This window comes from Crocodylus siamensis, chromosome 5 (assembly GCF_052110815.1).
Source record: "Crocodylus siamensis isolate JL-2025a chromosome 5, ASM5211081v1, whole genome shotgun sequence".
Taxonomy (NCBI): Eukaryota; Metazoa; Chordata; order Crocodylia; family Crocodylidae; genus Crocodylus; species Crocodylus siamensis.
In genome coordinates, this window is record NC_143399.1 from 105,384,937 (window position 1) to 105,529,115 (window position 144,179).

The following is a 144,179-nucleotide window of genomic DNA, read 5'->3' on the forward strand; positions in this document are numbered from 1 at the left end:
CAGAGAGGTAGTAAGTTATTATTTTATACCACTTGCCCTGAATTATGTGAACTAGCAATGCTCCAGGCATTTGTCATTTGTTTCCTGTTGCAGTTATTTGGAGAATGTAGAATACAGCAGGTCTGCCTGCTTCATTCCTTTCTTCCCTGATGTGCCACAGGAAAGCATTATAAGAACTTTACTTAGGCTCATTAAGGGAATACCTTGCAAAGAATGGTTCCTTTCCCAACTACCCAGGAAATATTAGGAGGTAAATAAATGAAAAACAAAACAAAAACAGTTTTTTAGTAATAACTGAGGAAAAGGCCATAGTAAGTCCCTACATATCTATCCTACAATAGAGTAGGAAAGCTTAGGGACTACACAAATTTGCAGCAGCTGATTGTGGTCCCTAAAGGCAGCTGAAGATGCCCTGAGCTCTTTGTTTCAATTATTGCCACACTCTGCTTTTGTTAGTATGCCTGGGCCAAAGGACTTGGAGAGAAAATTATAGGGGTGAAATCTACATCTACAGGTAATTTTCCATGCTACGTTTACCAGCATAGGACTTTCAGAATTTTTTTAATTGCTATGTACCACCTGTGCAGCACAAAGGGAGCCCTAGCCCCAGACACAACCCCTGCTTTAGGATCAGCCATCCCCACCCCCAGTGGAAATATTAGGAGGCAAATAACCAAAAAAAACAAAAACAAAAAAAACCCCAAAATGTGTTTTTAGTAAAAACTGAGGAAAAAACTTCTAAGTCCCTAAGTATCAAACCCTTCAACCCTCAAGCCACTCTCAGTGCCAATTTTACTGACATTCACCAGTGTTGAGATCTGATCAAGTAAGTTGGGGTGGAAGGTGAGTCAGATGGCTGGAGTGGTACATTCACTGGGTTAGTGGGGGTGAAGGGGTGGAGGGTCCAAAATAGCCCCTTGTCTATGGGGCAAAAGAGAGCCTCCCCATCCCCCAAACCTCTCTGTGGACCCTGCTAGCACCCCAATCCTGCCAAACCCTCCCATGGACCCCTCTAGCCTCCCCTCCAAGCCTCCTGCACACCTCACTTGCCCCTGCAATCCTGCCAAATCCTCCTAGTCCTGACTTCCCCCACAGATCCTGCTTATCCCCAAATCCCCCCAACCCCCCTGTGAGCCCTGCTCAACCCTCTCAATCCCCACAAGTCCCCTTACTATCCCTCATCCTGATTTACCTCTGATTGGGTGGCCAATCTAGCCTCCCCCTAACATCCCCAAATGTCTGTATGTACCCTAATAGCAGGTCTGGCCCTGCCACTCCTTACCCTTAAAGTAAAAGGAGTCCCTGCTGCCTGTTACAGGTCTAAACAGTCTCCCATGACTGGACATGCTAGCTTTGACATTATTGCTCCTGCTTTACAATGTACACAAAGGGAAGGTTCTAGCCAAACATCTATAATAACCTGTATTTCCTGGAATATGGTAGCATCATTGATTTATTAATGAGACTAGTAAATCAGACTCCTCATTCTGTCTTTTATTTTTTTTGCCCCCTTCCTATTCCCAATCCTTTCCTTTCTGCCTCTCAGAAGCTCAGGGATTGAAAAGAAAACACTGTTGACATACTAAGATAAGACTAAACAGGCATGGAAATTCAGTGTCAACATGACAGGATTTGATCAGTCAATGAAAACAGCCTTTTCAATATTGGAGTAATGTCTGATCCACTGTACTCTACAGACACTCTTTACAACAGTTGATTGTAGCCCACAAAAATATTAAGCTTTTTTCTTCATCAAAGATTACCCATAGCATGACGTTATATAATAAACTTGCTTCTCTTCCTGTTTTGACATTCCATTTAAGTTCTTCAGATGCCTTTTTGCCTGAATAACAGAGCTAGAGTTGGGAAGATAAAAATCCTTCTTCATTCATAAGATATGTATGTAATTTTTACTGTATTCAAGATTCTGAGGCTCTGAAATCCATGAAGAAAACTGTTATGTGTATTCATGAATTACAAAGGGATTTTACAGCTTGCTTTCTTACCTATATGATCCTCTTGAATAATTACTAAAAGCAGTTATTTATAATTACTACAGAAGTACGATGTTACCTTCTTATTATAAAATCTAAATAGACTTTTGCAGACTTTGTTACTTTCTATCAGTTCTACCCAACTCTTCAGCATATTGTTTTATTCTGCATCAGAGTTTATTCTGAGTGATAATAGTTTGTTCTTTTATTTGAATTTTGTCTCACTCATCCTTATCCTGTTTTCTTTAAAAACAGTAAGAAAGTCAGAGGTCAGAAAAAGATCTCCAAAACCAGTTTTTCTATTCATTTCTAATGATTAATTTCTTTCAGTACTACAACCTCCCTCTTCATCTACTCCACCTCCTCCTTAATAAGCAGAGCAGTCTACTTAGGTCATTGGTCTACATTTGGAGTAATAGGCAGAGATATACTTTTCAAGATAATGAAGACTGTTTGGCCAATAGATGCAAATAACCAAGTAAAAGAGGAAACTACACTATTCAAGTATTCTGTCCCATTAAAGTATACTTTGTTTCCAAGATGCAGGTTACTCTGTGTGTAGCTATTTACCTCTTGCCAGACTGCAAGCCTTTATTCCTTCTCCTTTTCTCTATGGAAAATTGAATTGGACCACTTTTGATTTTCAAACCATTTCTCTCATGTTTCAAGATCATTTTGAATTCTAATCTCATCCAACAATTTTTTGACACCCCACGCAACCTGGTGTCACCTGCAGATTTAAAAAAAATGTATCCTGTATTCTATATTCCAAAACCTTACTGTAAATATTGAATAGTATGTGACCTTGGACAGACCCTGAGAACCTCACCTAATATGTTTTTCCTCTTTGACAGAGCATTATTGATAAGTACTCCTTAGGCACATCTGCATGTTACCCTATTCTGATCTTGTTCTTGTGCCGTGCTTTAGAACTTCCATTTCAAGGTACTAAAGCATGGTGTAGTAACTGCCTGTAATGCACTGTGCATGTGGTACACAGTTAGTTTGGGCTGTTACTTTGCTATAGCAGCACACTAAAATGGGGAAGCATGCTGCTATGGTGAAGTAGCTTCTAGTCATGTGTAGACTTACATGATTGCTACGTTGTTGTACCACTTTGTACAGTGACATAGCTTGTTGCTATGGTGTTGTAGGGTGATGTGTAGACACACCCCTTAAGTATGGATTTTAAACTGTTGTACACTAACATACAATAATTTTATCTAGCTATATTTCTCTAGCTTACTCAAATATTATGGAGGACTGCAACAGAAGCTTTTCTAAAGTCAAGATATATTACAACTACTGCTTCCACCCTAACCAGTAATGAAAAAGGAGCATTAGAAGGGTTGTTTTATTAACATACAGTGACATCTCATGGAAGTATAGTTCTGTTGTACTAAGGGGCCAGGCCAACTCTCAGGATCTCAAAATTGTGCTGTTAGATGGAAGGCTGTGACACAACTGCACATACACACATTCAAAAATCAATTAGGTGCATACACGCATGGTGCACACACCCGCACCAGAAGTGCACATACACACACTCTAGCTAGATACACTTCCACCAGGCGCACACACCCCCACCAGGCGCGCGCGCGCGCACACGTACACTACCAACTCAGGCACATACACATCCAGAATTACCAGCCTAGGCATATATAGACCTATCACCAATTCAAGCACCTACACACACTATACAGACCAAAATAAATTAGACCAGAATCAATTACCAATACCTCCACAGCCAATACACATACATGGATCATTAATTCATATATCATGCACACAGTGACATACATGTATTTCAGTTCACATACATACCACTTACCTACACATACACACAGCTGAGTTCTTAACTTGGGTATTGTGGTATATTAGTATGTACTTTGGATACTTGGGGAAAGGTTAAAGCAAGAGAGAGAGTGAAAGTGTAGGGGGTGAAAGTTGCCAGGAGCAGGATTAGAATCACTAGACTAGTGAGAGCTGGGCTGAGGAACTGAGGCTTGGGTTACTTTAGATTACTGCTCATAGAGACTGAGATGAAAGTTGCTAGTGCTGGGATTGGAACCAGCAGACTGGGGGGGAATTGGGGTAATTTAAGGTTAATTGGTGTTAATTGAAAGCCAGCAGAACAAAGGAGCAATGCCAGGGAGAAGCCTGGAGGCTGAAGCCAGAGCAAGGAGGCTACACGGGAGCTGAGAGGTATGTGGGGTGAGGAAAACTGGGAGTGGGGTTGTGGGGAGAGGCTGGAGAACAGAGAGAGACTGAAAGAGAAGGCAGAGAGAGAGATAGGGATTGGGGAGAGGTGGCAGGAGTCAGAAAGTGGTGGGAGCAGGGCTGAGAGCCTGCAGAAAGCAATGGGGCTGAGAACCTGCAGAAGGGGAACAAAGAACAGGACAGAGAGGAGCTGAGAGGTGGCAGGAAAGGGGAGACAGAATTGAGAGATCAAGAAAATAGGGTGGGGCTGGAGCTGAGAGAAAGATGGAGACCAGAATTTAAAATAGGGAAGGAACCAGGGCTCAGTAAAACACAACCCAGCTTGGGGTTGCAAATGATAGTGTTTTCATTGAGCAGGGGAGATGGTGACACAATATCTTATTGGTTCCTTTGCTCACGTGCACACACAGAAACATACACACACACCTGTACACACACGCACAATGGGAGCAGGGGTTAAAGAGGCTTCTTGCAGAGGCTGAAGTCTGGGAGGAGAGAGAGAGAGTCCAAACTGGAGAAGGAAATCTGCAGGTGATATCTACCTATCCCAGGCTGAAAGCGGGTCCTCGATGGCCTGTCGAGGTCTCCTTCAGCTTTGTGTTGCCCAGAGAGGGTAGCCTGCAGGGCCTCTGGGGTGGATAGGTGGCATGATGTAGAGCTGATTTGGTCCAGATGGACATGGCATTCCCAAGGAGTCAGTCTTCACTACCCCTTTTTATACGTTAGTCTACTTATGATCCTATGGGAGGGCATGTCTAGGCAAGGTCAGTCCTGTTCCAGAGGGTTCCAGGTGTTCTTACTGAGCATGTTCAGCTTGGCACAATGGTGGGTTGCCTCATCTTTTGTTTCTTGAATGCTGATGGTTGTTCCAAGGGTTGGGTTGTTGGTCCAGGTATTGGCGTTGATGTCATTCAGAAGGAGCTATTTTTAGACCTACTGCTATTGTCTCTCAAGCACCTGCATTCTTCCCCGTTCATCCAGGAATCAATTTACATAGGAGGGGTAGAGATGAGTCATAGGTTACAGCATCAGGGGACACAAAATGGACGCTTGACGTTAGAGCATGGATACTTGACATGACTTATGCTAACTTACATATATAACCCTAAAATAGTAATCATACAATATAAAAGCAGTAAGCAAAATCAATACAAACATAATACTTATGACTTATAAAACAGTGGATATCTATATCAAAATAGCAGGGCACTTATTTGCAAAGATGGGAGAGAAAAATAAAACTTACTACATAAAATAAAATGTTAGAGCTTATCCTACGTCTTGGCTTACTTACAATTATCAATAGGGAATAGAGAGGGAGAGGAACAGGCAGAAATAGTTAGAGAGAGAGAGAGAGACAGAGAGAGAGAGGTGTGTGTGTGTGTGTGTGTGTATGTAAAAAACAAAACAAAAAACTGGGGGTTATGTTACAGTTCCATCATGTTCCTCTCCTGTCTTTACAGTACGGTGGCTTATTTGCCTTTGGAGAGAAGGATTTTATAGGAGTCACAGGAAAGTAGAGCTGGGAGGGACCTCACAAAAATCAACACTTCAGTAGCCTTTTTTCCCCCCTCAGGGCCACGTCCACATATGCAAACGTGCGAGTGCAGCAGCTCAAATAGAAGTGGTGCAAATTTGAGCTGGGGCTTTTTGCCTCAGTGCACATGCTTGGACATGCATTTTCTTGTGGAACAAATTGTGCCATTTGGGGGAAAATAACCCTGCCTGGCTCCTCTTGGATCTACAGCCAGGGGGAGCTAGAGGTGGGGCCAGCACCAGTGCTGTCCCCAGCAGTATAAAAAGTCACCCTGGCAAGTAGCTTAGGGCTACAAGCTCTCAGGAGCTTCTGGGGCCCAGCCAATTGATCCCTGAAGACACTACTCCTTGTGCCAGCTGGACTGCTGAAGCATCCCTGAGAGTTCCCTTTATCCTCTACCCACTGCAGAGGTCTGGCAGTGGGGGCTGCTGCCTGGCTGTGACCTGCTGTGCACCTGCCAGACCTGGATGAGGCATCATCCAGTAGAGCCAGTAGAAGCATCTTCTTCTCTGGGCCAGCTGCCAGTGGGCTGTGGCTGCAGGGCTGGTCTCTGTGTGGCACTACTGCCATGCATGGCCCCTGCCCGGTCACCTGGGCAGCTATTGCCCAAAAGATGTTCTGGATGTGGTGGGCTACTTTGAACTGTCAAAACCTGTACTCCTGGCCCCAACTGGCCAGGAGGTCAGCCACATTCAGACAGAGGCAGTGATCAGTTGGACAAAGTTTTATTGATATATCTACAGTGTTAAAGCATGTATCATCATAATAATAAAGTGAACTCTCAATACATGTTTCATGAATACATAAATATCTATTTTGCTGCCCTCCCATAGAAGTGATGGCCTTCACATAGGGGATCTAGCCCCCCAACAGGGGTTTTGGCCCCCACACAAGGGGAGCAGTCCCCACACAAGGGCTACAGCCCCTCAACAGGGAACAAATAACCCCTGCAGGGGCTACCACATTCCCCTGCAAGGCCCACATGCCCCACCCCAGCCCTCCGATGGCTGCCTGAGACTTCCCAATGGCTGCCCCACCCAGCCTCACCCCCCCAATTTACACCCCCAGGCTGCCATAGCTGCCCCCACAAGCCCAGGCACCATCACTTAAATTTAAAAAAAAAAGGCAAGGAAAATGGGAAAAAAAGGCCTCTACTAATCTTAGAAGCAGGGTTGGGTGTCTTCAGGGCCCCCTGGAAGAGACCCCTTGGCAGCACAGGGCAGCAGGAGACAGGAGGGCCTGGGCTGGGGCTGTTCCTCTGCCTGACAGTGTGCGGGTGGGGTGCCAGTCAGAAAGAGGTCAGTTCCAACTGCTGGTAAGTGCCGGGTTTTTTTTGGGGGGGGTTAAGCTATGGGGGGGCAGAGATCGGGGAACTTGTGGGGATGGGGCCAGGCAGGGCAGGGTTTGGAGGAGTCTGGGGGGCTGGTGGGGGGAAGGCTGGGCAGGGAAGTGATGGGGGGTTGGTGGGAGGTGGGGAGAGGGGCCAGGCAGAGAAGCAATCAGGGAGGCTGAGGGGAGCAGGCAGAGTCAGTGGGAGTTGCCCCCCCACAGTCTCCTCCCCCCTCCTGCAGCCCCCTGACCCCTTACTCACCAGCACTGGAGCACTGGTGCTGAACACATGGCCTGGCCAGCCACATGTTTCAGCACCAGGGTGAGGAGCCAGCCACAGAGATGCTCTGGCAACTAGAGTGCCTCCATGGAGGACCCAGCCTCCAGTTGCCTCAGGGGACTGTGCCATGCCCAGCTTTTTTTAGTTTTGTTTTTTTTAGACCCTTGGATATCCAGAGATCAAATTTTCTCCCAGTGCTGCAAACTTGCAGTGCAGGGAACATTTTTTTCATTCCTGCACATGCCTCTTGCCTCACTTCAAAGGGGTGTTTTATCTAAATATGTTTTATTTTGAAAAATGAAATATTTTATCTAAATATATTTTGTCTATTAAATTGGAAGGCATCTTCTACAGTCAATAATACCTTATTTTCAGAGTAGAGATAAGCCTTTGAAAAGGGGAAAATAAAGTCCTTGGATAGGTATATTCAAAAGTAATAAGTGTTGCTATGTTCACAGTAAAACACTACATGTGCCATTAACAACCATCGGCTTTAAATTCTCATTAACATCTTATGTTAAGCAGAAAGCTGCCAATAAAAGGGTTCATGTGAATATGAAAACCTATTGTCATTCTATATGTGTCATATTGCACTTATACACATTGGAATACACAAAGGGAAGTGGATTCTTTAATTCTCGTTTACTGTAAAAAATACCTTCAATTACCTGTTTGACCTGTATGCAACACTATTGCTTTGTTTGCTTAACTAGTCATATTCCTTAAGGACAACCACTGAGTTTTCTGTGTCATGATATAAGCCTTTGTTATTGGGATGAATTTAATCCAAAACACATGGTTAAAAAGTAAAAGGAAAGCTTTTTAATGCAGGTGTTTGTTTTCTTTTTCCCTTTTCCACACTCTTTGGTGACAGGATAAAAGTAATAATTATTATAGGTTGAAAATAGTTCTATGAACTGTGAAAAGGGAAAAGAGATTGGGGGAATGGAGAGTGAGACCACTGGGAGAGAGGCACTACAGGAGCAGATTCTCTTTGAAGCTGGGAGGAGGCAGCAGCTTGGTGAAGGCATGGCATTCTAAAAAAGAAGAAAAAAACAGTTACAGAGAAGATGAGCCATAGAGACTGGGGTGGAGGAGTCCTGGGAGCCAGATCTGGTGAGAGGAGAGGAACTCAACAGGGGGAAAAAAACAGGAGTCCTCGAAGAAGGAAAAATAGTCAACTCACTTAGATGAGGGGAGGGAAGTGTCAGAAACTGCAAAACAAACAAACAAACCAGTAAACAAAGGAGAACAAAGGTGGATTCTCAACAGGACAAATTAAGGCAAGTTCATTTTTGTTTTTTCTGTTTTGTTTCCCCAGTATCATTTGGAGATTCTGATCAGGACAGATGGTGTTCTGGGAGCCAAAAAGAGAAAGGGAGAAAAGTAGCAAGAGTCTGAAGAAAGTTTCAATGTAGTTTAATGTAGTTTAACTAAACACAAAGCAGTTAAAATCATTGACTTTACCTATGTTCATGCACGTGTTTTATGTTAAATAAAGCCAATGAAGTGTCCTGGAAATTTGAAAAATAAAAACAATTTAAAAGAGTATTTTGGTTTACAATACAGTGAATTTATTGGCCACATAAAGAAACAAGTGGATTCTTTGTAATGGTAAAGTGTCTGGGGGTTTGTCTGGAAGAGTGGGAAGCGAGACATCAATCAATAAGAAAAAGTTCCATCTGTATTGCCGGGGTCATTCTGTGTTTGTAACTCTTCCCAACTGATAACTTTGAATTAGATCATAATGTGGTGGACGAGAGTCAGTTTTAAAACACGAAGTATTTCAGTCGGGCTTCCCAAGAGGTAAGAAGAAACAAAGGGAGACCCCGCCCCACCACAATAATAAAACTCTACATATTAGTCCAGTCTTTATCAGGTATCATAGTATAGATAGTTAAAACTGAAGGCTGACTAATTTAGTTCTTGCTCATTAACATTTTCTTGGTCATAACCTCAGTTTATGGTAGTGTGGTTCATAATCTTGACAAAAAAGGAGTTTTCGCCTTTGACTTATTAAGGTGTTCCAGTGAACAAGGTGTTTGTTACTTGGAATTTTTGTTCTAAGGAAACTATCTGTATTTAAATACAGTATGAAAGTTGAGCTGCTCAAGACAATAATTTAGAACTCTCATTAGAAACATAACGTCAGTAATTCAGGCAGTACAATCTCTGAAGGCAGTCAGAGAAGGTTCTTTGGGTGAATCTGATATAATTTATTAGACCAACTTAAATAGTTGGAATTTTTTTTCCTGGAAGAGCAAACACCAACTGCAAAGAATTCCTCAATGTGATGAAAGGTTTTTAAAGCTGAAATCTTGCTAATTCCCCTCCCCCCAACTATTTAAATTGGTTTAATAAAAGATATCAGATTCACCCAAAGAACCTTGTTTGCCTATGTCCTTAGACCAACACAGCTACAACCTATACCCCTAAAGGCATTAAGACACAAGTCAACATAAATAATCAAAACTATTATGGAAACCGTATACCAAGTTCTGTTCTCATTTGCACTGGTTTGAATTGGGAGCAGCTACAGTGAAGTTAATTCAGATTTAAATCAGAGAATATTCTGACTGTAGGTCCTGCTCCTCTAGTCTGCTAAGAACGTATTGTTATTTTAACTGACACAAGAAAAGAACCATCCCTACAGCTTTAGAGGTGGGTAAAGGACTCTTACTGGCCAAAGCAGGAAATAAAATCCTTGGCGACTTTTAAGAAATGCATCTTTCCCTCCTTAGAGACATACTGATCCCTCCTCTTGAGATGAGGAGGGGACTAATTAATGGAACACATCTCAGCTGCTATCTTTAGTTTATCATTTGAGAAAATGGCAGTCCCTGAGGTACCCATCACCTACACAAATCAAGGCTTTATAGGATAAAACTATCACATATAAATCAGCTGGAAGCCAATTGGACCATAGAGACAGATTGAGAAATACCATGAACTGCATGAGTAGTCCCATTTTGTATGGGCTCTTATAAGGATGTATCCTTCCATAGGACAAACTGAATAAACTTAATTTTGAGGTGACTAAAGTGGATCACAGTCATTGTATATATATTCAGAATGTAACTCCTAGGTAAGAAGTCAATGATAGAAAGCCTTCTAGGTGACCATTGTTAAATGAGTCTCCATTCTTACATTACACAGGTTGGTACACCACTCATGGGGAGTGGCACACAGAGACTGTGTTTGGCTTCTTCTTTTTTTTTTTCATTTTACATGATAATGAGAATTACCATCAATGTTAGACAGATCAAGACAAATTCAATTTATCTTTAGCTGATCATAACTGGTTTAAAAATCGCAGTAAGAACGTTCGTCTTGCTGTAAGATATTCATATTTTCAAGGGTCTTAAAATACAATGTAAGATTATTTTTATCTCATTTTAGGACAAAAACCATCACTGCTCAGAAACACAATAACACTCTCTTAAGGGAAAAAAGGAAAGCATTGCATGAGAGACATTTCTGTCTCCATATACCTATGATAATTTCCAAAGTAGTTAAAATGGGCAAATGGGCAAAACCAGAATCTATAAATCTTGATATATCAAAGCAAGAGGCTTAAAATGCAGATTAATTCTATTACAATAAAATAAACCTAACAGCACAAACCATTGCTTCATCATAAAAAGCATTTATGAAATACTAATGGAATGCTAACTTCAGGAAAATACTGCCTTACTTGAGTTTGACCTGTACAGGAAATTCATATTAGGTTATCCTTTCCTAAGCCTTGAGTCAGACACAGGAACTAGTCTAAAAAATATTAATGACTTCATGAACTCACAGTAATTCCAAATATATTTAAAATTTGTCCGAATGCTAGTAACATTTAGGACACTTTTACCTGTGCTCTCAGGGTGGGCAATTTAATTAGAGTGGATCGGAGAGCCGTTCTAATTAAAGTGCCCACAGCATCTTGTGTATCAGCATCCCAGTGCTTCAAAAGGGCAACAGGGGTGCTTTAACTAAAGCTCATTGAATGAGCCTTAGTTAAAGTGACCACACCACCAGTTTGAACCATGGGAACACTGATACATGAAATGTGGAGGTTGCTGGAAGTGCACTAATTAGCATGCTTTATAATTACAGTGCATTGAAGCAGCTCCCTGCATGCCTATGGACACCCTTACATAGTGTAAGAGTGATATAATAATCCAGAAATTATGCAATAGGCAAAGATTTCTTTGGGCATTATCTTTTATTGTAACTTTCAAATAGAAGACATTCTTCCTCCTCAGGTCTAATTCCAATGAGCCAGACACTATGCTGTTAGGACAGAATGACATTGATTACTGTCCTTACACCAAGTCTCTCAGAAACCTGTTATATCAAAGTCACCATTTCATACTGGGCATTTTAGTTCACTCCATCTTATTTTTAGGCTTCTGGAATTTCTGTAGATGTACTTATAAATTTTGTCCTTACTGAAATGCTTGTTACTGCTTATGCTATGTGCTTGTAACTCTAGATGCTCTGACTTATCCTCACAATTATCTACGGTTGTACTACTTACTTCCTTACTATCTTCTTCAAGAAACTATAAGATCTGAATGACATCCCTATTTGGGGTTGTGTCATCCTCTTCCACATTCATCACTCCAGTTTTTAGTTTAAAAATGGTTCTACAATTTTTAATGTTTAGTGCCAGCAGTCTGGTTCTGTTCTGGAGCCCAACTTTTCTGTGTGGATTCCTCCTGTCCCAAAATGTTCCCCATGCTGTGCCTGGGTCATTTTTAATCAGATGTGGGGAAGAACATTTTGCAGTCAAAAGCTTTTCTAATTTTATCCCAACTACATAGTTGGTCCAATAAAAAATATCCCTCTAAGATATCCTTGCCTCTTGCTGTAATTTTTAGGGGTACTATGACATGAAGCTTTCTTTTAAAAGTGATTTAAAAAAATGTAGTAGTCAGTGAAACCACAATCAAAGGTAAGAAAATTAAAATCCTTAGGGCACGTCTACACGTCACTCCATGGTAATACAACAATATGCTATGTACACTGTACACATCAGCTATGGTGATATAGTGATCATGTGTGTCTATACGTGAACACCAGCTCCATTGCCAATGTGGCATGTTCCCCAGGTATAGTGTGCTGCTATGATGATGTAGCAGCAAAATTTACCCTTTCCAAAAGGAAGTACTAAAGCATGGTGCCATAGCAACATCACCATATAGTGATGTGTAGATTCACCTTTAGTATCACAAACTCTAATCAAGCAGGTCTGTCTGAGCCAAGCATGTGAGTTACCACACCTGCCTCTGGTCTCTGGCTAATGTGGCTGACCCAGTTCTATGCAGTCAGACTGGCAGTTTCAGCAGCCACTCCCCAATTTTAAACACACCTGCAGCCTCAAGCTGCAAGCATGCCTTCAAACAGCCTCAGTCTATTCTGGCAAACCTTGTGTTCACAGTTTTTCATGGTTCTCCTGACATCTGACACAGCCCTTGGCTTTTCCTGATTTTGATCTTGAATCTCCCCTGACACTCAAACCTGGTTTTGCACTCTCCAGTATTCCTGGCATATTGACTCAGCTTGGCTTCAGTTCCTTCCCTGATCTCAGATTTTCCCTGGACTTGGCACCAGTACTCTGTCTCCTGGTTTCTGACCTTGGCATCTAATTAAAGAGCATTGGAGCAGACTTGATTATTTGAGTCTGCTGGAGCATGTTAAATACCATGCTCCAGCAGACTCCAATGTCATGTGTATCAACATCCCTGCACTGAAACATGGTGGCAGAAGCACTTTACCTAAAGCTCATCTGATGAGCTCCCATCGCTGTGTTTCAGTGTGGGGGATGCTGATACATGTGTCACTCCAGGTGCTTTAATTAAAGCTTCTCTTGGATCCAGTCTAATTAAAGTGTGCCCCTCACCACCTCCCAGAGCACGTATATAAATGTTTCTAGTGTCTCCAGGGCCTACATCCAAGCTGAACCCTCATATATAGTCTCCACATGCATACTTACCTTAGCAGGTTCTTAAACAAAGGAAGCAAAATAGCAAGAGAGAATAGAAAATGGCAAAACACAGGAGAGTATTTCAACCCTATATCCTATATACCTATCTTCTCAAAAATGAAAATTCAGGACAAGTAAAGCCAATAAAAGGTAACCATAAATGAAAACAGAAAAAAATACAAGAAAAAAGAGGAGGCAGTATAAATGGAATCTGAGAGAAAACACTCAAACCTAAAACCAAAAAAATCAAAAACTATGACAGACTTTTTGTTTTGGAGATCAGTGGCTCTCTAAACTACCAGAAAATAAGTAGTTCAGGCAAGGAAGATGGAGCTATTGCTGGGAATTTAATGATTTTTTGGAATCACTCTTTACCACAGATGTAGGAAAAAGTATGCGCCTCAAACCTGCTCCCTTTCAGGCAATAAATATGAGACTAACATAGATGTAGAGATCAAAACAGTACATGCCAGAGCATTACAGAGAAGCAAGGCATCAGGTCCAGATGATATGTATCCACCAGTTGAAGTAAATTCACCAGTTAAGAATGAAGCAATTGAGCTGGTACCAAAAATATGTATTCGTCTTATTGCATGTGATACCTGCAGGGAAGGATAACAGTAGCAATTCATTATCAATGAAGGGAAAAAAAATAGTAAGAGCCCTGGCTAGAGACTGCTGTTAAGAATGGAAGATTCCTTCTGTTCTTGGAAGCAGGCTTATCAAATATGCCAGAGTCACATAGGGTGTCTATACACATGCTCCAGGGGTGGGGTGGGAGGGCACTTTAATTAGAACAGCTCTTGGGACCCACTCTAATTAAAGTGCCTGCAGTGTCACACGTATTCAGCATCCCATGCTTTAAAATGGTGGCATTGGCACTTTAACTAAAGCTCATTCAAAAAGCATTAGTGAAAGCAACCCCAGCACCATTTTGAAGCATAGGGATGCTGAATACAGGAGATGCTGAAGCTGCTGAAACGTGCTAATTAGCACACTGCAGTAGATGCAATTAATTGGGTCTACTCCAATGTACTGTAATTACAGCATGTTGGAGCAGACATCCCGCATGTCTACAGATACCCATTGGTTTTGTATTTGAATTAGTGTTTTTGAATGCCTTGGTTAAGTTATTCAGATGCACTGACCGGAACTCTGAATTTTGTAGATGCTCAAAGTAAATAAATTCTCTAAGCACTCAAGTAGACAAAAAGCTACACAATCTGAACATAAGTTACCTTTACAAACAAGGGTAAAACCTACAATTTAAAACAGACTCAGTTTGCACTATTAATAAAAGATGCAAAGAAGCAGGGATACTCATCAGCTACTTTGCCTCAGTTTTTACAAAATAGTTAAGCTAAGACAGACACCTAATAAGGATTCTTTAGGCAAGGAAGGAGACAAGCTTAGAGATGAGATAACGAAAGAGACAGAGAAATTTTGATAAATCCTAATGAATTCAAAGCAGCAGAGCCAGATGAAATTCTGGGCACTGAAGGGACTTGTTGAGTGAATCTTGGAGTTCTTGAAAATTATAGTTATGAAATGGTGGGAGATGGCTGAAGAATTAGAGGACTGGAAAAAGGCAAACAGGCAAAAAGGAGGACCCAGGAACTATAGACTCACCTCAAGAACTGCAAAGTTACTGAAAGGTATTCCATTTGCAAGCACCCAGAGGAGGAAAAGCTGATAACAAGGACATGGCATAGATTTACTGAGGAAAAAGTTGTGCCAAGCAAACTTCATATCTTCCTTTGAGAAGGTAACTAGTTAGATGAAAGGGAATGCTGTGACTATAGTGTACCTGAATGTCAGTGAGGCTTTTGACATGACCTTCCTATAAACAAATTCAGTTCTTCTGCTTGGAGTTGGTTTCATTTTGCCAAGCCAAGGCAGAGGTCCAAAGGAGGACCCATGATATGAAGAACAAATGGTGGGAAGACACAGCAAAGGAAATTCAACAACTCACTGACATCCACAGTACGCACAATTTATTCAGTGCCACCAAAGTCATTTATAGTTTCAGCACTCAGAGACCAAGCTCCCCTCTTCCAAGGATGGAAGAGACCTGATCAAGGAAAGGGGAGCTATCAATGCCTGTTAGAAGTTGCATTTGAAGACCTTCTCAATTGAAAGTGTTCAATTATTCATGAGAGTGTTCTCAATTCCATCTCACAATACCCATTCAGGGATGATCTTCGAATCCGTCCAATCTTTGGTGAGGTGAGGGAAGCCATCAAGCAGATGAAGAACGACAAGGCATCTGGAGTGCTCCTTCTCGAATCTCGGTGTGGGTTTAGGTGATTAAGAGGAACAACTGACATGATCTTTACAGGTCACCAACTGCAGGAGAAATGCAAGGAACAACATAAGCTTCTCTACATGGTCTTCTTTGACCTCATGAAAGCTTTTGACTGCCAGCTGAGAAGTGTTGTGGAGGGTCCTTCTGAAATACAGATGCCCACTGAAATTTGTCACCATTCTCTGCCTGTTCCATGACAGTATGCCAGTGGTGGTTCTCAGTAATGGATCTATCATAAATTCCTTTGAGGTTAAAACAGGAAAAAAAATCTCAGAACAATAACCTGTTCTTACCCCGGACCTTAAATCCAAGGATGCAGCCCCTAGCCAATTTACAGTTTAAAATGTAGACCCTGCCTTTGACCCTTCAGAATTTTCTGCATCTCCCTGTTATCTGCTTTTCTTTTCTTTGGACAATGGACTACAGTCTCTCCTGTACCAGGAAAGACTAGACAAAGCCATTGTCACAAGGCAGGCTTAAGTACTGTTGCCTATCTGACTATTGACAACACGTCTCATTCTAGAGAGCTTACACTAGTCCAGTAAAATTCCTGCCACATTTCTCCAATGGGCTTGTTTACCAGACTACAAACTTGCATCCTTCTCAGACATGTAGGTTCATTAACCCAATATAACCCTTTGAAGTTAAGGCTGGAGTTAAGTAAGTCTGCATCATTGCTCTAACACTCTTCTCAATATTCCTTACTGTGATGCAACATCTGACCACCAACAAACTTCCAGCCAGAGTGGAGCTAAACTACCAAATGGAGGGTAAGCTGTTTAACCTCAGTCAACTCCGAGCGAAAATCAAACCACTCCATCCTCAATAATTGAGCTCCAATGCGTTGATGATGCCATAGTGCTTGCTCACTTGGAAACAGACCTTCAGGAAATCATTGACATCTCTACTGAGATTCAAGATAATGGGACTGATGCTTAACATTTAGAAAACTAAGATCCTTCACCAACAAGCTCCTAATAAACAGTACCCAGCTCTGATAATTCAGATCCACAGTGAGATCCTGGAGAACCCTGAGTATTTCTTGTACTTTAGAAGCCATCTCTTGCAGAAGACAAATATTGACAAAGAAATCCAACATTGCCTCAAATGTGCAAGCACAGCCTTTGGACACCCAAAGAAATGGGTGTTTAATGATGGCAATATCAGGTCTGAAACCAAGCTTATGTTTTTATCAAGCAGTTATGATTCCCATCTTGCTATATGGATCTGAGACCTAGACAATGTACAGGAGATATCTAAAGTTATTGGAGAAGTACCATCAACACTCCCTGAGGACTCTTGAAGCAGGTTTTTCTGCAGCTCCATCAAGAGGGGGTCAAGAGGAGGGCAGAGAAAACATTTCAGGGACATCCTCAAAAACAACTTTAAAAATGAAACATCTATGTCAACTCATTCGGGACAATCACCCAGGACTACCCTAATTGGAGGAAGAGTCTGCTGTGAGGACCTCAGTACTTGGATTCCTCACAAAAACAACAGGAGATGGAAAAGTGGGAGAAGCAGAAACTGTGTTGCAGACCAAATCAAGAATACAGTGCCAACCATACCACACAGAAACACATGTCCAAGCTATAGTACCATTTGTCGATCCTGGATAGGACTCATCATCCATCTTCAGACACACAGATAAGACAGTCATGGAAGACAATCATCCTCAACTGTGAGCGATTGCCAAATATAAACAAACTGGATAAATGTGGGCTGGACAAAACTACTATTGTGGTGTATAGGCAACTTGCTCAATAGCCATACCCAAAGGGTAATTATCAATGGATCCATGTCAGAATAGAAGAAGATTTCTAGTGGAGGCCCCCAGGGGGCTGACCTAGACCCAGGGCTGTTCAATTAGTTTATTAATTATTTAGATGCTGAAATTGAGAGCTTCTTGAGCAAATTAGCAGAATAGATGAAACTGGGAAGGACTGTGAACACACAGGAGGGCAGGAATGACATTCAGAAGGCTCTTGATGGATTGGAAAGCTGGGCTGGAGCTAACAGGATAAATTCAATTCTGACAAATACAAAATGGAAAAAATAATAAAAAGCACAAATACAAAACTGGCTGTATGGAAGCACTATGGAAAAGGACCAATTTATTATCTCAACTTTTCTAATCTAAAGGAACCCATAAAGAAAAACCTCCCTAAAAGAACAAACTAAGTTTTAACACTTAAAAAAATACAGGTAAAAGTCCAGTAGCGGTGTGAGGGCTACCCAGTTTATTGTACCATGTCTAGCATATATGGTTACCTGCCCCAGGTATGTGGACAAGGAGCTCCTAGCTCAGAAAGCAAGCTCTTGAGGTTATGGTGACCGAACTGAAGCAGCTAAGAGAGACAGAGATGCTAAGTGATGAGACTTTCAGGACATTGTAGAGCATCCCACCTCCATTGTAGTGCCCCCCATGTTGCTGAGGTGGATGAGAGCATCACGGATAAAATACATAAGGCTGGGAAGCAGGGAATTTATCCTTTGAATGGGACACACCTTCCAACTAATGCTGTTGTGCCCTCTTGTGCTATGAATACTCTTCCACAGGAGCGAACCCCACAGGATAGAAGGAACTAGGTGGTTGTAATGGGGAATGCAGCCATTAGTCACATAGACAGCTGGGTTTGAGATGCCTCAGAGGACAACACAGTAACTTGCCTGCAGGGTGCAAAGGTAGTTTGGTTGCTAACAGGAACTAGGGAGAAGCTGGAGGTTGTGGCCAATGTGGGTACCAGTATCATAGGGAAATGTAGGCGAGGATTCATGGAAGCTAAATTTAGGCTGCTAGGAAGGATGATAAAGTCCAGGACCTTCATGGTAGTATTCTCAGAGATGTTTCCCTGTTCTACATGCAAGGCCAAAGAGACAGGTAGAACTCCAGAATCTCAATGCATAGGTGAGATAATGATGTAAATGTAGCAAAACCCCGTTTTTTTTTTTCTTTTAAAATGCATTCCCTCCCCTTCCCCAACCATTTCTGACTTTTTCTTTCCCTCTCTATTCCCTATAGATAAGTCTAAGTGAGCTAAAACATAAGATAAGCATCAGCTTTTTATTTTGGTAGCAAGATGTATTTGTTTTGTTTTTTCTCCTTCTTTATATTGTATAATTATTATGTTTATATTGATTTTTACTGTTCTATATTACTGTTTTACTGGTACTATATGATTTAGGCCTACATATGTTAGTTAGCATAAGTCATGCCAAGTTTCCATTTTCTTTATCAAGTCTCCATCCTGTCCCCAGGCCCAGTTATGTAACCCATGACTCACACCTACCCCACCTATGTAGCTTGGTTCCTGAATGAATGGGGGTGAATGAGGGTGCTTGAGGGACAATGGCAGTAGGTCTAAAAATAGCTCCTTCTGAATGACTGAACCATCAACACCAATACCTGGACCAAGAATCCAGCCCTTGGAACCCCCCTCAACATTCAAGAAACAAAAGATGAGGCAACCCACCATTGTGCCAAGGCTTCACATGCTTAGTAAGAATATCTGGAACCCTCTGGAACAGGACTGACCTTGCCTGGACTAGCCCTCCCCATAGGCGATCAGATGTAGTCTGCCCCATAAAAAGTGGTAGTGAAGACTGACTCCTTGGGATTCCCTCTCCACCTGGACCAGCACCATACCACACCACCTATCTACTCAGAGGCCCTGCTGGTGACCCCCCTCTGGACAACATCTACTGAACAAGGACCTCTTTTTAGCCTGGATAGGTAGCTATCACCCCCACCCCCTCTTCAACCAAGGACTTGGACTCTGCTTCTCTTCCTTACCTGGACTCCAACCCTTCCACTGAGTCTCTTTCTCCTGCTTCCATTGTGAGTGTGTGTGTGTGTGTGTGTGTGTGTGTGTGTGTGTGTGAACCAATAACTTCATGGGACTGTGTAGTGTGTTGTCTGTTTAATAAAACTGTTATTTGGACCCCTAAGTTGGGTTTTACTTTACTATGGTTTGGCCCTGCTCCAATCTCTGCTTTTTGCCCCTCTAACTTCTGCATCATTTCTTCCTGTCCTGCTTCTGGATCACTGCCACCTCCAACACCTGTCCTGAGCTCTTCTCTGCCCTCAAACCCCCTGTTTCTTTGTCATTGTCTTACCCCCACTGCCTTTTCCTTTTCCCCTGAGCAACCAAGTTTCTGCCTCAGTTTCTTTCCTGGCTGTCTCCTCCTTGCCACCAGTTATCTGTCCCCCCTCCCCCCATATCTCAGCTGTCTACCTCAGTTTCCAGCCCCAGACTACCTTAAGTAAACCCAAGCCTCAGCCACTCAGCCAGCTTTTCTGTAGTCCACCATTTCTAATCGCAGTTCTGGCAACTTTTACTCCCTACACTTTATCTTTATCTTTATCTCTCTCACACACACACCTTAACCTTCCCTTAAGTATCCCAGGTACCCCAGCACACACATACATACTGCGCCATCCAAGTTAGGAACTTACCTATGTGTAGCTGGGTTGTATGTGTGTGAACTGGTGAGTGTGTGTGTGTGTGTGTGTGTGCGCGCGCGAGTGTGTGTGTGTGTGTGTGTATGTATATGTATGTGTGTGCATGATATACAAATTAGTAATCTGTGTATGTGTACTGAGTGTTCAGGTATTGACAATTGATTTTGGTCTAATTTTTAGTGTGTAGTGTGTTTGTGCTTGAATTGGTGATAGGTATTCATGTGCCTAGGTTGGTTTGGATGTGTATGTGCCTGAGCTGGTAGTGTGTGTGTGTGTGTGTGTGTGTGCACTTAATTGATTTGTGTGTTTGTATATGTGCAATTGTCACAACTTCCTGTCTAACAGCACATTATTGAGATCCTGAGAGTTAGACACAAAGATGAGGGGGGTTAGGTTTATCAGTAACTGGGAAACCTTTTGGGACAGAAGGTATCTGTATAGAAAAAATGGATTCTAGGATGGAACCAAACTTCTGGCACTAAATATTAAAAGGCTGTAGAACAGTTTTTAAACTAAAAAATGAGGGAAAGCCAATGGGTTCAGAAGAATACATGTCAGGTTGATGCAACCCCCAAAGGGAAACATCATTCAGATTTTATATGGTCTTGAAGAGGATAGTAGGGGAATACAAAGTATAACTGTACATAATGGCAAGGATAAGTCAGAAAATCTAGAGTTGCAAATAAATAACATGAGCAATAACAAACAGTTGAGTAAGGAGAAAATGTATAAATGCATCTACAGAAATGACAGAAGCCTAAAAAAAATAAGTGGGTGAACTAGAATGCCTGATATGAAATGGTGACTTTGCTATAACAGGTATCCCAGAGACTTGGTGAGAAGACAATAATGAACGTGATGCTGTTCTAATAAGTTCCATGCTATATAACAATGATGGAGTAGGAAATGCAGGGGGGAGTGGTACTGTACATTAAGGATAGTATACATATAAACAGCATAAAAATCTTACCTGAAAGGAAAACTTCTATAGAATCCCAGTGGGTAGAAAATCTGGACTTGAATAAAAAGAATATAGTATTAGAATTGTACTATCAACCACCTGATCAGGAAAGAGAAATTCTCAGGGGACTTAGAGAAGCTGCTATAATGGGACAAATAATAATCATAGGAGGCTTCAACTATCCTCACACAGACTTGGCAAATAGTTCATCAGGGTGAGATACAGAAATAAATTTGGGCTCTTCCTAGACTTCTTTCTAGAACAATTCATCTTAGAACCCACAGGAGAAGAAGCAATTCTAGACCTCGTCCTGAGTAAAACACAACTTGGTTCAAGAGAAATCTGTTGAACATAGTTCAAGAAGTATCTATGGCGAGCCACTTGACCATAATATAATCACATTCAACATTCTAGTGGGAAACCGTTATCACTCCCACCCCCCACCCTGGCACCATACCAATATACAACTTTAGGAAAACACGTTACACAAAAAGTAGGAAGCTATTTGTCTATGGTTCTGTAGGAAAGACTCTGTTCACGCCGAGTTCAAAATATTAACCCTTATGATTCAAGGTATAAACCAATTTTGAGTGATAGAGGTTTGGAAGAAGCTTACTGTATGATCTGGTTATTCCATAATGATATTTTCTTTCACTTTCCTCTTAAGTTTCTAGTATTAGCTACTGTGTTACAGGATATAAACTATGTGAATGTCTGGTCTGATCCATTACAGTAAGTACAATTCACAGATAAGCAAGCTACATGTCCTTGAATGAAACAAGCTAGACATTTTCTTGTTGAGTGCATTTATCACACATTGGGATTTCCTCCCTCGTGTCTGACAAAAAGGATGCACTGACTTCTATCCCACTGGACTCTTTCCTGTAGGTTTAATGTTTGACTATTAATATGTCAGCACCTCAACACTGGAGAAAATAGATGAAGGCACACTCCAAGATTGTACAAATCACAAGCTGCCCATAAAAATTATAGGAATGTAGCAAAAAAAAAAATCTATAGTTTTATTACTTCATTTTCCCTGTTTTCAATATAATATTCACCTAAAAATGACAAATATCTGCAGATGCCTCTCTTTACTGCATAGAGTTCACCTTTCCTACAATCTCTAGTGTAGTATAAACAATAATCTGATCTAGTTAGCTTAAGTACTGGAAGTAGTCTAGTTGCTGGAACATGGAGCTCATTGAGAACTAATTTACCCTTTGGAGGAACAAGATATAATAGTCTGTGCCACTGTAATTGTAACTACTTCTGGTACCTGAGCTAGTTCAGGTCTATCCATGGTATTAGTTTTATGTGTAGACATTCAGGTCATGGACTAAGAGGCTATTTGAAGTGCACCAGGTGTTTCTGAACCGCTCCAAAGAAGGTGAAAATGTTCATACCTGCTAAAATACTTCAGAAATGACCCTCAAAAGGAGCCAAGCATCTTTGAAGTGTTTCATTCTGAAATGTTAGAACCATCCAATAGAGTTTGATAAGGGATTGTTCAGTCCTCTGGCTTTCCATAATGCTCCGTTTCCTCCTCCCCTCTCCCTCCTCTAAGGCAAGGGGTAGAGGAGAGAAGCAGAAGCTAATGAGTGTATTCAGCTGTCTTCAGGAACCTCTGGAGGCTGGCAAGCACAGTGGAATTCCTGCTCTCCAGGCCCATGCAATCATGGCAGCTGCATGCTTTCACAGTCATTTGGAATCACTTTAGGAAGCAGGTGGGCTGGTTATACATTTGCATGAAGCTGAGCCAGTCTGCATTTGAAGTGCTTCAAATAAACGTCTGTGGATACCCTTAGTAATTTCATATTCACAATATATTTTGTTTTTCTGTTTACTGTCCTGAAAAGTTGACCTCTTGATGGATTAATTCTGTATCAATCAGTTATTGATACAAAGATGTGAAGGAGCTGTTTGCAGAGGCACATTATTTACTGTTTTTACATCCTTAACATGCAGGTAAGTAAATCATGTTTTGAAGCCTGGAAGTATCTAAACCATGGAATATTTCAACTGAAAACCACAGTGTATAACCATTTTGCCCATGAGTCTCAAATTCACTGAGAATATATAATACAAGGCTCCCTGTCCATGAGTAGCAGGATATGATTGAAACATCTTACTCTTAAAATTGAAAACGAGGACAAAACACACTTACACATGCAGTACAAGTTTGGTGAAAGCAATGGAATTGTGCCTTATAATCCAGAAAGAATTTAGTTGAGTGGAAGCTTTGGAACTGGAGAATATTAATCTTTTTGTATCATCAAAGATGTTAAAGGTCTTATCTACATACATAAATTATAGTCTTAATAGCTAAGATAGGCAGAAGTTACTCAAATATACACTGTATACTTGCCACTCTAAACAAACTTCCATAGGCGTATATTACAAACTTCACATACCTTCAAGGCTTTTCACTACTTACTACATACACATTTCTGCAAGACTGTCACCTAAACTGAGCTCTGTTTACAGTTCCTAGGAAAACATTTAGCTAACAGCTTATGATGGAAAGCTTGAAGAAATGGAAAGCTGTGATTTACAAGAGATGAGTGTCATTGTTCTGACTGCATTTAAAATGCATGCAGGTACAATGTGACTGCATCTTTTATGTATCTTTTCACAAAGCTATCTTATAGTTCAAAATGTTAATTTTTTTCTTCTTGGAAAAGTGGGTGGATCAAGAGAAGTGTCTTCTATTTAGAATAGAACAAAATATTATAAATACAGTGAATCATGAATTCTCCTACACAGTGAACAGGGGGCACATTCAACATATTGTATGCAGAGACTCCTGTTAACATTCAAGGGAGTTACATGCTGTATGATTTTTAATATTTAGCGAAAGAAAATAATGCTTAACATTAGCACTTGCATAGATGTGTATGTAAAACCCTTTGGATCTGAATCTGAATTCACAGTTTTTTGACACCAAGCAGGCTGGTGTGCCTGCTCCCATGCACCCAGGCTTGTAAACAAGGGGAAACAATACTCTTGACCCAAACAAAACAGCAAAGTAAAATCTTCATCCTTTTTCCAGGCAGCAGCACAAGACCCTTTTTGCTCTTGCCCTTGTTAGGAACAAGTTCTTCTGCGAGTCACTCTGCAGCCCAGCCACAACTGCTCCTTCCCCAGCTCATGCCATATGCTGTTTTCTCTTGGGCTTTCAAGTACCAGCTAATCACCCGTAGCTATCCCAGGCTATCTGCTCCATGTAAAGGGCCAGATTACTCTATTGCAATCATTTCTTAAGTGATTACAATCACCTAATTGTTTAGGTTGGTTTGGGGAGCACTACTTAGCTTCTGGTTCTATGGAGAATGAAAACCTTAAAAAGTTGATGGAAATCTAAGTTTCATTTTAAGGTGGTGTAACTCAATGCTAAAAGGAATTTCTAAAATTATATTGCTTTCAGCATTAACTTTCCTAATAAGAGGTCACTCTGTATGGTATATTATAAAGAAAAATAAATGGCGGTACTATTTCAAGCTCCACCCACTGATCACCTGAAAGCAAAATAAATCATGCGGCCTGTGCAGAACCTAATGGGGCCTGCCCTTCTTTCTTGTATGCTTTTGAGTTATGAAATCATTCACAACTTGAACATTTACATTATCACTAAACTTCCAAATTAAAACTACACTGAAAGAGAGGTTCACACTTCTCAGAGCTACTGTTTCAGGCTCAGAAAGTCAACATTGCCTTTTGTTACAATCTGTTATATTTTCATGTAAAATAAAAGGATAACTTATTTGCTAACAATTTTGCTTGCAGAGTATATCATGCTATTTCTGAGTGACAGTTGCTAGGTAATTCCCTTTCATTCTAAATATATGGGATCCAGTGTGATTTTCAAATGACACGTTTTAGTTCATTTAAGTACCTGATGTCACTGGCTTGAAGTCAGTTTGAGTTTCCCCAAAGTCTAGAGATAGTCTAGAATCAGAAACATTGATAATACCAAATTACAGAATAAAATAGAATAAAGTAATTTAGTAAACATGTGTTATAGTAGAAAAGCCAGAAAGTGATGTCTCAACAATTTCAATGGAAAATATATTCATCACACACTAAATTGCATTGCATAGTAAAGATTTACCTTAGTCCATGAACTGTACAGAAAGTGGTATATTATCTTTCCAGCAGTTTCCCTTTACACTATTGCAGAATGTTATCCATCTAAATTACTGCATTGATAAATGACAAATCATTTTTATAGAGTAAAAGTTAGACTCACTGTCATGCTGTATGCACATAATACACAAAGGAAGATAGTTGTAACTCAAAAATAGTGCCACATTATTTCTCTATTGTGTGTAATAACTTGCTTCTTTAAATCAAGGCTACAGAAAGATTAGAACCAAAAATCTCATTACCCATTGAGTCTTTGTGTATGTTTTCATTTCAGTTCCTAACCAGTTTTTAAAATGCCTATACAATATATTAATTTGAATGACATTACAATGGTTGGAGGGCGGCGCAAGTTTGAAATATTTTAATACCTAAATACTTTAATGTATTTTTTTTGTAAAGGTGAAATAAATGCATACTAGTTTACTGTAGTAAACTATATCATATATGCATTTCCCATAAAAGTCAGGGGAAAAGACTAGGTAAAAAGATTAATGTGCACAAAAAATATACCTATAGATGTTATAGACTCCATAAGCTGCAACATTCCTGAGCAACTCACATCAATGAGAGCCGTGTTCTGAGAATGTTACATGTTCTATACTGCTATATGCTCTATAAATTCAGGTTGTAGGTGTCTTAAATTTGGTATGACAAATTAGTGGGTATTTCTGTACATGTATCTCATTCTTCATTTCTAAAATGCCAGAGATATTTTTGAGAATAAATTCGTATTAGTGAAATACATAGATACTGATGAACATTATGAAACAGTCCATGAAGAAATCAATAAATTTGACTTTACAACAGGATTTGAATAGTACTCTGAAATTAAGTCTTGGGGCTTATGTTTAACACAAAATATCAAACTACTTCTCATTACCTGACCACCAACAGAACTTCCATGTCCAGGAGAACCTTTCCATCACCAGTCCTCCTGTGAAATATGAAATATCTTAACAAGGAAGAAGCAAAAATCAACATCCTGCTTGCCCGTCAGACACCTTTGAGATAAATAGCTTGCTCCAACTTTAATCTGAGTCTAATTTGCATTTGTTGGGGTAGTCAATACCATCTCCCCGCGTCGGGGCCACCTACCAGTTGCCGAGGGCCTGCTCACGGTTGGTTGGGCATGTCGCATGCGCATGCTTCGCCTGAGACTTTGATGTTAATAGAGATGGTTCATATGTCCAGCGCGTGCCATCCAATTATGAGACTCCTCGATGTCCCGCGTTCCTGAGGGCTCCTCCACCCCCGCCCATTCCACCAGGTGGTGGCCGCCTATCAGGTCTAGCCATATATCTGTAGGTCACACAGATTGTCCACAAAAGAAAGTATAAAGATCAACACAAATATTATGGCCAAGGGCCTCCCTTGACCGGAATGGCTGCTTCAGCCTCCTACAGTCATCCTCCGATATCACCTTGACCCTCAGTGGGGTCGAATCCCCCCTTCAGCTCTCGAGGGGTCCCTCTTGAGGGCTTGATCAATCCCCCTTTTCACAGTTAGTGCCTACTATGGCTGCTACGCCCCTGTTGTAGGAGCTACGGTGTCCCCAGTCACCAAGTGCCCTTCTATCAGGGTCTGTATGGTACTCGGCTTCAACCGGGTCCCATCCACTCCTGGCCAGTAAACAAAACAGTCTGATGCCTCGACAGGGCCAGCCAACGGGGCTCAAAAACCCTGCTGGGGCTTACCTCTTTTCCAGAGGTTCCTACCGCAACTTAGCACTGCTCGCATCCTCAGCAGCGTACTCCGGCCGGCTCCATCGCCTCCGTAGCCCTCTTCCAGTTTCGCAGCAGTGCCCCCGCTTGTTGGCCCTGGCCTCTCCTTTATGCCGGCCACGGGAGTACCATCCCCTCCCTTCTCCACACACCTGGGAAAGGTGGACTTCTGCCTATCGCCTTGGGCCTGCGGGCCCATGACCAGTGGCCCTCCGCCCCAGCTGGGAGCCCTGAGGCCTGCTGTCTCTTTCTCTCCGTCACAGCATTAAATGAACTTTTCCACCCAGAAGAACTTATAATATCCTGCAGATCTCCTGGGCAATAAAGTTTCATGTCTACCTGGGAAAAATTTTACAATTTTTGCATTCTCTTTTGCCTGAGGAGGGCATGTGAGCTCAAAAGCTTGCAAATAAAGACTTTTTTTTGCAGCTATCTTGTTGGTCTAATAAAAGATATTGCCTCTACCAAACTGGTTAGTGAACACCATACATTCTGTACACTAAATGGGTACATCTATATGTGCAATTAATGCAACTGATTATAGTCCAGCAGGAGTAAATGAATCCTGATGTCACCATCTACATGTGCATTTATATTTACTGAGCTGCTGGATACCGCTTCTTTCTGATGGGACTAATCAGAAAATTAGTACAGTAAATTAGTCTACTGCATCCCAATTGCTGCACATGTGGAGATGATGATGCTTTACTGTGTAGTAAATTAGTCTGCTGTGCAATAAAATGTCTCATGTAGACATGCCCAATGAGGCAAGGATATTGTGGGAGAAATGGATGTGATAATATAATTAAAGACTGTGTTATAAGGCACATGTATACGGGTCTGAATTAAGGTTGTTTGGACTACCTAAATTCTAGAAATTCCTCTTTTGGAGTACTTGAGTTTGTAACCCTATTAATGTTCTTGTAACACAAGTTTTGCTCATATTCAATTTGCTGTGTTATATGGAAGGGAGAAAGGAAACACAAACATGCAATCATATTAACATTAAAGCACATTGCATAACCGTAAAAACTGTGGTGGCTGCGTAAAAACTACAGCTTCTGGAGACTCTGGGGGCTAAGAGACAAAGAAGAAGGAAACCAGAAGTGGTAGAAAGTATAAGAGCAGCAGGTAAATGCAGAGGAAACTGCAGCAGAACACAGACACAGTGGCAGAGGATAGCATGGCTAGAGATGCCGGGGCAGTAATGCAACTAGGACTGTTGAACTGTAGCAGCAAAACTTGGATGTGTGAACAGCAGTTGAGCACTCTCAGGATTGGAGACTGGTTTGGGACACCTCAGAAATAGTGCCCCAAACACCTCATAGGTGACACCTCATAGCCTGGCTCTGATGCTACGGCTCTGCAAATTGGTAACCTTGTTCCCTCAGCCCCAAGGTCTGTCTACCCACATCTTAACACTGATATCCAATTCTTTTCTGTAACTTCCTGATCTATTTCCTGACTGCAAATTGGTGCCTCCTTGCCGTCTGCCTGAACTCCACAATTTCCCACCGTCTATAGTCCTAGGTCTCCCTCCATGGATTTCTTAACCTTCCTTCTCTTTTAGCAGAATTTGCAGATTTGATAGAATTTGACAGACTGCATCATGAGCACTTCTGCTATGGCCAGACTTGTGCCTGCCTGAATACTCATCCCAACCTCTTTGTCTAATCAATACCAGTTTTTTCCTCCATCTACCCTTGTCAGATCATTTTCTCCTCCCCCGCCATTTCCTTCCCTCCATGCTTACCCATAGGCCTCCCATATCCACCCATGTGGTTCCTAGACCTAATCTTCTTGTCCAGCCAGCCCTTGTCTCAAGCAGTACCTGACGTCCTCCCCAGCTACCTAGAGGTTTTTTGCATTCTCTTTGAATCAGAATAGATTCTGCTTGTATGCCCATACTGTGGTCACTGAGAAGAGAGGAATGATAAGTTCATGTTCTTGCTGGTGATCTCTAATCCCGTGCCACCTTAGAACAGTCATTGTAGTCCTGTCCTGAATGAGGTTCATTAGTTTTGTGAGGATGATACCTACAAAAGGGCCTGTGAAAGCCTCGAACATGCTTAATGAGGATGCTATTAGAATCTCCCTCAGAGACCATGTATATGAAATGCATTATAAATGCCTTAAAGACTTACTAAATAATTGTTAAAGACTAAAGGCCCTGGGAGCTCCATGCATGGATACATTTTGTAGTTTTGCCTGCTTGCTGCCGGGGGGAGGGGGAGCGGGTTGTTTAGTCTTTTTTCTTACAAGAAATGCCAGCTGCACTGTAGCACTTAACAAGCATTCAACCTCCCTCTGATAACAGTCCACCCTGCAACTCTTTGCAACCTTTCCAGTAAGTAATGACATTACTCCATAAAAAAACCACAAACAGCATCCCCATGCTGAGGTGGGTGTGGTCTCTGAAAACACCCCCCAACTGCCCACCCACCCCAAGGAAAACATGACACATATATAGAGCAAAAAATAAAACACTTTATTAAAAAAATAGGATGTTCTTCCCCAGCAGCTTCACAATATAAAATATAAAGTATATACAAAGTGTAACCCCCGCCCAAAAAATAAATCCTGCAAATATGAAGATAAAGTTCTATCTTTCACTCTTCATTCATTACTGGTTGCTATGAGTTCCACCCATGAAAGTTTTCTGCAAGGAAGAGGAAAGAGGAAGAAGAGGAAGAGAAGGAGGGTTTGGAGCACAATCAAAGAAACGGGCTTTTCCTTCCCTCCCCCCAAACACACACACAAGGTGCATATCCTGGGCATTGGATCTGGCAAGCAGTGTTCTGCTCCTGGACTTTTGTTCATGGTTCTGAAATGGAATGTGATGAAGTTCAGAAGGTTTGCTGAAGAAAGTCATGTAACCATTCACTCCGAAGTTTCAAAATACTTGCAAAAAACATACTGGATGCTGCAACTGTCATCAGAAGCAATGTCCACTGCCATGGCAGTGCATGACAGAGGGTGTGGGGGGTGCAAGTGGAAGGTACATGGCAGGGTGGGAGGACAGGAGGGTACATGGGCCTTGGTGGGAGGACATACACTATAGGTGGTGTGGGGGGTGGAATAATTATGAGGGGTAGTAAATTAAATGATTATTGGCTTCCCCCACTTTTTTGTTAAAATAATATTTTTGCTGAGTGGATGGCTGACCCTGTGGCTACTCCACTCCATTGCGTACTGTGAGACAGGAGAGAGGGGTGAGGAGTGAAGGAGGGTAAAAAAAAAGAACACACAGTGGCACCTACTGGCTAAAGGCCAGAACACAGCACCCTATTGTGGTGAAGGGAATTAATTAGAAGTCTTTGTGGTCTCTGGCTGTTTGCACAAACAAATCCACAGTTGGGGTGGCGTAACCGGAGAGCGCCACAAATTAACATATCTCTGAGTAGTGTTAGTTTAAAGTGTTAAATGTACTTTTACAGCGGTGGATAACCCATGTTATGCAAACACAAACACAGTTGTATTGGTGTAAATGGGAAATATAGTTTAACGTACATATGCCCTTTCTCTGTATAGAATGTAATTATTGGGAGATCATCTTAAATTCATATTCATTTTGGATTTAGGTAAATATGGTCATTATAACATTTTGAAAGGGTAATTGTTTTTAATGTGAATACTATATATTTTCAACTTTTATTGTGGTGTACCTTAAAGTTATGTTCTTGAGTGTAGAAGATGATGAAATGGCCTGCTTAAAAACATCTGATTCACTGTTTCAAGTTAACTGTGACCTTTGTGACTTTTCAAGAGACATTTAAAAGCAAATATGAAATCCACTTTTAGCTATGCATTTAATTTTAAAACATATACAAAATAATCTAGGTTATACATACCATTATATATAACATTTTAATAATACCAAGTTGTTGAGCTTTCTATGTATTTAAAATTGTTTTTACATATGACTGAAGTAATGTATGGATTTCTACAATAAGGTCCAAAAGTTTTTGGATCTTATTGGAGAAATGAACATCTCCTTTCTTCTTCTTAACCATGAGAAAAAAAATGGTTGAGATTTTTATTTCAGTATTTCAAAAAGTAATTTACCAATTTCAATTATTTTCATCTGTCTGAATGAACGCTTCACTCTTGTTCAATACGTAGCAGTCACGGGTATGTTAACCATGGCTAATCTGACTATACTACTTAGGCCAATTAAGATGCCAATGTGTTGACTTTATTTCTTTAAATAAAGAACTGGTCTCAAAGAGTCACAACAAGACAGAAAATCATACACAGGATTAAACTATTAGTGAGAATATACACCACAAACAACAAATATATACAGATATCTACATGAGATAGATCAGATCAGGATTTAACCAAAAAGTTACTTCAAAATCATTGCACAAAGAGGCTTGTGTGCAAATAAATCTGTATCTCACAGGACATGTCTACATGTGCACTTTAATGAGCATTAGCCTACTCAATGTGCATTAAAGTGTCACAAAAAACTTCATGCTTTTGCTAATGTGCATTGAAATAAGTTAATGCATCTTTTCTAGGACCTCACTATATTTAATGAGCATTACCAAAAGCACATCAATGAACTTGTAAATGCATCCACAGTTGGCTGGTTGCCAGGTAACACACACCAGTCACAGACTGTCTTTTACTAAACAACTTTCCTTCTCATTTACCCTTTCAAAACCAATCCCTTTCAATCCACCAACTCACTCACTTCTCACTTAACAATACTACACTCTTAACTCATCTCCTGATGTACACAGAGACCTTTCAATCTACTGCTTCCCAGGACTCCTTCTATAACTAGCAGAAGCCAAGTCAATCACACACATAGGGTAGGGTTATAGATTTCCCCAAAGAGAAGACCCAGAACTCTGTTCTGTCAAACTTTGTAAAGGGGCAAGTCACCTGATCAATGACTGACAATCATCCAAACACACCTATCAATCATTCCTTCTGATACAAGCCCATACCATAAACTCACACCCACCAAACAAAATCTTAATCACCTTAGAATTCACACTATTACTCATCTGTCAATCATCCAAAACAATCCCACCACTTCTGAGACACTAACCACACTGTAACAGGGGTCCTGCTCCAGGCTCGTCTCACTGTGGCCTGCCCACCTTTTTCTGGGCTAACCGCCCACCTTCTCTCCTACCATGCCTTGTTGTTAATTAGTTAAAAGATGTAATTAAATGGGAGGCTGCCTGTTTTCTGCCCTGGTGCCAGGGGCACTATCTACACCACAGCCCAAGCCTCGCTGATGGCATCTAGATGTTATCATACTCACCACCACCCCTACACTGGGCCTCAGAATCCTCCTAATCAAACCCCACCTGGATTTCTCTCTTCAGTTGGTCTCATTTGTCTTTATGCTAGGCAACATAGCTCCCTGAACCGCTCCCCCTTTGGGTGTGGTCCACCCTAGACCTTTGGCTCACTAGCCCTGGCTTACCTCCAAGCCAGTTGGAACCCCAGGCCCTGAGCTCTTGGGTGTGCCTTGCAGCAGGCCCCTGGCCCTTTGACCCTTCCAGTCCTGGCCCCAGCATTGACTAGTCAGGGGAAGTCCAGACAGGTGTGTGTCTATGGCCTTTTCACTATCTCCAGGGTCCACCCTCCAAACCCTACAAAGGGGTAATCCACCTGGTTGTGAGGGCTAGGGGTTAAGGTGTTCTGACCCACCTTTCACTGGGGGTGGTAATGGGCCTAGCATCTCCTGGGGCTCCTGGACCACTGAGAGCCCCACCAGGCCACCCACTCCTAGCAGAGTGCAGTTTTAGGTCATACACAGGACCAGGAGTGTCCTGACCATCCCCTATAGCTCCTCCCTTACCTTCAGATGATACCAGCAGTCCTCCAGCCAGGCAATGTTTTTTCCTGCTCTCCAGCCACAGAGCTGCCCTATTTATATGGGCAGCCCCAGATTCAAAATGGCTGCACTCATCAGACACCTTGCAGCTGCCAGCTCCAGGCCCTTAAAGTGGCAGGCACAAACAGTGCCCTCCCACACACACATGCTCACTAATGCAAATCAGAGCATTACCTCATAATGGTGAGAAGTTTATGATCTTCTTGAACCTTCTCAACTTTGTACAAATGTTCATGCCCAACTTCATTCAAACTATGTAAATAACCAACTAAACTTGAGACGAGAGTACACATGCAATCTACTAAAACATCATTCCAACAGGTAAACTTCATAGGGTTAAAAAGTATGGGTCCAATTCACATCAGTACTCAAGAGATAAGCACATTACTACTTTAAAGAGTGTTAGAAATTTTTGAATCTAGGGTGGAGATGGCAATCATTCATGAAACCAATATTAGTAAACATGGCTTATAAATAGAATGAAAAGTGTTTTAAAAGAGTCATATTCTTCTCAGTCTTATAAGATTTTGGTTTGGATTTAGTTTCAAGCAATGGAGCTCAACATTTTGGAGTGGTGGGCCCTGGTGCTTGTGACCTGGTTGCACAAAAGGCTGCCACTCCAGTAGGGGAGATAGGTAAGGCAGGGAAATTTTGAATAAGAATAATTTTTTTTAAATAGTATATTTCTTTTTCATAAGTTTTATAAGTTCATTTTAGAATTTCAGTTATATGATAGAATTTTGGAATTTCATGCTGAGGTTCCTAACTACCCAAACATCTATAAATCTATGAATCCTTTTTATTATAAGTTATAGAATGTCAGTATCAGTAACAGGTAATATGTACAACTATTAGTGAGAGTCATAACATAGAAATATTCTATTAAATAAAACTCATAAAGCTATATTTATATTTATAGCTATATAGCTTTATGAGTTTTATTTAATAGAATATTTCTATGTTATGACTCTCACTAATAGTTGTACATATTACCTGTTACTGATACTGACATTCTATAACTTATAATAAAAAGGATTCATAGATTTATAGATGTTTGGGTAGTTAGGAACCTCAGCAGATCACTGAGTCTGACCTCCTGCCCTGGGCAGAAAAGAGCACTGGGGTCAGACCCCAATCAGGTACATGTCTAGCCTCCTCTTAAAGACCCCCAAGGTAGGGGAGAGCACCACCTCCCTTGGCAGCCCATTCCAGATTCTGGCAACCCTTACCATAAAGAAGTTCTTCCTGATGTCTAACCTAAATCTGTTGACAGTTTGTGGCCATTGTTCCTGGTTACTCCAAGGGGTGCCCCGGTAAATGGAACATCTCCTATTCTTTGCTGCCCCTTCCCCACCCCAATGAATTTGTAGGCAGCCTTGTAGCGCTTTCTCTGCAGGCCCCTAACCATATGAGGGGCCCTCCTCTGAACACCCTTGACATTGTTCACATCCCTCTTGAAGTGCAGCACCCAAAATTGGATGCAGTACTCCAACTGTGGCCTATTTAATGCCACATAGAGAGGAAGTATCACCTCCCTGGACCTGTTTGTCATGTACCTGCTAATGCATGATAAAGTGCATTTAGCTTTACTGACCACTTCATCACATTGATGACTCATGTTCATCTTGGTGTCAACAATGACTCTGAGATACTGGTCTGTTGCTGGGATGCTGAGAAGGACCTTCCCTAGCCTGCAAGCATGCTGGGGATTGCTTCTCCATAGGTGCAGCAGCTTGTACTTGTCCTTGTTGAACTGCATCCTATTCTGTTCCACTCACATTTTCAACCTGTCCAGATCAGCCTAGATTAGTTCCCTCCTCTCTAGTGTGTTAACTTTACCCTATAATTTGGTATCGTCTGTGAATCTGGACAGAATCTTTCCATACCCTCATCCAAGTCAGTGATGAACACATTGAACAGCATAGGTCCAAGGCATGAGACCTGTTGGACTCCACTGTCCACATCTTTCCAGGTTGATACCAACCCATCTACCACCACTCTCTGGGTACAACCCCTAAGCCAATTTCCCACCCACCTGACCATGTGAACATCTATGTCACAGTCACTCAGTTTATCTGTGAGAATAGAATGAGATACCATATTGAAATATTTGAAATTTTCTGTTTTTATAATAGCATGAACAGCTGCTAGTTAGATCTCATTCAAACTTCTTAATTTTTTTTTATAGATGAATGTCTTCCATTTGTATTGCAATGAAATTGTTTGACAGTGTGACACTATGTCCTCAATAATTGAAAAAATGTGATAGTGACAACGATAGAATATTTCAGCTAACAAATTGTCATACTATGACATGTCTAGTAATTAAGGATCTAATTGCATGTTATGAAATAATGTAAGGATATAATAAAAGTAAAAATCTCATAAAATAATATTTTCAATAAAGCTGGAATTAAAAAAAAAAAATTAATAAGTGTTTCAATTCCCAAATCCCCAGATAGCTGTATTCATATCCACTGAATTAAATGCACCTTGGATTATATATGCAATGTGTTTTAATTAACCTTCTATTTCTTACTTGGGAGGAGAGAAACAGTTTTAAAAGTGTATCTTATTGAGCGCATCTATGAGAGACACTTTACTGCACAGTCAATCCAATTACTGGGCAGTAAGTATCTGCATCTACATGTAATTGACTCTAATTGCGAGTAAATTTGCTAACTGCAAATGCAAGTAGCAAATTTACTTAGGATTAGTAACTGTGCAGTAGTGCACATGTAGACACCTGCAACTGGGCAGCAGGGGATGGGAGATTTCTCCCTTCCTCCAGAAGCTGCCTGCTGCTGGGATGGGCTCTACTATTGAAGCCTGGGAAGAGACAATGTCTTCCTGCTGCAGCAGTGGGGATTTCCCAGCCCAGGTCCCATGACTGTGGGATCTAGGATGGGAGATAAGGATCTTCCAGTGCTGGCCCCATCACCACAGAACTGGCATTGGGAGATTAAGCATCTCCCAGCACCAGCCCTGCTCCCATAGCAATAGGACATTATCCCTCCCTGGGTTCTGGTGGCAGAGCGTGCCCCAGTAGTAGGTAGCTCCTGGGGGCAGGGAGCAATATCCCAGTGGTGGCAATGTGGGGGTCCCCGCCTAGTCACAGTGCTAGATTCTCCCCACTTGTCTTTGGGCACACTCCCCACCAGACTCTTCTGCCATAGTTTGTTGTTAATTAATGAGGATGTTAATTAGGTGGGAGGCTGCCCATTTTATGCTCCAATGGCAAAGGACGCTATCTGTGGCTCCATACCTCCCCTACACCACAACCCATGCCTAGGAGATGGCATGTTACCATGCTCCTGACCTACCGCTGGAGCAAGCTTAGGCCAGTCCATCAGGCCTCAGTCACACACACATTCATACCGTCCACCTCTCACTCAGGCTTCATGCACTCTACCTTCTTTCACAGGGTCTCTTTCATCCACAAAAAACATATTCTGCTTTGCTCCCCCTTGAAGAGGGCCCCTTAGGCCATAGAATTATCTAGTCCATCCCTCGGGTGGGAGACATACCATCTTTTGGGCATCTCCCACAAACCACACTGGGGTAGTGGCCAGCCAATTACCCATCTGGGTCTAAGCTTACTTTCACCCCTTATACATATAAACATACTGGGCACTCAGCCCTCTGGGGCTCTTCATTTCCACCCCTTTCTGGGGACACCCCTCACCAGGACATTCTTATCCCCTTCACTCAAGGATCCACACTGCCTCCTTCACTCAGCACTATTTATCTCTGTCCCCCTCACTCAGGGATACTCACTGCCTCCCCACTTGGAGCTACTCATCTCTGCCCCCTTCACTTGAGGCTCCACACTGCCCCCTTACCTGGGGCCACAGGGCTTTGGTCCCTCATGGGCTCAGGTGGCCATAGCTGTGCCTGGCCCCAACTCTCCCTCCTTGGGGTCTCTCACCCCACAGGGCTGAAAGGGCAACAGCAATGCCTGGCCCCAACTGCCTTTGGTGTTGTGCAAACCCAGGAGCTGAGGTTAAGGCATCCCAACCTGCTTTCACCACAGTGATAACTGGTCTGGCATTTCCTGGGGGCTCCTGTGCCACTGAGAGCCCCATCAAGCCACCCACTCCCAGTAGGGTACAGTTTTAGGTCATGCCAAGGACCAGGAGCCTCCTAACCATCCCCTACAGTTCCTGCCTTTACCTCCAGGATGTCATAAAACCTTACAACCAGACAATATTACTACCTCCCCAACCAGCAGGGAACTGAACTATTGATATAGGCACCCAGGGATCTAAAATGGCTGCCTCAATCAAGCACCTGCTGGCTGCTTGGCTCTGGTCTTAAAGTGGCAGGCACCCACAGTGCCCTGCCATACACCTTCCCCCTTTAAATGGTAACCAGGGGAAGGTTTCCCCTGCTGCTTCTCCAAAACAGGCTCCTTAAGTGGCGAGTACCCAAAGAGGTGCTCTGCCACACCAGCCATCTCCAAGAGACAGCTGTCTCCTGGCCCAAGGGCTAGCACTCATGGAAATTCTGGAGCTCTCCCTAGCTGTGGCAGGAGCTAGTTGCAGGGCTGCAGGGTGTGGGAACAGTATGCTGCTAGCAGCAGCAAATCTGACACATGGCCAGAAGTGTCTACTCTTGAGAAGCTTACTCAAAAGTAAACTGCTCTCAGATCTTTTGCACATTTAGATGTTGCCCATGAGGGCAAGGCATACCTTGAAGAGAAGCATCCGCTTCTTCCTCCTTCTTGCTAGTAGATTCTTGCTACGCTTGGTGCCAATAAGATGCCAGAGGACAGCAGCTTGATATTCCCCTAGAGAGAGAGAAAACAACACCAGAGGAAACTGGGCTGGAGCAGATGGAAATCCTGCAGCTCCCGTTCTTCTGTCTTGATTGCTGGGGTATCCAACCTGATTAGAAAGCACCAGTGACTAATTAACAAAACATAATGTTAAGCCAAGGGAGAGAGTGCCCGCATTCTTCTTTTACTCTCTCCCTCCCTTGGATAGGGGCTCCTCTGAGCCCCTGAGCCTACCAGTCTCTTCCTTGCTCCTGGAGTTTCAGTCTTGGGTGGGATATGGCCATCCTTCACTCTGCCCACTGGCTTCCAATTTCACTTCCCCCTCACATCCTGGTCCACTGCCTGGCCCTGGATATTGCTCCAGCTGTTGTGATCCCCCAATCTACTTCACCTGTCAAAGAGGGCTATTGTATGGGTGTGTTTACACATGCTATTAGGGGGCAGTAATAAACTGTGGAGCCTATTGTTCTGCAGTTTATTGCTTCTGAGTAGTTCCCAAGCATTCAGTTTACATGTGTCCCCAGACTGTGGCACACTGACTTGGGTAGCAGCAGCTCTGGTTGTCAGGGAGACTAAGATAGCAGGGAGATCAGGCTCAGTGTGCTGTGGAGGGTGCTTCAGTGTGGGACTAGTGGCAAGCATCCTTAGCACTGAAGCACCCTTGTACCCTAGCCAGCTGATCAATGTCTACATGTGTACTGCTATGCATGAAAAAAACTTCTCAGCAGGGTACTATTTGTATTTACAAGTAGTGCTCTGCTGCAGAGTTTATCAGTTTTGTGCACCCTAATAGGGGTGCACATGTAGATGCCAAGATGTTTACTGCACAGTTAATTAGTCAGTTGTGCAGTAAACATCTCACATAAATGCACCATATATAAACCAATTTGGTACTGAACAATGCAAAAGTTTTCAAATGGAAGAGCTACTCAGTAGAACTGTTTGAATACTGTATATTGTTTGAATACTGATAATGAAAATGTTCTACAGATTTGATTAATCACTTTCAGCTAGTAAGAGGTTATGACCCTTTTGACAGGAAGTGCCTTGCACAAATCAGCATACCAAATGAATGATATCAGAGGCATAAGGTTTCATAATCATGCAGTAAAAATGCATTAACATTTTGAAGATGTAATAAGAGAAATTAAAATTAAAAAGTCCATATTTAGTAATAGGTATCCAAGATACTGGACTGTGCTCTCAACGTCCAAAATAGAAAGGATAAATTATTTAACTCAATGTTTCTCACATTGGTAATACCTTATATATATGGATAAGGTATATATATATGGTAATACCATATATATGTGGTATATATGTATATGTATATTTATACACACACACACACACACATGCACACACACACACTCCTTCATAGGAGGGTTGAATCCAACCCCTTCCCAGGAAAGCACTGTAACCATTAGGCCAGAGACAACTGTTCAATATCTTCATTGGCGACTTGGACGAGGGGGTAAAAAGCACCATGTTCAAGTTCGCAGATGACACTAAGATGTGGGGAGAAGTGAGCATGCTAGAAGAGACAACTAGATCTGGATAGGCTACAGAGGTGTGCAGATGAGAATAAGATGAGTTTCAATACAGACAAGGGCAAGGTATTACACCTGTGGAAGAAGAACCAGCAGCATACCTACAGGCTGGGGGACTCCCCTCTTGTCAGCACAGAGACATAAAAGGATCTTGGTGTCACTATTGATTCCAAGATGAACATGGGATGCCAATGTGGGAATGTGGTCAGGAAGGTTAACCATACCTTGTCATGCATCCATAGATGCATCACGAGCAGGTTCAAGGAGGTGATCCTTCCCCTCTATGCAACATTGGTCAGGCCACAATTGGAGTACTATGTCCAGTTCTGGGCACTCCACTTCAGAAGGGATGTGGCTAGCATCAAGAGGGTCCAGAGGAGGGCCACTCACATGATCAGGGGGTAGGCCCTATGAGAAGAGGCTACAGGACCTGAATCTGTTCAGCCTCCACAAAAGAAGGCTGAGAAGGGATCTGGTGGGCACTTACAAACTTGCCAAAGGGGACCAGCAGGCCATGGGAGAGTCCCTGTTCCCTCGTGCACTACCAGGAATAACAAGGAATAATGGCCATAAGCTGGCTGAGAGTAGATTCAGGATAGACATCAGGAGGCACTACTTCATGGTCAGGGTGGCTAGGAGCTGGAACCAACTTCCAAGGGAAGTAGTGCTTGCCCCTACCCTGGGGGTCTTCAAAAGGAGGCTAGACAATCACCTAGCTGGGGTCGTTTGATGCCAGCATCCTTTCCTGCCCCTGGCAGGGGGTCAGACTTGATGATCTGCTTAGGTCCCTTCTGACCATACCTCCTATGAAACTATGAAACTGCAAAATACATGCAAAGTGGAAAAATCTGCAACTACATGACTAAGTACATGCAATTTAGGCAGATAAAATGAAATCAGATGTCTTGGTAAAAAAGTGTAATGAAATCTGAATTCTTTACCAGTACAAAAAAATTGCAAGTAACAGTGGATTTATGAATTTTGCATTATGCTATTCATAAATTATAAGAGAGCAGAGCATATTTTTCTATGCATATTTTTCACCAAATATTTTTGGAAAGGGAATGAACTGGGATTAAGATTTACGTTATTGTAATTGTACCAGCACCAGTAGATCATGTGATATTTTTCCTTCTCTCTGACTGAATGACCCAAACCTTAAGATTTTGGAGCATATATTTCTTGTTTAGAACAAATTCTGAAAAATCCTTAATATTGTTTGTAAATGTGTATTTCCACGAGGTTCAAGTTAGTAAAATCCCCATTACAATATTTGCAGAAACTACGGCATCCGACAGTCAAAATGGATATATTTATAGATTCCATGGAAAGAAATCTTTCAATACTTTCCCAAACCTATCTTGCTACTTCCCAAACTGAGGAGGCTTATTTGAACTTCCCTAGTATGGCTACGAAAAATATAGACCTCAGTAGGGTTCTGTTCATTCTGATAACTAAAAAGTTTGAAAGAGTTTCAAATGCTGATAAGTTTTTCTGGAGAAATCTCTATGACAATTAATTATATTTTCTTAAGCTGCCTAAAGACAATATTCTAGCTCAATTATAAAAATATCTAGAATTGATTCAGCTGAAGTATTTTGAAATAGTATGAATCTATGCACACATATGTAAAATAACTGCTTTTTAAATTGATGCTACAGTTTAAGTTATGATTTACTGTGAATAGAAGTAAAGGGTCTTTGGTGTATATTTTATTTGTATTTGAATTATACCTACATAGATCAGATATCTAAGTAATCAAAGAAGTACTCAAAGAAGTACATAGCTTGCAAGATGCTTATAAAGTGAGTAAATTTGGTAGGAGCAGAGATTAAACACAAATTCTGATCATGTTTGCACCACAAAGTTACTTTTCTGTATTTCAAGGTATTTGACTAAGAACATGATCTGTACAGACTTTCCCCACTGTCAACACACACATATGCACACACCTACCATGTATTTTCCTGAATAATTCTTAGACATATTTGCCTTGGTTTAAATTAGATAAAATTAATAGAGCATAAGGGGTAGGAGTGGAAACAATAACTGTGTACAAATATTCAGTTCTAGCAGTGGAAAATTTCCACAGGTAAAAATGATTCTAGAAGAGAAAGCAGTACAAACATCCAATCTGCAAGCAGTCCCTTGCCACTGTTCTTGTGCCTTCCCTAGTTTGGGGAGATCATGGGCTGTGTCAGTACTTTTGTTCCCAGGGTGACTGGAACAATTGAACAAAATTCCTGCCTGCTTCTCACACCAGGAATTCTAGCATGAGACGCAATCAGGGGGCTTCATTGTTCTCTGCCCTGGGCTTCCCTGCCTGTTTCTCACACTAGCTACTTCAAAATGAGAGAAGGAAGCAGGGAGCAGCTTGTGGATGCTCCTTTTTTTGCCACCCCTCCCAGTCTTCAGGAGGGGTAGAAGCAGCTGCCCTCAATGCCTTTTCTAGGCTAGAGGAACCAGGAGGAGCTATGCAGGGTGGGGGGGAGTCTGCAGACATTCAGTCTTCTGGGAGAAAGTCTCCTGAGAGCAATTTCTACCTCATTGTAGTTAGGTTATTTTTCTCCCAGAGTGGCCATTTTTGCTCCAGGGAAAAAGAAAAACGCTTGGCTATCTGTACACTTTTGATTTCTACTGAGAGAATGGCAATTTTCCCAGTAGCAACTGAATGTACACATACTTGACAAATAACAAATAGGAGTAAAAGAGCCATGCATATATGAACCTTGTTAGATACGTACCATGAAGTTGTATTCCTTTGGTATATAAGCCATCAGTAAGTTGAAATTGCCAGAAAAGCAAAGAATGAAGAGCATAATTGAGCTGAAGTAACTTGTAAAGTGAAGATTACTTAGGTAGAGTTACATCATTTTCTATTAGCTCTATTAGTTTTAAATAAAGTAGTTATGCAAATTTGAGTGTCAGTGAAATCTGGGTGTGTCATGTTATACTTATCCCTATTGTTTTAGAAAGAAGTAGAAACAAAAAGAGGCATGGTTAAGAAAAAGTGAAGAAAAACATCATTTAGAATCCAAAGCGCAACTGGCCCAACCACTAAAGAGGATATTACCTGGAAGAGTAGTGAAAGAAATGATGTAATAACATGGTCTGGAAAAGAAGTGGCTGGGGAATAGAGTAAAAAATGCCTGGCTAAACTCAAGTAATTAAAGACCCTGTCAATCAAGAATATAGCTCAGGGAGCTGAAATTGAAATGGCTTGGAGATTTAAGTGTAGTGGGATGTCCACAAAAGAGTATTTGGGATTTCTTATGTCGTGAAAGGAAGGCAAACTAATGAGATCCAGGACTAAAAACTAATGGGCTAATGGAAGTCCCAAGAGCACCTTCATAAAGCCCTGTGGTTATGAGTTGTGTTCAATAAAATAGTGATGCTGGGAGCCTTCTCATGCAAACCTGGCAAGTATATGTTCTGAAATAGAAGAGGAAATGAAGTTGATTTAAAGTCCCAGAAAAGTTGGTGAAATAGAAATACCTCTGACTGATGTGACTAGGAATTAATCTAGTAATCTGTAGTAGTCTATGGAAGAAAAAGGGTCCTAGTTTATCATTATGTAAAATGTTGTTTGAATAGTCAGGAAGTTTGTAGTATATTTCTTCCTCAGAGTTCAAGCATACCAAAATTTGGGAAGATTTTAAATAAGTTAATCACACGTTTAACTCACTACATCCCAACTGACTGATGCAAGTGAATTTACACATTTCTGAGAAGACAAATAATATATGCAGTTCACTTAATATTGTTACTGTATTTGAAGAGATAAAATAGTATAAAATTTTATTTGCATACCTCTGTTTTTTTAAGATGTACTTTTTCTAGGCCTCTCACTTTATCTGCTTTTTTGGCACATTGGCTTACAAAGCCCTGGGTGGTCATAATGCCAACACAAAAATTAAATCAAGTAATATATCTGTGGAGCATAAATACTATATATGCAAATTTCCCCTCCCCCACACCCCCAAAAGGTCAAACTTTCACATTAATTAATTTCAGCACTTTATAACCTTTGTGTTCACTCCTCATGAACCTTGGAGAAATTAAGGTTTGTGTTTCACAACCACAACGATGTTTTTGAAAGACAATTTTCAGATTATATATTCAAGTATTCAGGAGATAAATTTTGTAATGCACACCTAACCATGCACACAGAAAGTGATATTTTTTATATGGGATACAACTGGAAGATATGAATATCAAAATGAAAATGTATAAATCAGGAAGGTGAGCAAATGACTGCAACCTTTAAATTGAGGACAGTATCCACACATACAAATACTTTGTGGGCATAGGCCAAAATAAAATAAAATTTAAATTTAAACTATCCAATAAATAATACAGACAAGGAACCCTTTCATTCTCTAAGTTTTCCCTTATTAGGAACCATGGGGTTAAAAATCTATGAAGAGCAAATATCTTGTGAAAGTGTGGTCCAAGATTAGCCAGCTAATATATGGAACTTCACAGTCTGATGGAAACTCTATGGAAGAACTTTGTGTTAAATTGCTAACTGAGGAGAGATTTCTGGCTCAGAGTTTGAGTTTCTGATTTGAATACTACACATGCAGTATTATTTATTATTTGGAAACAGTTACATAATTGGAGCCATGATTATCTTCTGTAATCTGCAGATTTTTTCAGTCTTATTGGAGGAATAATTTATTACACATTAAAAGTCATAACCGTAGACATTCATTTTCTTAAACCTGTACATATGAAGTAATATAATCATCTTACCAACAGAAAAATTCTATACTCAAAGGACAAATGCACAATAAAAACATGTACACTGGCCTGCATTTATTCTCAATCCACTAAATGTGGCAAATCCTTTCCCATATTAGATACAGACTCAATTTGATGAATTTCCATTCAGACAAATTAACTCTAAATGGGATATGATAGGCTATCACTTAGGAGATTAATGAGCCTCCAGTACATTACCCATAATGGTGGTCAAATTAATTAATTAAAAACTTGATCATCATTACAAATAATGTGCCCAAGAAGTATTAATTTATTTGATATCCCATATCATATTCTATGTAGAAATGAGTCAGATGAATTTAAGTTACATGAATACATTTATAGTACATTCACAGAGTAAAGCACTCTGTAGTTTAACCAAAATATATTTTACAGGATTGCAGTATGCCATCATTTTAATTATTTTGTTGCAATGACAGCGGTATACATGGATGTAGGAAAAAGGCACTAAATGGATAATTATATAACACAGGAGATAGTAGTGTGTGCTTTAATTTCAATACCTTTATATTTTGGGTGAAATTATTTGACACACTGGGGAACAAATAGAAACAGAATTCTGAAATTAACTGAAATAAAAATTAAATTAATTCATACCAACATTAAAAAAAAAGAAAAATGTAGTCCAGGTTGCAATCCAACCTGAAAGAGATATACAAACCAATATTCTTTGGTCAGACAAATGTTATTGTTCAACAGCTAGTAGTATTCTTATTAACAATTTTACATAGATCAATACAGCTTGTTATTTAGCCAAGTTTTGGTAGGCACCTGTCTTGTACATGTTAGACAGTCTCAAAAATGTTGTTTAAAGAAAACCAAAATTTAGCTGTCTGTGTAAGCTAGAGTCACTGAATATTGCACCAATACTGAATATTCCAAAACTAGTTAAAGTTTTGGAATAGTATATCATATCACATTTCTAACTTTAAATGTACCTCAATTACACTGATAATGGTCTTTTAGCTAAACAAGAAGAATGTACTCATTGTTCCCTTCTTATTATAGGTCTAGTATTTGCTGTGAAGTATGGCTGCCATCACAAGCCATTAAACATATTTTTGTTTGGTTACTATAGGAGAAAATGTAGAGGGTAAAATTAATGCTAAAGCTATATATGTATTTATTAGAATGAAAGAATGGAGTATGGAAGCATTTTTTGAGATGTGCATTACTATACCAGAATGAGAGCATCTGTTTTAATTGCCATAACCTACTTAACACTTTCAGAGGATATGGCTTCATGAAATCACTAACAGAATTTGTATATAATACTTTACTTAAAAATATGTTGAATCATATTTCCTAAGGAAAAAAAATGCTACACCTCATATATTTGTGTGAATATGTTACACTCTGATGATGTACATAGTGGAAAAGATCACAAATGATTTAGCCTGATGCAAAAGGAAAGGAAAGGACATTAAACAAACAAAAAAAAGAGTAATCCTAGCTTTTCTGGTCAAATAAGACTGCCCCAAATGTGGAAAATAGGTTCTACACCAGTTCTGTTGAACTTTTCCCATGAAGGCATGTACAAACATTACCATTAAACTACTCTAACCAAGGTTAGGATAATCTAAATGTCCCAGTGTGCAAGTGTTAAAGAGGCTAAGTTGCCCTATGAATGGTATTCCCAATCAGACTTAGTTCTTGTCTGATGTGAACTAACTTTAAATGGGCATGAAGTTAACGTAACTTATGAGGGTCAACCTAGCCTAGTGAACACTTACATACATTCAAAGGCCTACCCATGGGCCAGGCAGACCAGCCCCCTCCAAACCTGCCAGCTTCCTCCACCCCACCAGACACCTGTAAACCTATCAAACTTCTCTGGAGCTACTAGCCACTTCCCAGCCCTCCCCACCCACAACTTGCTTGTCTCTGCCTGCCTGCCCAACCTCCTGGCATGTGCTGAATGTTTGCATGCATTGTAACCAATTGAAGTTTATATGGCTTAAAATGAGTTGCCTAAATCTGATCCAGTTCCTGTGAATACTTTTGTGCACCCTGAGTGACAGGTTTAAGGCAATTTTAATCTGAATTCAAAAGCATTCCTGAGGGAAAACCTTACAATTTTATATTTCTGGGGTGCTTGAATCAAGAGTGTATTTAAGGAAAGATGGATGGGTAGAGGGTAATAACTCCTCTACTGGCTTCCTACCACTTTCTGTGAATATCTCTGGATCTTGACATTTTTACATGGTATGAGGTAGGGGTTATATCTGTAATTGCCTAACCATGATCCCCTCCAACTTAAATTCGAATCCTTACCTTATTTATGCTGGATACTAGGCTTATATCATAGCTCTATCTCACATGTTAATTGCACCGCAGTTGGTATTAGCAATCATAAAGTTAGCCATTGGGCCATTCTATTGATGATCTAAAAGGATTTTGTGATGGGAATATAGCTTTTGAAGCTCTCTCCGTGTACACTATTCTTATACAGTTGACCAACCTCCTTGCACAAGTGACTTGTCATGGATGGCACATACGATGAGACTACCTCATTTAGATACACTTCTGACTGCAAAGTTTTATACATTTGAAGCAACTACTAACAACTGCAGTTTTATTTATACTTCTATGTTGTAAATATTAGGAAGGTTGAAACAACATCCTTTTCCTTAATGATAGGCTGAAAAGCATTTTCCAAGGGAGTGATTACATTATTATGAAAAGTTTAATATAAAAGTTAGACATATAATTCAACAGAATATGATATCCTGTTTCAGCCATCCTAGAGAACTCAATAGCAGGGATATTATTCAGTAATTTAAAAGTCTTCACTTAAGATATTTATTTAACTTTTCAAAGAGAGATGGTGGATAGCATAGTGAATTCAAAGTACTATAACCTGGAAATAATTCTAAGATATTTTTATGTAAGAGTTTTTCTAAATTGTTTTGCAGGTAAGATTACTTGAATTTAGATGGAATTGCTGGGATATATCAAGGCTTGGCTTAGAAGATACACCATTTTTTGAAGCATTGTAACCAACTTTGTTTAGTCAAGCTCTTGATGTACTAGAAAAACTTTATGTTGAATTGAGTCCATATTTTTATTTATAGTGAAGTGAAGAAGTTAAGTATGCAATCTGTTCTTAATGAAGAGTAAGGGGGCAGCTGTCTTATTTCACCTTTGTGCAATAAATGATAAAGAATCTCATCAACTCACACGGTCCTTTCAGACCTTTGTCAGCAAGACTGCTAATGGAGGTGGCTGAAACATATAAACCTGTTCTTATAGCATGCTAATTTAGAAAGGATAATTTACGTGTTTTGTTTGTATTTTTATTTGATATTTGTGAATATTTATAAAACTGATGTTTTGAAAGTGGCACTGTGACTAAGTACAGACATTCAAAAGGCCCAAGGCAGAAGTTACATTGTCTTCTGTAAGTGGTATAATTAAGATTGGTACTGGACAGAACACACTCAACCTTTGGTTGAGGGGGCACAAGTCTCTAGATTTAGGTTCCACTATTTTTAAACCAGTTTCTGTGTGATATACTTCTATTCTGCCACAGGTATATAATGGTTTTGTGTGCCAAACTTCTGTTCTGGCACTCTAAGAAAGAAACAAAATGATATTTACTGGTAAAGAGTATAACAAAAAATGTTAAAGTTACTCATGAATTTTCTGTGGAGAATATTTGGGTACATTAGGGTGCTCATCAGCATGTACACCCAGATGGGGAGCAAACAGAGCCCAGTCCAGGATGCTCTTGTCCTGCTCAGCCTCTCTGCAGCATCCAAGGGGAGCTCTATGCTGCCCTGGGTGCTGCCCTGGGTGCCAGTAGGGGAATGGGGGTTAGGCCCGGGCTCTGGAGGGCAGGGGGAGCTGTCCCAGCTCTGGGGACAGCTCTCTCCCAGCTGTGCAGAGATCAGGGCTGACTCTGAACTCCAGTGGGTGGGGTGATCTGTCCCACCTCCAGAAGCAGCATCCTCCCAGCCACATGGAGATCAAGACCAGCCCCAAATCCTGGGTGGCAGAGAAGCTGTGTGGTGAGAGGGAGCTGTCCCAACTCTGAGGGAAGCTCCCTCCCAGCTGCACAGAGATTGGGGCCTGGCTAAACCTGGATCTCTATGTGGCTTGAAGGGAGCTTCCCCTCAGAGCTGGGACATCTCTTCCCCCCCCCCCCCCCCCGGGCTCAGGTCTTAACCAGGAAGCAGTTGTGGCCCCCTGCTGCCTGGGCTGACAGGAAGAAATTTGCTCACAGTCAGTGTCTACATGTGCACTTCAGCACATTAGTTTAAAGCTCCACCTGTATTTGTGGGTACTAGCAAATTGCACTTTAAATTGATCTACTGCACAGTAATTGCTTCACAAACATAGATGGTGATGCTTAACTGTGTATTAGATTAGTCTAGTGTGCAGTAAAGCCTCTTGTGTAGATGCACCCACTCAGAAATAAAAAAAATTCAGAGATTCAGAAAAAAAAATTACATAAACATTCTTGGACATAATAATCATCCCCTCCTTTCTGAGCAATGGAGTGGAATAAAATCCACTGACTTCTCTGCATGTGAATGAAGTGTCCTCATATATCAACTTTCTATTAAATGTTCCAAGGGTAAATGGATGAATCAATGAATGAACTTCTTTGATTTGCATACACTAAATGCAAATGTATATTTTATTTTATGCTAGATACTAAAACATGTCATGGTTTTCATATTGAGATTCAATAAAAATCTCCTGTTGGATACTTTGTGGCTGAGCTATAACTGAAAATGTTTGAATAAGAAATTTTCCACCTTTAGCATAAATAAAGAGCACAGGGAATTTTCTTAATGGTGTTGGTCATGAACACACTGATTCTGTATTTGTCATTTAACATTAAGAGATTATATTGTCAGTTTATTCTATATTCATGAACCTTTCACTCAGTGTGTATGGCAGGGAGCTAGAGTTTGCCCCTGCTATGCTTGTTCTATGGAAGAGCCAATGCTGATGATCCAGTAGTGAAACTACAGTAAAAAGGGATGCAGGCCCTTTTAATGGGCCATGGGGGATTAACACAGGAAAATGAAAGAAAAACAAGGGACATAGAGATGAGGAAGAAATAAAAGACCCTTTGCTGTGGAGAAGAAAAAAGTGACCCCAAAAAGGGGCTGAGAGAAGGTACAATGACTTACCTGTGCTGGTGTGGAGGTGTTGAGAAGGGAAAAGGATAGAATGGTCTTCCCAGGAAGCAATTCAGAGAGAAGCTGGTCCCTGGTATTCTTGTAGTGGGTGCTGAGTGACAGAAGGGAGATTTCATTCATATCTGTGAATGAAAAGTAAAAGAAATAGAGGTTTCAGACAAAGAAAAAGTGACTAAAGAGTCACGCTTCTGCTAAGGGACAAGACCCATCCTGGGAAGGGAAGATCCAGGCAGGGATGATCTGACTGTGAGGTAGGAGTCAGCTCATAGGACAAAACAACATGATTGCTGAAAAAAAGAAGATTAGACCTATGATGAGAAGAACAACAGCTTGAGAAAGTACACCTGACAAAAGAACAGGGACTAAACTGGAAATGTATAAACCATCTAAGTGGGGCAAGTGACTTTGAGTTCATTATAATGTGCATTGCAAATAAAGGTCCCCTGGAGAAAGGGGAATTTGTTAGTAAATAATGACTCTGTGTTTTAAGTTATTATTTTGGGTTACAATCATTATAATTTAAGTAAGAAGACTAAAAATGGACAATTGGACTAAACTGAGCCCTGGGTTCAGAGCTTAAAGGAGGACACAGTAAGTCTTCACAGAGGACTCGTTAGTTGCCTAGTGCGAATGAGACCCCACGGTGGAAACAGACATGGTGTGAAGAAAGGTGGAGCCATGTACTTTATGCTACAAACCCTAAGGCCACATCTGTAAGACAGCCTACTACTGTATCCTTCTTCATCTAAGTAATACATCAAGACATGGCATGTGAGAGGGAAACAGGCTACCCAAACAGGAGAGTGACCTACCCATGTTACAGTGGGACACAGCAATACCCAAGATATTAAAGAACTGGGAGTTGGTTTTGGGTGGAACTCATCAACTTCAGTATTGCTCCATTTCAAAGTGATTTCATTATTATTTTGATCATCCAAAAACTCAGTTCTTCACATTATAGACATAAGCAAAAATGCAAGTTGGCCTACAGATGTGTAAAACACACAAGGCATGGCAAAGCAGTATCTATAATTTACCAAAAGTAAAAGATGTCACAATAATTAGAGTGAAGGTGTTTATGTTTTTTGTGGGGGAGGGGGAGGAAAGAACTACTTAATTATTCATATTGGATTAAGCTGGGTAGAATATCAAAGCTTAGGGAAAAAGCAGAAGAAATGGAAAACTGAGGACAAATCTGAAAAGCATACCCTAAGCATGAGTCTCTGTTATTCCCAGACACAGTGATTACAAAGTGATATAAACATAAAACTAATAACCAGACCTGAAACAATGTACTTCTGATTTTTTAACCCTGCCTCTGACACTAAGTCTGAATTTATACAAACCACTTAACCTTTCTTCCTCACTATTCTCTTCCATAAAATAAGTGGCATAAAGATAACTGTCCAACACTGTTTTGTGGGATTTGATTCATTAGTTCATTTTTCCTTTAAAAAAGATTCACAAATATTTGCTAGTATTATTTTAAATTATTTTGATTAATATTAATACAGTTCTCAAGAATATCATTTCAAAACGAGTAATAAACTTATCTTTTAGGCTAGGGACAGACATTACACATAAACTGGTGTAAGTGATCAGAAACTGGTTTAAACCTGTAACAGAACAGACATTCAACGCACCTAAACCAGTTTGAAATGGCCAAAATTGGTTTTAGATAAACCTGGTTGAATGCAGTACCAGACTTTTAACTGATTTGGCTCAAACCTGTTTATGCAATGTCTGCCCCAGACCTCTTGCTGATTTAAGTTAAATCAGAGACCCCCAGCATCCTGGCATGCTCTCTGGGCTGGGCTCTGCTCCAACTGAGCTGGCCTCTCCCCTCTGGTCTCTAGCTGAAGCAGAGCTGGGGTATGGCCAGACACTAGCCTGCCATGGTCCCTGAGCCAAATTCCTCCCTCCAACCCATCTTCCCCCACTGGCAAACCCTGAAGACCACAGGTGGGGTTTGCCAGCCCCAGCTGCACCCTCATGGCTTACCAGCAGCCAGGCAGAGATGGAGTTAATTCTTCCCTCTATCCATCTTGTCTGCAGCCAAGGAGGGAATTAATTCCATAGCAGTCCTGGAGTGGGGGGAGAGGCAACACCTGCACCTGTGAGCCCAGAGATAAGACCTGCAGGACCAGACTGTGAGGTGGGAGGTGTTGGCAAAGACCTGACAATCATTACTCATATGAGCTGGAGATGGAGTTAAGGAAAGTTGCAGACAGTTTCTGTCTGGAAGTTGCAGACAAAAGAATGCAGAGAACTACATTTGCATTATAAAGCAGAACCTGTAACACCTGAACAAAAACTTTTCTAATGGCTGGCTGTAAGGAAACACTCTGCCCTAAGGATTTGTAAGATTTATGCAAGGTTTTCTCTTGTCTCCTGCTTTACATTTTAAGTTAGACTAAGTTGCATATGCTGTGTTTTACTGGGCTGTATTTTAGCTTAGGCAAATATTTTTGGTACTTCCCTGTTGTATGCTTTACAAATTTCTGTGTTCAACACATGCTTGTTTCAGAGAAGGGACATTTTCCCCATCCCCACTCCTCAGTCTGGTAGCATCTCTGCCCCCCACCCTCCCCCCAGGCTGGTATCCTGCGTGTCCTACTAGCTCCAGCTGGTACCTGGCTATGCCCCCTCCTTTTCAGCAGAGAGGGGTGAGAGCCTTGGAGGGTGGCTCTCTTTCCTCCCCTTTGGTAGTGACATCTAGCACCCCCCAGCTTATGGCTTGAGCCACTGCAGGCATGTGGCTGCATTTCCTGATTTAACAGAGAATGTCCATCCAGTTATTAATCAGTTTAAGCCGCACCGTTTAGACTAACTTGCAAAGAGTGAATCAATTCAGGCTCAGGCTTTTTGAATGTCTATCCCTAGCCTCAGGGTTATCAGTCTACTTGGTCAGGCAGAAATGGGAGTGTCAGTTGCTGGTCCACGTAAGTCATGAATTACACTTGTACCCTGTATATTTTTCTTGAGAGAATTATTCACTATTTAACTAACTGACCATATCTGATTTTTTTTTTTACTATGTCAGTGCCAATATCATCAGAATACTTACCATCATAGGTTGTTTTCAATTCTTTAATCTTGCTGTTAAGAGCACATCTGCTAACATGTTCACTGCTTTCTGGACAAATTAAAAGAACTGAATGTCAAATCATCATAATGAAGTAATATATCTAAAAGATCAGTGTAGATTATAAAGCTAAAGATGCTGAACACATAGCTGGATAATACAGCATTCTCCATTTGTTCTGAGAATGTAATTTGGGAAGGTTGCCAATGAATCTTACATTCCAGATGAGAGACAATTTACACTCCAAGGATACACTTTCAGAAAGTTGAAGAGATAACACAAATATCAGTTCTGTGGAAGAATGGTCAAACTGCTTTCATTTCTTCTACTACACTTTAATAAGTATAATAGACTTCAGTTCTTCCATTTTGACATAAAGTCAATAAATATATGACTACCTCTAATACAGTAATTCTCTGCAGCACAAATCTATAATGTAACCACTGACTCATACTGGAAGACATAACTGATAGACTCTGAAGGTATGTGTAGACATGTCTGTGACTTTAATTATGGACCTGATTTAAAGAACTTAATGGAGTTGGCAAAGGACTTCAGTTCTAATATGTTTGAAGTGTAGGCCCATCATTTTTCTTAAGTCCAGCTTCTGGCTCTAAATTGGTTGCTACAAGAACATAAAATCATTACTGCACTTGTAGTGAGCTAGTTTGGCACAAAAAAAATGTACATAGAAAAATATAGGTAATAGTTACTATTATACCACACCCTGGTTGAAAGCCTGACTGAAGTGATTCAAGAGATGAGTGATTCAAGAGATGAGATAATAAAGAGGGACTAGGATGAGTGGATGTTTTATCTCCCAGACTGGGGAGTACTTTGCTCTTCTAAGGGAGAGTTTTGATCTGTACTTTGTTTGGAGTGTGAGCAGGAAGGGCAGAGAATAAAGATGAGGAAGCTTACTAATATGCTGAATGAAAAATCTGACTTGATGAGATATTATGGTCAGATAGCCTGTGAAACTAAGAGAAGGTTGTATGGACGTCAGTTCTTTAAGGAAGTAATTTACAGAGCTACGGTTGGTCAGAGCCAGATTGGTCTAATGTAGTGGTTCTCAACCTTTTTAAACTTGAGCATCCCTTGGAAAACATCATCAACATTTTCACTTGATTTTTGACTACAGAAAAACAATGATTAGTGATACAGTGCTGTAAATGGCTACCTTGCCATGCAAACTAGGGGGTCATAAGTTGCCCAGCCCTGATGTTATCCATGTCACCCCTCATGTACTATTGGCTAAGAAAATTGTGTGCCTTAACTACAGTAGCTCAGTGGACAATTAGGATTTATTGGACATTTGCTTTACTCCTGTGGGTCCTTTAGTAAAAGAAGAAAAACAACAGGTCCAGCTAGGCTAAGGACAAGGCCTCAGCTATGATTTGTACTCCACACCATTAGCCTGTCTGTCAAATATTTATTCCCAAAGTATAATTATTTGCGAATTTCCATTATTTTATTTAGCATCGCTAAGCAAATAGCTATATTAAATAAACATATTTTAGAAAACCATGAATAAGAAAGTTTACTCTACTCAAGCTTGAAACTAAAATATTGTTAGTAAGTAATTAGTAAGAGCCTGAAAAACCTGAGAAGTTGGATCCTTCCCTCCTCTTATTGTCTTATACAATAAGCTTCTCATTAACATAATTAATGGAAATGATGATAGTTTTAAGATCCTACTTCTTTAAAGTTTTTGGGAGGTTCCATCTGAAAGGTATTAACGCACAGAAGTAGCAACATTTCCCCTCAAGAGAACTGCTCACATGACTATGCATTAACAATTGATATGAATAAAGCTTGCATTCATTGCTTCTGATATACCAGATGCACAGATGGTGTTCTGTAAAACAGGAAGCCACTGTGGTTTGGTAGGAGGAGAGGAACGGTGGGACAGGTCTACTGGTCTCTGTGGCAGGGGGACAGGGAATGAAGGATAGAACCCTGAAACTTAGCCCTGAAGGCCAGCCTACATGTCAGGTTGATATGGGAACTAAGAAGTGAGAAGGAGGAGGCAGCCAAGAGGCTGGCAGGGACAATGAGGGACACCTGGGCAGAGTAATGTCCCAGGCTGCTAAAGACAAACACAGGGATCCAGAAGAGAGGAGGGGAAGAAGCACCAGAGAATGGAGGGAACAACTGCTAGAGAAAGGGAATCCCTCCTGTGGGGAGGAAGCAGTTAAGATGGTAGTAGGACAAGGCTTAAAGAGTTACCCTGATAAGCCATTAAACAGGCGTAAGGTGGGAAAAGCTTTACAGCCTTAAATTAATGGACATGTAAGCCTAAGCACAGGGTTTAAAGAGATAGGGCAGTAGAGTTACCTCAGGGAAGGGGAATATGTTTTCTTTTTGCTGTGAGAGTTGAGGCAGCCTGATTTTATTTAGTTAGTCTGGGGAACTGGGGTGGGGAGATAAGTGAAGAGGAGGTACCCACAAGAGCCAGGGTGGGCTTACATATAAAGAAAGAAAGTGACAGAGCAGAGGAGTCTAGAGAACAATGGGCTTGAGGAGGCTCAGTGAGCCCTGAGAAGGGCAGTGCATACCAAGATCCTGCTGGGAGAAACAAAAGTATAGGAGACAGTGGAGCAGAAAGACCTAAGTCTGGTTGCCTGGACTGGGAACAAGAGAACCTAAATTAAGAAACAACAGATAACCACATTAACATCTTCATTAGCTGTAAGCAGACTCTCTTCTTAGTTAACACCTAATAGGATTTATATTGTGTAATGAGCACTAGAAAGGAGGTGAACTTTGTGCAAGATGAGATCCAAGGTGGGAAGAAAGCAGAGTGGCACCTGTCCTGTGACAGTCTGCTCCATTTAAAAGAACCAAATTACATCAGAAATAGGGAACTGAGAAGGCAATAGCAATATTTCAGTAAGGGAGATTGGGGAAGAATGAAGAGAAAGCAGTCTGTAGGGTTGCATTTCATTAGCAGGGAAAGTGAAGGAAAGTAGAGCAGGTCCACAACTGCTTAGTTACTCAGCAGTTGGGATTCTTAAGTTGCCCATAAATCTCTGCCCTCCTTCACACTATTTGAAGTGCAGTATGGTCAAACCTGCTCACTGTTTTTTCCCTCTCATCTCCTAGAGAATAAACATCAGTTATTGATTAGCTGTTTGTGCCTGAAACCCTCTCTTGGCCCTTGAGGGGTAGACATTTACTAGTATGGTACTTCTAAGGCCTAAACTTGACATCAGCAGTAACAATCCTACAGAGAGATAAGGCTGCAGTCAGAACTATTACCAGAATTATTTGTGATAGTTGAGAATGGCAAAAACATGTAAAAATAAGTGAGTTAATAAAGAAACCTCCTTTAAAAAGAGTTCTTATAGTTAAGCATTATGGGATAAAGTGCATCAAAAGACAGGGTTCAGCATTTTAGATCATACGTCACACTTCGATTTCTTATTATACCTTGTCATAATTAAGTAGATCTCCAAGGTTCAGAATTATAGCTAAATTAAGATGAGTACACATATTCAAATAATCTGGGAGAATTCTCCCAGGTTTTTTCTCCTTTTAGACAAACTTACTCAGAACCATGAGTACAGACATTTAAATGCTGAGACCCTAAAAAGTTGAGAACTTGCAGTGCTTGCACTGTGAATCTAGAGGGTGACGCTATGCACACATCTCAACATGGTCCGCAGGCATCCTTCGTCTACCTGGTGACAGATGGCAGCAAAGTGTACGGCAGCCCCTATTGGTTGATCCAGACTGCCCATAGTCATCCTGTGTGTCCCTGCAGCATAATGTGGAGATTGTGAAGGTGGCATATTTTGCTCCCTGCTGAGCAGAATCAAGCAGACAACACACTGTCCCTTTGCGGGGTGGGTGGGGTGAGGGGAAGGATGCTGGGGGACTATGTTCTCTTCTGCAAGAAGACACAGCATATATATACATTTGCTGTCCTAGGGGAAAATCTCTAGGACATGACTTAACCCTGGTTGTTCCCAGGTTATTTTTCTTCTGGGTGGACTTTTTTACACTGAGGGGGAAAAAAAGCCTGAACATCTGTAAACTTATGGTTTCTCTTAGGAGAACAACAACTTTCCCAGGAGAAACTGAATGTCTGTGCAAGGCCTTAAGTTAAAATTTCTAGTTCATGAAATTTAGATTTGGTTTGAATACATACATTACAAGGAACTTGGAATTCCTGAAATTGTTGTTTGAGGCAATCTATGATGTGACTTACCCAGTTATAGATCACAGAATCCCCTGTAAGACTCTTGTGCTACAGCCTGGGTCAGCTCCACAAGCCTCAGGCAAGCTCCTGCCCTGTAACCCTTGTTAAGTGTTCTGACCCAGTAGTTACTACTAATCAAGGCCAACTGACCCACAGACCCCTTCCCTCTGATTGACTCTGAAGCTGCATTTAAGGAACTCCTTCAGCACCTGAGCCTCGCTGCATGAAACACTGGTTTTCAGTCTCTGAGCAGTTCCTGCCCCAGCAGTAGGGCTGTACAAAGCTTTGGTTCATGATTTGATTCGGTGGAGATATGGCCCAATTTGGTGGCCAAATCTTTGAATCCAAATTGAATCAGATGACCTTTTAATCTCTCTGAATTAATTCAGAACGCTTTGGATTGATTTGGAGAGATTTGGACAGAATCAGCCATTTGGACATAGAGACAGCTTTAAATGTTTCTTCTACATACCTGTAGGTAGTAGGGGCTCATGATTCCTGTGCTGCTGGGGTAGATGCAGTATCCCACAGAAGCACAGGGGGCTCCCTAGTGTACTTCGTAGCAGACCCAGAAGTGGACCAGAGCCATAATTTCATAGTTGGAAGGGTCAGAAGGAACCTGAGCAGATCATCAAATCCAACCACCTGCCATGGCACTTCTGGTCCACTTCCTGGTCCACTAGGGAGCATGCTGGGAGGCCCCTACATGCCCCCCTGGCTCAGTGACTGGTGCCTCCTGGGTCTGGGAGAGGCACCCAGGATTCCCTTGTGGCCAATAGCCGGGCCAGGGGGGCCCCCTGCATGCTTCCCCAGACACGAAAGTGGACCATATGTACTTTGGGTCCACTTTTGGGTTCACTGCTGAGCATGCTAGAGTGTCCCCCACATTGCTGTGGAATGCTGCATCTTCCCCAGCACCACAGTGATCACGAGCCATGCTGCTACCTCAATGTATGTAGAAAAGAGTTTTAAAGCTGTGCCGAATCACTGATTCACCAAATCAGCATTGAATCGTCAGATTTGGATTCAGCTAATCAAATCAGGGCCAGTGATCTAAATCAGCAGATTGAATCACTGTCCCTAATTTGGGCTGAATCTGAATTGAATAGGGCCTGTTTCACCATGGTTTGGCTTACTCTTGGACTTTTTAACCTGTGTATTTTTCTTGGAACTTGATAACTAGGGGTGCCTGTAGACATGTGGGACACTTGCATTGATGTGCTGTAATTACAGCTCATCAGAGCAGGCTCATTTAAGCAGCCTCTGTGTTTCATGTATTCAGCATCCACATGTTTCAGGATGGTCATTGGGGTGATTTAACTAAAGCTCATTGAAATCTACTTGAGATGCTTTAGGCATTTTAATTAGAGTGGCTCCTGAGAGCTGCTCTAATTAAAGTGCCTCCCCTACCCCTGGAGCACATGTAAAGATGTCCTAGGTTTCTAATTCCTGGCTCCTGACTCTGGTTTGGCAGTCTGGGTCCTGACTAGTGGCTTCTGACCCTTAGCCCTGCAACTCCCACTTCCATGCCTGGCTCTACTCACTAGGCTGATCAGCCTGGTGGAACATGACAGCTCTAAATAGCCTTCCAGGTGAGCCAGTAAGAAACCAGTACGTTTTCTGATGGAAACAGGCATGAAGTCTGCTGAAATTTCATGAGAAACAACATGATTCTGCAGACCATTTTGATTTTGACAAGCCAGAATTCCCAAATAGAATTTGAATTGGGAACACGATAGGTATGAGAAGTAGGCAATTTAAAGGATTCACACCAGTGTCAACAATGATGGACTGATATTTATTAATGATATTTCAGGAGAGTAGGAGCATTCTAGCTGTCATGCTGCTACCACTATTTACTAAATGGAACAAGCAGACACTTCACAGCATGTTAAAAAGGTAGAAACAAAATAGATAAGAGTGCTTAACTGAAAAAGATCTTTTTGAACTTGGTTTTTTGCCTTGTAGAACATTGAAAAAGAAGGTTAAATTGCTCTTATTGTACATTGTATTTCCTTCCTTTCTTCCTTCCTTCTCGGTGCGTGGGACGCACTTTTGCGGACGGGCTGTGGCTCGGATCTCTTTGTAATACTTGGGTGGGCATGAATTCCCTTGCCCAATTTGGGTTCTGGATCCGAGGACAAAGAGACTTGTCCAATCTCGTTTTTGGGTTGGTAGTAAGTTGTTGGTGCTTTCGCTTGCAAGCGGCCACCATTGTTGTACCCCTGAACCCCTGAATAAAGTATTTAAAAAGTCAAAGTCCTTCCTTCTCAAGGAAATCCCAGGATGTCATTCTCCTATTGTACTCGGCCTTGGTGAGGCCGCAGCTGGAGTACTGCATCCAGTTTTGGGCTCCACAATTCAAAAAGAATGTGCAGAATCTTGAGAGAGTCCAAAGGAGAGCCACGCGCATGATCAGAGATCAGGAAAACAGACCTTATGATGAAAGGCTGAGAGCCATGGGACTCTTCAGCCTGGAAAAGGGCAAGTTCAGGGGTGATCTGGTGGCCACTTATAAGCTTATCAGGGGTGTTCACCAGGATCTGGGGGAATGACTATTCACCAGAGTGCCCCAAGGGATGAGAAGATTGAACCGTCATAAACTTCTCTGTGACTGATTCAGGCTGGACATAAGGAAGAACTTGTTTACTGTCTGAGCCCCCAAGGTTTGGAATAGACTACCACCAGCGGTGGTTCAAGCACCCACTTTGAATGCCTTCAAGAGACATTTGGATATTTATTTTGCTGAGATCCTATGATCCCTGCTGACTTCCTGCCCCTCAGGCAGGGGGCTGGACTCGATGATCTTCTGGGGTCCCTTCCAGCCCAAATGTCTATGAAATCTAAGAAATTCTTTCCTTTCTTTCTCCCACTTTGGACACTTCAGATCAGGCTCGCTTAGAGCTTCATGGGGCGATCCTGAGCATAAGACTCCCCGGCTTTCTATCTGTTTTCTTACTGCTACCTGTCTAAAGGTTTATTGCTTCTTTTTATCTTCCTTTCTTATTCTTTTCTTGCATTTTTAAGTGTTTTTTTCTTCTTTTTCTCTGCTCCCTGCCTCTTCCCCCTTCACTTCTGGTTTCTCTGTCTGCAAGTTGCTACATCACAGCTTTTTTCTTTACTGTTTCTTTTTTTTTCTTTCTCTCTTTTTTCTTTTTTGTTGTGGGGAGTTATCTTTTTCATTATCTTGCTTTTGAGGGGTGCTCTTAATTCCTCCTCCTTTTTTTTTTCTTTTTTTCTGTTTCTGTTTTTTTTCTAAACCTCATAACACATCCCCCGCATAACTCCTGCCACCCAGGCATTGGCATGAAGATGCTTCTCAAGACCTCCCCCTTACCCATGGCTTGAGAGTTCACACCCCTCCCTATGTCAGGGTTGAGGTCTGTGTAAGAGTCCTAGTTGGTCTCCTAGGACAGTGTAACATACGTTATGCAGGTCATGTTAACATGATCCCAGTGATTTACCTGAGTGTTTCTACCCTGGTCAACATGGTGTGAGCAGAGGGCTTGGCCATCACAGGTGTACACTATCTTGTCATGCCCCTAGATACCCAGGCAGTGAAGGTGGTGATTTCCAATGTGCCCCCACATGTGACTGATTGGAAGCTGGCCAAAGAACTCAAGACCTATGGGGTTCCTATGAGTCCCTTTCATCAACTGATGATCAGAAGCAAGGACCCGAAGTCAAACATGTTTTGTATTTTTGAATGCTCCTCAGGGAGGACCCACAGTTTCTGCCTCACTCCTTGAACCTCACATTTGATAGGCAGAGGTTTGTGATTTATTTTTCCTTGGGGGAGACCACATGTTTCCAGTGTGGTAGCTCTTCCCACCTAGCAGCCCAGTGCCCATGGGGTAAAGTGGACAGAATATCAGTGACTACAGTGGTGCCGATGGATGGCACATCCACTTCTGGGACACAGGCCCCACCCAGTAAGGCTCTTCCTGGTCTCCTTTAACCCTGTTCCATCCCAAGGGCTGGGGTCTCTGGCATGAGAGCACCATCCAGCAAAGCAGCTGGGATTACTCCCCAGCCCTCTCCCCAGCTCATTTTACCTAAAGTGCCCACCCCACCAGGTGCAGAGGCCACACCAGATGGAGGGGATGATGCTCCCAGTTGCCCCCTGGCTGTCCTAATCACCCCAGCTGAGGAGGCTGTGGTGGACAGTGACTGTGACGCCAAGGCCCTGTCAGACGATAAGGCTTGGGGTTCCTCCAGGCCACCCTCAACTGCAGCCTTGTTTGAGGTGGCTGGCCCTGGGGAGGCGGGCCAGGAGCAGTCCAGCCCATCCCCTATGAAGGGTGGGCCACCTGCCACTAGGAAGAAGAAGAACAAAGAAAGGAAGGTAAAGGTAGACTCTTAGGACACCCTATCCCCACTGGGATGCTGCTTGGCTGGTGGAAGGGGGACCCTCTTTTCTTTTCTGACTCTCACCTGTCTAAAGGTCTCTAGCCTCTGTTTATCTTGCTTTCTCATCCTTTTCTTGCTTTTTTGTAGCTTTTTTTCCCCTCTTTTCTCTCCTCTTTGTCCCATCTCCCCTGTACTTCCGGTTTCTTTGTCTTTACAGCCTTTTTTCTTACTGTTTCTTTTCCTTTCTTCCTCTCTTTCTTTTCTGTTTGCTTGTTGCGGGGAGTTATATTTTCCATTGGCTTGCCTTCCGAGGGGTGCTCTTAATTATCCCTTCTTCCCCCACCCCTTTGTTTGTTTTTTGTCCGCTGTTTCAATCCCCAGCCACTTTTTTTTCCTCCACCTCTTTTCCCCCTCCCATCTAGATTTTTGTGGCCGCATTCCCAGCCACTTATCTTTTTAGTTAGTATAAACTTTTTTTGTTGTCTTTGTTTAGTTATAGCTGGAAATTAACCCTGTTCTAACAGGAATGGCTGCTCCTACACCCAGCAGCTGGCATGAGGATGCCTCCCAGAACCTCCCCATTACTCATGGTTTGAGGGTTCACACCCCTCCCTTCATCGGGGTTGAGGTCTGCATAGATGCCCTTGCTAGTCTCCTGGGACAGTGTAACATAGGTTACGCAGGTTGTGTCAACACGGTCCCTATGATTTATCTAAGCGATACCACCCTAGTTAACAGGGTGTGCACAGAAAGCCTGGGCATTGCGGGTGCACATTATTTTGTCACGCCCCTAGACACCCCAGCAGTGAGGTTGGTGATTTCTAATGTGCCCCGACACGTGACCAATTGGGAGCTGGCCAAGGAATTCTAGCCCTATGAGGTTCTTACGAGTCCCTTTTGCTGATTGACCATAGGGAATAAAAACCTCAAACTGAGGCATGTCCTGTCTTTTCGAAGGCAGGTTTTCATGCTTCTCAGAAAGGGCCTACAGTCTCTGCCTCAGTCCTTGAGCCTCATGTTCAACAGGCAGAGGTTTGTGATCTATTTTTCTTTTGGGGAGACCATGTGTTTTCAGTGTGGTAGCTGTTCGCACCTAGCAGCTCAGTGCCCACGGGGGAGATCGGCCAAAACATCAGCGACTACAGCAGAGCTGACAGATGGTGTATCAACTTCTGGTACACAGGTACACTTTGAAAGCCAGACCTTGACCTAGATGATCAGAGGAGGTTGATGGGTTTAGATATTGAAGGTGTAGATGCTGAGCTCCCAACTATTGTGCAGCCTTGCCGCTCATCTGTTGGAAATGTGCAGCCCATGTTGGCAGACCCCCCCGGGTCAGTCCTGACTATAGGGGGCTCCTGACCTTTTTAAAACAGATAAAAAGATAGAAGAACATAGCGGGGCACATCACCCAATGGTGTGCAGACCCTAAAGTTTTTATCAAGGCTGCCAGGGCTGCAGCCAAACTTTTGCAGCAAGATCGAAGCACTAGGCAGATGGCTTATTGTCTGGAGAAGCTCGCACAGTGGGTGAGAGACAAGTGGGGCCTGGCAGGGTCCCTGGAGTAGAGTAGGGCATGATAGGCCTTTTTTCGACCTGTCTCTGCTTTTTGCTCTGCTCTTGGGGGCTTGTTCTTTTATCTACACCTTACCTAACTCTTCCTCTCCCATACCCACATACATGGCAGCCACAACCATTGGCACTTTTAACATCAACAGCTGTTGAGATCCGGTGAAATGGGAGGCCGTCCTGGAGCTCCTGCACCAGAAGCAGCTGGCTGTCGCCTTCCTCCAGAGGACACATTCCGACAGCCTCAACCAGTTGGTTTGGCACTCTGCCTGGCAAGGCCAGTTGTTCTTGACTTATGGCACCAACCTTAGTGCCAGGGACATGACTGTCCTATCGTTGCAACTACAGCATGACACGGCAGTGGTACAGCAGATTGTCCCTGGCCTCCTGTTGATGGTCCACCTCACCCTATCACAACCCCATCTGCTACTCATCAACGTCTATGCACCTACTGATGGCCAGGAGAGGGTCACTTTCTTTGAGACCTTGGCCCACTTTGACCCAGCCGCCTCAACAGCCTGTCCCGGGGGGTGTTAAGGAGACCCTCTTCCATGCCTTCCTTGACTGTCCCTGCCTGCAGCCACTCTTAGTCACCCTTGAGCTGCTGCTCCAGGAGCTGGGCAGGAGCTTTTCAGAGACCACCTACATGTTCTCCTACCCCTACCGGGCTACTAAGGTGCCTGGCCACCTTCTTACTGGCTGAGGCCAAGTTGACCGTCCTTAAGAGCTGCTGAAACCAGCTTGCCAGGACTGGCTCAGATGATGCCCTGTGGCTTTTCTGCCTCCTGCTGCAGGCGTGCCTCTTGCTGGAGTTTGAGCATGCTGTGTTCCGGCGGGTGGTGCCCACCTTTGAGACACGCTGGGCCCTTGAGGGAGCGCTGTGCCATGTGGAGGACAGCTGTCTCAAATACGCGCTCTGATGTCATGACCAGTCTGGGTGACCGGGCTGGCTCAGTGTCGGACTACGACTTCCAGCTCATGCTGTGCCCTGGGCCCTCACCAGGCTGCTTTTTTGCTTTTTGCTTTTTTTTGTGTGGGAAGTTGAAGGTTTTGTTACAGGTATGATTGGATGGAGCAGGGTACGAATTGTTTATCTATAGTTATGACTGTGTGGCCAGCACTCCGACTACATAACTAGCACCTAAGACACAATGTGGCATGTAGCGAGGGTGTCTGTCATGGTGTGATGTGTTGAATGCAAACGACATGGTGTTTTTGGTTTGATAGTAATTTGTTTGTGTTTTTACTTTGTAAGCAGCCACCTTTTTTGTATCCCTGAACCCCTGAATAAAGTAGTTAAAAATTCAAAGTCCTTCCTTCCTTACCTTGGTAAGATAACAAATTTTTTAAACAAGAAAATGTCTGTCTATATTCTATCCAGTGGTATCCCCCAAGGCTCTATCCTTAGACACATATTGTTCAACATCTTCATTAATGATGTAGACATTGGAGTCAAAAGTGGACTGGCCAAGTTTGCTGATGACACCAAACTTTGGAGCAAAGCATCCACACCAGAAGACAGGTGGGTGATCCAGGCTGAGCTGCTCAGCAAATGTGCAGATGAGAACCTGATGGTGTTTAACACTGAAAAATGCAAGCTTCTCTGCCTTGGGAGGAAAAACCTGCAGCATCCTTATAGGCTCGGCAGTGCTACACTGGCTAGCACTACAGAAGAAAGAGACTTGGGAGTCATCATTGACCACAAGATGAACATGGGCTTGCAATGCGATGCTACATCTAGTAAAGCAACCAAAATGCTGGCTTGTATCCATAGGTGCTTCTCAAGCAAATCCCAGGACTTCATTTTCCCCTTGTACTTGGCCTTGGTAAGGCTGCAGCTGGCATCTAGATTTGGGCTCCACAATTCAAAAAGGATGTAGAAAAGCTTGAGAGAGTCCAGAGAAGAGCCATGTGCATGATTAGGGTTCAGGAAAACAGACCTTACAATGACAGGCTGAGAGCCACGGGGCTCTTTAGCCTGGAAAAACACAGACTCAGGGGTGATCTGATGGCCACCTGTAAGTTTATCAGGGGTGACCACCAGGATCTGGGGGGACATTTGTTCTCCAGAGCACCCCCAAGGGATGACAAGGTTGAACCATTATAAACTACTGCAAGACCATTTCAGGCTGGACATAAGGAAGACTTTCTTTACTGTACAAGCCCTCCAAGGTCTGGAACAGCCTGCCATCAGAGGTGGTTCAAGCACCTACATTGAACACCTTCAAGAGTAAATTGGATGCTTATCTTGCTGGGATCCTATGACCCCAGCTGACTTCCTGCCCTTTGGGCAGGGGGCTGAACTTGATGATCTTCCAAGGTCCCTTCCAGCCCTAATGTCTATGAAATCTATGAAATCTTTTCACAGAATTGCTAGCATTACTGCTAACATATAAATTCCATAGAGATATTAAACCTGAATTCAGAATCATCGTTTTATGAATTTTGTAGATGAACAGTGAAACCAAATGAAAATTGTAGGAAAATATAATTCTAGAAACAAAATTACTTTGCTGATCTAGCATTTGGTCTTTGGATAGGCAATTTCAGTTTTTATAGGTGTATCCCAACGTTGGCAACAGGTGAAATTTTCCAGAAGCTGGAACTATTGCAATAAAGTCATTCAGTTATTATTTCTAGTGATGGCTGACATTAAGGTCCAAGTATATGTATGAATGGAAGCATGGCTTGTTTTTCATTGGGGGATTGTTTTTTGTTTGCTGTTTGTTTTTTTGCAATATGTTATTAGGAAAAAGTAATTATGTGGAGTGTTAATATTTTTGACCAATTACTGTACTGTTTACTCTGAAAATATTCTCCTAATCTTAACATATCTCTTGGTATAAGCATGTGGCAGGAATTATACATTTTAAAGGGTATTTTTTATTGTTGTTGTTTTGTTTTTTTAATTTTAGTTTAGAAGTTCTTGCCATTCTTCATTCTTGACATAATTTCTTGCCATTCCTCATTCACTTGCATCTTCAAAGTAAAACAGGTATTCTTCAGGTATTTCTTCACATGAAGAGTTCTCCAAAGTATTTTACTCACTGGGCACACCTAGACATTCATTAATGCATAGTGCCTACTGCATATTAAATTTAGTACTTTCTAAAGGAAGTACTAAATAAATGTGAAGTAAGCTGCCCTACTGCACGTTAGTGCTATCGCACACTTTTTCATGATGGTTAATGTGCATTATCCTAATAGGATGGTTTTTGCCATGACACTATAAAGCACAGTCAATCAGTCTACTGCACATTAAGCATCTCATGTACATGCACCCACCATAGCTCACAAGTTAAGAGCCCAGTTCCATCACTTCAGCTGGTCTCAAAGAATATGATGATAAAATGTTACTGGATCCTAATGGCATTTTTACATGTGCTTCAGAGGGAGTTGTGGGGACAGGACTTTACTTAGAGTAGCTCCAAGAGTGGCACTAATTAAAGCACCTGCAGCATCTCATGTTTCAGTGTCTCTGCACTTCAAAACAGCACCAGGGACATTTTAACTAAAGATAACTGGATAAGCTTTAACGGCCCCACTACTGTTGTGAAGCACAGGGCTGCTGATACATGAGATGTGGAGGCTGCAGGAGCGTGCTAATTAACACACTCTAGCAGACTCAATGAATTGAGTCTGTTCTGATGTGCTGTAATTACAGCACTTTGGAGCAGCCTCCCCATGTGTCTACAGGCATCCTAAGTCTTCCTACCCTACAATGCTGAGAAATGATCTACGGGTTCCCATTACTATTTTGCTTCTTGTCTTGCACAGAGTTTAGACAAAATGGCAATTAAGAAGAGAATAAATATTTGAAATACAATATAATCCATGCTGCTGGCTATAACTATCTATAAATAACAAGATTAAAGGAGAACAGTGGTATATGGGGAAAAAAAAGAGCTATTAACTGTGTATAAATAAATTTCAGTTGGAAATGAGAGGGGAAAAATGACTGAGGTTCTAGACTAGCATTGCAAGATGTATGAACCTAGCTATTTTTAATATTACATATTTTGTCTCCATTTGAATGTAATCAGCCTCAATAACCTAATCCTATGTTCTAGCGTTCCTAAATTTAGACACAAGATGACACTAAGTGGCATTGCATTGGTCAGAGTTTTACAAGTACAATTACAGTTTTTTAAAACAAGAATGGCCCTATGAGAAAGGCACAGTGGCTATTTAAATGTTTACATTTTCTTATCACTAAAATGGAAGGTGGAACTCTTCTTAGCATCTTTCAAGAGTTCTAAAGTTCTTTTAATTCAATTAGGTTAGGCATAACTGGCTATACTGCTTTCAGTATCTGAGCTGTGCGGTACTTTGCAGACTTATCCCAAGACCCTGATTTCTAGAACCATGTTATTATTAAACATATTTCATGTCATTAAAACTCAATACAGAAATGTTTTGCAGAATACTGGATACTTTCAGAATATTAAATGCTTAAAAGGATGTCATACCTTTTTCCTATACTAGCTCTGGCCTGTAAATACGGATTTTTCAGATGTAAACATCTTCTGACTGCTGTCTCTGCTTGCTTCTTAGCATATGCAAATAGAGCTCAAGAGTTTAAAGAGCTCAAAGGATGTAACATGTGCTTTGAAAAATGCAGGGTTTCTCATAATCTCATGATTTGCTACATCATGGTAACAGTCTGATGTCACAAACATCAATATCTGCTTTAAGCATGGTTTGAAGCTGAAGAAAGGGTTTCAGTTTGAGTTTTTATTTCAACAATTTGATCTAAATCTTATTTTGACAGCAGTTTTTTCATTTTTCATTGTAACTTTTAACAATTCTTTCCAGTTTTGGTTCCAAGTAAAATGCATCTTCTAAGTAGTATATTAAACAGTTTCATTTTACTACATACATTTTTTGTAAGTTATTATCTTTAAATGTCTGACAATCTTCTCAAACATGTTCAATTTACTTACAGATCCTTTCTCTGCAGAAATATGGATAAACACCAATTAAGGATCTTCACACTGCATAATCTTTACAGGGCAACATAGTAAAAACTGAGTGGGGCCACACAATTCATTTTCCAGTAAGTGTTTCTGCCATTTTCCATTTCCTTTAAAATCATAGCCTCTAAGTTGATAGCTAAAACATTAAATACCCCATAAAATCTATGTTTGCCCTATAACCTTTTAAATAGGTTGTTTTTGACTAGCTGACTATGCTTTCTTCTTTCTGCACAGGTTATAAATGCTGTAAAAGCAGAGAACACGAACAGTAACCCATTCAAATAAAGAGCACTGAAAAGGTCAAAATAGCACTATACTGCTGACTTTTTACAAAGTGTATGAAGAATTAAAATCCTCACTCTTGAAGTAATAACTGTCAGAGGAAGAAAAAATATACAAGGAACTCAACTTAAAAATATAACCCCCATGCAACTCAACTAGTGTTCCCAATATTGAGGTGAATTCTTATCAACTGGTTATTCTACTGTCAAAATTAGCATTATATGTTATGTCATTACCTAAAAATAAGCTTATCTGCAGTTTAGAACAGTTGCTTACTTGGTAGCATAGTGACATATGTTTATGTCACAGAAACAGAAGTGTCATATCCATTGTGTCTTAAGTCTGGACTTCATTGTGTTGGGAAAAACAAGGGCATGCTGTTAAATTATGGGAGATAAGAAAAGGTAGCAAAATGACCCACCTAACCATTTTGAACCATTGTGATGTCTGCACACTGACTGCATCTACACAAGATATTTACCATTCAGGTGACTAATTAACTACACAGTAAATGTCTCAACATATACACATTCACCCTTGTTAGGGAGCACAAAACTAATCAAGTCTTCAGTAGGGTAGTCTTGTAGAATATAGTTATTACTCTTCTGTAGAGTTTTTTTTTTTTTGAGTGGGGGTTGTTTTTTGTACACAGCAGTGCACATGCAATGCTGCCTTATCAGGCTGGGGCACAAGATTCTGCAATGTGGGGCTGGCTGGCAAGCAGCCCCCATGCTGAAGCACCATGTGCCTCAGATAGTTACTTGTCAGCACATGGAGATGGGGGGAACAGTTACTCCCCCAGTATTTCAACAATTCTGGAGTAGCCAAGCCAGCAAGTGCTGTCTCCATGTGCTGCCAAGCACCTGCCTGGGGCACAAGGTGCCTCAGCACAAGGTCTACCTGTCAGCCCCTGTATCCCAGCCAGCTGGGGAAGCATCTGCATGTGCACTGCTATGCACAAGAAAACTCTGGAGCAATAAGTGCATTAATCTCACACAAGACACACCCACGGTATATAAACGAACAAGTCTCAATTGTGAGCAGATGGATAGTATCATCATTCAAAAGTAAAATAAGTTATTAGTTTTAGGATTGCAGGAATACCATTACAAATAGAATATACACTGTATTTGTAACAGGACAAGGAACAGCCATGTTCCTTTTTTGCTACAAAGTTGCAAGTGTGGGGGAGAGTCAGGTCAGGGACAGGGCAAGGATAATTAGGTAGCCACCACTGGGGAGAGGGATCACACTAGGGGTGAATGTTGCCTGATTAAGAGCCAGCGACTATTAAAGTCTATGGCAGGGGTATTCTTTCCCCCCTGGGGCACAGCATGGGGACAGTCAGCAGGGAAAGCCAGGAGCAACAAATCCAGTGCTGGTATAAATTGCTGATAAGACTGGCTGACTGGGTGAAGGTAACCACGGTGAAAGAGAGAGGGGAGATATTTACCAGGTGAAGGTAAACAAAGAGGTGAGAGAGAGAGGGGAGGTAATTACCAGGTTGATCCTCCGGTGAACAGAAGGTCCCATGGAGGAAGAATCTGCTGATACCTGTGAGGGAAGGAGAGAGAGAAAGGCTGGAAGTGAGGTGACTTGCTGAGGGGAGTGGGTTGTATGGTGGTGGAGGGCAAGGGAAGACCGCACATTGTGAGAACAGTCAGGGTTATCCACAACCTGCTGGGAATACACTAATAAACCAATTTACTTTTATCCTGCTTCAGGGTGTCCTTGTTGTACTGCATCCTATTGTATACTGCGCACTTTTCTAACCTGTCCAAGTATGCCTGCAATTGTTCTCTACCCTCTGCAGTATGTACTTCATCCCACAATTTAGTATCTTTTGCAAACTTGGACACTTCACACCCACATCCAAGTCACCGATGAAGATATTGAAGAGTACAGTACATCCTCTCTCACTGGAGAATTAACTTCTTATTCTTCCATTACATCAAGGTGTGGCAGAAGAGCCCCAGGGAGAGATATTTTGTTAGTTACCCCCACACGCCCACAGTATTCATAAAGAAAGAGGGGCTGAAACAACTCAACAACATGACTTGTCATTCTTCATCTTACTGGAGTAACAATACTAGACCAGAAGCCCTCTGTTTTGTTACTTTATACACTTTAGATTGTCCAGAACCTTCAGAAATACTGGCTGCAAAAGCAAATTGGACTTGTATTTTTTTCCTCAAGTGCGGAGTATTTAAAACTTAAAGTCATTGTGAGATATAGGAGAGTCACAATTCTAGGTCCATATAATCAATATTATTTCTCTAGTTCTTACCTCAGTTAGACGACATATCTCCCTCTCCTGTATAGCTAGCCTCCTTCTGTATCCATAGATTCATAGATGCTAGGGTCAGAAGGGACCTCAACAGGTCATCAAATCCGACCCCCTGCCTAGGCAGCAAAGTGCAGGGGTCAGATTACACCAGCCAGATGCCTATCCAGCTGTCTCTTAAATACACGCAAGATAGGGGAGAGCACCACTTGCCTTGGAAACCCATTCCAAATTTTGGACACCCTTACTGTGAAGAAGTTTTTCCTAATATCTAGCCTAAATCTGCTCTCTGTCAGTTTGTGACCATGTTACCCCAATAGGCACTCTGGTGAACAGAGTATCTCCAAACCCTTACTGGTTCCCCTAATGAATTTGTAGACGGCCACAAAATTACCTCCCAGCCTTCTGTTGCAGAGGCTGAAGAGGTACAGGTCCCTCAGTTTCTCCTCATAGGGCTTGTCCTGTAAGACCCTAACCATATGAGTGGCCCTCCTCTGGACCCTCTCAAGTCTATTAACATCCTTCTTGAAGTACAGCACCCAAAACTGGATGTAGTACTCCAACTGTGGTCTGACCAATGCCGCATAGAGGGGAAGTATTATCTTCTTGGTTCTATTTGTCATTGTGATGTCTGGGGCCTCACGTGTTGTACGACCTGTCAGGTGAGTAGCTCTGCCCCTCAACTCTCCTGCCACAACTTTGATGTTAAACTATCAAGAGAGGGGGTTCAGTGGAGATCTTCCTGGGATGGCCTCCCAACAAACGGCAGTACTCACGATTGTTTGGCATGATGGTCCATGGGGCTTCACCTCCCCTACACCCCATCCACTCACCAACCAGATGCGTGTTCGTGGAGTGGGGATTTAGGCCCTGCAGGGTTGCCTGCAGCTTGCTTCAATTCCGGTCCCCCATTGGTGTAGATGCAGATGGCTGTCCTCCCTCTGGTCTCAAAGCATGGCCCGCCTTCGCTGGGCTCTTTGATTTCCCCCTTTCCTTTCCTTTTTTGACTCCAGCTTCTTCCAGAGGTCTGAAATGCCTCCTCTGCCTTGCTCCCTACAAGGAACTCAAATGCCTTCTGTGGGGAGCTGGAGGGCTTCCCCTGCTCTTCCTCCTGCAGGGGGCTAAGAAGTTTCCCCTGTGTGGTATGCAGTAGTCGCATAGGCTGTGCCACTCCTCTTCCACACTGGAGCCTCAGCAGCTCTAGCGTGCTGCCCACCAGCGCTTTCTGTCTCCAGCTCCCACCCAGCCCTGGTTCTGGTGGGGCTTTTAAACTTTCCCACAGTGGCTGGTATGGTCACCACGATTGGTCCAGCTGTTCCTTTCATGGGAAACAGCTGATTAAACAGCCAGCATAATGCTGGCTCGTGCAGCTGTGGCCATGGTCCTGGCTCCTGCACTGGCCGCTTGGCAGTGGGCAAGTCACCCCCGCTGGGAGTCTGTTTCTGGGGTTCAGGGCCTGTGGGAAGTACCATCTCCCCTTTGGGAGCCTGTGGTGGCACCTCGCAGATGCATGATAAGTAGTTAGCTTTGCTGATGATTTCATCACACTGATGACTCATGTTCATCTTGGAGTCTGCTATGACTCCGAGATCCCTTTCTGCTTCTTACTGCTGAGAGGGTCACTTCCCAGCCAGTAGGTGTGTTGGCTATTTTTGCACCCTTGGTGCAGCACTCTGCACTTGTCCTTGTTGTACTGCATCCTATTGTATACTGCACACTTTTATAACTTGTCCAAGTCTGCCTGCAATTGTTCCCTGCCCTCTGCAGTATGTACTTCACCCCACAATTTAGTATCTTTTGCAAACTTAGACACTTCACACCCACATCCAAGTCACTGATGAAGATATTGAAGAGTACAGTTGCAAGTACTGAACCCTGAGGGACCCCACTACCCACATCCTTTCAGGTCAATACTGACCCATCTACTACTCTCTGGGTGCAACTGCTAAGCCATCTAAATGACATGAATCTGTCATCTGGCCACCCACTGGACCGTGTAAACATCTATGTCACAGCCTCTTAATTTATTTATGAGACTGGTATGAGATACCGTATCAAAGGCCTTGCTAGAATCCAAAAAAATGTCATCCACCTCTACTCCTGCGTCTAAGCATTTTGTGACCATGTCATAAAATGAAACGAGATTGTTCAGGAATGATCTACCTGCTATGAACCCATGCTGGTTTCCCTGCTGCATTATTTTTCCCCCTGGACTGCCACAGAGATGATCCTTCATAATATTTTCAAAGACCTTTCCAAGGACGGAGGTGAGACTGACTGGCCTATAATTACTCAGATTCTTCTTCCTCGCCTTTTTGAAAATAGGGACAAAATTGGCCCTTTTCCAGTCCTCCAGACCTGACCCAAGGTTCACAAGTGCTCAAACAGCCATGTCAGTGGTTCTGCTATGACACTAGCCAATTCTTTCAGTACTTTTGGGTGCAGCTCATCTGGTCCTGTTGACTTCATCCAGTCCATTCAAGTGACTCTGCACCAAGTCAGTGTCAACAGTTCATGGGCTGGTGTCGCTCTGATGCCTGTCTAAGAGCCCATTAGGATACTTATCTTGTCCCGTGTTCAAGAACACTCAGGAAAAAACTCTTTGAATAGTTTAGCCTTGCTCCCCCTGCCTGTCACTAATTGCTCCTTCTGGTTTAGTAGGGGTCCTATGCTACCGTGAGCCTTCATTTTACTCCCTACATACCTAAAAACTTTTTGCTGTCTTTAATTTGTGTTACCAGCCCTAGCTCTGTATTTGCTTTGACCTTTCTAACTGCCTCCCTGAAAGTGAGGGCCAAGTAGGCATACTCCTACTTGGTAGCTTCCCCCTGGTTGCACTGGTTATATGACTTCTTTTTTGCCCTTAGACACACCTGGATTTCCCTGTTTAGCCAAGGAAGTTTTTTTGGCTCCTTTCCTACTTTTCCCTCCTACTGAGATCATCTCCCTCTGCATCTGAAGGACTGCCCCCTTTAGGAACAACCACCCTTCCTGGACTCCCATCTCACCAACACTCCTAACCTGCAGTGTGTTATTGACTACACTCCTGAGCACACTGAAGTTAGCCTTCCTAAAGTCAAGCACTTCCAATCTCTCTAGTTATCCTACCTAACCATGTCTCTACCTAACCATCCTACCTAACCATACTATACCTATTCATGTCTCTAATTATCCTATGTAAGCACTTAGGACCCCCATTTACCTCTGGAGGTTGGACTTAATGATCTGTTCAGGTCCCTTTCAACCCTAGAAACTATGAAATTAGAAACTATGAAACTAAGTGGAGCAGTTATGAAGAAGTCTGAAAGCTATAACTGCAGTTCTTCCCATCCTGTATGGTGGGTGCACTGATGATGGGAAAAACTTATTTCCCTTTCACATTTACATAACACACACACCCGAAAGTAATCAGAACCTATTGCTAGATAATTTAGATAGGACTTCAGTTGTGATGGGCCAAATTATGTTATTATGGTTAGTGGTTCATTATTTTTCTGGAGAATATTCAGCGTATTTTACCTGATAGTATTTCTAATGAAGTGCACCCTATTTTGTCTATTCATCTTTAATTTGAATGTGTAGCAGGGCTGCTTGTGAGGTCCCTTTGAGTTTTACTTTCCTATGATCCTATCACATATCCCTTGTTACCTCTCAGCTCCATGTTCTTGGGGAACACTGGTACAGTATGCAGCCTGTCTGACTCACAAAGAACTCTCCCCCTCCCCACCTCTGCCTGAACAATTGTAGCAAAATTCCCAGTTATTTTTTTATTTATTTTAAAATGCATTCTCTCCCCTTCCCCAGCCATTTCTGACTTTTTCTCTCCCTCTCTAGTCCCTATGGATAAGTCTAAGTAAGATAAGATGTAATATAAGCTTTTACATTTTATTTTAGGTAATGAGCTTTATTTTTCTCTCCCCTCTTTGCAAATAAGTGACCTGTTATTTTGATATAGATATGCACTGTTTTATAAGTGATAATTATTATGTTTGTATTGGGGGTTTTTTACTGCTTTTATATTGTGTGACTACTGTTTTAGGCCTATATATGTAAGTTAGCATAAGTCATTTCATGTTTCCATCTTGTAATGTCAAGCCTCTGTCTTATCCCCATGCCCAGTTGTGTAACCTATGACTCATACTACCCCTCCTATGTAACTTGGTTCCTGAATGGGGATGAATGAGGGTGCTTGAGAGACAATGGTAGTAGGTCTAAAAATACCTCCGTCTGAATGACGAAACAATCAACACCAATACCTGGACCAAGGACACAGCCCTTGGAACCACCTTCAGCTTTCAAGAAATAAAAGATGAGGTAACTCACCAATGTGCTAAGCTGCACATGCTCAGTAAGAACACCTGGAGCCCTCTGGAACAGGACTGACATTACCTGGACAGGCCCTCCCCATAAGAGATCAGAGGTAGTCTGCCCCTATAGAAAGGGGTAGTGAAGACTGACTCCTTGGGACACCCTCTCCATCTGGACCAGTACCAAGCCACACCACCTAACCACCCAGAGGCCCTGCCAGCGACCCCCGTCTGGACGGCACCTGCTGGACAAGGACCCCTTTCCAGCCTGATAGTAGCTATCAACACCCATCCTCTCTTCAACCAAGGAAACTTGCACTCTGTTTCTCTTCCCTACCTGGATTCCAACCCTTCCACTGAGTCTCTTTCTCTTGCTGCCATTGTGAGTGCTTGTGTGTGTGTGTGTGTGTGTGTGTGTGTATAAGCCAATAACTTCATGGAGCTGTGTAGTGTGTTGTCTGTTTAATAAACCTGTTATTTTGAAACCCTGAGTTGGGTTTTTGTCTATTTCCTTATTGTTTCCTCCTTGTCACCACTTATCTGCCCCACCCCCCCAATCTCTAAGTTGTCAGCCTGTTTCCAGCCCCAAGCTCCCAGGTTTCTGCCTCTGTCTCTCTTTCCTGGATGTTTCCTCCTTGCCACCACTTATCTGCCCCCCACCCAATATCTCAGCTTCCTGCCTTAGTTTCTAGCCCCAATCTACCTTAAGTAACCCCAAGCCTCAGTTCCACAGCAAGCTTCTCTCTCTAGTCCACTTATTCTAATCCCAGTTCTGGCAACTTTCACTCCCTACACTTTAACTCTCTCAACTTAACCTTCCCCCAAGTATCCCAGGTACCCCAAACACACACATACATACCATACTATCCAAGTTAGGAACTTACCTATGTGTAGGTGGGTTGTATGTGTGTGAACTGGTGTGTGTTTATATATATATATATATCATTGTGTGCATGATATATGAATTAGTGATCTGTTTATGTATACTGAGTGTGTGGCTATGGACAATTGATTTTCGTGTATAGTGTATAGTGTATGTGATTGAATTGGTGATAGGTGTGCATGTTCCTAGGCTGGTTTGGATGTGTATGTGCCTGAGTTGGTAGTATGTGTGTGTGTATGCACCTAATTGATTTCTGTGTTTGTATCTGTACAATTGTGTTACACTCTCCTGTCTAACAGTGCAATATTGAGATCCTGAGAGTTGGCCTGACCCCATGGGGCAACACAAGAACTGATTAGAGAAAGAACTTACAGAAGGAAAAGAAGATGCAGTGGAGACACATCTAAAGCCCTCCAGACAAGGGTGATAAGAGTGAAGCAACTCCCCTGGTCTCATTTGCATCCAAGATGGAACCAGATGACAACTCATTTAAATGGGACAGGCATGCACCTTCATTAGCATTCAAGATGTAGAACAGAGACTCCAAGGCAATAACTACACTGAATTCTGGGATCAGAAAATCAGGGGAGCACTGCATGATGGGGAATCCTTGCTCCAAATGCTAATCAACACACAACTACACACACCCAGCTCAGCCACTTCTAGTAATGACTCCTCTACTGGTATCCACAATGCTCAATCTTCCTGTCTGTATTGTGAGCTCCCTCAGAGTAATGCCACCTATAGCCAGCAGTGGTCAATTCCCATTATCCAGCATATGAACCACTGTTTACCCCTAAACAAACCTAGTATTCTCCCTTGAGCCATTGTTAGTTCTCTACAGAAACTCCTACCAAAACTTGAGTGTCTGTTCTGGTGCTTGGATCCAAAGCTGTGCCAGTTCCACTCCTTTTCTTCCTGGAATCTCTCTATTGATTATGCCGAGGACTCTGCCTGTCTGCCAGCTCCAACAACACCTGGGAACCTGAATTGTTTCAAGCTTCACTGAGTGGTGATATCCCATCTCTCTGTCTCTCTTTCTGTCTGTCTGTCTCTTTGACTCCAGGAACCTGACTTTTATTCTCTTACTCCATTCACAGCTTTCTAAACCTGACTTTTGCTAACCAAACTTGAGCTAGATTTCCTTAAACTATGTAATATTGTAAGTGTTTTTTTTTCTCTGTCTTGTATTGTTATTATTACTGGTATTATCATAAGTTCATATACCTGGCAATACATAGCTTTTATGGTCAAGCTGCTTGCTATAAGTTCTCTATGAACCTCAGCTCCTCTTTCTTCCCCTTGACCTCCCCATTTGCTCTGCAGAAACACATCTTTTACCTAAGCCAAAGATCCCTGTAAAGCCTAAAACCACAGTGGGGTCTGCTCATCAAGGGAGTTACTACTAGGAACATTGTGACAAGAGTTGTGAAGTGCTGATTTTTGAGGTGCATGAGGGTATATTGGACCTGCTCAGACATAATCTGTAGCATGTGTGTACATGTGTCTACCTGCATTTGTTATTGTCCTGCTGAAATAAGGGATGAACTCAGTTCAAGGCACATGAGGGTGTCAGCCTATCAATGCTGAATAGTCCAGCCTGACTTAGATGTGTTTTGTTAACCTATGTGCTTGTGCCTGCCTGCATTTTATTGTTGCCCTGATAAATTGAGTTCAAGGCATATGAGGGTGTTATCCTGTCAATGCTAAATAACCTGGCCTGGCTCAGGCATATCCTGTTGATCTGTGTGTTTATGTGCATACATATATTTGACTGATTCAGTAGTTGGAGGAACCCAGCCACATTGAAACTGAGCCCTGCAAGATAGCTCCATTTAGGGTAAGGACTTGCAGAAGGGAGAGATATAGCTCCATATAGAAGCACAAGTAACACAAGCAGCACATTGACAGAATTACAGAGACATCCATAAATGTACCCTTAATGAATGAGCACACCTCAAAGTAACAGGCAAATCTGGTAACACCCTCAAGAAAAGAATCAAATACAAAGACTGAAGGCAATTTTTACTGATCTGTTCCATTTTGACCTGACTGATGGGCAGTTCAGCTAATACCGGACACTTAAGGGTATACATGTATTACAGTGGCTAGATAACACTTCTAAAATAAAAAATAAGGGGAAGATAGAAGGCAGGAAATTAACAAGTTATAACAACAGGGTTAGCTTATGCCAACCTGTTACAATGCTTTGGAACATGTGCTAAGTTCTAAAAGGCAGTTGAGCTATATTCTGCATGCAGCAATTTATTTTCAGTGATCCTTCCAGGTCAGGAGTGCTCCTAAAGGGCTTTACCTGAATCCCCTACAATTAGACAGTTAGGCTAAACCAGTTTCACCTGAAGAGGTTTCTTTGCTTAGCCCTATTAGGAAATTTCCCATTTCTACACAGTTTCTACACAGTTTCATGAAGTAGTTCCAGTGGATTGAGGCTCCCAATCCAAAGTGCTACTTTAAATGGGACTATTTTATTTAAAATATTGTTTGAATCCTAGCAAACATGTGGACAGCATGCAGTTTTTAGAGAGTCTTTTTTAGTAACACTGTAGATATCCTGCCCTTACTCTGTTCATCATCACATTTACAAACCTTAAAAATAATCAGGAGAAACACAACCCTAACATTCCACCCAGTTCTCTCTTCCCCCACTGACAAGCTATATTTGTATAATCATACTCAAACATATATACTCTAAACTTTGAGTGCTACCATTACTCTGTATGCCTTTTGCTACAACTACGTCACCAATATGTGGAGTAGGACCATTTTTGTGTTACCAAACATAAAATCTACACTACATCCTCACTACATCCCAAGCAGCAGCATTCTTTGTAACACTATTTAACATTCAAAAACATTTCTTCTGTATTGCAAGTGTATAAATAAAAATTAATTGATTATTTGCTTTGTGTCCAATGTTGAAAAGTAAGCTTCATAATTGTTCAGTTAACTCATTAGTTGGTCAAAGAGTCATTATAGATATATAGGTAAAGGCACTATGGGATTTAATTTGTGGTCCACAAATTCATGCCTCCCACCATGCCACATGCACATGCCGGGTGGTGTGATTGCTTGGATTGCACATTAGATCCCATCCCACTTCATTTCTGGTGCAGGGGTAACCTGATCCTGGGCTCTCCCTGTGCTGGCAAGAAGCCACTTCCCATGTCTGGGAGCCCCATCAGGTGACCTGATTTCCTACTCCAAGGGTGCCTCAGGGGTCTCCACAGCAGAGATACCACAGCTGATGCAGGCTTCCAGCCATGGGGTTACTTCATGCACCTGTGGAACTGGAAAACTACAGCTGATGTGATCTTCCATCTCTGTAAGTGCTTCACACACCCTTCTGGCTGGGACACCAAAGCTGATGCAGGCTTTCAGGTACACCTGCAGGGGGTGGGAGCCTACCTCAGCTGGGAACTCCGAGGATTGGGAGTGCACATGGCTCTGGAAGGTGCTGGGAGCTCTGATCAGCTAATGGGGCTCCCAGCCGCAGGGGCCTCTGGCCACATATTTAACTCATGGCATGATAGGAAGCAGCTACACAGTTACTACACATATTTTGTGGAATTACTTTGTAGCTTATTCCTCTTTCATCAAAGCATTAATTGATTAAAATTGGCAGATGACCTCTTAAGGCATGATTATCTAGTTAATCATGCTTTAAGTATAATGTGTAGATGGGGCCAAATAAATATATTTGATGTAAAATATGAGAATCTATTTTCAAACAGACAACTTCAGTGTATCTATTCAACTGAGTCATGAAGAAGATCTTCAAAGCCTCACAAATACTTAGGTTTCAAACTCATTTAAATCAAAGTTATTTTTTAAAATATCAAAAATATTTTCCCACTATTTAGGTAATGTTATCTGAATATTAGTAGCATATTTTGCATAATATTATTTACCATAACAGTTGCTTAAAAACAAGCATAAGATCAAGTGTCAGAGAAATAGGGTTCACTCACTGTTGTCTAGCTTTGTTCTTCTGTTAAAAGATCAAAAAGAAAGATAAATCTGAATCTCACTAATATAATATTGTGAATTTGAAGCAAAAATGTAGATAAATATAAGCATAATTAGATATATGTAAAAAGTGTTTTTGTTTTAAAAAAGACTTCTATATCATTACTTTCCTGATATAGCAATCCAGTGTTCCAAGTACTATTGACATGTTATTAATGCTTCCTTCTGTATCTGATTATCAGAAATTCAAAAGAAATGGAAAGCTTCTGAAATGAAAAAAAGTTTGTGTTTTTATGGAGGAATTTCGCAGGATTTCATTATGATAGGAATATTTAAAGCTTTATTTAAGTTTTCATGTATAGGGATGGAGCTTCTTCCACAAGATTTAAGATCTATGAATTTCATTTGGCAAACTATAGAATACTAGTTTGCAAGATTTCTTACACCAGGAAATTAAAAATATTTAAATGTTAGTTAACTGTATTTTGACTATAGAGTATGTACCTATATGTGCACACCCATCAACAGTCAAACTGTAATTATAAGTCTATATAACATAAGTCTATATCATACATTGGATATATATATTTCATAGATATAGATTCCATAAATTTCATAGACATTAGGGCTGGAAGGGACCCCAGAAGATCATTGAGTCCAGCCCCCTGCTCAAAGGGCAGAAAGTCAGCTGGGATCATAGGATCCCAGCAAGATAAGCATCCAATTTACTCTTGAAGGTGTTCAGAGTAGGTGCTTGAACCACTTCCAATGGCAGACTGTTCCAGACCTTGGGGGCTTGGACAGTAAAGAAATTCTTCCTCATGTCCAGCCTGAAACGGTCTTGCAGTAGTCATCCCTTGGGGCGCTCTGGTGAACAAACGTTCCCCCAGATCCTGGTGGTCACCTCTGATAAACTTACAGGTGGCCATCAGATCACCCCTGAGCCTGGACTTTTCCAGGCTAAAGAGTCCCATGGCTCTCAGCCTGTTGTCGTAAGGTCTCTTTTTCTGACCTCTGATCATGTGCGTGGCTCTCCTCTGGACTCTCTCAAGCTTCTCCACATCCTTTTTGAATTGTGGAGCCCAAAACTGGATACAGTACTCCAGCTGCAGCCTCACCAAGTCCAAGTACAAGGGGAGAACGACATCCCGGGATTTGCTTGAGAAGCGTCTATGGATGAAGGCAACGTTTTGGTCGCTTTACTGGCTGCAGCATCGCATTGGAGGCTCATGTTCATCTTGTGGTCAATGATGACCCCCAAGTCTCTTGCTTCCATAGTGCTATCCAACGTAGCACTGCCGAGCCTATAAGGGTGCTGCAGGTTTTTCCTCCCAAGGTGGAGAACCTTGCATTCTTCAGTGTTAAACACCATCAGGTTCTCATCTGCCCATTTGCTGATCTTGTCCAGGTCAGCCTGGATCACCCGCCTATCTTTTGGCGTGGATGCTTTGCCCCAAAGTTGGGTGTCATCGGTGAACTTGCCCAGTCCACTCCTGACTCCAATGTCCACATCATTAATGAATATCTTGAACAGTATGGGTCCCAGGACAGAGCCTTGAGGGACTCCACTGGTCACAGGGCACCACGATGAGTGACTGCCATCGATTACAACCCTCGGGGTCCGACCACGGAGCCAATTTCCCAGCCAGTGGATTGTGGTGGAGCCAAGGCCACAACTGGCCAGTTTGGCCAAGAGGTGATCATGGGATACCAGATCAAAAGCTTTTCTGAAGTCAAGATATATGACATCAATCTCTTCTCCCTCATCCATGTAATAGGTCACCTGGTCATAGAAGGAAGTGAGATTGGTCAAACAAGACCTACCCGCAACAAACCCATGCTGGCTATCCCTTAGGATGTTAGCCTGGGCCAGTCCATCAAGGATGGCCTCCTTAATAAACTTTTCTAAGATCTTCCCCAGGATAGAAGTCAGGCTAATGGGCCTGTAGTTAGCCGGATCCACTCTCCTCCCTTTCTTGAAGACCGGCACCACATTGGCCTTCTTCCAGTCTTCAGGCACTACACCAGAGCGCCAGGAGTTTTCAAAGATCCATGCCAGGGGCTGGGCTATGACGTTCACCAGGTCCTTGAGTACCATAGGGCTGATGAAAGACTGACACAAAGTACCCATTTAATAGGTTGGCTTTTTCCTGGGCGTCAGTTGTCAGTTGCCCCATCTGGTTCAGCTGAGGTCCAATGTTGCCCTTGCTTTTTCTCTGGCTCCCAACATATCTGAAAAAGGACTTTTTATTGTCCTTGATGCCCGAAGGTAGTTGGAGTTCAGTTGCAGCCTTGGCTTTCCTGGTTTGCTCCCTGCAGAACCGGACCAGTGCAGAATAATCCTCCTTGGAGATTAATCCCATCCTCCAGCCTTTGTAGGATTTTCTTTTTAGCCTTAGGAGGCCTGCTAGATCCCTGAAGAGCCAGGGGGGCTGCTGTGCCCTCTTGCTGCCTTTACTTCAAGATGGAATAGACTTAGCTTGTGCATTGAGGATCGCTCCCTTGAGGAGCAACCACTCTTGTTGAACTCCCCTCTCCCTGGGGTTGCAGTCCCTTAGGACCTCACTGACAAGCCTCTTGAGCTTGTCAAAGTTGGCTTTTTGGAAGTCAAGGATTTCCGTGTTGCTGACTGACTCGCCAGCCTTACAGCAAATGGTGAAGGTGATCAGCTCGTGGTCGCTGTCACCCAGCTTCCCATCAATCACTAGGTTGCTGATTAGGTCATCCCCTGTAGCCAGTACCAGGTCAACCAGTGCTTTGCCTCTTGTTGGCCCATAGACTTCTTGAGTCAGGTAGAGGTCATCCACACATGAGAGGAAGCTTTACGACCGTTCAGATTTTGCTAAGTGATCCTCCCACAAGATGTCCGGGTAATTGAAGTCACCCATGACAACCATGGACCTGGAGCACGTGGCCTCAGCCAGCTCCTGGGCAAACTCCTGGTCAAGCTCAGGAATTTGGGTGGGAGGTGTGTAGTAGACTCCCACCATTGTGTCCTCTGTGCCATATTCCCCATGAATTTTAACCCAGAGGGTCTCTAGCTGTCCACCCAGGTCGCCAATATCAGCTTGCAGGGATGTGTCGTTTTCCTTAACATAAAGAGTTACACCCCCGCCCCTTTTATCTACACGATCCCTCCTGTACAGGGTATAGTCATCTATACCCGTGGTCCAGTCATGGGTGGAGTCCCACCAGGTCTCTGTTATCCCAATGACATCATAATTCTTTGCACTGAACTGGAGGACAAGTTCCTCCTGCTTGTTCCGCAGGTTCCTGGCATTTGTGTACAGGCAGGCAAGTGTTCCCTTGGGGGCTCTTGCCTTGCCCACAGACTTTACCAGGGGTGGGGCAGGGGTGGGCTCCCTTAAGTGCCTTGGTCTGCTGGCTTTGCAAGGGTTGCTCAGTGGGCCAGCAGTGGTGTTAGTCCCCCCATCCTCCAGCGGGCTTAGTTTAAAGCCCGGTGGAGCAGGTCAGCCAGGATGTGTGATGTGTGCCCAGGATGTTTGGTATGCCTGCTGCAAGAGACAGCTGAGGTGGTGGAGAGGTGATAAAGCAGATCTACCTGCTTTGAAATGCTGTGATTAGGAATTGAACTGTTACAGTTATTATTGTCCATTAATAAATCATTATTAATATTAATATCATTACAAGCTCCTATTAGTATATTACTATTGAAATTAATGGTATTATTGAGTTCTATTATTAGTATTACCTGTTATTATATTATGTCTATATAAGTTTATAGGATGAAAGTCAACTATAATTATAATGCATAATAGCTCAGTTCTTGCAAAAGTCCTGAAGGAAGTGTTTTCACTCTCTTTAACTTTATTCTTTTCTCTTTCTGCTTCTTGTCACACCAACAGGGATCAATTAGCTTGCAGCTAGCAAGGGAAGGGGATCTAAAAACAAGAGGGAGGGAGGATAGAAAGAGTATCAGGATTTGTATTGTATTGGTTCCTCTTGTGCACCTCTCATACCTTGCTTGAAGCCCATCAAATACCACCAGCCCCTTTTATAATAAATTTGAACTAAACAATGCATTCCCTGCAACTAGAGATGACCCTATCAGGGTGCAGGACAGTGGCATACCAATGGTGGTGGGCGAGGCAGCCACCCTGGTCACAGACCTGATGGGGGCACCATTGGCAGGTGTGACAGGACACCGACACTCCACACTGCTAGCCCCACTTTCCCTGCTTGTCCCTCCACACCCCAGGCCTGTTCCCTGGATCCTGGAGACCCATGGTACACCACTGGTGCAGGGCCTTGGGCAAATTAGCACCCCTCCCCACAGAGCCGATCCCACATGCATTGGTGGGGGGGGAGTAGTTGGAAAGCATCTGGATGTGCAGTTGGTAGTGGCACTGAGTAGTTGCCCAGTATGCTGCGCCCATTTCCATGGGGCCCCCAAAGTGCTGTGCCTGGGTGGGGTGTCACTTGTATTAGCACCACTCTAGGGATGGCCCTGCCACCCTCAGGGCACAGACAAGTGTCAGGTGTCATTTACCAAAGATGGTGTGGAGCACATCACCATATCCTCTTTCAAGTCACACACTACAGAGGTGCAGGCATGAAATAGCACTCAAAAGTTCACTGCAACCCATTTGATCAGCCTGCAGTCTTCTCAGACTCTGGATTCACATTGCTGTTCCCCCCCAGGGGCAAGTATGGTGACTGGGATGAGTCCTTCTCTACCTCCATTGTGTCATACCACACCTGCCTCCAACCTCCCTCTTCGATACAACAATCACATACCCTGACCTCTTATCCCACAATTTATAGTCCTTCAGTGAGGCAAACCCCACCACCAGCAGCCTCATTTTGGTATGGAAAAAAAACAAAAAAAACCAGACACTTCGCCACCAGGCTGGAAAAGAGCAGGAAAAGAAGGTGGAAAAGTTTTCAAAGTCCTTAGGTTTGTGTGCATGCAAAGCAGGTCTTGAACCATATGCCGCCCCCCTCCCCCTCTGACCCACGGCCTCACTTTGGTTCCAGAACAAAGTAGACAGTTCCTGACAACTGGCTGGAAAAAAGCATGAAAAGAATCTTGAAAAAGTGCATTTTCAAAGTTTCTGGGAAAAATCCAAGGGTTGTGAAGCATGAGCTGAAGAGCCTGGGAAAGCTTGAGTGCCAGTGAGTGACTTTGCATAGTGGCTGGTGGCTTGGTAAAAAGCAAGTGAGGTTCCTGGGGGCTTACACACCACTATCCTTCTCCCAGCTAAGGGAGGTGAAATCAGAAGCCCTGTAAGTATGGCCTTAAAAGTGACTTTGCAGAGTGGGTGCTGTCTTTGCAAAATGCTAGTGTGCAGGCCAGCACTTGTATGCTGCAACCCACCCAGGTATCCCCCTTATTTACTTCTGGAGCCCTGCTGTGTACCTCTGCAAAAGAGATTGCCAACACCCCCTCCCGCCCCCAATGCAATGCAGCAAGTGACAAGAAAAATGAATAGAGAAATGAACCCAAACAATGGCTGAAATCCACCTTTGTAACCAAGCAGTGTAACGGTGGATATGGAGCCAGACACAGGAAGCCAGGAAACCATGAGTTTTTACTGTTTTCATAACATTATTATAGTTACTTGTGCTTCTTTGCTTTCATCCCACCATGACTCTGAACTGGCCCTGTCTCTCTGAAATGCAGTGGTGCCTTCCTGGCCCTCCTGGCAGTCATAAAACCCACCTGTGACCCAACTGGGTGAGGGGGAACAGTCTTGACTGTAATTCTCTTTCTGGGGTCTGGGTTTTTCCAGCACAGAGGCAAGCTAAGCAGACCAACTTTTCCCTTTTGGGTGTGGTACCCATTTATTTGATAGTTCTGCACGCTCTCAAAGGAATCACTGTTCATGCTAGCTACAGAAAATTAAAGCAAATAATTAGTTTGGTGTCTGTTACATTATGGGCTATGAAACCCATCATGTACCACCACCAGAAGAATATGGTGACCCACCTATAGAAACACATAAATTTCTACCCTTCCCTGCCAGAACCCCAAACCAACCAGCACGAACCCAGGAGTTGCCTGGCAGTGACAAGAGGCACATTACAAGAGACTTATCAGGTCCAGCATGTTCTTAGGTTTTGGTACTAGATGATGTATTGGCTATGTGAGTTTCTTCCTGACCCTCTATTTCCTCCACTTCATAATCTGTGCTAGTCCATGGAATGGGACTAAGTGGTACTAAGTGTATGGTGACCAACAGTTCTTCCTGCCCGTTATGGTCATTAGGGAGCAGGGAGCGGTCTGCATACATCTGAGACATGCTTATGGTTTCACCCTTAGAAGGAGCTGCTCCCATCTCCTCCTCCTTCTCTTCCTCCTCCTGCCCAACCCCCATTCTGAAAGTCTCCATATGTGGGTTGTTGCCTTGGAGAGAATGATGGACAACTTGTCATAGAAAGAACAATTATGCAACCTGCCCCAGAATGAGAGTTTGCATTTTTGGCTGTGTAAAATGCAGATCTCAGGGACTTGATCATGCATGGGATGATTGTGCCCTTGCATCTGCATACGTTTTGCAATATCAACATAAACAGGCTTATTCCTCCTACTTTCCAGCCTGTCTATGATCCTTTGTTTCAACCAAATGTTGATTAAATCCTCCAGTTGGGTTCACAGGCTCTGGAGTTTTCAGCATCCTGGGCCGTTGGCTCCATACTGCTGGCCTTGGCTTCCTGAGACATGTTGAAGAAGTTTGTGGTCAACAGCACATGCAATTTGTGAAGGGACTGACAAATTGGGGTGGGGGGGGTCGGCTTTATACTCAGGCTGTCCTTGCATGAGGGTCTGGGAAAATTCCAAGGATAGTGAAGTCATTACCTGTAAGTGTCAAAATACCCAAAGGTGATGAAGCACCAAGTTTACCAACAAAGACCTGGTGATGGGGTAAATAAGGCCATTGTACTTTGGTTGGCTGATCAATAGCCCAGAATGTTTAAAAAAGTGATACCTACCTGCCTTTTTGTGCAAAATAATTTTATTGCATAAGAACAGCCTGTTTGCCCTGAAGTGACAAAAGTAGCCTAAGAAGAGAAGAGTAGGCAAGGCATTTTTTGTTTGCAAGCTTGATTAGATCAGAACTACAGTGGTTGCTAAGCTCAGGATGAAAGGATTTGCAAAAGCCCTAATCCCCTGGGGTGCCAGTCTGAAGTGTTGAAAAAGCAGTTACACCAAGCTCTAGACCACAGAGCACCCTGCAGTGCCTTCCCCCAGCTTGGTGCAGACAGGTGAGAAGCAGCTGCTGATGGAGAGGAGCAAAATGGAGAATAAGGATGAAATGCATGATGATGGAGAACAACACAGTGAAGAGTCCTCCAACATGGAGAATACGGAGGACATGAGTAAGTAGGAGGAGGAGGCAGAGGTAGCAGTACTGCTTCTGCATATGCTGTTTACTTGGGGATCACTGCTGCAATGCTTGAGAAGGATAGGAACGGTGCTAGAGTTTTCACTGGCAGTGTTCCTGCTTTAACAGCACTTAATGCCAATACAGGTACCCAGAGGACTTAGAATACCCAGAGAAGCGAATAAGTGGAAGTCGACTGGGCTCTGTTGACAAACCTGAGGAGGACCAGAATCTGCATGGTGTGGACCGATGAGAGCAGCTCAGACTGGTGGGAATGAATAATGATGATGACTTAGCAGAACAACTGGTGTGGCTGTTTGAGCACTTGTGGTGCTCAAGTTAGGTCCCAGAGGACTGGAAAAGAGCCAATGTGGCCCTTATTTTCAAGAAGGGGAGGAAGGAGGATGCAAATAATTATAGGCCAGTCAGTCTCACCTTCATCCTTGGAAAGGTCTTTGAAAAGATTATGAAGGATCATATCTGTGGGAGTCCAGCAGGAAAAAAAATAATGCAGCAGGGCAACCAGCATGGATCTGTAGCAGGTAGATCATGCCTGACCAATCTCATTTCACTTTATGACAGGGTCACAAAATGCTTAGGTGCAGAAGTACAGGTGGATGTTCATCTTGGTCTTTAGCAAGGCCCTCAAGATGGTATTTCATCCTATATTCATAAATAAAGAGGCTGTGACATAGATGCTTACATGGTTAAGTGGGTGACAAATTGGCTTGGCAGTCACACCCAGAGAGTGGTAGTAGAAGGGTAAGTATTGACCTGGAAGGATGTGGGTAGTGGGGTCCCACAGGGTTCCGTCTTCCAAACTGTACTCTTCAATATCTTCGTCAGTGACTTGGATGTGGGTGTGAAGTGTACTCTGTCCAAGTCTGTGGATGATACTAAATTGTGGGGTAAAGTGCACGCCCCAGAGGGTAGGGAATGATTGCAGGCAGACCCAAATAGGTTAGAAAAGTGGGAAGTACATAGTAGGATGCAGTACAACTTGGACAAGTGCAGAGTGCTGCACCAACGATGCAAAAATAGCTAGCACACCTACTGGCTGGGAAGTGACCCTCTCAGCAGCACAGAAGCAGAAAGGGATCTCAGGGTCATACCTGACTCCAAGATGAACATGAGTCGTCAGTGTGATGAAATCATCAGCAAAGCTAACTGCATTTTATCATGCATCAGCAAATGCATGATATCAGGAAAAACTTCTTCACAGTAAGGGTGGCTAAAATTTGGAATGGGCTTCCAAGGCAGGTGGTGCTCTCCCCTGCCTTGGGGGGTCTTTAAGAGAAGGCTGGATAGGCATCTGGCTGGTGTCATTTGACCCCAGCACTCTTTGCTGCCTAGGCAGGGGGTCAGACTCGATAATCTGTTGAGGTCCCTTCTGACCCTAGCATCTATGAATCTATGGATCTATGCCTTGGAATGACCAGCAGTGGCTGGAGATGTTCCAAATGAAATGTGGGGGCTTTAGACAGCACTCACATGATGTGCTAATGCTCAGTAAAGTGGTCCACTGCGCATCCAGGCATGTCATGTGGACTCACCCATAAATACTTATCTTATAAAAATGTGAATAACCAGACAGAGTATTGAAATTTATGAGAAAGAGAACAAGTTTAGAAACTTGCCTAGAGTTCACAGATACAGAGTGCAACTCAGCTAAAGCTGCTTATACATTAAAAAAAAAAAGAGAAAAAAGAGTAAAAGGTGAATTCTCTCCTGTTCTGAGTTTGGGCAATTTTGCAATTTGTAGGTTGCTATTTTATGGATTATAAAGTGCTAATCAAGACTTAAAGCCATTTTACCTCCAAATATGACATTACATTTAACAGTTCCTAGTGATCACACACAATCCAGTTAATTCTGATGAATTGCAGTGAGAGTTAGAACTGATGGTAGACTGATATAATTATCCCCTACCAATAACCAAAGTATTTTATGAGACTGTCAAAAAGATTTAAAACATAAAGATTTCTTAAACCCATCCTGAAATAGTAATTAATAAGAAGCTGTTTTAGCTCAAAGTCTTGGGGCAAGGATAAAACCATAAAGAGGATTTGATTTTATGTAATAGTGTAACATTTGACTTTTCAAGTGGAAGCTCCATTTTCTTTCTTTCTTCCTTTTTTGCATTAATCTCTTCAAATTTTTATCTTTCAAATGGAAACAAGGTACAGTAGTTAGACTGTACCATTCATTTTTACAAAACTGATTTTTTTTCAGTTGAAGAATGAAAATATAGTATAAAGCTCACTGCATCATACTATTTAACCAGGTAGATCAGTATAAATTATTTTTGTTTTAACTGCTACTTTAAAAAAAAATTAATCAACCTACTCCCTAGATGTTTGCGTAAAACTGTCTGCATTTTCTGTGGAACTTAGACTCTATTAAGAAGGCTACATCTTATTTTCAGAGTGAAAAGACTATGTTCTAAAAATGTCTTCACTCATAATACTGTGATCCTATTATGCCAGGTAGACATAAATCAGGGAATCATTAAATGTAATTTTGATCCTCAGGTGAAAAGCTGTGTGCTGTGTTGTCAATAGCTCAAAATAAATCATGTGAAATTTCTATAACTTGTAATGAGGATTCAGGAGTCAAAGACGATATTGCATTTTTACAGCAGTGATCATTCAGTGGAGCCTCAGTATTCTTTAAGGTCTAAAAGGGTTTACCTTATATTAGGCACCAAAAATACAGCATTAGGAGAGGGTAGGCATTTTGATACTTCTTTTATATGCTGTGATTTGTACTTACAGCAATGTTATATCTTGTTACTTGATTCTTATAAAAGAACAACACACTATATATATCACTAGACACAGTTTTCAAACCTGGTCACCTAAGGTTATTTTTAAAGGAATATTTATGCTCTTTAATAAAATGACCTGATTTTCAGAAATGCTGAGCATTCACAAGTCCTATTTTTCTTGAGTCTTGAGAACCCAATAGGCTGACTCTGGGAGAAAAGCTTTTGGAATTAATATTTCACATGCCTTTAGTTGATCATTTAAAAATGTGAAATGTCACATTTATACCTTTATTCTCAATCATCCCATCAGATTGACAAGACTGAAACAATGTCAACTCTTGTGGCCCTCAATATATAAATGATGAATTTATTAAAATGCTTCTTCAAGCTAAAATGTTTTGTTGCAGAAGCTGACAGAAAATAAGATTGGTTAGAGTTAGTGAAGTCTGATGCCTGGAACTCTATGTGTTAAGTGCTCAGGATGTCCTTATACACAGCGTGAGGTATCTGCTGACAGCAGCAGCAAAGAACCCAATATGAGTGCAACAACAACTGGGGCGATGACTGCATTATCAGTGTTTGTAAGGTAACTCATTCTGCTCTGTAAAAGCAGCCTATGGCTGTATTGCATATAGAGGCAGACAGCTTCTCTTGAAAACAGACAGTGTGCAAAGCATATGAAGATTTAGGCAGCTATGTTATCCAGAAGAGTCAAGTGGGGGATTTCGTGAGTATGTATTTGAAATCTGTGCTCAAGGAAACTGCCAACAGATCCAGGTTATTTTACCTGGCACTACAAGAATAAATATTTTGGATTCTTTACTATGCAGTAGAATTGTATAAAAACTGTATAAGAATCAGTAGATAAAGCATATAGAAAATGCTGATATTCATTCATCTCAAACATTAATCCCATTATATTCACTATAAGGAGGCAAAAGGAATCTATCTATATTAATAATTAAGAATATATCAAATTCAAGCATTGCAGGTGTTACTGATTAGGAATACAAGGTAAATGCACTGATATCTCAGTCCCACAGACAGGCTACAGATCAATGGGTTAATAACATTTTGGTAACCATCGCATCACTGTGCATGGTAGACAATTGCACATTTGTACAGATATATAATTATGACATTCTATGGGGCATACATTAACTTCAATAATGAACACAAAATAAAAATGCATGAATTTAAATTTAAAAGAATCCCCAAAACCAAAAGTGAACAAACATGTTAATATATTGGATATTATCTAAGCCTTTCTCTCCATATAGTTTTCTGTGTTAATTCACAGAATTGTAATAAAGTATCCCAGATGCCATTTTTTGGCTCTCAGCCACCCATTATCTTCCAAATAAATACAAGCATGAAGGGTCTTCCTCATGTTCCCAAGATATCTCTAATGATGAATTTTCAAAATACTGTTTATATATTTTCAGGACCCAAGATGGGGGAAAACACCGATATTTAAATACTTAGGGCTCCTATACACATGCAGGAAGGCTGCTCCTATGCATTGTAATTACAGTGTGTCAAAGCAGACTTGATTAATTGAGTCTGCTAGGTCATGGTAATTACTGCGCTCCAGCAGACTCCAGCATCATGTGTATCAGCATCCCCATGCTGACAGATGTCAGCAGGATGCTTTAAATAAAACCTGATCTGATGAGCTTTAGTTCAAAGTGCCCCCACTGCCATTTTTCAGCATGGGAACACAGATACACATGACACTCCAGGCATTTTTAATTGGTCTGGCTTTTGGAGTTGCACTAATTAAAGTGTTCCCCCTACCTTTCAGAAATGACTATAAATGCCCCTAGTCCTCATTAATTTTGGGCTATGTACAGATAGTCAAAAAGCCTGAAGCTGAATTGATTCAATGTTCACAGGTTAGTCTAAGCTGAGAAGTTTGAACTGATAAGAAAGTGAACAGACATTCATTACTGATTTCAGAAATGCAACCACATGCATGCAGTGGCTTAGGCCAGAACCTGGGGATGGAGGGGGGGCAAAAGGGGGTTGCTAAAGCACGCCTCTCTCCTCAGTTGGAGCAGACAGCTTGGGCTAAGGCTAGCCTGGCCATCATGTGATGGGGGGCGGGTTGCAGAGGAGTTGCAAAGTACCCTAAGATTCTGGGGGACTGTGAGTTAACTTGAATATGGAGGGGATCTGGAACAGAAGTTCAATAAACCAATTTACCTAAATCAGTTAAGTCTGATCCATCTAGGTTTATTTTACACTGGTTTAAGGCATTTTGAAAGCGACTTATATGCACTGAACTTATGCTGTGCTACAGATTTGAATTGGTCCCCGATAACTTATACCAGTTCATATAAACTTTCTGTCTCTAGCCTTGATGTTCAGATTTTTTAAATACTTATAAGATTCTTTCTTTTTTATGCATTATTTCAGCCTCAAATGCTTCACAAATAATAGAAATTCAGAAACTGATTCTTCATGAAAATCTAACACCAATATAGTCAGTTGCAAAGTAGGTAAAACAACTGATAGAGAATGGGACTTTTTTCACTAAATACTTTTTCCTACATGTCATCCTTTTGATAGTAGCGCAAGTTAGATAAGACTTTGGTTTTAATTGTAATTAAATAAAGAATTCACTGATTGTCAGATCTCACCAATAACTGACAGTTGGGAATCATCATCCAATAGGAGTCATTTCTACTGTGTTCTCCAGAGAGTATCAGTACACATGATGATATTCAACATATTCATCTATGATATTTTAGTAACATAAAAATTGCTGCCAATGAAATGTGTAGTTGACATAAAGTTGGCAGAAAGGTTCTGGGTCACATAAACTAGATACCCTTTAGCCCTAAGTATTTTAATATAGCCAAATGCAAAATCGAACATCTAGGAGGTATGAATATAGATCATACCTACGGAAAGTGGGGCTGTATCTTGGAACAAAATGATTATGAAAAAGATAGTAGACATGTATCAGATTGCAAGCTATTGCGATACCATGGCACAAAAGGCTAATGTAATTTTTGGACAAGTAAACAGGAGAGTAGTTAGTAAGATCAGGTACTTGATGCAGTGTGAAGCATTGTTGAGATGATATTGGAATACAGCACACAGGTCTTGTCCACATTGGTAAAAAGATACTGAAAAAAATAGCAGATGCAGAGAAAAGTCAGAAAAAAGTATATGTGGGCTGGAGAAAGTGCCTTATATTGGGAGATGTAAAGATCTGCTTAAGTTATCAGTAAAAGATTGAGAGGCAAGTTAATTATAGGGTTCATACAACTCTGTGAGGAGAAAATTGTGGAGACTACTGAGCTCTTTAATTATTAAGAGAAAGACATAACAAGAACCAATGGCTGGAAGCTAAAGCCAGAAAAAAATCAACTGAAAAGTAAGACACACATTAACAGAGAGGATGTTTAACCCCTGTAATAAACTATTAAGGGAAGTGTTGCATTTTCTATCTCTTGATGTCTTCTAATTAAGACTTTCTGGATGCCTTTTTAGATGATATACTTTAGTCAAGCACTAGCTATCAGGCTCAATACAGGGATTACTGGGAGAAATTTAATGGTCTGTGGTATAAAGAAGGTCATATTAGACAATCTAATGGTCCCTTCTGGCTTTAAACACTGTGAATAGAAACATACAAAGGAAAATACATTGGATTCACTGTATTTATATTAGAAGCATGGAATTGTCGTCTCTGCCAGGACTGTGTGAAATACTATTTTATTTTTTTTTAAGTTCTTATGTTTTATTAAAGCATAAAATCATTTCCAGACCCAAAAAAAAGGAAGAGGAAGAATCTATGAATAACATGACAGAAACAGGGAAAAAAGCAAGGAAATTTCAAGTTACTGTCGACACCTTGTTCGGATGCATCATGTTGAGGGAAGAGGGCATATCATTATGTGTTCAGTATTCAGTGCCTGCCTTAATTTTAAATCATAAATGACCGTGACAAAAAGAGCAGTAGCTAGTGCTGGGCATGCCAGAGTGGAATAAAAAAATAATACATAAGGACAGAAGCTAGAAGTATGGTCAGATAATAAGAAAAGAACACTTTGCCTAGAAAAAAATATAAACTACTGCCTTGAGGAAAAAATAGTTTGAACACAGATATTTGATGGGTGGAACAGACTGGAAGTAGCAAGGCTTAAAGAGCTGATGGTGATAGTGCATGATTAGGTAAGAACCTGTAATGCACTATGAGAACAAAATAAGAATGAAAACTTGTATTACAAGTGTGAAACGACTTTTCAGCAGGAAAGTGATTTTCTTGGAAGATGTAACCTGTTTAATTCTGGATGCATATTTATAAATGCAAACAACTGAAGGACATTCAAAAACAAATGTAACAGACCTGAGGAAGTATTAGTGACTCATACAAATGAACAGGTTAACCTAAATTGACTAGTGCATACATTGTAAATTGCTATTAATATATCTTAAGACTTTCAAGCTTAACTAGGATATTTAACCATAAAGCCCAGTAATTATAATGAAATTCTATGACAAACCTTTTGAAATCCAAGATACAATGTTTAACCTGAGGAAAAAAGGGGAGTGTTAGTGATAAAAGGGGGGATACATTTAGGATTAACAGGATAAAATACAAGTAAATGTAGGTTGGATTTTGGAGGAAAAAATATTCTTGATGACTCGAGATTGGATGGAGAAACACAATTGCTGAAAGCCCCTCATGAGGGATATACAAAAGTGTATAGTATAGTGCACTGCCTGTCTACAATAATGCTTAGCTTGTTTGCACAATTAGTAGAAAAATCAGTGGAAGTAAATAAATAGAATCTGAGACTCAGAATGACCATTGTGCATGTTTAAACTAGCATCCCCGGGGGAGGGGGCCGCAGGAAGAGGAGGAGACACCACCTGAGCAAGACAGGTAACAAATGCTAGGAGTGCCCAGGTAAGAAACAGGGGTCCAAACAGTCTCCCAAATCGGGGGGTGGCACACACAGCTAGGCAGGGCCTTAAATCCCTATATACCAATGCTTGTAGTATGGGGAATAAGGAGGAGGAACTTGCCCTCAGAAGAGCCAGCTCAGACCCAGACATTATAGGGTTAACAGAAACTTGGTGGGATTCATCCCACGACTGGGCAGTTAGCATTAGGGGCTATAGGCTTTATAGGTGGGAGAGAGAAGGAAGGAAAGGTGGGGGTGTGGCTCTCTATGTCAAGGAGCAATACATATCCTCTGCCAGAAAAATGTGGTCAGAGGAGGGGCAAGCTGAAGTGCTCTGGGTCAAGATGCATGGGGGCCATGGGGAGAGGGATTTAATGGTAGGGGTCTACTACAGACCCCCCAACCAAGGGGAGGAGCTGGACCAGGAATTTTCGGGCCAGCTTGCAGAGGCACTTAAGGATAGGGATATAGTTGTCATGGGTGACTTCAATTACCCAGATATCTGCTGGGAGGAACAGTCAGCCAAGTCAGACCATTCCAGGAGGTTCCTGGCCAAGATACAGGACCTCCACTTAATTCAGGAGGTGCACAGTCCCACCAGAGGAAATGCCCTGTTGGACCTGGTCCTGGCCACAGGTGACAACCTGGTAAGGGGCCTCCAGGTCCTTGACCACCTGGGTGATAGAGATCATCACTTGCTGGAATTCAGCATCCAGCACAGGGTGTCAAGGGCCTGCAGCAAGGCGGTAGCCCTAGACTTCAAGAAGGCCAACTTCAACGAGTTGAGGAGATTAGTGGGAGAGGCACTGGGGTTCTAAAGGGCAGGGGAACTCAGTGCTCAAGATGAGTGGTCGTTCCTTAAGGAGACAATACTCAGGGCCCAAGGGGTGACCATCCCCACAAGAAACAAGGGGGGCAGGAGTGCCCGAAAGCCCCCCTGGCTCACCAAGGGCGTCTGGGAATGCCTGATTGCCAAAAAGGCAGTGTACACCCAGTAGAAGGGGGGTGCTATCCAAAGAGGAGTATACCTCCTCTGCTGGGGCCTGTAGGGGGGCTGTCAGGAAAGCTAAGGCAGACATAGAGCTAGGACTTACGTCCAAAATCGGAGATAACAAAAAGTCCTTTTTTAAATATATAGGGAGGATGAAGAAAGCACCAGGAAATGTGGGGCCTTGTAAGATCCTCTGGGCAATCTGGTGGTTGTGCCAGAGGAGAAAGCAGACCTCTTTAACCAATTCTTCACCTCTGTTTTCTTGGGCAGGGACCAGGACTTCCCCACCATGATGCAAGACGGACTCCAGGGGAACGCCTCCAGACCCCAGGTTGGGGAGGACCGGGTTAGAGAGCTTCTGGAAAGGCTGGATGTGTTCAAATCAGCGGGTACAGATGCTCTCCACCCCGGAGTGTTGAGGGAGCTAGCAGGGGTTATTGCAGGGCCCTCGGCATGGCTTTATGAGCGCTCATGGTGCTTGGGCCAGGTGCTGGATGATTGGAAGGTAGCCATCATGGTCCCCATCTTTAAAAAAGGGAGGAGGGAGGACCTGGGCAACTATAGGCCCCTCAGTCTTACCTCAATCCTAGGGAAACTCTTTGAGAAGATCATCATGGAGCACATCTGTGATGGGCCGGCCTCAGAGATGATGCTCAAGAGCAACCAGCATGGTTTCATTAGGGGCAGATCATGTCAGACCACCCTGATTGCTTTTTATGATCAGGTCACAAAAGCCTTGAATGCAGGTGTTGCCATGGATGTAGTCTTTCTGGACTTCAGCAAGGCCTTTGACACTGTCTCCCACCCCATCCTCATTAAAAAATTGGGTGACTGTGGCATTGATGCCTACACAGTCAGATGGATTGCAGACTGGCTCAAGGGTCACATTCAGAGGGTGGTGGTGGATGGGTCATATTTGACCTGGGGAGAAGTGGGCAGCAGAGTCCCCCAGGGCTCAGTCCTTGGCCTGCACTGTTCAATCTCTTTATCAGCGATTTGGACGATGGGGTGAAAAGCACCCTGTTTAAATTTGCTGATGATACCAAAATTTGGGGTGAGGTGAGCACACTAGTAGGGAGGGAAAGACTGCAGCAAGACTTCGAAAGGTTACAGGGGTGGGCTAGCAAAAACAGGATGCACTTCAACACTGACAAGTGCAGGGTGCTACACTTGGGCAGTAGTAACCAGCAGCACACTTATAAGATGCGACGCTCCCTTCTTGAGAGCACAGAGGCAGAAAGAGATCTTGGAGTCATTATTGACTCCAAAATGAACATGGGCCGACAATGTGAAGTCACGTTTGGCAGGGCTAACCGCACCTTGTTGTGCATCCACAGGTGCATCTGTAGCAGAGACAAGGAGGTGATCCTCCCCCTCTATGCGGCACTGGTCAGGCCACTGCTGGAGTACTGTGTCCAGTTCTGTGCGCCCCATTTCAGGAGGGATGTGGACAACATTGACAGGATCCAGAGGAGGGCCACACGCGTGATCTGGGGACTACAGGGCAGATCCTACAATGAGAGACTGTGGGACCTAAACCTGTTCAGCCTTCACAAGAGAAGGCTGAGGGGGGACCTGGTGACTGTCTATAAACTCACTAGGGGGGGCCTGAAGGTTTTGGGAGAGACCTTGTTTCCCCTAGCGCCCCCTGGCATAACAAGTAATAACGGCCACAAGTTGTTGGAGAGTAGTTTTAGATTAGACATCCGTAAGAACTACTTCACATCACAAGGGAAGTGGTGCTGGCTCCTACCCTGGGGGTCTTTAATTGAAGGCTTGCCTACCTAGCTGGCATCATTTGAGCCCAGTTTTTTCTCCTGCCCTGGCAGGGGGTCAGACTTGAAGATCTATAAGGTCCTTTCCGACCCGACTTCTATGTTTCTGTGCATTTGAGAGGAAGCAATCTTACCTTTTCTCAGCACCAAATATTATCCAAAATATTTCCACCACTGAGATTTGGCTTTATTCACAGTGGAAACAGTAACATAGTTAATCAGTCCAGCACTGTAGCCAAGACTTGACTGTTCCTAAATTTCCTCCTTCAAGACATCTGTTGGTTTAGATTTCTGCCCAGACAGCCACTCCTGCATCCATTGTAACCTGGGTACAGTTAATAAGGCACACCTGCCAGTATGAGTCATCATCTTGCAGTAGGACTGTGGGACCTGCTAACAGGATAAGTCAACAGAAGACCTATTACAGTGATTATCTCTTATGACAGTTCCTCTTCCTCTGCTCCAGAACATGTGGTTCTGTATATATCTTCTAAAATAACCTGAATTCATCCCTCTAATTCCTTAGCAATTACTTAATTACATATTTATGTGCTCATGGTTACTTCCACCGTCCAGTTTAGGGATTTTGAAATCATCTTCTGTAACTGTTATTTCTGTTCCAATGCTATTCTAGAACTCATGGGTTCTCATGGGTGTCCTAGATTCCTCTCCCAGAGCAGATAGCTTAGCATTGACATTAGCACCACCTATAGTAAAGCTGGCCAGACTTGGACAGCTGTTTCTTGACAGTTCCCACTATAGACATAATATTCTAGAGTTAAGTGAAATTCTATGTCCATTTCAAATTCTGAATCAACCTGTCTTTGGCACTGATATCCAAGTTGCCCAGGCAATTATATTTCACATTTTTAACTTTCCTCCTCTGAGAAGTCTCACCCATCTACAGTGAGGCACCCTTTCATCTCTAACTGAGATGACCAAGTCATTTTGACATTGCTCCTACTCTGTCTTTACCCTGGAGGAAATCATAGGACAGGAGAGTCTCCTTTTATTCCCTGACTAGATGCAGTCTCTCAGGATTTAGAGTAGCATACACTTCATCCATCAACTCATTTGCATTTAATTCAGTGCTTTTAAATGACTGTTATAAACATTTTATCTGTCACAGTGCTAATTTTATTAACTTTACTTCCTTGGCATTACCTCTTCAGTTTCTGAAAGAATTCCCCAATGGCACATAAGAGGGGAACAATTACTCCTTTGCTTAAAGAGCTGGAGAAGCTTTCCTAATAAGATACACATGTAAGTACATCACTGTGTTACCTTGTGTATATTTATGACAGGAGGGAAGTTCAGTTTGTTTAGGATCAAAAGTTAAGTATCAAACTAATATTGCTAAGTTAGTATGTAACAATGAGCCTAAGTAAAAGTTGTTTGGGGAGTCAGAAGAGTGGACCTTGGACAAGGGAAAAGTGAAGAGCAAGTGTAATAGACCCGCCAACTATTGCAAGTATTTGCCTGGCATACATCATACCAGACTAAGAGATAAAAGGAGTGAAATAGAAACAAATGGAAGAACCAGGTTTAAAATATATACAGAACAAAATAAATGCTCTAACAATGACAGCTCAGTATAATCTTAAGGCTATTTTGATACATGGTCTTCTACAAGGATAGAAAAGGGGTGCGTGAGAAACAAGAGATATAAATGGAATCCCTGGGACACTTTCTGTGACATTACATATTTTCTTTATCACATCACAAAACTGATTCTGTAATGTCCCTAATGAAAATATAAAATATAACATTTTATATTGTGAGGGTATATAGCACCCACTTTCTGCTTAAAATGGCATTGTAGTCATAAACCTGAGTACTCCTCAGTGAACCACATGTTTGTTTGTGTTTAGTGGGATTAATCAGATGGTCAACCAGTAATTGAAATGTCTGCCTCTTAGGTGATAGAAAACATTGTGGTCACTACCTTGCTGAATAAAGCCTTTCTGTTATTAGTAGATATTACAGTAAGAAGGTCAAAGGACTGTCCTAAGCCTAGCAGCCCATAGAGGGAGCATAAGTTTTGTTAGCCAACAACAAACAAGGGAGTGATTTAATTAGTACCATACCTAGCCACCTTAGGGCCTCGCTACATGTTACACTTAGTATGAGGCCTGTGCAAGTAGGCAGCTATTTGATCTGGCTTTGGATTTGGCCTCTTTGGATGCCAGGGATCCAATCTGGGGCTCTGGATCGGGTTCCCACTTTGATCCAGCCAAAGTGGCTCCGAAGCTTCGGAGCTGCCTCAGAGATCTGGCCATAGGGTATAATGGGGAATCAATGAAATATCTATAATGTTGTTGTTTTTTGTATGCTTTAGATGAAACTTGCAGAGGTGGTAGCCCTGCTGAGAGCACGAAACCTACCAAATATCAAGAGGATTGGTGCAGGGATTCAGGGGAAACTGTACCCCAAATTCTTGAAAGCAAAACTCATGTCACATGTATGTATTACATCACAGTGGGGTGAAGACTGCAGAAGTGGTTGCACCTGCTTAGGTCACAAAGCCTGCCAAGTTTCAAGAAGATCAGTGCAGGGGTTTGCTGGAAACTGCACCTCAAGCCACGGACATGCAAAACTCGTGACATGGGTGACACTGTGTGTGTTAAGGCACAGCAGGATGAAAGCTGCAGGGATGGTAGCCCCAGCTGTGGTGACAAAGTCTACTAGCTGTGGAGGAGATCGGTGCAGAGGGGTTCTGGGGCCCTGCACCTCTAGCTGCTGACAGGCAAAACTCATGACATGGGTGCTTATGCAACTGACTGTCTCTGTCTTGGAGCAGTTGATTGTCTGTATTGATTCTTTCCTCTCCTTAGTGTGGGGTTTTGTAGGTGTTAATTGTTTCTAATTAACTGGCTACATTAGCTAGCAACTGTATATTGAGCTGGTCCCTGAGTGAATCATGATTGATTGGTAACTGGTAAGGTAGTAGCTTAGCAGCCAGGCCTACACTAGTTCCCCCCAAGACAGACACAGTTGCACAAGCACCCATGTCACAAGTTTTGCCTGTAAGCAGCTAGAATCTAGAAGCTCTGCACCAATCTCCTCAACAGCTGGCAGGTTTTGTGGCCACAGCAGGGGCTATCATCCTTGCAGCTTTCACCCTGCTGCATCTTAACACATGCAGGGTCATTTATGTCATGAGTTTTGCCTGTCAGCAGCTTGAGGTGCGGTTCCCCCCAAACCCCTGCACCAATCTTCTTGAAACTTGGCAGGCTTTCTGGCCTCTCCAGAGGCCACTAACTCTGCAGTTTTCACCCCACTGTAGTGTAACACATAGACACGAAATGAGTTTTGTTTTTGAGAATTTGGGGTGCAGTTCCCCCCCAAATCCCTGCACTGATCCTCTTGGAGTTGGCAGGCCTCATGCCCTCAGCAGAGCCTACCACCCCTTCAAACCTCATCCAGATCAGACAAAAAACAACAAAGTTATAGATATTTTATTGATTCCCTATTATACCCTATGGCTGGATCTCCAAAGTGGCTCCGAAGCTTTTCCAAAATGCTTCAGAATCTCTGAACCGCTTTGGAATGCCTAATGAAGCCAGAGCTTTGATGCTACTTTGGATGCTGAAGAGTCCAAAGCTTCTCCGGATCTGAAACACACTCCAAAGCCTCACACAGCCCTACTTAGCATGTGTTCTTTGCACTTAATGTGTGCTAAGTGCCACCACTGCATAGCAAAGTTACAGCTTTTCCAGGGAGGGGTATCTCCACATTGTATTACCTAAAATGTGGAGTTAAAGTTTGACTGCTCCACAAAGATAATATGATCAGGAAACTCTGGTGCAGTGCCAAAGTGAGGACCAACCAAAAAGCTGATTGTTTGTTGATCTCAGCTCCCTCACTACACTAGATCCTGATTGCTTGTCTAAGCCCTCCAACCACACCAAGCCTGTTCAAGACTCCAGTGAGTTTGGAGGACTGGAACAGACTATCATCTGTTTGTGGTAGAGAAATTGGGACCCTTAAATAGTTGATTGTTGGTCCCAGGCCTCCTACAATACTGGAGCTGTTCAAGACTCCAGTACAGTAGAGGGACTGGGACTGATAGGCCCACAGCACCACAGACCACCAGAGTCTTCAATGGTTCTGATGACATAGGACGTGTGCTATTCAGATTATAGTAAGCATTTCTGTTCAACAGCTCAGAAATTTTTAAACTCATAATAATTTTTCCTATGATGTAAATAAAACATTTCCTAAGTGTAATATGTAAACGAGGTTCTTAAACTCCCATAACCAAATGACTAGCTATCTATTTAAGACTGGGTCAACTGAAGGCAACCTTCAGCACAAGTATAGAACAAAAATTAAATTCACCCTTCCGGACTCAGAGCAAGAGGCCTTCATTACTCTGCTACTCTCATACACATGTACTACAAAGTGCACAAAGTGACTCCAGGAAGGATCAGAACCCCATTGTGACAGGTGTTTTATGAATGTAAGAAAGTAGTCCCTATGCTGAAGATTTTACAATCCAATCTAAGACAACTCACACAAAACAGTACACAATTACATCAGTATGCCTCTGTCCTTCAGATTATAACAGATTAACACTTCCTTCTACCCTTTTTCTTTCTTCAGATTTTTAGAGATATAAAATCCTTTAGAACACTTAAAAATATGCCCCACAGGCCAGGGTTATGGATCCAGCACATGGGGCCAACTTGTAACACACATGTGTGTGGCTGATCCAGCCTACAGATCAGTCACACACTATTCATTTGGCCAGTGCACCAGTCCTGTACTATTCATAGGGCTGGGTGCATTTGGTAACCCTGCTCTGGGACAAGGATTAAATTACTGTGTTTATGTATAGAGCCATGCACAGTGACATCTCTATTTTGTCTGGTGCCTTTAGGTAACTCTTAATAAAAATATAGTAAAGGGAATTAAGACAGGCTAGTTGTTAGATAAGTTAGCTATTCTGAAATTTCATACTTCCAAATCTTGGCAAGAAATCAATATGTGGTGTTCAGTGATCATTTCTTTGTGGATTCAAACCACACCCATGGTGCCACTTGATATTCAGTGATCAATAAACACTAAACGTATGAACTGTACTTTAATTTGTCTGGTTCCTACCACTGTGCATAAGAATAAACGTGTTGTCTCAGTGCTTTGCGCACACATTCTGTCCTTAAAAGTACAGCCCTCCAATGCCACAGGAAGTTTTATCATTTCTTCTAGTGATGTTGTACTACATGTATGATGCTATCCTCCAATCAGCCATTACTTTTAGTAATAACAAAGTATTAATAACAAAGTATTAATATTCTTCTCACTTACTATATATATAGCATCTACCAGTCATTGATAATGCATTTGTGGTGAATTCACATAGCTAGTAGGTACTGTTATTTTTAACATCCATCTGCACATAAATATACCAGATTGTTCCTGTGGTTCTGTCTTTCAAAGAACAAGAAAGGTTAGCAAATATATCTAGTGCACTTTAAAAGTAGTCTGAAAAAGATGTAAGAACACGGAACAATGTGTAGGCTCCGGGCAATACAGTACCTTAGAGAATGTGCCCATCCCACGACTGTAAACTCCAATAAATCATGGAGTGAATATACTGTAAATATTCAGCATGCTGTTTTTCTTATTCACAGAATGACTTTTGCCAGCACATTTTCCTTCCTAGGTTCTTCTGTCTGAAATGGCACTTTTTTTTTTCCTCTAGCCACATGATGGTTCCCTCCTGCATATTCCACACTTATTACATGTGTAAAATTCCCCTGGTGTCAGCAAAACACATCAAAGATGAAGAAGCAGTACTCCTAGATAGACGGTCACTTCAAATGCTAATGGAAAGAAATTAACAAATGAGGAATCCAAATTATATCCATAAACAAGCCATGGTTAGTAGCAATGTGAAAAATCTAAATGGGAAATATTTCTAGGGAAGACTCTTTCCTTCAAAGCTGTTTTGAACCTTGCCTATTAAATAGGTTTGGCATTTCATTAGCTTCTTAGGAACTCCATATTAATACACAAAATTACATAACACTGTATAGAGCTACTGTATAAAAAACAGCATCAGAGAATCATAGGAAGGTAGGGCTGGAAGGCACCTCACAAGGTCCTGCTCATGGCAGGATTGCTTCTGACTAAACCATCCCAGCCAAGTGACTATCCAACCTATTTCTGAAAACTTTATTAAGATAGACATTACACAGCTTGGCTAGTTAACCTATTCTAATGTCTGACCACCCTCGTTTCCTCCTAATCTACATTTCCTCTGCTAAAGCTTGATGCCATTGCCTCCCATACTGTCCTGTACAGCCACAGAGAAAAAAACATCCCCATGCCTTCTATAATTGCCCTTCAGGTATCTGATGATTTATCAAATCCTCCCCACAGTCTTTTCTCCAGACTAAATAACCCTTGTTTTTTCAGACTTTCTTCAAAAGTCTTGCTTTCCAGATTTCTAGTTTGGTTTATTTTTGCTCTCTGCTGGACATCCGTATTGCAATATGGGGCCCAAAACTGGACACAGTACTCCAAGTGAGGCCTCACTAGTGCTGAACAGAGCAGAATAATCACTTCCCATGATTTAAAAGTGACACTACTTTTAATACAACCCAGTATACTGTTGGCCTTTTTCTTTTGCAACAAGAGCACACTGATGGCTTATATTCAGTTGATTGTCTACTGTGAATCACAGATCCTTCTCTGCAGTACTGCAGCCTAACCAGTCTTTCCCCAGTCTTTATTTGTGCATGCAATTATTCTGTTCCAAGCATAGGACTTTGCACTTATCCATGTTGAATATCTTTTAATTGTGAAACATTTTGCCCATCTATCCAGGTCATTCTTGACTTAGGCCTGCCCTCAAGAGTTTCTGCAACTAGCTAGCTTGTACCATGCACAAATTTGCTAAACATGGACTTAGTCTTATCATAAGACTCAGGCTGCGTAAACAGGCGCTTGAGTTAGCGCGGAGTTCGCACAGGGGAGAGCGTGGGAGGGCACGAGACCCTGCCTGTGACCCCCCAAGAGTAGTCAGCCCCAGCTGTAGCCAGCCTACCAGAGGCATGACACGGATGGGCACGCGCCGCACCCCGAGGGTCCCCTCAGGCTCTGCAGCCCCTCCACTGGGCACCTCAGAGACGGCCACCCAGATGGAGCCCATGGTTCCGGGCTCCACGCAGACGGAGCCCCTGGCTCTTGGCTGCGGGTGCTACCTGTCCCTTTTTCAGGCTCTGGGGCCTGGGAGCATGGCCACCTTCCCTTGCGGGGTCTGCTCCCTACTGGGGTCTCTGGCGCGCCAGCTGGAGGAGCTCCAGGCCACAGTCTAGAGACTGCGTGCCATCAGGGACTGCGAGCAGGAGATAGACTCCTACTGCCAGGCCCTTCTCCCCCGGGAGCCGCAGGGGAGAGCTCCGTCTCCCTCCGCGACTAAGGAGGACTCTGGGACCTCCCGCTCTGCCCAGTCAGGGGCATGGACCAAGGTGGTCAAGGGCCCCAAGGCCCGCCGCACCAAGGCCCCTGCCCCGCCGGAGCTTAGCAACAGGTTCGCACCTCTTGCCACCCCAGCAGAGATCACGCAGTTGCCAGCTCCTGCAGGCAACCCAGGCTCGACCGCAGCTACTGGCCCCGCTCTCCCCAAGACAAAGCGTAAGGTGTTTGTTGTGGGAGACTCCATCCTGGGGGGGAATGAGGGGGCAATCTGCCGCCCTGACCCCTTAGCCCGGGAAGTCTGCTGCTTCCCGGGGCCCTGTATCCGAGACATTGCGGAGAGGATCCCACAGCTCCTCCGGCCTACAGACCACTACCCCATGCTCCTGATTCATGTGGGCACCAATGACATGGCTCGGAGCACCCCCAGCCAGGTCATGAGGCGCTACAGGGAGTTGGGAGCGGGGCTTAGGGGTCTGGGAGCTCAGGTGGTGTTTTCGTCGATCCTCCCAGTCTCGGGCTATAGGCTGAGGAGGGAGAGGAGGATCCATGCGGTGAACCAAAGACTGCGGCGCTGGTGTTATCGGGAAGGCTTTGGCTTCCATGAGCACAGCCCGCTCTTTGGAGAGAGAGGCAGCGAGCTGCTGGGAAGAGATGGCCTCCACCTCTCTCCCCTGGGGAGGAGGCTCTTCTTAGCCAGGCTGGCTGACCTGCTCCACTGGGCTTTAAACTAAGCCTGCTGGGGGATGGGGGGACTACTGCCCCTGCTGGACCCCTGAACGGCCCTTGCAAAGCCAGTGGACCAAGGCACTTAAAGGGGCACTTAAGGGAGCCCACCCCTGCCCCGGCCCTGGCACAATCTGTGGGCAAGGCAAGAGCCCCCAAGGGAACACTTGCCTGCCTGTACACTAATGCCAGGAGCCTGGGCAACAAGCAGGACGAGCTCGTCCTCCTCCTCAGTGCAAAGAAATATGATGTCATTGGGATAACGGAGACCTGGTGGGACTCCACCCATGACTGGACCACGGGTATAGAGGGCTATACCCTGTACAGGAGGGATCGTGTTGACAAAAGGGGCGGGCGTGTAGCTCTCTATGTGAAGAAAAGCTACATGTCCCTGCAAGCTGATGTTGGTGACCAGCATGGACAGCTAGAGACCCTCTGGGTAAAAATTCGTGGGGAATTCGGCACAGGGGACACAACAGTGGGAGTCTACTGCAGACCTCCCACTCAAAGTCCCGAGCTTGACCAGGAGTTTGCCCAGGAAATGACTGAGGCCGCTTGCTCCAGGACCTTGGTTGTCATGGGTGACTTCAATTACGTGGGAAGATCACTCAGCTAAATCTGAGCGGGCGCAAAGCTTTCTCTCGTGCGTGGATGACCTCTACCTGACTCAAGAAATCTATGGGACAACGAAAGGCAAAGCGCTGCTTGACCTGGTACTGGCTACGGGGGACGACCTAATCGGCGACCTAGTGATTGATGGGAAGTTGGGTGACAGCGACCACGAGCTGATCACCTTCACCATCTGCCGTAAAGCTGGCAAGTCAGTCAGCAACACAGAAGTCCTTGACTTCAGAAAAGCCAACTTTGACAAGCTCAAGAAGCTAGTCAGTCAGGCCCCCAGGGACCATGACCCCAGGCAGTTGGGAGTTCAAGAAGAGCGGTTCCATCTCAAGGAAGCGATCCTCAGTGCACAAGCTAAATCTATTCCAACACGGAGGAAAGGCAGCTAGAAGGCACAGCAGCCCTTCTGGCTCTCCAGAGACCTAGCAGACCTACTGTGGCTAAAAAGGAAAGCCTACAAAGGATGGAGTACGGGATTCACCTCCAAGGAGGATTACTCTGCCCTGATCCGGTCCTGCAGTGACCAAACCAGGAAAGCCAAGGCTGCAACTGAACTCCAACTAGCTTCAGGCATCAAGGACAACAAAAAGTCCCTTTTCAGATATGTGGGGAGCCGGAGGAAAAGCAAGGGCAATGTTGGAACCCTGCTAAACCAGATGGGGCAACTGACAACTGACACCCAGGAAAAAGCCAACCTATTAAATAGGTAGTTTGCGTCAGTCTTTCATCAGTCACACGGGACGCCCATGCCTCCTAAGGGACAGGGAAATCTGGGTGAGGGGAATCCCCTACCCTCTATCAATGCTGACCTCGTGAAGGAACACCTTGAGAAGCTGGATACCTTCAAGTCAGCTGGCCCTGACAACCTGCACCCCAGGGTACTCAAGGAGCTGGTGAGCGTCATAGCCCAGACCCTGGCACGGATCTTTGAAAACTCCTGGCACTCTGGTGTAGTGCCTGAAGACTGGAAGAAGGCCAATGTGGTGCCGATCTTCAAGAAAGGGAGGAGAGTGGATCCGGCTAACAACAGGCCCATTAGCCTGACTTCTATCCTGGGGAAGATCTTAGAAAAGTTTATTAAGGAGGCCATCCTTGATGGACTGGCCCAGGCTAACATCCTAAGAGACAGCCAGCATGGGTTTGTTGCGGGTAGGTCTTGTTTGACCAATCTCACTTCCTTCTATGACCAGGTGACCTATCACCTGGACAAGGGAGAAGAGATTGATGTCAAATATCTTGACTTCAGAAAAGCTTTTGATCCGGTATCCCATGATCACCCCTTGGCCAAACTGCCCAGTTGTGGCTTTGGCTCGACCATGATCCGCTGGCTGGGAAATTGGCTTCATGGTCGGACCCAGAGGGTTGTGATTGATGGCAGTCACTCATCGTGGTGCCCTGTGACCAGTGGGGTCCCTCAAGGCTCTGTCCTGGGACCCATACTGTTCAACATCTTCATTAACGATGTGGACATTGGAGTCAGGAGTGGACTGGCCAAGTTCGCCAATGACACCAAACTTTGGGGCAAAGCATCCACGCCAGAAGGTGATCCAGGCTGACCTGGACAAGCTCAGCAAATGGGCAGATGAGAACCTGATGGTGTTTAACACTGAAGAATGCAAGGTTCTCCACCTTGGGAGGAAAAACCTGCAGCACCCTTATAGGCTTGGCAGTGCTACGTTGGATAGCACTACAGAAGAAAAAGACTTGGGGGTCATCATTGACCACAAGATGAACATGAGCCTCCAATGCGATGCTGCGGCTAGTAAAGTGACCAAAATGCTGGTGTGCATCCATAGATGCTTCTTGAGCAAATCCCGGGACGTCATTCTCCCCTTGTACTCAGCCTTAATGAGGCCGCAGCTGGAGTACTGCATCCAGTTTTGGGCTCCACAATTCAAAAAGGATGTGGAGAAGCTTGAGAGAGTCCAGAGGAGAGCCACGTGCATGATCAGAGGTCAGGAAAACAGATCTTACGATGACAGGCTGAGAGCCATGGGACTCTTTAGCCTGGAAAAGCGCAGGCTCAGGGGTGATCTGATGGCCACCTATAAGTTTATCAGGGGTGACAACCAGGATCTGAGGGAACATCTGTTCACCAGAGCGCCCCATGGGATGACGAGGTCGAACGGTCACAAACTCCTGCAAGACCGTTTCAGGCTGGACATAAGGAAGAATTTCTTTACTCTCCGAGCCCCCAAGGTCTGGAACAGTCTGCCAGCGGAGGTGGTTCAAGCACCTACATTGAACACCTTCAAGAGTAAATTGGATGCTTATCTTGCTGGGATCCTATGACCCCAGCTGACTTCCTGCCCTTTGGGCAGGGGTCTGGACTTGATGATCTCCCGAGGTCCCTTCCAGCCCTGATGTCTATGAAATCTATGAATAAATCATTAATAAAGATGTTGAATAATACTGTATCCATGACAGACCCCAGGGAAACCCATTTGATTCCTCCTCCCATCTAAATATTGAGCCACTGATACTATTCACTGAGCATCACAATCTAACCATTTTTAATATCCACCTTACAGTATTTGCTCTTGGTGAAACCATGATGGATGTTCCTGATTGCTTGTTTTTTATCCAGATACTTCACAGGGAATTCCTTGAGGACCTGCTCCATGATCTTTCTAGGTATTGAGAACAGTCAAACTTGTCTATAATTCCATGGATCTTCCATTTTCCCCCTTCTTAAAGATGGGCAGTATATTTGCCTCTTTTCAATCATCCAGGACCTCACCCTACCTCCATGAGTTCTCAGAGAGGACAGTACATAACTGAAATTACCTTAGGCAATTCCTTCAGTATCCTAAGGTGCATCCCATCCAGCCCAGCCAGCTTGAAAATATTGAAGTAATCCCTAACATATTCTTCTACTACTCTAAGATGTATGTCTCCTTCCCTGTCTTTGGGTGTTGCAAGTAGGGGGTTGTGTTACCTGATTACAAGTGCACGTGGCATCAAAGTAAGAAAAGTATGAAATACTTCAGCCTTCTCTGCTTCATCCATAACTAGATCACTTTCTACACTAAGGGACTTATGGTTTCTCTGTTCTTCATATTACTTTTGACATACTTGCAGAATCCTAGTTTTATTCTTTTTATGTCCCTTGCCATACATCTCAGATTATGCCTTGGCCTTTAAAATTTTCTTCCTTAATGCCCATGTGATGCTCATATACTCTTTCTTAGTAATATGACCAAGTTTCCACTTTTATAGGATTTATTTTTGAGTTTCAACTCATTAAAAAGATTGCTGTCTAGCCAGGTTGGCCTCCTGTTGCACTTCCCATTCTTCTGTCGCATCAGGTTAGCTTGATCCTGCACCCTTGGAAGGGCTTCCCTAAAGCTAAGCCAGATTACTTGGACTCCTTTTCCCCACTCAGACTTGCCTGCCAGGAGACCCTGCCCACTAGCTCCCTGATTTTGGTAAAAAGTTTCTGAAGTCCAGCGTCTTTATTCTGCTATTCTCCTTCCTTTCTCCTCTTAGGACTTAAACTTGAACATCATGCAGAGTTGCAAATGTAAACAGTTTCACATGCCATAACACAGGAGACTTTTGGAGTCACCAAAGCAAAACATCTTTATCAGTTGTATGTAGAAGACATTTTCAAGATTTTCTGATGAGTCTGTTGAGCACTGATGGTTCAGCTTTGGGTTCTTTGTTGAATCTGCTGGCAGGGCAAATTTAATGTTTTCTTCTTCTTCGTTATGGAGGTTGCTACCAGCTAAGGATTATGTGGGAAATTGAAGTGGATAAGGCTTGGCAGGATATCTTGGCACTAGACAAGAGTGTGGTATTTAAGGCATTTGGTGGTACTTACTAAAATCACCAGATTTTGTACTTATAGGGAGCATCTGCATGAGTGTACATGTGTCATTTGTGGTACCACAGACAGGATTGTGGTGCTGCAAAACACATATACCATACATACAGGCATTTGCCTGAGTTGTTTGGGGTTATTTTGTGGGGGGGAGGTTCGCTTGGGTTTTTTGACACTGGGTATCAAAACCCATGCCAGACAAAAGTGGGGCAGTGCATGTGGCAGCAGCATGCACCACCCAAAACTGGAGTCTAGCTGGCCAGAGCCATACTCTAGCTGCTACCCGGGTTTCGTGTGCCCAGATTACCACTTCTGGAGCCCTGGGAGGTCCCTAGGACCCCAGGTAAGGCTACTGGGGCCAACCTGTGTGCTGGCCCCAGCCTCCTCTACCCTACTTGGGGCACTGGCTGCATGCCAGAGCTCACATTCAGGGGCATTCCCCAGGGACAACAAGCAGTGGCACATGTTTGTGCCACTGTTCATGGTCCCCAGGGAATGCACATTCCTACTTGTGGGGACGTGCCTATAGCAGAATGACATCTCAGTCTGTGCCCAAACTCTGCCATCAGGCATATTACCTATATGACAATTTGGTTACCATGGTCACTGCAGAGGGCAGACACCCCTGCCCCGTTTGCTTCAGGTAACTCTATGTTGTAGCCTGAGCTGAATACATTCCTGAAGGAGGGGGAACCTGCTCCCTTTGCCTATGTGACTGTCCTCACACACCTGGGTGGGGGCTTAAATTCCCTATTGTTCTAAGCAATGATATCAAGACTGGGCAGGGGGCTAGAGACCCTGCCAATCTACCCAAGATGAACATGGGCCGACAATGCGAGGTCACAGTTAGAAGAGCTAACAGTACCTTGTCGAGCATCCACAGGTGAATCTCTGGCAGGGACAAGGAGGTGATCCTCCCCCTCTATGCAACGCTGGTCAAGCCACAGCTGGAGTACTGTGTCCTTTTCTGTGCGCCCCATTTCAGGAGGGATGTGGACAACATTGACAGGGTCCAGAGGAGAGCCACCCGCATGATCTGGGGACTACAGGGCAGACCCTACAATGAGAGACTGCGGGACGTGAACCTGTTCAGCCTTCACAAGAGAAGGCTGAGGAGGGACCTGGTGACAGTCTATAAACTCACTGGGGGAACCAGAAGGGTTTGGGAGAGACCTTGTTTCCCCTAGCGCCCCCTCACATAACAAGGAATAATGGCCACAAGTTATTGGAGAGTAGGTTTAAATTAGACATCCGTAAGAACTACTTCACAGTTAAGGGGGCTAGGATCCAAGGGAAGTGGTACTGTCTCCTACCCTGTGGGGTCTTTAAGAGGAGGCTTGATGCCTACCTAGCTGGGATCATTTGAGCCCAGTTTTTTCTCCTGCCCTGGCAGGGGGTCAGACTTGAAGATCTATAAGGTCCCTTCCAACCCTACTCTATGATTCTATGATTCTATGATACCCAGCAACCAGTGATGCCTTTCAAATAGGTTGGCTGGCAGCCAACATGTGCTGGCCTTCTTTGGATCTGGTAAATGAGGCCATAAGGTCTATATAAGTTAAAGACTGTCCAGGAGGACAGCAACCATGATGAGCACTCTCAGAGAAGCTGGGCCATCTGAAACTCACTCTCTCTCTTGAAACTCATGTTCAATTAATTGCTTGCCTCCAGAGGGAATCTCCACCTGCCTCTGGATGATACTTGTGAATAAGCTGCTTAAGATCTAACTAGATATATTGCTTGTAGTAATTCAGATGTGTGATCAAAGGCTAACATGCCACTGTTTGCTCGAAGGAATTTCTTCCATATTGCTCTACCCTGTACCCTATTCCAAACCTACTCCTTATAACCAATAACATTCTTCTCTGTACCTAGCATGGGAGACTTATTGATAGAGGGTCTTGCTTATGCCTTGGGGGTCCCCTTGGTTCAGCTGATTAAGGGAGACCACTATTTGTACTTCAGACTGAGGGAATCACCCCAAGTTCTTGCAGTGTTCTGAGTACCCTTCAAAGACTACTAGGCATGTGTTTCCCAAGGGTCACAGGACCAAAATCAGTCCAGACCCTGGGTGGTGGGTGTGTTACCCTCAGGTTGCGGGTGTGCTCCAGGAAGGGAGTCGCCCGGACATGAGGTGCCCCCAGAGAGGCACTCAGAGCCTGGAAGGTGGTTGGGCACAATGAGGTGGGTGGCTCAGTGCAGGAGCACCCCCCAGCCTACCTCAGTGCCCATAATGCCTTACTCTTGAAATACTTGAAGTATTTGTCCAAAGCCTGGTGCATTGGGCAGGCTATCATGTACTATGTTAACCTGAAATTTTGCACCATGACATCACAGATATTATTCAAGACATACAATTACAACATGTTATTAACAGCAGAGGCAGTGTGTATTTGATGAAATTTTTAGCTTTAAACAAATTGTCTCCATGTTTGACAGCTTTTTAAAGCCTATTTTGTATTTATGTTGTATAGCTTTTGTATGTTAAGTGTACATGCCTAAAAATCTCTTACACCTAGACCCAAAATACAATATTAATTTTAGGCTGTTCTCTGGACCTTTTGATGGGCCTTGCCCTCAATTGACCTCCAGCTGGAAATTGATCTGACTAAGCCAGAAATCCTTCTACTATGGAATAAAAGAGAGGTAGGTGGGAATTTTACTGACCCTCATCAGGATAATATAACAGGGTCGGTCACATACCAGCATTTCTCTATAAACATTTTAGGAAGGTAGCCATTGCCTTTTGTAACAGGCTGAACAATCCATAATTCCAAATGAGACTTTTATAATCCCAAACTACATACCAGGGATGGTATGGGCATATGCATAAAGTATTGAGTATTGAGCCAATAATTAATATGCATGAGTATTGGCTGTTGTATATGCCATTTCAGTTTCTTAACATTTTAATACACGACCACATTCTAGAATCAACTCCAATAATATAGGGATGAAAAATCAAGCCTTTTAAAAATATATACATATACTATAATCCAAATGTCTGAACTATATTAAACTTCATAATAAAGGCAAACATAAAATACCAGTTAGGCTGACATTATATGCAACTTTTTATGGAAACAGGTCCCCCTCTCCTATTACATTATAGACTGCCTGGAAATATTACTTAATAATGGAAACACTTATTGGACTCCTAAGTAGTTCAACCATGATAATGAATTAAGTTTTTGCTGTATTCCAGAGGGAATCTGAAGTCATTTATACACTTAAATTAAATTTGATTTATACTAATATCTAAACATAACTTTATTCACCACTAACAGTCAGTGCTATTTCAGGAAATATTTTTCTGCAGAAAGGACATTTTTGTAACTATATTTACTATACAAAAACATTCTCTTTCTTATGTTGATAGCTTAATAGACTGTAAATTCAGAAGGGACTGGTGAGTTCATGTAGCCTGACCTCCTGTAATATATAGGCCATAGGATTTCCCTGATTTAATTCCTATTTGAAACTGCAGCTTAACATTCAGTGAAAAACAAAACAAAATAAAACAATCGATCTTGATTTTAAAAGGATTCAGTTATGGTGAATGTACGAGAAGCCTTGGTAAGTTGTTCCAATGGCTTTTTATTATTATTGTTAAACGTGCTTAAATACGCATTTCAAGCCTGTGCTTGAAATACAGTCACACTTGGAGTGAAAACTGGTAAGTGCTTAGCAGAAAAGGTTCACAGTTTTAAAGGATAGGAAGTGTAGAATACTGCACCAAGGTGAATCTGCAGTGGAAATGTAGATTAACAGAATATTATTACTCAAACTGTAATTTTGTTGGGATATAGGAGTTCCCACCTTATTCAGTAAAGACAGCATGGATTGTGTAATGGGTACCAGTGGTTCTGGTTTCAGTCTGACTCATGAAAAGCTACATTTTCAATAGCACCCCCATTACCCTCACACACTGATTTGTCATTAAGTCAAAGGAATAGACATCAATGCTGAAAAAATAAATCCCTTCATCATATTCCCTTGTAATCTTCCTTCCAAATACCAGTTTAGCTCAAATGGAAGTTGGCTTGTGGTAGTTGATGATAACTGGGCCCCAAATTGTCTTCAGTTATGGTCCTTTAGGACCCTTACATTAGCTGAAGTTCAGCATAAACTGGTAATAGGCAACTAGGGTGCATCCACACATGCAGGCACATGCGCTTGTGGCAACTCATATAGGAGCAGCACAAATTTGTGCCTGGGATTTTTGCCTTAGCGCAGTGCCTGGACATGCACTTTGATGTGGGGCAAGTTGTGAAACTTGGGGCAAAATGACCCTGCCCAGCTCCTCCCAGATCTGCAACCAGGGAGAGCTAGAGACTAGGGCCAGTACCTGTGCTGGCCCCAGCAGTATAAAAACCTATGGCCAGTACCTATGTTGGCCCCAGTAATGTAAAACTCTGCCCCAGTGAGCAGCTCAGGGCTACTTGCCCTCAGGAGTTTCTGAGGCCCAGCCAGTTGGTATCTGGGGACACTAGCCCCTTGTGCTGGATGGACTACTGAAGCAGGCCTAACCTGGAGTTTCCCCTGCACCTTCTATGCACTGCAGCAGTCTGGCAGTGGGGGCTGCTGCCTGACTGTGACCTGCTGCCACCTGAAACCACAACCCCCTTGGACCTGATGCCCCTGCCAGACCTGGATGAGGTGCTCCCACTCTGCCATCTGTGTGGCTATTGCCCAAAAGATGTGCTCTTTGTAGTGGTACACTTTGAACTCTCGAAGTGTATCCTCTTGGCCCCAAATGACTAAGAAGTCAGCCACCTCATCTGCTCTCCAGCTGTGTCCCAAGTAATGGGCTTGGACAGGCTTCTCTGAATGGGTCTTGCCACTTGTCTCACTACCAGAGATCCTGATGTTCCCTGTTTAAGAATTACACATACTCTGATAAGAAACCTGAATTCTCTCATTAAAATACCTCAAATAATGTTCTTCTGATATTAAAATGAAACACTGCTATGTAGACAGAGATCAGTTGGGCAATGTTTTATTGATATATTTACAAAGGTAAAGCCATTAGAAGCGTGGGGGAGGAGTTGGGGTACTTTATCGGTGTGTGTAGAGTTTGTGGAAGTGAGGTCTCATGAGGTATGGGACTTGTGCAGGGGTCTGGCATTTGTGGCTGGGTATGGTGAGGGATTTGTGGGGGTGGTTTGGGGATGTGGGTGTTGTGGGTGGATTGTGGGGGGACTAGTGGTATGGGGGTCTGTGTGGGTTGGGCTGCTCAGGAGGGGTGGGTCCCTTGACCCCCCACAAGGAGCTGCACAGCACATGGACTGTCCCCCCACAGGGCCCACAGCTGTCCCCACTGAGCCATAGCCCCTTCCACAGGGTCACAGCTTCCCCCCATAGGGCCACAGACCCCCCCACAAGGCCACAGCTTCCCCTCACAGAGCAACAGCCCCTCTCTACAAGGTCACAGGCCCTGCCCACAGGGAACACCCCCCCCGCATGATTCACATGCCCCCCCACAGGGCCCACATGCACTGTGGCTGGGCATATACCCCGTTTGCATGGCCCACAGTTCCCCCCATAGTAGCAGTGGCCATTGGGGCACTCGGAGCCTTCCTGGCACAGCTCCCCACCATGGGTCGGGGCAGAACTGTGCCCTACTTTTTTTCTGTTTTGTTTTGTTTTTTGTTTCTTTTTGATACCTGGATTTTCTGTACTATAAATATGCAGCATGAGGCTGTGCTGCAAATATGCAGCATGGGGAATGTTTTTTTGTTCCCAGTGTGCCTCTTGTGGTGTCTCAAACTGCTTTGAGATGTAGCAACATGCATGTGTGGGCTCATCTAGACACGCCCCTAGTGTCTGTTTGAGACTAAAGGAAAAACTTGTGCTTTTAGTTAAGTGAACAAGGCTGATGTAAGTTTTATTCCCTTGTATAATGCCTTAATTTTAAATATTTTCTATAAATAGATCATATTTCCTCATTTAGTAATATGAGCTGGAGTTTTGAAATCTAGGAGACTAAACTGAGGGTCATAAATATTTAATAAATTGTGTTGTACTATATTTTATATTTACGTACTAGAAAAAAATGAACTTGGTTTTCAAAAGAGATAAGGAATTACTGATAATTTGACTCCACTGAAATAGGCATTTAGTAATTCCTAAAACAATCCATATTTTAATACTTAAGTGATGTGACCTGAACAAGAATGCATTGTATTTAAAAGCTTAAGTTATCCCAACCATGCAGTTGGTTTAGTAACTCATTAGAGCAAACTTGGGTTCATGAAAACTTGTGCTCTCTCTATATATCCTATTTAGTTAATCTACAACAAGGCATATCTACTCTGCCTTATGACTGATTTCAGACTAACACAGCTAACTACCTCCCCTAGTAAAAGATCCTTGCCTCTCACATAAACTGTATTTTAGGTGTTCACTAATTTAAATAATGTTTGAGGAGACTCACTTCATGGCGTCTGTTTCAAAATGTTTGGCCATGAAGTGTTAAGTTTCTTTAGAGACACTCACTGGCTAGTTGCCAAATATGATTTTCCCCACAGTTGTTGAGTCTAACAAGTCTCCTAGATGAAAAAAATGATGATGAAACTCACATTCCTTTCCTGTACTGCAAGGTACAACTTCAATGTCACTGAAACATGAAAAGTGGATTGTGATGAAAGTAGTTTAAAAATCCACAATAATTTTCTGCCAAAATTCTGTTTACATTGACAATTTAATAGAGTGGAAAAATGCTTGTTTTCTCTTCAGTAAAATTTAGGACCTGATTTAGATGTGACTCACCTCCATAGCAGCCCTCCTACAGAAACTGTCAGGCTTATGGGTTCTGTAGCTGTGTAGGTGGATTGAAATTTTGAAAGGTAATGTACCTTTGCCCAGAAGATAATTGGGTGCTCTTCACAGTATTCTTCTCAAGAAGGAAGTTTTCATACTGTACAGAAGAGACAACTGGGCCCTGGGGAGTGATGCCTGGGCATTTTAGGTATGTTCAATGTATCAAGCCATAGTACTTATTATCTTACTAGCTGAGCACCATAACATTCTATGAGTGGACTATTTCTTTTGTATCTGAAAGACAGAACAGAAAATAATTTTAAATGCACTAGAACTCAAAAAGTCTGTGCTATTCCCACTCTAAGTTCTGTTCCTGAGGTCACACGGATAGAAGTACATATAACATATGCCCTCTTTTGACATTTATGTCTTTTTCTATTAATGGGAAGGCAAAGATCAACAGCTGATGTAAACAATTCTCCTACTTGTGGAACAAGTCTCCTACTGTTGAACTCAGAACCCAGAGAAAACAGAACAGGGGTCCAAGTATTTCCAAGTATTGCCTCCTTTTTTTTTAAATCAGCAGCAATCCTTCAAATTAACAACAACCCCACTCAATAAAAACAAATACCTTGTTCAGAAGAGGCAGGACACTAAGACTGTGTAGTTTCCTACAGCTGTAGTTAAAGGAGAGTTACACTTTTTGCTCTGACTGTAGAGTTTATTTTATGAGCTTTTGCCACTTTGGAATGAACTAATATGGCCTTCAGGTCCAATTAAGACACTCTTTGTTCTGCCCTTGTAATTTTCTAATCAAGGGAGATCTGGTCATCAATCTATGTTGGACTGGCTAATGTCTGGGAGAACATACTGCAGCATTAGACTTAGATCACTGATGATGTCTAGCCTTTATTTTGGAACCTTGAATGAACAATGGCTCATACATATCCCCTAGCCATTCAGAGAAACAGTTTTCATTAAGACTAGGACTCATAACTGTTGAATCATAACAAAAGTTAAAGCTTAGAAACTCCTTTAGTCCTGACATTTGTGTGGCAATTCCAGGCCTTAACAGCGATTTAAAAATGAGTTTGTAAATCTAATTATTAATATCTTTGTTCTCTTCATTCTGCTAACCCCAGTATTATTTTCTAGTATGTCCTTAAAATTTCATATTAAATAGCTTCTTGTCTTGAGTTTCTCCTGTTTACCAATTCACATTTATCTTGTCAGATATAGCTAAATTGCAACCTAAAAAAGAAATAGAACAATTAAATCTCTCTTTAGGAGAAGAAATGAGCAAATAAATGATTTCAATACTCAGCTGAAATAATGTGTTGCATGCTCTATTTTAAGGCCAAATTCAGTCTTGGTGAAACACTTCTTAAATTAATGTAGTTACACCAGGAATTAATTTGTTCCTGAATGTTTATCTTTGCAACAGGATGTCTATACTTCCTGCCAGGAACCAGATGCCTCTGATAAAGAACTACAAGATTTAGAAGAGCATTTCTTACAATGAAGCTGGTACTCTGAAGCATTATTATAGGAAATTTAATTACTTTATTGGTGGTCCAACACCAGCTGAGACATAACATAAAGGGAGTTAATTCCTTAGTGGGTGGGATATGGGAGAGAATTCAATAACTGGACTAAGTATAAGATCACAGTTGGATCACAAATAGAACAGACATAAACATTGATAATTTAAGGCTAATTATTTACAGTTAGCATCTGCCCATTTTGTGTGCTGATCCATGTAAAAAGAGACACTGGCAGATTACATTGTAATAGAAGGCTATGAATAACTTAAGTGACTTGGGTGGGCCTTTGGGTCCTGTGAGACACATGACCTTTCCATATTTGATGCATAAGATTGCAAAGGATAATCTTGGTGCTCATTTGAAGGAAAAAGATTTTAAAAAGGACTCAGTAGTGCTTTCCCTTGCACTGACAGATTTGCAAATGAACACCAATGTAGGCTAACCACAATGGCTGAATGGACATTTCTGTAGCAATTGAATAAATGACATCAGGATATCCCCACTACAATATATAAGGATGAAAAAAAGAACTTGCTGTACCTAAGTGTAGGCAGCTTACTTGAGGCTGCCTATACCTAGACCAGGAGTGGATGCATGTTGCAGTTTGCTGCTCCCAGTAATGGTAGGTATAGGTTGTCACTTCTTCCAGGACCTATGGGTAATCTTCCAGAACCTATGGGGAGGTTAGTGGGTCTAGAGAAGGGGGGGAGGCCAACCAGTTTGGGAGTGTGTTGGGGTCTAAAAATAGCCCAGTAAGTATTCTCAGGGGTGGGGGGAAGGAGCAATATTAGCATAGACTGGGGCTGAGTTGAGGAGTTGGCCTTTTCCAGCCCCAGGAATGTGCTATGAATGAGTGCAGGCATTTCTGAGATTGCATTGACCCTTTTCTACATTAGGTTAACTCAGTCTTGATCTAAGTTAGTACACCTTCTTAGGTGGTAAATTTAGATTGGGTGTGCCACGTTGTAGGCAATTTAAGCCCTCTGAATACCTACACAATTGGGCATTTTGATTGACCTAACTTTAGTTAGGTTTAAACTCTGATGATGTTTTATTTTCATATGGGATGGTTGCCTTCATTTCATCATGGATCTCCTTGAATAGAGAGAATATCTTTTGGGGACAGCCAGTTTTCAGCAGGATCTTGTAGATGTCATTCCTGCTAATAATATCAAAGGCCTTTTGTAGGTCAACAAATGTTACACAGCTGTTGTTTCAGCCAACAAGTGCAGTGTGAAGGACATGTCAGTCATGGAGCTCTGACCCACACTGGCTCTCAGGGTAGACTCTATCAACAAGGACTTGCATTCTTTTCAGCAGTACCCTTGCAAGCACTTTGCCAAGCATGCTGAGAAGAGAGATCCCTCAGTAGTTGCTACAGTATTCCCTGTCCTCTTAGTTCTTGTATGGAGTAATTATCTTTGCATTTTTCAGATCCTGGTATATATGGATTTCTGTGTATGGCTTTCCTTCCAGCAGGTGAGGAGAAGTGCATGGATGTCACTTAGAAAATTTCTCCCCACTGCCTTTAGGAGCTCTGGAGGTATCTGATGGTTGCCTACTGCTTTCCCAAGTTCAATCTCTTTCTATTTGATAACTTTCTTTACATTTTTGAGAATTGGTGTTGGGTCTAGCTCCTGCATAATTGGAAGCTGGGGGATGGCAGCTAAGACAGTATCATAGATAATCTCATCCTTTGAGTAGAGTTCTTTGTAATACTCAGCCCATCAGTCAATTTGTTCTTGCCTGTCAGTCAGGATGGTACTATGATTCACTTTCAGTGTTTGCAGTCTTTTTAAAAGTTGGACCAAATGCCTCTTTGATTCCATTATAGGTACTGTGAAGGTCCCCTATTCTGAAGCAAATCTGAAGCTTTTTTACAAGTATTGCCAATGCTGCTAGGCACATTCTCTGGTGGCTTTCCAAACTGCAGCCTTAGTCTCTTTGAATTTGAATTATGGACTTAGTTGGTTGAAGTAGAGTTAAACAAGCTTGATTTTTCTTTCTGTGAGTGACATGGTCATCCAGTCAGGTTGTTTTTTCTCTGTTGTTCCAAAGACAGCCATGGCAGTAGCCAGTGCCTTATTCTTGAAATTGTCCCACAGGGTGTCAGAATCATAGATTCATAGATTGTGAGACTGAAAGGGACCGTGGAAGATCATTGAGTACAATCTCCCTGCACCAAACAAGAAAGACAACTGGGGTCAGGTGACCCCAAGAAGATGACTATCCAGTCTCCTTTTGAAGATTTCCAGGATAGGCGATTGCACCACCTCTGGAGAGAGCTTATTCCACAGTCTGGACACTGTAGTGTAAAGAAGTTTTTCCTAATGCTGAACCTGAAATGGTTTTCTAGGAGTTTGTGACCATTATTCCTGGTTTTTTCCCAAGAGTGCCCTGGTGGACAGTTGTTCACTGAGCCCTTGATGTATGCCCCTGATTTAGTAGTAAGCTGCCACCAAGTCCCCTCTTAGCCTTCTCTTTTTCAGGTGGGAGAGTCTCAGGTCCCTGGGGAAATCAAGGGAATCAGGTTGATCATTTTCAGAAACACACTCAAGCACACATTGAAAGTTTGCACAAGTGTTATTCATGTTCATGTGAGGCGATATTTGCCTTTTGGATTTGCATGATGGATCTGAGGGGTGTGATTGGAGCTTGACCATGAAAAGGGCACGGGCAGTGTCACAATTAGTGATTCCATGTGACCTTGCTGTGGATGCTGCCAGCAAAATAGGTGTTTGAGAATATCAGCTCACAAGAGGCAGAAAGCTGAAGGACACACTGGCCATTTTCACTGATCCTACCTGTGCCATGTTGGCCAATGCTGTGTTCCCAGTCTTTACTGACAGGGGAATTGAAGTCACTGAGAACAGCAAGTGTGTTACTTTCAGGAATGTTCTTAATGATTTGTTCCAGTTGAGAATATAACATATTTTTGCTTTTTGGAGTAGTCAAGTGTTGGTGTTAGTCCATAGATGGACGAAAAACTCAGGGATCCTGAGCTCACATTCACATCTTCTCATGATCCTCTCATTGATAGATACTGGAGGGGTACATGCACTGACGAAAGACTTCTTGACAGAAAATCCAGCACCATGTATCTCCTTGGTTCATTGTCAGGTTTCCACCAGCAAAGGTGGTAATTTACTTCATCTAGTGATCCAGTTTCCAAAAGTCTCATCTTGTTGACAGTTGCAGTATCAAAGCTCAGTTGAAGTAGTTCTCTATGGATGTTTTCCAGAGTTCAGGGTCTTTAGCTTAAGTCCAGTTAGCATAGTGAGAGCATTCCAACAAGCAATGATTAATTTAGAGCCAGGAAAAAAGAAGGTGGACAGGAGCATTTTTTAGCCCACCTCTTTGAGGGCCTTCCCAGATGGGGGCAATCAGGCCTCCCCTAAATAGTGCTGCTTGGACTTCTGAGATGCTGCCAAGTGCCTGGGTTGTACCTCACCCAGACAAGCAACCATTTAGCACAGATATTCGATGAGTATGCCTAGGCAGAACAAAGAAAGAAAGGGTTGCCATGGGCCTTCCACCTTCTCTCTTGACATAGCTCCAATGGCAAGAAAAAGGTCAAGACAATTGGGATAGGTCTGCTGCAGCTTCTAGCTGGAACATGACTCTGAGCTGAAGGATGCGCCCACCTTATCACATTGCTACTGCACCTTTTCTGAACTGGTGTGGTCCCAGTAGTATGGGCACTATTGGCCAACAGGATTTTGACATATCTGCTTTTCTGTGGATATTTCCTTCAACCAGTGGATTCCACTGTCCCACCCTTAGGTGTTCCTCTGCCTGGGACTACTGGTGTGTCCCAGGGGAAGACTGGTTTGTTGACTGGTATCTGTCATTCACCATTTCATTGCTGGGTGCATCATCTATGCATCTGGCAGTGAATCCCAGGGAGGCAGGGGAAATGGCCAGATAACGAGTGTATGGTGAATAGTTAGACTTTGCAGTATTTTCTATGTCTATTTCATTCTTTTGGGATTGGATATCTTTGTCTATTATAACTTCTTGATTATATGTTAGGATTAGATACTATGTGCAATAAATGTAACGTGTCTTATAGTGAGGCATTCCAGTAGTTTACTCAAAGAGAAAGTGAAGGGGTCAATTGGTCATAATCCAAAAGGACCTACATGGGAAACAGAAATTTGATTACTGAGTCTTGTTCAGTTTAGAATGCAAAAATATAACAAGATCTAATGGCAGAATATTGTAACTAGAAGCATTTTAACTAAATATAAGGTGTATATGCTTAACTATGAAAATGTAGCAAAACACCCAGGTTTTTTTTATTTTTTACTTATTTTAAAATGCATTCCCTCCCCTTCCCCAACCATTTCTGACTTTTTCTCTCCCTCTCTAGTCCCTATAGATACATATAAGTGAGCTCACACTTTCCCTTAGTCCCATTTTCCCTCCTCCCCATCCACCTTTTCAGCTCCCCAGTAGCTCTGGCTCCAGTCCCAGACTCTGTGCCAGCATGCTTCCCTGTTCTGCAGACTTTGGGTCTTATCTTTAAATCAATTAAGATTAATTAACCTAAAGTTACCCCTGAGCCTCAGTTCTTCAGCCCAGGCCCCTCTAATCTATTGGATCTAATCCCAGTCCCAGTAATTTTTAACTCCCTACACTTCTACTTTCTTACCTTTAACCTTTTCCCAGGTATCCTAAGTACACCAAGCACATACATACATACATATCACAATACCCAACTTAGGAACTCACCTGTGTGTATGCGTAGGTAGGCGGTATGTGTGTGAATTAATGAATACACACACACACACACACACACACGTATATAGATATCATTGTGTGTGTGTGTAGCATTTGAATTAGTAATCTATGTATATTACTAAAGTGAATTAGTAATCTATGTATATGTACTGGATGTGCAGGTGTTGGTAACTGATTCTGTCTAAATTTCGTGTGTGTAGCATGTATGGGCTTAAACTGGTGATACTAGACTGGTTATTTTGAACATGTGTATATCTGAATTGCTAGTGTGAACGTGTATGTCTAGTAGGGGTGAATGCACCTAGTGAGTGTGTGTTTAATTGATTTTTATGTGTGCATGTGCAATTGTACACCATGCCCTCCTGTCTAACAGTGCAATATTGAGATCCTGAGCATTGGCCTGACCCCTCCAGGCAACAAAAATAAAGAGCCATTGGAACAACTTACCAAAGCTTCTGGTAATTTCACTGTAACTGGAATTCTGAAAATCAAGTTTGAATATTTTGTTTTCTTTCCCACCTGAAATACAAGCTGAAGTTTCAAATAGGAATTAATTTAGGGAAATCCTATGGCCTATATAATACAGGAGGTCAAGCTAAATGATCTGAACAATCCTTTATGAAGCAGACTATTAATCTATCAGTATCTACTTTTGTAAAGTACATATTGCTTTTAAATGTCCTTTTTTCCAGGAAAATATTTCCTTAAATAGCACCGACAGGTATTATTTTCTACTGGTTTTTTTCTTGTCATATAGCACATCTACACATGCCTCTGACTGTGTAGTTGGTACTACACAGTCATTTAGTCTTACTTTAGCAGTCCCAGTAGGGCACGTGTCATTTCAGACCCTGTTGTGCAATGACATACTGTGCTCATTGCTACTGGGCAGTAGAATTGGCATAATGGTTTGTGCCCACTGGTGCTGTGTCACCATAGGACAAGTTACATCACTGTAACTTGTCATAAAGGTGATGTAGCATCTCATTTAGATGTGCCCATAGAGATGGAAACTAACAGTATCAATGACTAATATAATCTTGTCCCACTCTGAACTTTCCCCTTCTATTTCCAGTATTTTCAAATATTTGCTCAGTTTAGGCCTGACATTATTACCACTGTTTTATTGGAGGAGTAATTTGCCCTTGAAAAGGGATGATTTAACATTTATTTGTATGCAGTACTATTTTCTTGTCCGGTGCATTGAGACAGAGAGACATACTATCAAGGACGTTATTTGTAATGGAACCACCATTTTTAAATTTAGCAAGCATAGTTTTGTTTCATTTAGTGGACCAAACACCAGTCCAGTGGTGTTTAGAATTTCACAGGGAATTGATTTGGTAAAAAAAAATCTCACTGCACTGTGTTCTTGACTCATACTGTAAAAAACAATTCATTGGAGATAACGGGCCATTGTTCTATGCAGGTAATTGCAAATGGAAAGTAACTCTATAAAAGTCAAGCTTGAGATACAGGGGTGCAATTGAATTCAAATAACAATAGAATATCATAAGAATTAATGCAAATTCAAATCCATTGGCTGTGTCCAGGCAAGCATGGTCATGGAGTATGTGGTGCAGCAGACTGATCTGTAGCACCACATATCGCAGATTCAGTTTTTCTCTGCACTGCAAGGGAGCAGCACAGGGATTTTTTTGACCCCTGAGTATCCAGGGGTCAAAAAAACCCATGGAGAAAAAAACAGAGCAGTGCATGCATGGGCAGCATGCACTGCTCAAAACTGGAGTAAGGCCACCTGGTGTTGCACTGTGGCTGACAGCCAGGCTCCACACAGCAGAATTGATACTGCAGCATCCTCTGGAAGCCCCAGGACCCCAGGTAAGGCTGCTGGGGCCAGCCCAGTGCTGGCCCCAGCCTCCCTTACTGCCCCCAGGGTAACTTGCCATGAAGCAGAGGCTGTATGGCATGGGCATTACCTGGGGAAAACTAGCAGTGGTGCAAGGTGTGCTGTTGCTAATTTTTCCCAGGGAACCAAATGTCCACACCACATGTGGACACAACCATTGTGCTACATTTTGGAGGTAAAAATATAGTTGATTCTTTGCAGATGATATTAGTTCAACATAATTTTGCAGCTTCCAACATATAACTACAGCCATGTTAAAGAGTATACTAGTCAACTTGGTTTGGCCCTGTTTGTACCGTAATGGGGATTCTAACTTTTTTTGTCACTTCAGCATGTACTTGGAATTCACAGCTAACAATCACAGAGACACTACTAGCTGTCGAACTACTGTTAGCAGGTGAAGATTTCCAGGAGAGAAACAACACTTTATTGTCTTCAGGGCATCATTTCATTATTTCCCATTAGCTGGTATAACAGATGTCCCAGCTGAAATGTGAAATGGAGTCATGATTGCTTGGAACAAATCACAGCTCCACTACCTGCAGACTGCATCTTGTTGCTGATACATAAGACAGGACTCCATGTAGGTAGTGCCAAAGATTTTAATTGACTCTCCAAAGCTTCTGGAAATACACTTGAAATCCTATAAAATACAATTACCACTACACATTAAAGAAAAGCTGGTGAACTTTGGAACATTTATTTCAATAGTAAATGGCAAGGTGAGAGTGATTGACAAGAAACTAACAATTCAGACATTTGTTTAAAGGCCTAGAAAAAATGTTTATAAAATGTACAGTTTTTATGCAACTTTTAGACACCAGTTCAAATTATATTAAAAAAGAATTTTTTACCATTTATTTATTTGTTATTTTACCATTTAAAAAATAAACGGCATAAGAAGAAAGTGTGTTGTAAATACAATCAATGCATGATCAAGCTGTCAGTCAAACTGAAATGTCAGAATACGAAGGTCCAGTTTATAAAATATGCAAACTTGGCAAATCTTGTAATGGAAAAAAGGTAGGCGTATGTGTGTGTGCACACATGCATGCTTGTGTGTGTGTGCACATGTAAATGTGTGTGTGTGTGTGTATTCCTCATATGCATCTGCAGAACTGAACATGTCAAGAAGGATGTCAAGTGGCATATTATATTTTCATTTTTAGGATCCTTTGAAAAATGACGGCATAGAAAAAAACACTTATGCACATAGAGTGCTCCTTATTTATCAGAATATCTGCCTTGCAAAGAGATGGAATTTGAATTCTAGTGATTTTGAATCCACCAATTTTGGAGAGCAGGTCTCTTGAAAAGCCAGTTTTGGACTTGGTGGTTTTCTTTGTGTTGATTTTTTTTTCTTTTTTGGTAACTGGATTACTTATGGAATCTACCATCTAAAAAAATAAATCTGAGGAAGAACTTCACACGGAAGGGACAAGGGAAATGCAGAGATTACTTCTTAGAGGTAACAAGGGTGAAAAGGAATTGATAGCTGATCATGTTTGCTTCTACGCTTATGCCCTTGGCTGCAATCTGTAAGGGAAACACAGGACATGTATGACCCTTACAGAAACAGTTACATAAAAGATTCTGATCTCTGCATAAAGCCTATGAACAAAAGAGGATGAATATAGGTGGACAGGCACTTAAAGAACTTAGATTTAAAAAGAAAAAGTCTTGTATATCTCTGCCCTTCATGGAGCTGTCCTGAAAGCAGGCTGACTTAGAGGTAATGTATCTATCACAGCAATTAGGAACAGACAAAAGCATGATACTAGGTGGGTAAGTGGGCAACTACTATTTGGAATTATGTAAACAAGGACAGCAGCATCACAAGGACGGACAGATGGTTCAAAACAAAACAAAACAAAGAAAGGGTTTTTTTAATCACTGCCCACACATTTCATGAAACAGCCATAGCAATAGTGCAAGTTATGCTTCATCAGTAAACCTAGCATACAGATATGAAACTCTACATATAGAGTTTGACCCTTCCTAATGCAGCACCTCATCTTTATACTAGAACTCTAGCCAGCAGCAAAATGCATCTAGCCCTGGGTATCAGTGCAACCCTTCAGCATATTCCAGTGAGGAAAAATCAAGAGTTTCCTGTATTCAGAAGCAGACTCAATGTTCATTCAACTAAGAAGCCCTAGAGCTGTAATTATGAAACAGGTGACCAGCTAGCATGCACACTGATCTTTAATCAACGCATACTCCAAGCTTGAAATCCATAATGCAAGAAAGTGATTAGTTAATTTAATAGCTAAAGGAAAGTCAAATGGGAACACGTTAAGAACAGCCTGACAGTTCATTACTGCACTGGCAATTTGTGACAGTAAAATTTCCGCTTCTCTGAAATTTTCATGATAATTTTATTAACAACAAAACAATTTGCTAAAAGAGATCAAAATGTCAGTGACAGAAACAGAAACATTTTAAAGAAATTATATTAATTATATTCTGGATTTTCATTTTGTAGTTATTAGCATGTTTTGCCTTTTGTTAAGATAAAATTTAGACATATTACATAGTGCTTTGAAATACTGCCACTTTACTGTAAAGACTTTTGGGGTTCTGATTCTTATCTTATGCCAGCTGTCTCCATTATTTCAATGCAGTTACCCCTAAATTATGTTAATCTAAGAGACATTGGAAAAGGATCCATTTTGCATTAAAATACTGGAAAAAAATTTTTTTTTTAAAAGCTTGGGGAATTAAATAGCCTGTGGGGTGGGGGGAGTGTATTTATTTATGTACTTGGTTCTAAAATGCTAAAATATCTTTGAGCCTGCTTTGCCCTCCTTGAAACAAACAGTTAGATCATTGTTTCATTTACTAGCAAACCCTGTACGACTGCTTGGATGTGGCAGGTGAAATATGAAAAATTGCTGGGGTTCTAGAGCACAGGAGGTCAATGTACTACATTCAGTGTGTGTAATCTAGCTCCCTATAGGCTCCCTAAATTGTCCTTTACAACGATTCATTATGGCAGAGAAGGGGGCTAGGAGGTCCTTACTGATGTCATTTGAGAATCAGTGCAAGTTGCAGTTTTTCTGTATCTCAGTGTTCAGTGTCCACCCCTATAGTTTCATAGTTGGTAAAGTTGGAAGAGACCTAAGCAGATCATCAAGACTGACCCCCTGCCATGGCATGAAAGAGTACTGGGGTCACATGACCCAGACAAGGTGTTCATCCAGCCTCCTTTTAAAGAACCCCAGGGTAGGAGCCAGCACCACTTTTCTTGGAAGTTGGTTCCAGATCCTAGCTGCCCTGACTGTGAAATAGCACCTCCTGATGTTTAATCTGAATTTACTCTCTGCCAGCTTGTGACCGTTATTTCTAGTCACTCCTGGTAGCACTTGTGGGACCACAGACTCCTCCAGTGCCTGCTGGTCCCCTCTAACTAGTTTGTAAATGACCACTAGATCCCCTCTCAGCCTTCTCTTGTGGAGGCTGAACACGTTCAGGTCCTGTAGCCTCTCCCTATTGGGCCTGCCCTGATGCCCCTGATCATGCGAGTGGCCCTCCTCTGGACCCTCTCTATGTTGTCCACATCTCTCCTGAAGTGCGGCACCCAGAACTGGATGCAGTATTCCAGCTGCAGCCTGACCAGTGTCTCATAGAGGGGGAGGATCACCTCCTTGGCCCTGCTTGAGATGCATCTGTGGATGCATGACAAGGTATGGTTGGCCTTCCTGACCGCGTCCCCATACTGTCTGCCTGTGTTCATTTTGGCATCAGTGATGATTCCAAGATCCTGTTCTGCCTCTGCACTGATGAGAAGGGAGTTTCCCACCCCTGAACACTAGAACAGAAGGGTGATCCAGGCAGACCTTAACAGGCTCAAGAATTGAGTGCATAAGAAACTGATGGTGTTTAACACTGAAAAATGTAAGGTTCTTCACCTTGTGAGGAAAAACCTGCAGCATGCTTATAGGCTCGACAGTGCTATGCTAGTTAGCATTATAGATGAAAGGGATGTTTGGGGTCATGATTGTTCACAAGATGAATATGAGCCTTCAGAGAGATGCTACTCCTGGTAAAGAGAGCAAAATGCTGGCTTGCATCCATAGATGCTTCTTAAGTAAATCCCAGGATGTCATTTTCCCATTGTAGTTGACCTTGGTGAAGCCACAGCTGGAGTACTGCATTCAGTTTTGGGCTCCAGAACTCAAAAAGTATGTGGAAAAGCTTGAGCGAGTGCAGAGGAGAGCCAAACGTATAATCAGAGGTCAGGAATACAAACCTTATGATGAGAGGCTCAGAGCCATGGGGCTCTTCAGCCTGGAAGAGTGCAGGCTCAGGGGTGATCTGGTGGCCACCTATAAGTTTATCAGGGGTGCTCACCAGGATCTGGGGGCATGTCTGTTCACCAGAGTGCCCCAAGGGAAGACAAGATTGAATGGTCACAAACTTCTCTAACACCGTTTCAGGCTAGACGTAAGGAAAAACTTCTTTACTGTCTGAGCCCCCAAGGTTCAGAGTAGACTGCCACTGGAAGTGGTTCAAGCATCTACCTTGAATGCCTTCCAGAGACATTTGGATATGTATCTTGCTGGGATCCTATGATCCCTGCTGACTTCCTGCCCCTGGTGCAGGGGGCTGGACTCAATGATCTTCCCAGGTTCCTTCCAGCCCTAGCATCTATGAATCTGCTATTGCTCAGGTGGTATTTCTGGCAGCAAGGTCACACCTTCTCCCAATTCTGGACATGGTGACGTTCTCATCTCTAGGAGTGCAACCCTGTGGAAAAAGCCTGCAGATCACATGCCAACTAGATAGGTCACAGGGCATGGATGGGTTCAGGAGTGGGGTCTAGAGAGGATGCAGTTGGAATAAGATTGTGGACTGAATCAGGTCTCCATGAGCTGGGGCTTCCTTCTTGGGGTAGGAGCAGTAGCACCTTCAGAAGCACTTTTCCGTACCACTCCCATCTCCCAGCTACCCCAGGAAGTATAACCAGCACCCATCATATCCCAATCCCAAATCCCAATTTATTAAAACATGAGACTGTCTTTAATTTGCTTCCTCTTTATTTCTTTTTTATTTTACTTCTTTTTATTTTAGCCTTCAGTGTCTGACTTATTTTATTTCACCAGACTTCCCCCACTCCTATTTCCTTTCCACTGCCTATTTCATTACCTACCCCCAACCCATTAACTCTGTGTCTCACAGCTTCATGTGTCCTCCACCCCCAACCAATCTCTCACCCACCTCCACATATAGCAGAGATAGAAGCCTATTTTGGCTCACCAGCCCTGTAGTGGCAATCACAGCTATGCAGATGAGGGCCTGTCAGAGATGGTTTTTATGTTTAAGGTATAACTGCTTCAAAATCGAGCTAGTACTAACACTGATCAACTTGTGAGCAGCTTAAAGTACAATGTATAACGAGGCCCTTAGAGGAGCTGTCATAGAATAAGTTGATACCTGTTCTGTGGCATGTGGGAACAATCTTTGAAGCTCATTTGAGGAGTCTAATGTACTGCTGAACTTCTTGCAATGACTCCTGGAAAATGTTCTTTGGTTCTATGTATATGTGAGGCAGTGTGTTTTTTCTGTTAGGTTGCAGAGACGTGTAGGGTGAGATAGGGAAGCAACATGATGATTCCACAGCAACGGAAAAAGATTAAGAACATGTTCAAAAGAATTAAAACAAGATTGCATGAGGAATTTCTGTTTCTATTTTAGCTCTGCATGAAATCAATACAAGAGCTTCAAATAAGACCAAAAAAAAAAAAAACAAAAAACCCCTCAAAACCCCTCAAACCTGCAGGACTTAGTAATTTTTTATTATAGTTTTAGGACTGAATTCTGATTCAAGTGCTTCTCCTTTGTTTCCTCTTTACATGGATTGTCTTGCAATTCCCTTCACAGGAACAAAAGTTAATGTAAGATTTAATACTTGGGCAACTGCAAGAATTTCTTAATTTCTGGAGTAAATGTGCTTGAGAATGGTAAATTATCATGCATATTTTCTTAAATGAAAGAACAAAGGTCATACAATGCATTTTATGCATGCAGTTGTATGTGAAAACGTACCATTGTTTTCATAAGGATAATATAAACATTTATACATTTTTTCTTTTTTGTTAGGAATAACTTCTGATTTGCATTAATTCCAATAGATACCTTATTTCATCTGCAAAATAATGGAGATACATTTTTACGTTACTACATTTCTATATTTAAATAATGCTGTAGACACTGGTGTAGACTATATTATCAGTGACTTCAGGGAAGCTGCCTCTCCTAAGCTAAGTACAGACAGTCAAAAAGCCCAAGGCTGAATTGTTTAAATCTTCTCAGGATAGTGTAATCTGTGGAGACTGAACTAATAAGCAAGTGAACAGGCATTCACTTTTGATTCCAGAAATGCAGCCACATGCCTGCAATAGCTCAGGCCAGAAGCTGAGGGCTGCTAGAACATGCTTCCCTGCTCAGCTGGAGCAGACAGCTTGTGCCAAGGATAGCCTTCCCACTGTGTGAGGGGCAGGTCACAGGGGAGGTGCAAGCATTCTGGGGTGCTGAGGGAATATGAGTTCACTTGAATCTGGAGATACATTTCAGTCATCTTCTGGGGATGATTCAAGTTTGAAGCCTATCTAGAGCCTGCCAGAAGAAGAGTTAAGCATGTCTACATCTCACTCACTGCCTTTGGGAAATTTGGGTCCTAAGAGATGATCAAGAAGGAATGATCTGTTCAACAGTGTTTAGGTTTGCTTCTTACGTGGACATCCAAGTATGGTGAAGACATGACTGGTCTCTATCCCCCCTGCGTACCCATGCAAAGGAGCAGTCCTATCCATGCCCTGAGTGAACAACAACTCTTGCATTTCAAAGTACTTTTTATAGATTTTTTTTCCATTCCTAAATTCAAGAGTACCAGTTATTTGCGTAGAGAAAAAGCATCCCTCCTGTGTATGGATCTTTAAAAGGAAATGGGAAAACTACATCCTTTCATCAGATGTTTATGAAGGAGAGTCTTCTGAGACTTAACACTGAGTGCACTGAGAAAGGAAGTGGTTATAAAAGTGGAGAGGGCTCATGCAAGAAATTTAATAGAAAACTTACATTGCAGCAAGACAGAAGAAAATTATATAGAGAAAAAGCAATATATTTCAATAACAGAACTCTGTGCAGTACAAGCAGCTAAATGATAAATTACTGTGAATAAATGTAAATATACACATTTCTGCATTCAGTTATTGAACTGGCTTCAGTAAATAGACGCCTCTTGTAACCTCAGTGCAGAATAAATAGAAATTGGATTCTGCATGAGCAATGAAACCACATTAGTGGGTAATATTTTAAACATTAGTCTCAATAAGGATATACCCATTTTGCCCAAGAAATACGTGTCTGACAGGGCAACTTCCCAGTGTGAATTTAACTGTGTGCAATTTTTCTCCATTTAACATAATTTTCCTTTATTTCATGTATTTTGAAGGCCAAGTTCACTTAAAGAAATATTTCACTGTGTAATGCAGTGTTAAGCTATAATCTGATCTACTGCCATTTATTGATGCTTTCAGTGCTTCCTGCTAACTAGACTTATGAGGTATTTAAATATCCTTTGAGGCCATGATTCAGCATGATATTTAAGCACATGCCACATTATAACTGTGAATTTTGAAGTCAATGGAACTACGGAACTGTTTACAATTAAACATATCCTTAGATGTTTTGCTCAAATGGGGCCAGTGTGGAGTATCCTCATAAAACTAAAGTTTATTCTTCTGTATCAGCAGTTTGAGGCAGTGAGAGAATAGGTTTAGATTTTTGTAGTTTCTCTGAAAAGTTCTTCTCAGGTAGAAGACTAGCTTAGTGGTGGAAAGCAGAAAATGGACAGTGTTTCCAAATCCTTCAGCTCCCAAATACCTATAGAGAAAAAATTCATATCTCTACACACAGCCAACTCCTTCCAGGGGAAACTTGTCTTTATGCTCAGATAATATTATTTTTTTTCTCCTAGATACTTTTCCGGAGTTATGCTCCCTGTCATTCTCTCTTGTGACAGCCTGCTTGCACAGAGAAGAGCTCGTGAAGGGGCTGGGCTATGATGCTCACCAGCTCCTTGAGTACCCTGGGGTGTAGATTGTCAGGGCCAGCTGACTTGAAGGTATCCAGCCTCTTGAGGTGTTCCTTTACAAGGTCAGCATTGATGGAGGGAAGGGTTGTTTTTTTCCCTGGACTTCAGTTGTCAGTTGTCCCATCTGGTTCAGCAGGGGTCCAATGTTGCCCTTGCTTTTCCTCTGGCTCCCCACATATCTGAAAAAAAAACTTTTTATTGTCCTTGATGCTCAAAGCTAGTTGGAATTCATTTGCAGCCTTGGCTTTCCTGGTTTGCTCCCTGCAGGACAGGGCCAGTTCAGAATATTCCCCCTTGGAGGTGCATCCCATCCTCCATCCTTTGTAGGCCTTTCTTTTTAGCCTCAGGAGGTCTACTAGATTCCTGGAGAGCCAGGGGGCTGTTGTCCCCTCCTGCTGCCTTTCCTCTGAGATGGAATCAAATTAGCTTGTGCATTGAGGATTGCTCCCTTGAGGAGCAACTACTCTTCCTGGACTCCCCTCCCCATGGGATTGCAGTCCCTTAGGACCTCACTGACAAGCCTCTTGAGCTTGTCAAAGTCAGTTTCCTGCAGTCAAGGACTTCAGTGTTGCTGACTGAATTGCCAGCTTTACGGTGGATGGTGAAGGTGATCAGATCATGGTCATTGTCATCCAGCTTCCCATCGATCACTAGGTCACCGATTAGGTCATCCCCAGTAGCCAGTACCAGGTCAAGCAGTGCTTAACCTCTCATTGGCCCATAGACTTCTTGAGTCAGGTAGAGGTCATCCACACATGATAGGAAGCTTTGTGACCACTTGGAATCTGCTGAGTGATCCTCCCACGAGATGTCTGGGAACTGAAGTCACCCATGACAACCATGGTCCTGGAGCATTCAGCCTCAGCCAGTTCCCGGGTGAACTCCTGGTCAAGCTCTTGACTTTGGGTGGGAAGTCTGTAGTAGACTCCCATCGTTGTGTCCCCTCTGCCATGTTCCCCACAGATTTTAACCCAGAGGGTCTCCAATTGTCCACCCTGGTCGCCAACATCAGCTTACAGGGATGCGTAGCTATCCTTAACATAGGCAGCTACACCCCTACCCCTTTTATATACTTGATCTCTCTTGTACAAAGTATAGCCATCTATACCCATGGTCCAGTCATGGGTAGAGCCCCACCAGGTCTCTGTTATTCATATGATGTTGTAATTAGTTGTGTTAAGCAGGAAGATGAGTTCCTCCTGCTTATTCCCCAAGCTCCTGGCATTTGTGTACAGGCAGGCAAGTGTCCCCTTGGGGGCTCTTGCCTTGCCCACAGGTTGTACCAGGGCTGGGGCAGGGGTGGGCTTCCTTAAGTGCCTTGGCCTGCTTGCTTTGCAAGGGTTGCTCAGTGGGCCAGCAGTGGCAGTATTCCCCCTATTCCCTGGTGGGCTTAGTTGAAAGCCTGATGGAGCAGGTCAGCCAGTCTAGCTGAGAAGAGCCTCCTCCCCAGGGGAGAGAGGTGGAGGCCATCTATTCCTAGAAGCTTGCTGCCTCTCTTGCCAAAAACTGGGCTGTGGTCATGGAATCCAAGGCCTTCCCGATGACACCAGTGCCACAGACTTTGGTTCACTACCTGGATCCTCCTCTTCCTCCTCAGCCCATCCCTCAAGACTGGGAGCATCAAAGAGAATCAGGGAGGCAGAGGAAGAAATTGACAGCTATTTTCTTTCCCTGCAGGGTTGTATGACCAAGGAGGATGCACCTCAAGATGAGCCCTCCACTGCTAAGTGGCAGACGGTCACCTCCCGTGCCAGGGCTGCTCGAGACACAGCAGCACCAGTTCTTCCAGTCTGGCTGGAGAACAGGTATGAAGCCCAGGCAGCCCTGGAGGAGGAGGACAGAGAGGATGAAACTGGGGAGGAGGCAACTCCACACTCACCGCATCCCATGCAAGCTGAAGGAGGCAAGAAGGCCAGGAGGAAGAAGCGTTGCGTGATCATCATTGGTGACTCCATCCTGAGAGGTACGGAGGGCCCCATCTGTCGCCAGGACCCCTCAGCATGCAAGGTATACTGCCTACCTGGAGCGAGGATTCAGGACACGAAAGCGATGCTCCAGACCATAATCCAGCCCACTGATTATTACCCCATGGTCCTAGTCCATGTGGGCACTAACGATGCGGCCAGGAGGAGCCCTAATCACGTGATGGATGACTACCACGCTCTGCGGTGCGTGCTGAAGGAGATGGGTACACAGGTGATTTTTTCTTCTATCCTGCCAGTGAGTGGACGATGTAGATGGCATGAAACGTGCATCGCGGAGACCAACTGGCAGCTACAGGAATGGTGCTTCAAGGAGGGCTTTGGCTTCCTCAGCCACGACCAACACATCATGATGAGAGACATGCTGGGATGGGCTGGGCTCCACCTTTCCCCTAAAGGTAAGCGTGTGTTCTCTTCCAGGTTGGCGGACCTCCTCCGGAAGGCTTTAAACTACGCTCATCGGGGGAAGTCGTAGATGAGGGCGGAGGAAACATCAGACTGCCAGACCAAACAGCACCCACAACTACAGCCCAGCCCAGACCAATGAGCGAAGCGAATAAACAGGTAAGAGATAGGGGCCAGGGTAACGCTGGGACAAGACTGTCAGTACACACACCCACAGGAGGCCTCAAATGCCTCTATACAAATGCTCGTAGTATGGGCAACAAGCAGGAGGAACTCACCCTCCTGCTGGCTGACACCAGCCCGGACATAGTGGGGATTATGGAAACGTGGTGGGACTCAACGCATGATTGGGCGGTGAATGTCAAGGGCTATAGGCAGTACTAGAGGGACAGGATAGGAAAGAGAGGTGGGGGCATAGCGCTCTATATTAAGGAGGAATACACATCCTCGTTAATTAGCAAGGAGTCAGGGGAGGGGCACTCTGAAGTGCTTTGGATTAGAGTACAAGGCAGTCGAGGGGAAAGGGACATAACGTGGGAGTCCACTACAGACCTCCCAACCAGGGAGAAGAGCTTGACCAGGAATTCTTGGGTCAGCTCACAGAGGTAGTGAAGGCTAAGGATGTGGTAGTCGTGGGGGACCTGAATTTCCCAGACATCTGCTGGGAAGAACAGTCAGCCAGGTCTGAACGCTCACATAGGTTCTTGGCCAGAGTGCAGGACCTCCATCTAACCCAGGAGGTGCACAGCCTCACCAGGGGAGATGCCTTGTTGGACCTAGTGCTTGCCATGGGTCATGACCTGGTGAAGGGGCTGTGGGTGCTCGACCACCTGGGTGACAGCGATCATTGCCTGCTGGAATTCACCATCCAGCGCAAGGTGGCAAAGGCATGCAGTAAGGCAGCGGCCCGAGATTTTACAAGGGCAGACTTTGACGATCTAAGGAGGATAGTTGAAGGAGCGCTGAGGTCCCAGAGGGGAGGGGAGCCAGGTGTCCAAGGAGAGTGGTCTCTCCTTAAGGAGACGATCCTCCAAGCCCAAAGGAAGGTAATCCCAACCAGGATCAAAGGGAGCAGGAGAGCACACAAGCCTCCGTGGCTCACCAAAAGCATCTGGGAATGTCTCCTTGCTAAAAAGGAGGCTTGCACCCAATGGAAAGAAGGGGTCATCTCCAGGGAGGACTATTCTGTAGTTGCTCGGGGATGTAGGCGGGTAGTTAGGAAGGCCAAGGCAGAGATGGAACTGGGACTAGCTTCCCAGATTAAGGACAATAAGAAGTCCTTTTTTAAATACCTAGGGGGTAAAAAGAAGGTCCCCGGTAATGTGGGGCCCTTGCAGAACACGATAGGAAACTTGGTCATCACACCAGATGGCAAAGCTAACATGTTTAATGATTTCTTTGCCTCCGTCTTCTTAAGTAGGGACCAGAACAGCCACCTCCCTGCTGGGTCCCCCCTCGGGGCCCGGGGGAGGCACACCTGGGCCACGGGTTAGCGAGGATTTAGTTAGGGAGCTTCTGGAGGGGTTGGACGTATTCAAGTCAGCCAGTCCAGATGATCTGCACCCTAGAGTTCTAAAGGAACTGGCCAAGGTCATTGCAAGTCCCCTGGCGCAGCTTTACGAGCACTCATGGTGCTCTGGTGAGGTACCGGAGGACTGGAAGAGGGCCAACGTGGTTCCCATCTTCAAAAAAGGGAGGAAGGAGGACCTGGGAAACTATAGGCCAGTTAGTCTTACCTCGATGCTAGGCAAGCTGTTCAAGAAAATTATGCTGGCACACATCCATGAGAGGCCAGCAGGGGACTGCATGCTTAGGGGCAACCAACCTGGGTTCATCAGTGGCAGGTCCTGTCAGACCAACCTGGTGGTCTTTTACGATCAGATCATTAGATGCAGGGGTAGCAGTGGATATAGTCTTCCTGGACTTCCGGAAAGCTTTCGACACTGTCTCTCACCCCGTTCTCATTAAGAAACTGGGGGGCTGTGGTGTAGACACCCACACAGCCAAATGCGTCGCCAACTGGCTGGAGGGCCGCACCCAGAGGGTGGTAATGGATGGGTCCTTCTCAACCTGGAAGGACGTGGGCAGTGGGGTTCCGCAGGGGTCGGTCCTCGGGCCCACACTGTTCAACATCTTCATCAGTGACTTGGACAAGGGGGTAAAAAGCACCCTGTTCAAATTTGCTGATGACACTAAGATGTGGGGGGATGTGGGCACACTGGAAGGATGCAACAGGCTACAATCAGACCTAGACAGGTAACAAGGGTGGGCGGATGAGAATAGGATGGGTTTCAACACAGACAAGTGCAAGGTGATGCACCTCGGGAGGAACAACCGGCACCATACCTACAGGTTAGGGAACTCCCCTCTAGTCAGCATGGAGGCGGAAAAGGATCTGGGGGGTCATCATTGACTCCAAGATGAACATGAGCCGGCAGTGTGGGGAGGCAGTTAGGAAGGCCAACTGTACCTTGTCATGCATCCACAGATGCATCTCAAGCAGGTCCAAAGAGGTGATCCTCCCCCTCTATGCGGCACTGGTCAGGCCGCAGCTGGAGTACTGCATCCAGTTCTGGATGCCACACTTCAAGAGGGATGTGAACAGCATGGAGAGGGTCCAGAGGAGGGCCACTTGTATGATTAGGGGACAACAGGGCAGGCCCTATGAGGAGAGGCTATGGGACCTGAACCTGTTCAGCCTCCAAAAAAGAAGGCTGAGGGGGGATCTTGTGGCCTGTTATAAACTAGTCAGGGGGGATCAGGAGGCATTGGAGGAGTCCCTGTTCCCCCGAGCACCGCCAGGAGTGACCAGGAATAACGGTCACAAGCTGGCAGAGGGTAGGTTTAGGTTAGATATCAGGAGGCACTACTTTACAGTCAGGGCTGCTAGGGTCTGGAACCAGCTTCCAAGAGAAGTGGTGCAGGCTTCTACTCTGGGGGTCTTTAAGTGGAGGTTAGATGCACATCTTTCTGGGGTCATTTGACCCCAGTATTGTTTCCTGCCATGGCAGGGGGTCGGACTAGATGATCTGCTCAGGTCCCTTCCAACCCTAGAAACTATGAAACTATGAAACTATGAACACCACCTGTGCACCAAGACCCTTTAGGCCTGCTCCCAAATCTCTGTAGCACCTCATGACTTGGCTGGGAGTGATCTGAGCCATGTCATTGGTACCCATATGAATAAGGAGCATAGGATAGTGGTCTGTGGGCTGGAGGAGCTTAAGGATCTTCTCTGCAATGTGTTAGATGTGGGCCCCCGGGAAGAAGCAGACTTCCCACACTAAGGGGTCGGGGTGGCAGATTTTCCCCTCATTCCCCCCCAGGATGGAGTCTCCCACAACAAACACTTTATAATTTGTCTTGGGGAGAGGGAGTCGGTAGCTGCAGTTAGGCCTATGTTGCCTGCGGGAGCTGGCAACTCAGCAGGCTCTACCAGGGCTGCAAGAGGTTCATACCTGTTGCTAAGCTCCAGCGGGGCAGGGGCCTTGGTGCGGCAGGCCTTAGGGCCCTTTACCACCTTGGTCCATCCCCTTGACTGGACAGAATGGGAGGTCCTGGAGTCCTCCCTTGTCCTGGAGGGAGACAGTGGTCTACCCTCTGGCTCCCAGGAGGAGAAGGGCCTAGCAGTAAGAGTCTATCTCCTGCTTGCAGTCCCTGATGGCATGCAGTCTCTGGACTGTGGCCTGAAGCTCCTCCAGCTGGCATGCCAGAGCCCCAAAAGGGATCAAACCCCACAAGAGGAGGTAGCCATGCTCCCAGGCCCCAGAGCCTGAAAAGGGACAGGCAGCCCCTGCCACCAAGAGCCAGGAGCTCAGTCTGTGTGGAGCCATGGTTCCATCCGGGTGGCTGTCTCTGAGGTGCCGGGGGGGGGGGGCTACAGATCCCAAGGAGACCCTCGGGATGCAGCATGTGCCCATCTACATCATGCCACTGGTAGGCTAGCTACAGCTGGGATTGTCTACCATAGGAGGCTTCCAGGCAGGGCCTCAGCCCTCCCACGCACCCTCCTGTGCACGCTCCATGCTAAGTCACTCACCAGCAGACAAGCGCACCTGTTTGCACAGCCTGTTCACGTGGCTTCCTGGGGGGGCTAGGCAAAGTGGGGGCCTGGGCGGGGTGAGACCCAGCCCGACTTTCACTCAGCTGCCTCCTCCCACTCTCTAGGGGTTAACCCCCTCCCACCACAGGCCCTGCTTACCTCCAGCTGTGCTGGGGGTTGGTGGGGGGCTCTGCGGCTATTGGGGGGTGTCTGGGGGGGGTTGAGGGAGTGGGGGCACAGCGACCTTTCACCTGTGCATCTCTCACTGCTCCCAGACCCTAACTAAGGTATTGTATTGGTTCTTTCTCCCTTGGTGCAGTACCCTGCACTTGTCAGTATTGAATCCCATCTTATTCTCATCTGGCCACCCCTGTAACCTGTCCACATCCAATTGCAGCCTGTCCCTCCCTTCTAGCGTGACCACTTCTCCCCACATCTTAATGTCAGCTGTGAATTTGAACAAGATGTTTTTCAACCCCTCATCCAAGTCGCTGATGAAGATGTTGAACAGTGTGGGCCTAAGGACCAAGCCCTGGGGTACCCCACTGCCCACATCCCTCCAGGTCAAAAATGACCCATCCACCACCACTCTCTGGGTGCATCCCTCCAGCCAATTAGCAACCCATTTGACTGTGTAGGCATCGACACCACAATCTCCTAATTTTTTTTATGAGAATGGGGTGAGAGACAGTGTCAAAGGCCTTCCTAAAGTCCAGAAAAACTATGTTCACCGCTACACCTGCATTCAAGGATTTTGTGACCTGGTCATAGAAGGCCACCAGGTTGGTCTGACAGGACCTGCCTCTAATGAACTCTAATGAATGTTCATTGCCCTTAAGCATACACTCCCCTGCTTGCCCCTCTCAGATGTGCACCAGGATAATTTTCTCTAAGAGGTTCCCCAGGACCAAGGTAAGACTAACAGGCTAATAATTTCCTGGGTCCTCCTTCCTCCCTTTTTTTGAAATTTGGGACAACATTGGCCCTTTTCCAGTCCTCTAGCGCCTTGCCACAGCACCACAAGTGCTTATAAAGCTGTTCCAGGGTCCTGCAATGACCTCTTCTAATTCTGTCAGCACTCTGGGGTGGAGATTGTCAGGACCTGCTGATTTGAACACGTCTAGTCCCACCAGAAGTTCCCTGATTAGGTCCTCTCTGACCCTGGGCCTGGCTGTGCCTCCCCTAGGACTCATTGGGGATCCTGGTGGGGGGGATGACCTGGTCCCTGCTCAGAAAAATGGAGGCAAAGAATTAGATAAATAGGTTAGCTTTGTCATCTGCTGAGACCAGCAGATTTTCAAGCATATCCTGCAGAGGCCCCATGTTACCTGGAATCTTCTTTTTATTCCCTATGTATTTAAAAAAGGATTTCTTGTTATCCTTGATCCAGGTTGTTAGTCCCAGTTCCATCTCTGCTTTGGCCTTCCTAACAGCCCCCTTAAACTCCTGAGCAATGGAGGTATAGTCCTCCCTTTCATTGGGTGTATGCCTCCTTCTTAGCTTTGAGATGTTTCTCGATGTTTTTGGTGAGCCATGGGGGGCTTTTGAGCACTCTTGCTCCCTTTGATGTGTGTTGGGATTGCCACCCTTTGGGCTTAGAGGATTGTCTCCTTCAGGAATGACCACTCTTCTTGGACTCCCAACTCCTTACCCCTGTGGCACCTCAGTGCCTCCCTGACTAGAGTCCTTTGCTCAATGAAATCCACCTTCCTGAAGTCCAGGGCTGCTGTTTTGCTGCAGGCCTTTGCCACCCTGCGCTGGAACCATCATGCTTCAGACTGAATGCACAGCCTTCTGATAACAACATACAGGACAGCATCTTAACCAGAGACTTTGAAAAAAGTGCATTACTCTATTTTTATGCTATTTGTAAAACCAATCAAACTATTTTGCAATGTATAGCAGGAAAGTTAAAGCCATACAGGATTATTTTAGTTAGGCATAATGTCAGCATCAGTCAATCAATCAAATAGGAGTCAAGGAGTCAGATTCTCTTTAGACACTGGTAAGACTCAGGAATAACTTAACTGAAAAAAAAATGAAGCTATTCCACATTGAGAGGGTAATTAAAATCTCACTCTTCTTGGGGTCCTTTGCGTATGTTCCTGTTGGATCTCTGTGATCTATCTAGTCATTGCCCCACCTTTCTCTAATTTCTATGAATTCCCCCTAAGCTGCCCTTCAGATTTACTTTGTTCTTGAATGATAATAGAAGGATTAGTTAATGCAGTGGTTCTTAACCTTGTCACACTCAAGGCACCCGTTGGAAAATGCCACCTCTTAGCTTTCATTTATTTTTTACTACAGAAAAAAAAATAGAATTATTCTTTTGCAAAGAATTCAGAAACACCCCAAGAGGCTCCAGATTAGTCTTGATATTTTATGAGACATTTGGGCTTATCTTGTGACTCCTGTGTAGTAGGGGTATGTCCACTTAATAGTGCTAATATTGAGCGGTACCCTGAAACAGTCTTAAAAGGATATCAAGACATCCCAGGATCCCATGGCAAATAGCAGCCTGATTGATAATCAGTAAGTCAAAGTGTCTACAAAATTGTTTCTGTTTGTGAAACTCACTGATACCATTTGGTGGCTCACATCTAACTTAATTCTAAAACCTTGAAGGCACAACATAGGGAGCGTAGCCTTTGTTTAACAAAAATGACATAGAAAATCTCATAGCTGGTTTACTAAGTCACAGGATTCCTTCTATTTTCATTTAGTTGGTACATGTCCTCACATATCTCAAAGATTAACAGCTCTAAAGGAAAAGTAACAGAGTGGCTATTTTACTTCTTTCTCCTAGGACAGATGTTTGGCAGTACAATTACTTGTGGAAAGGTGAATTGCATGCAAGTGGCACCTGGGTTCCTGTACCAATATAGAAATGTGTTTATATGTAAGGTTAAAAAAACCTAATGAATTACAGCTTCCCAATGAGTCCATTAACTAGGAAAATTAAAAATGAGTGAACTATACATTAAAATGTGCCTAGAACAGCATCAATTTTTTTCAGCCTAAAATGCTTTCTAGCCACTAAGCATCATGAGGCGAAACCTTCTGTTTTTGTTCTCTTGCTTCTTTTCCTGATTTATACTATACCTCTTTTCTAATATTAACTTCTTTGATATAACAATCTAAACCTTTCTTTTTCCATCATTTATAGCAAGATACAAAAAAAGCACTAAAAATTAGAGGACTTCATTTGAACAATGTTGCAAATGCTGACTAAGTGTATTTATGATATATATGTTTTTATAAACATTCTTGGAGAAAAAAAATCATTCACATTTGTCTCCTTAAACAAAGAAAGTCACAAATACCACTTAAGATAAGTGGATGGTTTTATATATTTTCTCTCAGCTTTGCTCAGAGAAAATTTTTCCCTAGTTGCAATGTAACATGAAGTTAGCATTTTAATAAAATCAGATGTCAGGTATGATTTCAGTTCTTTGTTCTCAGATCATGTTTGCACCCCACAAATGTGAACAGAATCAACCTTTATGGACCATTCTCTAATTTTCTATGTAATTTAAAACGATAGTAGCTAGGCTTTTTTATTATGGAAAGGTATACCAGGAGGAAGAATGAAAGATTATGGGCATGGATCCAAAAATGAAGATATTGCAGAGAATTTAACTATTTTCACCAGTTTTCACCAAAAATATTCCTTGTCAATTTTATAGACACTTGAAGATACTTAGGTACTCAGAAATGAGAGGAGTATAGAAAAAAAAATCATACAGATCAATAGAATATGTCTGAAAAACAGTAAAAACTAAAGAGGCAAACATTGTTTTTAGCCTAATAAAATTTAATACATTTGTACCTTATTTCTTTGAGAAGACCTTACCTCTAAATTTGGTTAAAAGGGTTGGAAAATGTTTCATTTATTACATTAAAATAATATTATAAATTATTAGATTTGTTACATCCCCTTATTAAAATTCTCAGGAATCTTCTTAAGTAATAGAGATTCATCCACCTACTAAATACTTACCTTGAGAATTAGTGTTAGATTTATACAGTTAAGCAAGTATACTTGGACCACAAGAAAAACAACTGAAGAAAACTTCAACACCATTGGCTATTTGCTGGTTAAATATTTTGTGTAAGGGAAACAACAACAATATAAAGACAGTCATGAAGATCCTCCTAGGGCATGTTTCTCTGTGCATTTAAGTGCAACTAAATTTACTGTGCATTAAGCTAATGCATAATAAGCAATTTTGGGCAGGTGTCTACATATGCAGAGACTTGGCACTAAATCTAGTGCCACGTCCCTCCAGCCCTGTCATGTGCTCCTAGGGCCACTAGGAGGAGCTCCAGTCTCCAGCCACATGGCTGCCAAAACTTGACAGCCATGTTGAAGCCAGAGCCAGTTGCCAGCACTTGGCAGCCATCTTGGAAACTTTGATCCCTGGCCATCCCCTTCACTGCACAGAACCTGCATGCGAAGTACAGAGGCAGCATATGGCAGCTCCTTCTTTACCCTCCCTGTCTCCCTGCATCCTAGTTGCCCCTGCCAGCAACAACCAGCACCCTGTGCTCCTGTTGGCCTAGGTGTTGGCCTGTTGGTGCCAGCACCCCCCACCCCCCGCACCCAGGCCCCAGGAGAGCCAGTGGGAGCCAGAGTACTAACTGTGAGAGGCTCTGGCTGACCCCCCTCCTCCTACACAGCCTGCTCCAGCCAACCTGTCCCACTGCCTACACCCCTGCTTATCCCCTGCCCACCCCAGCACCACTCAGAACATGCACATGGTTGAAACAAAAAAAGTTATGTCCCTAGCAACATCCACCCTCATCCCTCCCCCTTCAGTTAACAGAATTCCCTCACAACCTCAGCCAACAGAACCCCTCTGCCATCTTGCCCATCCACTAAAAATGAAAAACCCACTTACAGATAGAAAACATTGTAAATTTTCTATTTGTAAATAGCTTCTGATCCTCAGCCCCAAGGTAGGGGGCTGTGGGGGGGGGGGATTAGGGGGCAAAACCCCAGGGCAGGTGCCCAGCACCTGAGCCTTGGGATGTTCCCCCCTAGACCTGGGGCCTAAAGCAACCCCAGCAGATGCCCGCCTCATGCATGGCCAGGTCTTCAGCTATGTGGTATGGGGAAGAGCAGCTAGGCTGTGCCCAGGGGGGTGGCAGCTGCTCCAGAGTAGGGGGATGGGTCAGGGGGTCTGGTGGGCAGGAGATACTGCAGGACCTCCTGCCAGGCCCAGGTGAGGGCCTGGCATGGGGTAGCAGGTGGGATCCAGGGGCCTTGGGGGCCATGGGTGGGACCCAGGCAGTGCAGGGCATACACACAGCCACCAGGCCCAGGAAAATGTCTAGGGACTGGTGGTCTGTG